Source organism: Castor canadensis, chromosome 9, assembly GCF_047511655.1.
Source record: "Castor canadensis chromosome 9, mCasCan1.hap1v2, whole genome shotgun sequence".
Taxonomy (NCBI): Eukaryota; Metazoa; Chordata; class Mammalia; order Rodentia; family Castoridae; genus Castor; species Castor canadensis.
In genome coordinates, this window is record NC_133394.1 from 54,881,768 (window position 1) to 55,025,946 (window position 144,179).

The 144,179-nt window shown below is 35.8% G+C and overlaps 1 long non-coding RNA gene and 1 pseudogene across 1 annotated transcript; one reads left to right on the top strand and one right to left on the bottom strand.

The window, feature by feature from the left end:
* Positions 1-12,566: 12,566 nt before the first annotated feature.
* Positions 12,567-12,907, bottom strand: LOC109675541 (large ribosomal subunit protein P1 pseudogene; annotated as a pseudogene).
* Positions 12,908-19,411: 6,504 nt separating this feature from the next.
* Positions 19,412-77,476, top strand: LOC141410743 (uncharacterized). The gene is made up of 3 exons (XR_012435531.1): positions 19,412-19,502; positions 28,525-28,597; positions 76,331-77,476. It is a non-coding gene; the product is annotated as an uncharacterized lncRNA (long non-coding RNA).
* The last annotated feature ends 66,703 nt before the right edge of the window (positions 77,477-144,179 follow it).

Genomic DNA, 144,179 nt, shown 5'->3' on the forward strand with positions numbered 1-144,179 from the left:
TTCCTCTTTACTTCTTTTTTAAAAAATTGCTCGGTATCTAAATATTTATTTATCTTTAGAAAATTGGCTACTGTTGGAGTATTGGCTAGAGATAGGATGTATTGTTTTTCTAACGCTGCTATTACAAAGCACCACAAACTATATGGTATAAATAACAGAAATGTATTATCTCACAGGTCTAGAGGATAAAAGTCCAAGACCAAGGTATTGGCAGGGTTGGTTCCTTCCAAGAGCTGCGAAGAACACTCTGTTCCATACCTTTACCCAAACTGATGGTTTGCTGGCCATTTTTGGCATTCTTTGATTTGTAGACATATTACTCCAATCTCTGTGCAGCTATTCACATGGCATACCCTGTGTTCCCCTCATATAAGGACACCAATCATATTGAATGAGGGACCCATCATAATGAAGCATGACCTCACCTTAAGTAATTATATTGGTAATGATCCTTTTTCCAAATAAGATCACATTCAGATGTACTCAGGATTAGGACTTCAATATATGAAGTCAAGGCACAATTTAACCTACAGCTCTTTGGGGCTTTTGTTCCCAGTATGGGATTGACTTTCCCAAACTCATTTGAGGTACTATTCTCTGGAACTTTGAGCTTGAACCAAGTAGTGTCAAGAAGCAAGGCCAGTTTCTGAGGCAGAGGCACTCTGCTAATAATCCATAAGAGTGGAGACTAGAGCTGAGGGGCTCAGTGGTAAGGCATAATGTTAGGGACAGTACTGGCACTGCTCCTGGGTTCTGATGCCCTAGATTGTCTTAGTGTCTGTTCTCTTAGCTTCATTGTCAATGGATCTCCCAATTTGTGAGTCACCTGATAACTTTCCAGCAAGTCTTTTTTGGCTCCAGTTAGCCAGAATTGGATTTTGTTATTTATAATCAAGAAACTTGTCAGGTACACATACTTCATCATATTTTTCATATTTAAGGCTCATCCTATTTCAAAAGCACAGTAGCTCAATGACATAACTTCAGGAAACTCTTATAATTAAAATTATTAATAATCATTGCAATGAATATATATATATATTGTACTAAAATTAGCAGTTTTACTTTGAGTTGAGTTTAAGGCAAATTTCTGTCTGAACAAATGAGTTTTTAATTATGCTTAAGTAATATGTAGTGTTAAGTAATATGTAGTGTGGAATTCTAACTGATTAGAATTCCAATAAAATGATTTGGATTGGATTACTTTCTTCCTATTCAGAAAAAATGTTAAGGATTATACTTGACAAAAATAAAAAGTAGGCAGATGAGATTTCTACTGTATTTCAAGATGTCTGCTGTTAATTTAACGTATCTACTACTTTATTTTTCAGAGATAACTCTGAGAAATGTTTATTTGGCCTGATAAGATCCATTTGTAATTATAATGTAGTTACAAAAAAAATGTATAAATGTATGAGAAAATATCTTTTTCACCCATACAAAAAATTCACTGTTGAAGAATTTTTCTACACTTTATTGCTGAGATGGATGAGGGAAGGAAAAATATTATTTTACTCACTGTTTTTTTTTGTTATAAAGTAAAAATTTTATAAAAATAAAACTGTGTCACATTTCATACTAATTCTGTGATATAAATCAGTTGTATTTATAGATTCAAAGCCAAACTTGAAAAAAAAATCTCAGAAACTAAGGGACTGATGACCTATAAACTATAAAATAAATTCTGCTGTCTTGGTTCAAAGGGCATTTGATTATACTCTGCAGTGTCAGGGTCACTGACATCAGAGAACATCCTGGAATGATAAACAAGGCAGACCTGTAATATACACCAGAGAGTGACAATACACACCTGTCACTACAAGGTTTGAGACAAAACAGTAGGCACTTGCAGACAGCTGTGTCATCCATGAGTGAGTATACTCACAATGCAGGAACGGGTGAGAGGAAATACCACACTCAAATCAATTCAGACTGCAGCTTCACAGTGCTTGTAGTGGCGTATCTTTTCTTATGTATGAGCTCATTTGGTTAGAAAACTATATTGTTAAATTTCCTTTCCATTCTCTCAAGGGATCCCTGATTTTCCTTTGTATACACAACATTTTAAAGTATTTTAATAAGTATCATGCAAATGACTGTTCACTTGGCAAAGAATGAGCTACTATATAATAAACTTTTAATAACTTGCCTTATGGATTTGTTCTCACCATGATTTAAGAATAGTCCAGAAGTTTGATTTCCATGTCTTTAAGAGAAAAAAAAATTGACTTAGTTGAATTTTTTTCCAGCTTTGAATGTTTTACCTTCGTCATTTATGCCTAATCATGCATTTTTCATAAAGAACCACAGCAACAAAACAGTTCTTTAAGATTTATTTCAGCATGATTCATTGGAGTACTTTTTTTATTTCAAGTTCTTATTTTTAACACTTGGTACTTGAAGGAATGTTTACTCAGCATTTGGAATTACTTACTATTGGGCACATATATAGGAAATGGTTCCTGCCTTGTTGGTATTTATATTCTAAAGAAAACTTGTGAAACCTCCTTAAATGTAGGGTTTTGTTTGCGTATTTGTATCTACCTTATTCCAAAAGTAACTGAAACAGATAAGACATTCTTGAAAATTTTATTACTATTTTTTGTCTGATTCTTCATGATTCTGAGACAATTAAAATCTAAAAGACAATTTCCTATTCTGGCCTAAAAAATTACCTTGAAAAAAATTTTTAACTTAGAAATTTCAAATTCTGTGTTCTCATTGTATTTGGACAGAAATGTTTTAAGTTTTAAATTTGCCATTTTCATAAAATTTCTACTTTTGAAAAGACTATTTTAAAAAATCTTACAATTTGCTAGCTCATTACTAAGTATATTATAGGGTTAACCATTCATTACTTTTTATGTGTTTTATGGCACATAGTATTCAGTTGGATTTAAAATATTTTTAATGTGCTAGTTTCTACAAGAAGAATTTTGAGTCATGAGTTGAATTTAATAAACTGCAATTAAGTTCAAATATTCTGAGAACTAATTCAATGACTTAAAAGTGTTAGAAATTGAGTATTGCATGCTGAACACATTTTTCAATGTTCACATAAAACTGAACAAACAGAAGAATTATGAGAATTTGTATTGCTTTTACATTTATGTTGACAAAGCTAAATAGTCATTTACTGCCCCACATCCTATTTTAATTAAAACTATGATTGACTATCACTACAGCAAAATGTGTTAGAATTTCTGCAAATGTACTGTATTCTCTACCTTGTTTTTCTTATAGGAATATATCTTAATAGTGTTGATTCCATACCTTTAATTAAAGAATCATATCTTGCTTTGATAAGTGATTATTCAACAAATGCAACACTGCTGTATTATTATTTCATGGAGTATTATTCTATCTTTAGTATGCTTTAGAATATTCATACTGTTCTCAACAAAGCAAGATGCCCATAATTTATGAAATATAGGGTAACTATGTGATGAAAATTCTTATTAACAGTAACAGATTATGTGCTTTTTTCCAGAGCAGAATAGTCAAATTGGAACCTTCTCTAATAAATGCATTAAAGGCCCAACAAAAATAGAGGCTTACATCCTCTTTCAGTGTTATGGAATTGATTTGATTTCTCAGTGGTTCTCTGATTTTCATTGTAAAGCTTTATTTGACATTGGTATTGACTTTGACTTTTTAATATATTTTTGCTCCTTGTCAACAACTTTTCACAAGTCAGACCATTATGTCCCTTTGATAGATTTTGTAGGAGGGCAGCTGTCATCTATGGAAAATCACCAGACAATATTAACTATGCCAGGTGAAGATAATTACAAACTTGTGTCCAATATATGGAGAACATGTGGAATCAGTGCATGCATGGATTATATTCCCATCCTTTCATAAAGTCCATTTTCTGTTTTACGTAAATGGTGCGTTCACTGGGTCTTGCTTCTGCATGCAATACTTGTGTTTCTGGCATTCAATGGATGTTGCAATAAGAATAAAGGAGTAGAATTTTTTTTTCTTTTTGAATGTACTGGCTCAACAGAAGTTTTCAAACACTCAAAAGTACATTGAAACACTTAATTTTTGGATAGAGTTAAATTGCAATTTTAAATAACAACCAATCTTTTATATTTTTAAAAATTTTGAAAACTTGGGTTTTTGTTTCCCACAAAAACAAACAACTCTCTTTCTGCTGGTTCTTGCATTGTAACAATCACCTCCCTCACCACCAAAGGGTTTATAATGCTTGCAGCACACAGCTGTGGTCTACAGATGAATTTCTCATCATGTTCAATCATAATAGGTGTAAAAAACTTAATTTTGGGCAATCTGTCATTGGAGAAAGTGAAAATAGTTTATATTAATGAAAGAAACTATGAGGTACTTCCCACGTTTTTTGCAGACCATGGAGCTGTATGCGTGAAACACTTGTAAATGTATCATGAATGTCTCCAGATATAGTTTAATGGGGCAAAAAGACCAACACCATCAATTATTTGCAGAAAGCTTGCTTGGAGACAGTCATGCCAAGCACCTGAATCCATTTTAATGGTGGAAGTGGACACATATGCTCAGGAAGTTCAAATCCTTTATGAGTAACACTTACTTATGATATATAGAACAAATGCAAAACTATGTTTTTTTTTCTTTTAGCAATGTGGTTATTTTGAAGTTCATGCTTAATATGTCTTTTTGAATGTATTAGTGTCGTGACTGTTACATAGAAATGCTTAGAAGCTACTCTGAATTATGGGATTGAAGATAAGAAGGACTGTGCTTTTAAAGAATCTGACAAGTATAAGTGGTTTGTTTATATTTTTAGAACTTAAAGTTAGGAACATTAACTGGTTGATACTGAATATTGAAACAGTATTTCTCTTGGTACACTTAATTGGAAGATCTTCATCACCTTTGGACAGACTCATCCCCAGCAGCACCTGCATTGTCAGTATTACATCTCATTCCCTTAAAAATCATGATAAAGTAAATGATATTTGGTGTTAGAATAATGATTGAAGGCTTATTACTAAATTCATGAGAGAGCACTTGCCTACCATGCTCAAGGTCCTGGGTTGATCCCCAGCACTGAAAAAATGAAAAACAAAAACAAAGAATAAAGGTTATTAATGAATTCAGATTGGGCATACCTATGCATTTTATAATAAAGAATATGTGGAAATTTACTGAAAACCCAAACCAAACATTCTTAGATTCAGAACATCTCTGGACATAAATATTTTCTTTCTATTGCATTTTGAAATGGATTGAAAGACACAAATGATATGAAAAGGGTCACATACCATAATGCATGAAGAATGTCATTACACTGGAAATATATGCACTTTTTCTGAAAATATATGGTGACTAGATAAGAGGAAACACACCTTATTCTGATTTTTGCTAAATTAAGAACATTTACTTTCACAGCATACACATATATATCAATTTAAATGCATATATGTAATATATACCTAGATTTTATATACTAATATGTATAAATTAATTAAGTTCTGACTATACTTATCTTAATACATTAGGAATAAAATATAAACATTTATTCTTATGTTATGAAAAGAAGTAAGCAAAGCATGATTTTCAAATTATGTTCCTTTGCTCTAGAAACTACAGTTTCCTAAAACTATTCTTCAGTCTCACATAATCCCTTGCCATCTTCACATAATTTAATTTAATGTTCTTTGTTATTTCCAAATAATATTTCCTAACCAGACAATTTTAATTTTTTTCTTTTGTTTTCATTTTTGTTTTCTATTACTCCAGTTTTGGCAATGGTACAACTTGATGGAAACCTTGGAGACACTAAAAGTAGACCTATGAGATTTGTGGAATCTAATATATTTTCACTGCAGGAGAGTCCAATGTGTAAATCCTAAATGCAGCAGAAAGGTGACAGCTCCCAGGAGGCTAACATTTGTATTGCCTTTTCTATTTCAAATATACCAGTTTCCCTTCAAAATCTATAAATTTCTGGATAGTACCATAATGTACACATTGGGACAAATAAAATGAAACTAAAGAGTAAAACATACACAAAGTGTAATAATTTAGATAATTATGGCTAAATTGTCTTTAGTACTTTGGGTGTTTTACAAACTTATGTTTGGAAGTTTCTTCTTTTATTTATTCCCTCAAAGCACCTCCAAGAAAACAGTTCTTAGAATTTTAAATTCACTGCCTAGCTAGTTTTGTGCCTGCCATGATCTCCTGGCTGAGTATGGCCTTCCCCAAGAACTAGTCCATGTTGCTGGAATCCAATAGTACTTACTTTCTTCCCCTTTTATTTCTTTTCTCAAATCTTAAACTATCATCTGAGGAAATCTTGAAATATGTGAGTAAAGAGGAAAAAAATAAGTAAAAACATGACTATATACTATCTAAAAGAGAAATAAAAAAATATGTCAAAGACATGACTTTTCAGTACAAAAAAAGTTAGGGAAAGAAATTGAGCATGTCAATATCTCGTCCAGCTGACTATCAATCACAAATCACTGTAACCTTTAGGACCACCAGTCTATAAAATCACTACCCACAGGAAGTGGTAGGATTTGGTTACTTGAGTCACTGACAATCAAAAAATTATAGGGAGTATGTGAGTGAGAAAGAAGTTTTCTGCTTCTAGTTTTCTTCTGTATATCACATGATGCCATGCATTTCAGTTAAAAAAAAAAAAAGCAGACCAGAAGGACTGTGAAAACTGTTCAAATTATTCATGGTTTAGACAGAGGAGTAGCGATGTCCTTTGTAGTGTTAGGTAATTCTTTCTCTTCAATTGTTACTTTAACTACTTAAGTATACAAACTAAATCTAAGAAAAAGAGATTGATCATTTCTACTATCTATTCCATCACTTCTTTGTTGTTTTTTTTTCCACTTTGAATTTGAAGCAAGGACCGTAAATCACTTTAACGTCTATATTTATGGCTGGTGATATGCAGGCCATGTGGGACAGTCCAGGGGCCAGTGCTTCGATGTTTACTTCTCAGTGATTCATGAAGGAATGTTTTATCTTTGGTGTAACTCAGGCACTTAGGGACAAGCACAGCTTTCATGCGAAGGCTGAAGCAGTGGTAGGGAAAGCTTGGAACTGAAAACTGTGGGAGAAGTTAGAGAAATATGAAAGAAAACTAGGCTCATGACTTGCAAAGACTGAGCTGGAATGAATGGCTTTGCTCATACAAAGTGGGAAGAAAGAGTAAATGGTTCTCAACTGTACAGTTTACTTACACTGAAGTTTGACTTGAAATGACTGAGTGCTTCTGGAGCAGTTGGGTGAGAGTGTAAATTTGGAAAACAGTTGTCAGTTCCTGAAAAGATGAAGAAGCTCTGTGTTACTGCATGACCCACCTAGTCCACTTCTATGGGTACGTCTCAAGAGAATTCAAAATATGTACCCACAAACACTTCCATATGGACTAGGAGCATAAATCAAGTAGTAGAGCACCTGCCTAGCAAGTACAAGGCCCTGAGTTCAAACCCCAGTACTGCAACAAACAAAAAACTGGCACACAATAAGTTCTTAGAAGCATTATTTATAGCAGCCAAAAAATTGAAACAACTCAAATATCCACCAACTCAGAACAGAGAAACAAAATGTGACAAAGTCATATAATGGAATATTACTAATCCATAAAAATGAATTAAGTACTGATACATGCTACAACATTGATGTGGTGAGTCTTGATGACATGCTAAATGAAAGAATTTAGTCACAAAATGCCATATATCATATGGTTCTATTTAGCTGAAAATACAAGCCATGCCATTTCATAAAAACAGGAAATAGATTAGAGCTTGCCAGACACTGGAGAGAGGGGTGAGTGAGGTATTAGGTGTTTTCCTTGGAATGATGAAAATATTCTGCAAACAGATAGCAATGATGGCTGTGATGAATTGTACACTTAAAAGCACAGTAAATCCATGTCAGCAGGAGAAAAAGGTCTTGATGTATCATAGTGGGAAGATGCCAGAAGCAGAACTTTGCATTTAGTTCTTTCAATTTTAAAAACAGTGGATTGCAGTTATAAATTATAAGTATATTTTTCCTGCCAATATTCCATAATTCTGTATTATTGTCATGCCAAATATGTGGTGATTTTTCCAAATAAACTATGTTACATTAAATGTGGGAAAATAGAAGAGATTGCCTATGAGGGAAAATATAAATGCTACAAAAACATAATATGCCAAATATAAAAATTACTACACACTTACTGTGTATGCAGTCCTAATTTAAATAATACAAATGCAATGACAGTTATCATTAGGAAGCATGCTATAAATTTAATGAGTTTACACTGAAAAGTGTTTTTGGAAAATTAAAAAATATGTAAGATAATGATATAATAATCAGGATTATGTTGAATCCAATAATCCAGCAAATGTTTATTAAAGAAGATATTTGAGATAAAATACTAATTTAGAGAGGAAGCATTCCTGGATTGAAAGTAAATTATCTTGGGTTGTATACTAACTTGGGACCCCATAGTGATATAGGAGGTAATCTCAGGTGACCTATTGGGAGATAGTTTGCATATAACAAATATCAACTTTCTACTAAGTATGTAATTTGGTAAATAACACTAACAGAAAATACAGACAATGGCTGGGGAAAAAGTGAAACTGTGGGAATGCAACTATAGAGAGAACTCTAAAATGTATCAAGACACTTTCAAGAAAGTCTAAGGAAAATGACCCAAAGGGCACACGGATCCGAAAAATAACCAAACATAGTCAACTGAGAGAGCACAAGGGCCTACATCATGAAAAAGGCTTTCATAAAATGTGGGAAGATCATAAAATCAAGATTAATAATTTTTACTAAAAGTGACATATATAATGCAAGTTAGAAATAGTTGGATCACAAAATTAGAGATAAGGGCAAAATAGTTTCTGCTGGGTATTGAGGGGGGGAGCGGGAGGGGGCGGAGTGGGTGGTAAGGGAGGGGGTGGGGGCAGGGGGGAGAAATGAACCAAGCCTTGTATGCACATATGAATAATAAAAGAAAAATGAAAAAAAAAAAAGAAATAGTTGGATCAAAACCAAACAAAAAAATCTAAGACTTTTTTGAAGAAAATTAAATCTAAAAACTAAAATTAATCTAAAAACTATGTCCACAAGGGAAACTTGGACATTCTAGGTACTAAATTCTTAATTATCAGAGTACAAAAGCATGCTCTTGGGTAAGAAGGGTGTGACGAAACAACTTTTTTGGATTAGCCAATGTTTGCAGACACTATAAGCTTCAGATATATACATTTTAATTTTTTATTAACTTATATTGATTGTGCAAAGTAATGGGATTAATTATGGCATTTCCCTGCATGTATATATCATATTTTTGTCATATTTACCTCCACTATTAACCTTTTTTACCCACCTTATCCTCCTTCTTGTTCACTTCTGCATCTCTAATACTCTCTCTTTTTAAGCATGTAATTTTTAAAAGACAATATAATGCTCTGTTGTTGACTATTGGTTTACTTGTTTATTCCCATGCCAAAAAAGCACTCTCTTAATTATTAAAGATTTACCATATTTGATATTGTTTTGGACAAATTTTTCAACTTTGTTCTTGTATCACACTCAGAAAGCACTTTCATGGCCCATTCCAGTCAGTTCTTAACCTTTGTTTTAAATTCTATTGCCACACACGAATCTTGCTTATCCGTGAGCCTTGTATATGAAATCACATGACATGAATAATTTTACATGCATCTTTTTCAATTAACATAATGTTTTTCAATATTCTTTCTGCTGCTGAACTGTTTGTCATTTGCTTTTATTGCTAAGAGTATTCTATTGTATGTATGCAACACAATTTATGTGTCTGCCCTCCTTTTGATGGCATTTGGGTAGTTTTGGATTGGAATCTTTTTGAAAATATCATATATATATATATATATACATTTTTGTAAGACATTTTTTTGGATGTATATTTCCTCTTTCTTGGTCAAAAACTTAGGAGTATGATTTATTGGGTATAGGGATGGCATATATTTAACAACATGAAAGCTGCCAAATAATTTTCTAAATTGATTTTTGTCATTTTACCTTCTTACCAGAAAAAAGCTGGAGTTTCAGTCACTCTACATGGTCACTAACATTAAGTTTTGCCAGTCAATTTAATTGTATATCCCTGATAACAAATAAGGTTCAGCAAATTTTTTAGTACTTATTGGATGTTTATATCATCTCTGGTGAAATGTCTGTTCAAGTATTCAGAGTGTTTTTCATTTTAAAGGTTGTTTTCTTTACATTATAAATTTTAAGTACATTTTATAAATTCTTGTTATAAGCCTTTGCTATGAACAGTATTTCCCAGTTTATGACTCAACGTTTTATCTTTTAACAGTAACTTTGGTGAGCATATTGCATACTTTGATGAAGATTAATTTAATTTTGTTTATTTTTGCTTTTATGATTATTGCTCTATGAAGCTTGTCTAAAAAGACTTTATTTTCCTCAATTTAATGAAGATATTGTCTTATATTTTGTTCTACAAACTTTATATTTTTAACTTTTATGTTTAGATCTATGATGACCTCAAATTAGCATTTAGTTACTATATAAGGCTGAAGTCCATGTTTACCTTTGAAATATGTCTAGCACCACTTTTTTATGTTTTCTGGATTTCATTTACTTATTTTTTATTTCATTGATTTTATATTTATTCATAAACATTGTGGATACAACGTTTGGACACCTCTCTCTCCTGCCCCCTCCACCCCCCACCACCCTCGCTTCCAGGCAGAACCTGTACTGCCATCTTGTTCTCCAATTTTCTTGAAGAGAAAACATAAGAGATAATGAGAAAGACAGCATTTTTGCAAGTTTGAGATAAAGATAGCTATACAGAGAGATTCCTAGCATTGCTTCCATGCACATGTATATTACAACCCACATTGGTTCATCTCCACCAGACCTCTTTACTACTTCCTGGTCACCTTCCCATAGTGGCCTCTGCCAGTTTAAGATTACTGTATTTGCTAGCCTACAGTGGGCACATCAGCCACATTCAACTTTTAGGTTTCTTTCCCTTTCCCTATTACTCTCGTGCCCATTCTCACCTTAGTGTGTGACCCATGTCCAATAATATTACTGCATTTGTTTTAGGTCTATAATCTGCATATGAGGGAGAACATGATTTTTGGCCTTCTGAGCCTTGCTAACTTTGCTTAAGATGATGTTCTCCAGTTTCATCCATTTACTTGAGAATGACAAAATTTCATTCTTCTTTGTGGCTGAGTAAAATTCCATTGTGTATAAATACCACATTTTCTTGATCCATTCATCGGTAGTAGGGCATCTTGGCTGTTTCCATAGCTTGGCTATTGTGAATAACATTGCAATAAACATGGGTGTGCAGGTGCCTTTGGAGTAACCTGTGTCGCATTCCTTTGGGTATATCCCTAGGAGTGGTATTGCTGGATCATATGGCAGATCTATGTTTAGTTTTTAATAAGCCTCCATATTGTTTTCCAAAGTGATTGTAGTAGCTTACATTCCCATAAGCAGTGTATGAGGGTTCTTTTTTCCCCACATCCTAGCCAACATTTGTTGTTGGTGGTGTTCTTAATGATGCCATTCTAACAGTGGTGAGGTGGAATCTTAGTGTGGTATTGATTTGCATTTCGTTTATGGCCAGGCATGGTGAGCACATTTTCATGTGTTTTTTGACCATCTGGATTTCTTCCTTTGAAAAAGTTCTGTTTAGTTCAGTTGCCCACTTCTTTATTGGCTAATTGATTTTTGGGGAGTTTGGTTTTTTGAACTCACTGAATATTCTGGTTATCAGTCCTTTGTCTGATGTATAGATAGCAAATTTTTTTTCAATTTAGAGACCATTTCTTTTGTTGTACAGACACTTTTTAAATTCATGTAGTCCCATTTGTCCATACTTTCTCTTACTTGCTGGGCTTCTGGAGTTCTACTGAGGAAGTCCTTGCCTATACCTACTGCTTCCAGTGTATTCCCTGCTCTTTCCTGTACTAACTTTAAGGTTTTAGGTCTGATATTAAGGTCCTTAATCCACTTGGATTTCCTCTAACACCATTTCTCACACAGTATTTTTCTTCTCTATTGCATTATCTTGGTCACTTTGTTGAACTCTTTATGGGTAGATCTGTGTGTGTGTGTGTATGTGTGTGTGTGCTCTTTTTCATTGATCTATTCTTGTGTCAATACCAAGTTTGTCTCAATTATTGTGAGCTTTATATTGAATCTTGAAATAGGGTAGTATAAGTCCTCCATCTTTGTTTTATTTTTTGAACATATTTTGTCTATGGTAGGCTCTTTATATTTCTATGTAATTTTTACCATCTCCCCATTTTATAAAAAATATTTTGGAATTTTTGTGAATCATATTGAATGTACAGCCCAATTTATGGAAAATTAAAATCCAAATATTAATCTTTCCAATTTATGACTGTGGTATATATCACCCTTTATCTGTTTTTCATTAGATTTTTCTCAGAAATGTTTTATAAATTTAAATGAAGAATTTATTGATGTCTTCTATTTATCAGTTAATCTTTTTTTTTTTATCAAAGTCCAGCTTTTTATTGAACATGTTGCAAAGAGGTTTAGTCAAAAAGACCAAAGCCCATGTCATCATCAGATTCCTCCAATCCTTCTTTCGTTGCTTCCACTTTCTTCTCTTCAGGTGGAGCAGCATGGTGGAGAGGCAGAACCTCCTTGCTGGTGCAGCACCAGCTGCTGGAGTCCACCCACCCTTACATTACAGTTGTGACTGCTGACGTTGACTCTGGCAAAAGCCCTTACAAACAAGACAGGCCAAAAATGGTCCAACATTTACAGTAGAGGCTTTAGTGAGGGCATTGATCTTGTCATCCATCATGGTCACATTATTGTTGTGCAGAAGGAGGGCAGAGTAGAAGTAGAAAAGCTCAGAGATGGAGGCCATGGTGCAGTGAGAATGAATGAGGGCTTTAGTTTCCTCTGAAGAACTGAGCACCTTAGCAGCAGCTGAAGAAAGGCTATCAGTTAATCTTTACCAGTTTTCTAAATAGTGAACAGTTTTCCTAGACTCCTTGTCTTAGAGAAGTTCACAATTGATCCATCTTTATTGGTTTTGGGAAACACTTCTCTGCTTCCTCTTAATCTGGAGAAATCCTTATTTCAGAAAATACATTTTTAAATTCTAAATATTTTTAGTTTTATTTCTGCTGAGATTTCATATCTGTATATTCATTATTACTATATTTTTCTTTAAACCCTTGAATATAAGGAAAAATAGTATCTTTATGCTAACTCCAATATCTGGATCAGACTGTGATTCTATTGACTGCATGGTTTATCATTATTATAAACTCATGGATTTAAATATATCAGGTATATATCTGTCCATGATAATTATTACCATCATTAATGAAGTTTGGACAGTAGGTGCTTCTTCAGGTTGCCTCTATGGAGATGATCTTGTAGGACACAAAAGCTTCTTTGTAGATGCTTTAGATTGATTTTGTACATTACCTGCTCCCAAGGAGCAGCCATTTCTCTAAGATGCTTCTGTTTCTTTTAGTGAGCAATGGTGTTTAGAAAACAGAATCTTGGCTCCAAAGTGTTTGATTTAATGTTTATATAACTTTGAAGCAGACTTATCTAAAATACAAGTGTTTTGAATGTAAAAGTTCATCATAAGTTCTTAATAAATATTTCAGTTCACATTCTAGATTATACATTTGTATCTTCTCTACATTAGAAAATGAACAGTTTTCAATGTTACGCACATAAATTGCTCATATTCTTTAACCACAATAAAAGAAAATCTCAAAATAAAAATAGCACCTCTATCAAGAAAACTATGACTCAAAATTATCTAAAATTGTTTTTCACATCATTTTGTTCTTAAGCTATATTCCATAATAAATATAGAGTCATATGACTAATTTTTCTGATACTTAATGGAATTCTGGTTCAAATCTGCCTGAGTTAATTGATCAGGACATCATTTTCCAAACCTTCCTAGACAGTGTCTGATCTAATTAACTTTGTCAGAGGTAAAATATATTACCTTACAAAAAGATTATAAATCATTGCCCTACAATAGATCACAGTGTCAATTTTCTTGACATAAAAAGTTTTCAATAAGTTATTATAAAAATGTTTACATATGCAAAAAGTGAAGGAATTGTATGTGAATACTCATACTCCAATCAGTTAAGATTTCACAATGAAGTTTTTATTACATTTTCTTTATTACATATCTGTTATTCCATCTATCTTTCTAGCCATTAATCAATTCATTTTTCTTTACGCATATCAAGTACACTTTTATCTAAATACTTCACTATACATATCAACTGCTATTCAATAGTTTCTTGCAGCTTATTTGTTTATTTATTTTTTTAGAGCTGAGCTCAGGAAAAGAATTTATTCAATATGACCACTCTGAGAAAGAGAGGGACCCTGTGTTTTGGGGGGTGCTATAGGTAAAGAAGTAAGGAACAGAAGCACACAAGGGTAAGGTCAAGCAATCTTGGTCAAACTGGTCTTGTTGATATTGTCTCAGGTCTGGGTTGCTTGTAAGGCTTGTTCTTCTTTAAACTTGAGATAAAATGGGGAAGACAATGACTTAACAGGGCAGAGGAGCAAAATGGGGTTTGTTAGGACAATGACTGGGTCCTCCTTCAGATTTAGAGCCATAACTGGAGACTTCCAGGTGATACCCAGTGGTCTGCAATAGGAAGTTGTAAGAGCTGGTGTTTAACAGTGTGTTGACTGTGATTTGCTTGTACATCTCCAAAACATCTTAGTTATTCTTACCTTGATGTGCTTGGCCTTGAAAAGGGAGGATTTCTAGTTTTATTTATTTATTTATTTATTATTGTTTTATTATTCATATGTGCATACAAAGCTTGGGTCATTTCTCCCCCCTGCCCCCACCCCCTCCCTTACCACCCACTTCGTCCCCTCCCTCTACCCCCCATCCCCTCAATACCCAGCATAAACTATTTTGCCCTTATCTCTAATTTTGTTGAAGAGAGTCTTGCAGCTTTTTTAAAAGGAGAATTTGCACATAATGAAATATAACTCACAAATCGAAAGCATATGATTTTCTGTTTTGACACATGTGCAGCTTCAACAGGATATGGATGAGTGCTCATGTACAAAACACCAGCATTTAAAAAACCAATTCCTTGCTGTTTGAAGTGTGTAGCTCCTACAAGGACTCCCTAATTCAAACTCATTAAATAAATATTCAGAAGTCAGAACCTACAATTAGTTTTGGGATAATTTCTATGGATTTTTTTTATTATTTGTTTTAATTTAACATAGACATATTTATATGTCATCTTCTGAACAAAATTGGGCCATTTTCAGTGTGGAAAGCACTACAAAATTAAACAAATAAACAAACATCACTGACACACAGTAATTTGATTGTGTGATACATATGCCAGCTCTGCTTTTCATTTAAACTCAAAAGCACAAATGACACTGGAATTTAAGGAGCCTGAGCTAGTGCTCTGTTGCCACTGAACTTGTGGGATTGCCCTGCTTATCTTAGACCTTGTGAAGGATGCAACAGGGGCAATAATATAAAACATTTGCTCTCATTGTGCGTTTACAGTAAGGACAGAGGCAACATCAGAAAAGTTTTTGAAATCCATTGGGAGACATTTATTAATGTTATTTTATTCAGATAAGCATTTTTTAAAAATTGAGATAAAATTATATAAACTATTTCACAACCAAGATAGAATTTTTTAGAAACAAAAAGGAATACAATACATCTTTTTATGGGACTGATCAGTTAGTAGGCAATTGTATATTTTAAGCTTTATTATAAGCATGAAGACTTTCATTTGGGGAAAATATTTTCATTTCTTTAGTATATTTATTTGGTAATTATAAGATGTTATAACTTCTTTTTTCTTTTTGTGGTACTGGGGCTTGAACTTGGGGCCTAAACCTTGAGCCACTCCAACAGCCCTATTTTTATGGTGAGGTTTTTCGAGATAGGGTCTCATGAACTATTTGCCTGGTCTGGCTTCAAACCATGATCCTCTAGAACTCCTGAGTAGCTAGGATTGCAGGCGTGAGCCATTGGCACCCAGCATTACATAATCTTTAAGAAGGGCATTTAGTTTCCTGTTGAATACTACCTTATGTCATTGGAAACCTTTATAGTAGACAAAAGATAAATTCTTTGGAAAAGAGTTAAGTTGTACCTATAAAGGGAGATGTGATTCAAGAAAAACACAACCATGAACTTTTCAAGAAACAAACATAGTAAAATTAAAATCATTATCTTTTCAATAATGGTGGAAAACATATCACCTTACCATTTGTTCAGTGACTATTGGAAATGGAAGTATGGGAGGATGTTTCTTCAGTTGGGCTCTGCTTGAACCCACAATAGGTATTTGGGTACACATAACTTATTGAGGAAATGCCTGTGGAGAAAAACAGGGAATGAGAGAAGCAGGACAGGGCACGGGAAAAAGGTAAGATATGATGTGGTCTCAGTTGAAATCAAGAGCCACCCTAATTACTCCCTGGTGGAGCTCTGAAGAATGAATTATATCACAGAGTTGATTCCACCTTAAGGAAAGTGGGGTCCAGTTTTGTATCCCCATGTCAATCATTAGCTTTCTGATGCTGCCTTTGCAATTGGGGAAATGTGCCTAATGAACTAGCTTCTGTTTAGTCAAAGGAAATTACACCAAAAAGAGCACTGACGAGCAGTTAACAATCAACACTCAGAGTTTTGTGACCTACTAAGGGGGTATAGGTCAGCCATCAACAAAATCCACTGCAACATGGAAATAACAGAATCATTAAAAAGGATTATTTTATGATCTTCTATTCTCTAAAGCCACATCTTTGTAATTATTGAGAAACAATTTGATATAGATACTGGTCCATGGTGATAATATGATCTTTGGTTTAAAATGAACTACCAATATGTGAAGTTGGAATTCATAATAAATGAATGAATCCAAGCACAGAAGTTTGTCTGGAAAATTATGAATTATGGTGAAATTCATTCATTTCTTTTTCTGGTACCTAATTGTTTAAAATATAACTTGAATTAAAATATTATTTATTCCATTGATTGTCATATTGAAATTAAAAATCTAAACAAATGCATGACTTCCTTATCATTATAATGATGTAGATTTAATTAATCATTAAATTTTGGCTTTATATTTAATGCAAAAAGACAAGGGACAAAACATTGTTGGTCAAAGGTCACCATTCTTCATCCTTCTTGAAATTTATAGAGGGAAAAGTAGCATTCACACACGTTTATGTAGTGTAATATATATTTGGGGAGTGTGAGTAGGAGAACTCAAAGGAATTGTCACAGAATGGGTGACATTAGAGCTGAGACCTTACGTGTAATTATGTGGAGATGGATAAGCATGTCCACAGCCCCATGGTATGAGATAGCACACAAGGTCTCTTGTGGGTGTTGGGTACTATTTTGCTTGAGTGGTACATCAAATCCGAGGGAAGGATGGAGGGAGCCACATAGTTAGGAACAGAACAAGAGGGACTTATGTTCCATAAAACAGAAATTAAATATGATTTTAAAGGCTATGAGAAGCCATGGAAGAATTTTAAATGGGGGACAGAATCAATCATACCTACATGTCAGGTTGGGAAGTATTTGCTGTACTTGACTAATTTCTGGTAAAATATCTTAGGTATAATTACAGCCAATTCACTTATTTTACCTAAATTTTGAAGGTATATTTTATAAATGTCCATACACTTTACTCACTATTGTTTTCCTTCCAACAGGATGAAAAAGCATGATGACTAGGAAAGATTATCCATTGCTTTTTTTCAAAGATGGCACAGACACAATGGCTTCTGAAATTCACACTAGTATTTTCTCAAAGTTATGCCCATAAAATATAAAGTTGATTTAAGTTAGGCTTGATAAACATTTTAAAATGAAATACAAGAGAATATAGAGCAATAGTATCAGAAAACATAACCCAAATTAGGTGAAGTATTGCTTTATAAAACAGGCTTCAGTTATACAGGAAGCTTATGTGTGAGTGTAAGGTGTTAGATCAGAGTATATACTGCAAATTATGAAAAGTTTAGAAATCATTGCTTCAGAGAACTGGGTTGTAACACAGAAATTAATTCTGTATGTAGCTCTGAGTTGTTTCTTAACAATTCTCAAATTTCTATTTTGAGGTCTCAGAGTTTCTGTGGAGTTTATTTATCATTTTGTTTTGTATTGAAGGAAAAGTAAGAATTTTTCCCATATAATTTCTTTTGTGGTAAAGCTGAATGGAATCCCAGGTCCTTTACAGTTTAGTTTTGTAAGTTGGATGGATTTCCTCATTTTCTCATCCATACAATAAGCATTAAAAAAAGGAGATGATAAAGTTCCTACAGTTCTTTGAATAAAATAATATGAATGAAGTCCATAACATAGTGGTTGACATATGGTGAGTAATCAATAATTGTTAAGTAATATGATCACTGCTGTTTTATATAAGAAGACAGACAATTTTTCACATTTAAATAAAATAATAATTTACTTGGCTTCCCATGATGAATCAAGGAAAAAAGTTCATCGATCAAAATAATAGTCTCTGAAACTTTTGCAAATCTATCTAATAGGATAGATTATGAATGTGCTGGTATCATAACTCTCTCTGGGACTTTCATTATATTTTCACCATTTCATGTTTTATTTCTTCAAAGAATGATATAAAATTGTTGCTAAATCAGTAAGTAATAAATGAAAATTCAGGTTATACCATTTTAAAAAAATTTCTTGACAATATTAAAACTAATGTAGCAAATCACATGGGGCCTCTCACATTCTCTGCTAAGGCCTCTAGATGTACAAAAATAGTAAATTATTGGTGGGACCATCTCATTAGCTCAATTCATACATTTACGTATTCCACTATGTACATAACCTTTCTTTAGATCTGGGAAAACTTTCACTAGATCATTTCACATAATGAAAGCTATTATTTATTTTTAATCAGCAACAAGTGGCATTAGAGATATGTTATTGCTATATATTTTTCTGTTTTTCTAGCAGTGCTGTTCTGAATTCTGTGAAGAGTTAATAAAAGTGAGGCCTGCTTTTGTACTAGGAGACCAATATCTCTTGTGAAGTTATAAATATTGATCTACCTTCTTCATATACTGTGATCAAAACAAGATGGCTCACTTCAAAATATGTGTTATAAACTAAATGACAAATTTGTGTACAGAGAAAGGGAATAAAATCAAGGAATAAAATGTAAAAATCAATCTCAATTATGTTTTTTTAACATCAGATGCATAAAAGAAAATTTGAGCTATTTCATTTGGCACACTTCTTTTAAGTTCACTCTGTTCTATTTTTATTTGTGTTTGAATTCCAGGGAAGGAGTCTATTTATAAAGCACCTAAAACAAATTGCCAGCACTCTGAGAATGACCTGCTGCTGACCTCAGTAAGAAAAGCTGAACTAGCAACCAAAAGCATATGTAAGAAGGATGCATGCAGCCCACCTGGGAGAGAAAAAGGTGAGTAGTTGTTTATTCCTCCTTTTTTCTGCAACAGACTACAATGTACTCCCATTTATAAAAGAAGAAAAACACCATCAACAAAATGCTTGTCCATCTGTTAACATTTTCCTTCCACTAATGCCCTTTGAGATTAACTGTGTGGGAGGAAGCAAGGCATGAGATGTACTGTCTTGACTGGTCATGGAAAGGAGGGCATTTTCTACTCAAGTAATTTTTTGCAAAATCAGTACACAAGACTTTATTATAAGAAGTAAGCATGAGTTTCATTTGTGCAAAGGACATAGTTTCTTCTTCGGAAATGAGTGGACATCTGCACCTTAATAGAGAGATGATGATTAGTCAATAAGTTATAACAAAGGATAAAATGTTTGTGTGCTGGCTCTGAGAAAATAAAGCCTATGTAAGTAGGGTCACTGGGCTTTATAGCTGGAGGTTGCTTAAAACGTAATAACTTGCTGGATTTAATTGTCCACAAAAATGGAAAGCTGGGAAATACCATGGTGGAAAGAGAGAGAAAAACAAAAACAATGTTTTCTACATATTACATTTTACAAACACATTTAAAGCACATTTTTTGTTGTAAAAATGTGAAGTCAGATTTTCACATGCTTTATTCAAAACATCTCCAATATTTTCAAAAATCAAAAAAATAAAGTTTCAAATGGAAATAGTTAATTTACAAAGTTCCATGACAAACTATTATGCTGAGCTACTGAGTAACAAAAGAAAACACCAACATGTGGCACACAAAGTGAGTAAGATCCATCTTCATACACTGAAAGAAGACAACAGACACGTCCATTCTTTATTATTTATGAGACTATTCACTAGGCCTTGCACCAGTACATTTGATGGGATCACAAGGGCCATGCCTCTCTCAGAATCTGCAATTTTTTTTTCAACCAGAAAGCAATCAGGAGGATATCCCTAGTATGCATGTGGGATCACTCAATGGATGAAGTGATATTGAACCACAAGAAATTTTGGATCTTAATTGCTCTATTTGTTCTTTTGAAAAATTTTTGGAAGATCAAGACTAATTAATTGTTCACTAAGATCTTCTTTCCTTACTGAATGGAGAAGAGTTGTTGAAATTGAAGGGATTCTGAGGCTCTCTAGGAAAAATTTCAAGAAAAAAAAGGCATGTTGTCTTTCAAGGACACTGTTAGCTTTCATAGAATAGAAAACTAAGTGTCGGAGTGCAAAGAGACTGTCATCTATTCTAGCCAAAGAGGATGGGTTGGAATGAACTTAATTCTAGCTATGTGACAGAATGTGCTGGTATGAGATTAATACAGTTCCGAACTCTTTGAATCAAATGGGAAGAATAAACAAAAAAACCTTTCAGGAAGTTTCCATTCATCCTCTCTCCTTGCATGGCAATCCTCCTTAGGTGGCAAAGAGTGATTGCCCCAGTCCTTGCTCTTTGCCCTACGCCCATTCTTAAATCACGTTAAAAGAACTGGACATCTGGGACTAAACAATTACTGAATTCAATAAGGAAATAATTCAAGCAGAAAGTCTATTGTCACCAGAAAGCAATGAAAAATTATTCAAGATAACCTTAAGCCTTCAAACAACAAAGCTGATCTGAAGCTGGTTACTATGTAATTGTGGTCATTTCCTGGTATTGGCAGCATCACTAAAACATTTGCATTTGCAGGATTATTATTATTATTATTGTTTGATGTAAATGTTCATATTTTTTATCAAATGTTTTGGAAATTTTTGCCTGTATGAAAAAATAGGATTGGAAATGCATAGTAATTTCCTACTCCTAAGCTTTCTACTTTCTCATGGATGGTGTGGTCTCTTTCCAAGTATTCTAACAAATCTAGTAATAACTAGAAAAATGACTGCAGGTGGGCTCTTTGACATAGTCTCTTAGAAATCTATTAAGTTATCTTAAGTAATTATGCATAGTCCACCAATTATTACTCTTGTGCCTACTAAGTGCCACAAGCTCTTTGCTCAATATGAGCAAAGTCGTATAAGATGAAGATTCTGCCCTTTTGCACTTTCAAAGAGAGAAGTTTAAGTTTATGTGAGAAGTGTTTTATTGTCATAAGTGCCATGATAGTAGTAGAGATATTTTGAAAAGACATGCTTAAACTATCATGAGTCTAAAGCAATTAAAAGATAATTAATGGAGTAACAAATGAGTTTTAAAGTAAAAATATTCTTCTATAACAGGTGTCTGGGTTCTGTAAGGTGGGAAGTCTATACCATCAGTAGTGTTATCTTCAAGTACAAAAGTTTCTTATGTATGTGCTTTGACTGAATATCTTGAAATCTACTAAGTGTGTGTCTATGTAATGGAAAACTTAGAATAATTTCATTGGTAGTATAGAAAAGTATGCCAAAGATGAGAACACAAGAAATGAAGAAAATACGCAAGTGATGTAGAAGATAGTCATTTGTGGCCTGAGTGAAATTTCTTAACATTATTCTCCCTCCCTAACTGATCACATTTTTAGCCTAAAATACACAATGAAAAACTGGAAGAAAATGGCTAGATTTGAATAACCTCTACAACATTAAGGAATAAACCAATATTCACTTCATATCCTTCTTTCTGTCTATTCCAAATTTCTAGAGTATATATGAACACACTTTTCCCCTGAGAAATTATTTTACCTCAAGTAAAATAATGAAAAGTAAGTAGCAAATTCTCTTTAATAATTGTGTAAAATCTCTTTAATAATTGTGTGTAAAGAAGAGATAAAGTAATGCATGTTACTAGCCTAAAATAGCTAAAAAATTATTGTTACATTCATACTCACAGCATGATTTAAATTGCTTAATAATAACTTCTAGACTTAAGATGGAAGATTAGAGACAGGCAGCACTTTCTTGCATCTCCACAAACCTGAAACAAAATCATCAGGTTTGTGGTTCAGGTTCATGGTCAGGAAAATCAAGGGAAGGCAACAGAAAACAAAATCCAGATGAAATCCAGAGATATTGAACTTTAGATCTATAAAAGAAACAACAAACTCTAACATAGAGCACTGACCAAAATAGTAGGGAAGGTGGAGAATCCCTTGGGGCTACAAGCAAAAGAGAAAAGGTAAGCCTCTGGAAGATCCCCAGGTGCACACCATCTTTAACTGTACAAAAATGAAATACAAGGTGGGAGATGTATAATACACTGTGCAGCATGCAGACTCAAAGAAAGGAGCCAAACCTCTTAAAAAATGTATAATTATGATGAAGATTGTTCCTCTTCACTGCTTAAGTAAACTACTTGGCTCCAGATGCACTGACAATCTATTGGTAGGAACTGAATTGCAAAGCTATAGGATAAAATCATCAAAGCCAGAGACAGAGCTGTGAGTGAGGATTCCTACTAAAGAAGCAGAACAAGAATTGCAACAAAAACTGAACTTTGATAAGAGGAAAATGTAAGTTGTCTGTCCTAAAAACAAAGCACTGTGTGGCTAAGGCAATTGGGATTAATTAGAGTTCCATGCCTTGCTCAGCCAGGGCAAATGTCATTGTCTTCATTTTGCACACCTTCAACAAACCAGAGATTGGTGGACAGCAGGCATTATTCAGCTATTTGTTTCTCTTGATAAAACAACACAGGCAGAGATGTCTAACCTGGGGGAGTGGGAATGCTTTCTGCTTACCAAGCAAGAACTATTTGAGGGCAGCCCTAATACTCCCCGCATCGGCAGGCCTGCTTAGAGGTAAACACTGTCCTGAATTTAAACTAACGCGGAAGGCAGGTCAGGGCTCAGCTCCTTTTTTTTTTGTTGTTTTTTTTTCCATTTTCTTTTCTTTTTTTTTAAATTTTATTATTCATATGTGCATACAAGGCTTGGGTCATTTCTCTCCCCTGCCCCCACCCCCTCCCTTACCACCCACTCCGCCCCTTCCCTCTCCCCCCCACCCCCTCAATACCCAGCAGAAACTATTTTGCCCTTATTTCTAATTTTGTTGTAGAGAGAGTATAAGCAATAATAGGAAGGAACAAGAGTTTTTGCTGGTTGAGATAAGGATAGCTATACAGGGCATTGACTCAGCTCCTTAACAGACTCCACCAGAAACTTCATAAAAATTCAGAGGGGAAAAACAAACAAAGCTGTCCTCCAACAAAGGAAACTAAAACAATATTTTGGGGGCAGGGGGGTAATAATCCTCCCATTTTCACTCAACAAGAAGGAAATATTCTAGTTTTTCCTATCTCTTCATCACATATTCTTTTCCTTCCTTTCTTATTTTGCTTTTTCTTTCCTCTTCTTTTTCCACCCCTCCTTCTTTTTAGTACTTCTTTTGTTGTGTTTTTTTTTTCTTTTTGGGGTAATGGGGTTTAATCTCAGGGCTTCATGCTTGCTAGGTGGGTACTCTTACCACTTGAGCCACTCTGCTAGTCCCTTAGTACTTCTTTATTAATATATCTATTAGATAATAATTTTTAAACTCCTAGTGTATCCTATAAGAATTATAGTTCCCTTCCTTTTTAAACCTCAAAGAGATAGGACCCAAAAAGAAACTATACAAGTCACCTTATACTTAAATGTCAAGTCTAGAGAGCAAAGAAAAAAATATGAAAAGCTGCAAAAGAAAAATGCCAACTTACTCAAAAAGGCAAACCATCAGAGGTATAACAGATCTCTCAGAAGAAATACTAAAATCAAGGAAAGCATGGAAAGACTTTTTTTTTAGTCTTGGGAATAAATAACTGCCAACCAAGAACACTACATTCTACTAAATTATCGTCTAAGATCAAAGGAGAAATAAAGATCTCTGAAGATTTAAAGCAATTCATGACCAGTAACCCAGCACTGCAGAAGATACTTGAAGTAATCTTTTACACCCAAAGAAGGAAGAAAGACAGTCACAAACATGAGAGCTGAGGAAAGAATAAATTCTAAAAGAGAAATAGATGAACACATGAGAATTAGTAAAGAATCAATCTTGCCCAACTCAATGAGCCAGCAGCCTCCAAAGGTGGTAAGGGCAAAAAAAAAACTACTTTAGAATAAACCAGGAAAAAAAAAAAAACAACAACATTTTAAGAATCAGAAAAATCCTCTCAATAATAAACCTAAATGTAAAAGTCCTTAACTTTCCAATTAGTCCTTCCTGGGGGGTTGAGACAGTGGAATGGGGAGAAGGTGGAGAAAGGGTGTGGGAGGGTGAATATGGTGCTAATACTGTGTACACGTGCATGTAAGTGGGAAAATGATACTTGTTGAAACTACTCCAGGAATGGGGAGGTTAAGGAGAATGATGAAAGGGATGAATTCAAGTATGATATATTATAAGAACTTTTGTAAATGCTCAAATTACCCCACCTAGCACAATGATAAAAATTTTTAGAAAAAAGACACAGATTAGCTGTAGATTTTATAAAGAGCCAACTATTTGTTGTCAATAAGAAATATTCCTCACTGGCAAAGACCCCCACAGGCTGAAAGTGAAAGGATGGAAAAAATATACCAAGCAAGCATGAATAACCATGTTTATATTGGACAAAATAGACTTTAAGCTAAAATCAGTCAGAAGAGATAGTCAGTATACAGTAGTAAAGGAAACCAAAATATAACAATTGTAAATTTATGTACACCAAGTGTTGGTGCACCCAACTTCATGTGATAAATACTACTGAACATAAAGGGAGAGATTGGTCTGCATATGACAACAGCTTACTTCAACACCCCACTTTCATCAATATATTATTCAGAACCCCCAATATAGAAATTTTACTATCTAAAATATATGATAGACCAAATGGATTTAATAGACATCTACAGTATATTCCATGCAACTCTGCAATACACTGTCTTTTCTTCTTCTCATGGAACATTCTCTAAAATAGATCACATTCTAGGCCATAAACCAAGTCTTCACAAACACAGGAAAATTGAAATTTATTTCTTGTATGCTATCAGATCATAACGGAATAAAATTAGACATCAATAGGAAAAGAAACTACACGAACACATGGCAACTGAACAATATACTTTTGAATGATCAATGAGTCATTGAAGAAATCAAGGAGAAATTTAAAAAATACTAGAGTTAAATGAAAGTAAAAACAACATATCAATACTTTGGGATGCAGCAAAGGCAGTTCTCAGAGGGATATTTATAACTTTGAATGCCTACATTAAAAAATGAGAGTGCGCTCAAGTGACCTAATGATGCACCTCAAGGTGTTAGAAAAGTAAGAACAAGAACCCTAAAATTAGTTGATAGAAATAAGTAACAAAGTTCAAGGAAGAAATCAATGAAATAGAGTAGAAAAGGACAATAAAAACAATCAATCTGGTTCATTGAAAATATTAACAAGATTGATAAACACTTGTCCAAAATAACCAAAAGCAAGAGGGAGAAGATCAAAGTTAATAAAACTAGAGATGAAAAAGAGAACATCACAGAAGAGACCAATGAAATCCAGAGTATCACTAGGGAATATTTTGAAAAATTATATTCCATTAAATTGGAAAATCTGGAAGAAATGGATAAATTTCTAAAGTCATATAACCTATCAAAATTATACCAAGAGGATGTAAATAACTACTAAACAGATCTAATAACAAGCAATGAAATTGAAGCAACAATAAAGAGTTTCCTAACAAAGAAAAGCCCAGGACCATATGGATTCACTGCTGAATTCTACCAGGCTTTTATGGGAGAACTGACATCAGTGTTCCTGAAAATATAACATAAAATAGAAAGGGAAAGCATACTCATTCTATTCACTTTATAGAATCTCATTCTATAAAACAAGTATTACCCTAATCACCAAAATCTGATAAGAAGAACACAACAAAAAAGAAAACTATAGAACAATTTCCTTGATGAATATAGATGCAAATATTATTAATAAAACAATAGCAAACTGACTAATACATTAAAAAAAGGTCATATGCCGTGATCAAGTTGATTTCATTCCAGGGATGCAAGGATGGTTCAACATAGACAAATTATTAAGCATAATAAAGTACATAAGTAGAATCAGGGACAAAAATCACAAGATTATCTCATAGTTGATGAAAAAGAATCCAACATTCTTTCATGATAAAAGCCCTGGAGAAACTAGGAATAGAATGATCATATCTCAATATAACAAAAGCACTCTATCTCTCCATATATATGTATACGTATATATGTATATATGTGTATACATTTATATATGTATATATATGTATATATGTGTATATATTTATATATGTATATATATTTGACAACCTATAGCAAACATTGATGTAAATAAGAAAAAACTAAAACCATTCCCCCTGAAGTCAAGAACAAGTCAAGGATGTCCGCTCTCTCCACACTTATATAATACAGTGCTTATATTATCTTATTCAATATAGTCCTATTTATAGATGGCATGATCTATATTTAAAAGACCCCAAAGACTACACTGAAAATTTCACATCTGATAAATACTTTTAGCAAAGTAGCAGGATACTAAATCAACATAAAACAATCAGTAGCTTTCCTACACATCAAAAATAATCTTGCTGAGAAATCAGGGAAAAAAAATCTCATTCACATTAACCTCAAAAAAAAAAAAAGGGAAATACTTTTGATAAACCTAACCAAGGATAAAAAAGACTTTACAATAAAAACTATAAAATAAGAAAGAAATTGAGGCATTAGAAGACTGAAGAACTTTCCATTTTCATGGATCATCGAATTAATATTGTAAAAATGGCTATACTTCTGAAAGCAATCTACATATTCAATGTAATACTCATCAAAATCCCATGACATTCTTCACAGAAATAGAAAAGGCAATCCAAAAATCCCTATGGAAGCACAAAAGATCTCAAATAGAGAATCCTGACCAAAAAGAGCATGGCTGGAGGTATCACAATAACTCATCTCCATTGTAATACAATGCCCTAGTAACAACGATTACATGGTATTGGCACAAAAACAGACACGTGGACTAATGGAATAACATAGAAGATACATAAATAATCCCACACAACTCTAGCCATCTGATTTTCAACAAAGTACCAAGAACATACATTGGAGAAAAGCCATCCTCTTCAACTTGGATGTTGGATCACTGGATATCCAAATGTAGAAGACAAAAGCTACACCCTTGTCTCTTGCCCTGTCCAAAAATCAATATAAAATGGTTCAAAGACCTTAATACAGGGCTTAAAACTTTGAATGTACTACAAGGAAAATAGATAAATCACTTCAAGATATAGGCACAGGCAATTATTTCCAATAGATAAGGAAACCAGAGTACAAACTGACAAATGAAATTGCATCAAATTAAAAAATTTCACATCAAAGGAAATAATTATTAGTGATGAGACAGCCTATGGAATGTGAGAAAATCCTTGCAAGCTATTCATCTGACAAGAGATCAATAGCCAGAATATATAGTCAAGCAATAAAACACCAAAAGAATAAATAATCCAATTAATAAATGGGGAAATGAAATAAATTGTTTCCAAAAGAAGAAGTACAGGTGACCAATAACTATATGAATAAATGTTCAAAATACTTAGCCATGACTGGAGGTGTGGCTCAAGCAGTAAAACACCTGCTTTGCAAGTGTGAAGCTCTGAGTTCAATCCCAGTCCCACCATAAAACAAAACAAAAAAAACCCTTCAAGCAAAATAGCTAGCCATAAAGGGAATGCAAATCAAAATGACATTGAGATTCCATCTCATCCTAGTCAGAGTGGCAAACATCAAGAAAACAACCACAAAACAGTGTGTGGAGGGTTGGGGGGAAAGGAGCCTTTATACACTATTGGTGAGAATGTAAATTAGTACAGCCACTATGGAAATCAGTCTGAAGGATCCTCAAAAAACTAAAAATAAAACTACCATACGATCTTGCTACACCACTCAAGCATATACCTGAAGGAATGTAAGACTGCACATCCATGTTTATTATAGCACTATTCACAATAGGTAAGCTATGGAATTGCCTAGGTATACATAAACCAATGAATAGGATAAAGAAAATGTGGTATATACACAACGGAGTGTTATTCAGTTATAAAGAGAAATAAAATTTTGTCATTTGCAGGAAAATGGATGAAACTGGAAGTCATTGTGTTAAGCAAAATAAGCCAGATGTAAATAGAAAAATGATACCTGTTGTAAGTATTCCAGAAGTGGGGGGAAAGGGAGATAAAGGAGAATGATTGAGAGGCTGAATTCAAGTTTGATATGTTTATTATATTGTAAGAACTTTTGTAAATGCCATGATGTAACCCCATTCAGCACAACAATAAATAGAAGAGAAATATCACATGCTTTCTCTCATATTTAGAACATATATTCATAAATACAAACAAACAAGAAACCCATGACACTAAACAGAGGACTAACTAGGGAGAAGAAACCAGGGAGAAGGGAGTGTGGGATAAGGGAGGGTGATGGGAAATGAAAAAGATAAAAGAACATTGTATGCATGTGTGGAAATGTTGTAAAGAAACTCATTATTTTTGTACAATCAATTAAAAAGAATAACTTTCATTACTATGATGAGTTAATAACAATTTTCCTATTCTAAGAGCTGTCACATCATTGATAGCCAACCTCAACTGTTATTCTGAAAAGCACTGAAAATTAAGTATAGGTTAGTTTTGTGAAGATATAAAATGGGGGATGTCATTGGAGAATCCCATAACTTCAGTCTTATATTGATCCACATCAGGTTTACTTAGCAGACAAGGGTGAGTAAAGTTCACCCATAGCAACTACTGCAATAAAGCACACGTAGCTGCTATGCAGGATGAGATGCTGGCAAGATAAGATAATGATAAAAGATGTTCAAGGGATATGTTTTAATTCCTAAATCATTTGTTGGTGTCCAAAGTAGTCAGATTTTTAGATTGATGTTATTGGCTGTCATGCCCAAAGCACTTAACAAGTGAGAATTGATATTTGCTGCCAGGTGATCTTACTAACATCATTTTCACTTTGTTCTGCTTCACTATATATCAAGTTGTTAATACAATTTATTCAGAAATAAGAAGTCAAATTTATCTAAACTAATGTTTATTTCCAAAGTCAAATAATTTGGTTCCTAAACCAGTTATTTGTTGGATACAAAATTATTCCTTAATATTATTCCATTAAGTTTGCAAAGACATCCCATGTTTGGATTTTAAATAGAAAAACATTTTAATGATCTTTATAAGTTATTTTGTGTATATGAATAGACTTGAAATATGCTAAACAAATTCAAAATTTTTCATATCTAGTTTTTTCTCATTTATAAAAAAGGTTTGTTTTTGTAAATACTACTTTATAATCTATTACTTATACCACTCATTTTAGCTATTTCTATTTTTAGTGTAAATCACATGCTTAATTCATATATAACAGTTTCCAAGAATTTATATACTTAATAGATAAACAGCAGACACTGACTTTCAAGGTGTTGGTTGGAATATGCTTTTAAAGGATATGATTGTTTGGGTATCAAATGCTATCTGGAAACAAAAATATAAAGCTTCAATTTCAATATCATTCACAATTGAAAAAATAGTATAACATCTAATTTTAGAACTTGAAAATCTTCTGGGGACCCTGTTTATGGAAAGCTGATCTCATTGAATTAAGGTAAATCTTTAGTCAGACAGAGGTGATAACCATATATTATCTTTATTGTAAAATTTGCTGATAGCTAGTCTACTTCTTGATAGAATTTCATGACAACATTTTTGTGGGTTGTTTTACTGTGTACTGCTCATAAAAGATTTATTAACTGTTCATAGTATTCTGGCTCAGAGTGATTTAAGGTAGAACATAGCCTAAGGGATTTCTTAATAAAGTTGGAAATTTTAAGGACATTCATAGGTGAACGTATATATATTTAAATGATGAAATCACATACTGCTTTAATACGTAATTAAAAAATGAAAACAATAATAATTATTATGGACCATATTTAGGCAGTTGCACTTGTCTTTCTGGAGCTCATCCTACATGAGTGAGACCAAACTCAAAGCAAAAGTTTTATTTTTATTTATTTATTTTTTCTTTTTCTTTTATTATTCATATGTGCATACAAGGCTTGGTTCATTTCTCCCCCATGCCCCCACTCCCTCCCTTACCACCCACGCCACCCCTTCCCTCTCCCCACCACCCCCTCAATATCCAGCAGAAACTATTTTGCCCTTATTTCTAATTTTGTTGTAGAGAGAGTATAAGCAATAATAGGAAGGAACAAGGGTTTTTGCTGGTTGAGATAAGGATAGCTATACAGGGCATTGACTCACATTGATTTCCTGTGCGTGGGTGTTACCTTCTAGGTTAATTCTTTTTGATCTAACCTTTTCTCTAGTACCTGTTCCCCTTTTCCTATTGGCCTCAGTTGCATTTAAGGTATCTGCTTTAGTTTCTCTGCGTTAAGGGCAACAAATGCTAGCTAATTTTTTAGGTGTCTTACCTATCCTCACCCCTCCCTTGTGTGCTCTCGCTTTTATCCTGTGCTCATAGTCTAATCCCATTGCTGTCTTTGCCCTTGATCTGATGTCCACATATGAGGGAGAACATACGATTTTTGGTCTTTTGGGCCAGGCTAACCTCACTCAGAATGATGTTCTCTAATTCCATCCATTTACCAGCGAATGATAACATTTAGTTCTTCTTCATGGCTGCGTAAAATTCCATTGTGTATAGATACCACATTTTCTTAATCCATTCGTCAGTGGTGGGGCATCTTGGCTGTTTCCATAACTTGGCTATTGTGAATAGTGCTGCAATAAGCATGGTGTGCAGGTGCCTCTGGAGTAACCTGTGTCACAGTCTTTTGGGTATATCCCCAAGAGTGGTATTGCTGGATCAAATGGTAGATCAATGTTTAGCTTTTTAAGTAGCCTCCAAATTTTTTTCCAGAGTGGTTGTACTAGTCTCCATCCCCACCAGCAGTGTAAGAGGGTTCCTTTTTTCCCGCATCCTCACCAACACCTGTTGTTGTTGGTGTTGCTAATGATGGCTATTCTAACAGGGGTAAGGTGGAATCTTAGTGTGGTTTTAATTTGCATTTCCTTTATTGCTAGAGATGGTGAGCATTTTTTCATGTGTTTTTTGGCCATTTGAATTTCTTCTTTGGAGAAAGTTCTGTTTAGTTCACTTGCCCATTTCTTTATTGGTTCATTAGTTTTGGGAGAATTTAGTTTTTTAAGTTCCCTATATATTCTGGTTATCAGTCCTTTGTCTGCTGTGTAGCTGGCAAATATTTTCTCCCACTCTATGGGTGGTCTCTTCAGTTTAGAGACCATTTCTTTTGATGAACAGAAGCTTTTTAGTTTTATGAGGTCCCATTTATCTATGCTGTCTCTTAGTTGCTGTGCTGCTGGGGTTTCATTGAGAAAGTTCTTACCTATACCTACTAACTCCAGAGTATTTCCTACTCTTTCCTGTATCAACTTTAGAGTTTGGGGTCTGATATTAAGATCCTTGATCCATTTTGAGTTAATCTTGGTATAGGGTGATATACATGGATCTAGTTTCAGTTTTTGCAGACTGCTAACCAGTTTTCCCAGCAGTTTTTGTTGAAGAGGCTGCTATTTCTCCATCGTATATTTTTATCTCCTTTGTCAAAGACAAGTTGGTTATAGTTGTGTGGCTTCATATCTGGGTCCTCTATTCTGTTCCACTGGTCTTCATGTCTGTTTTTGTGCCAGTACCATGCTGTTTTTATTGTTATTGCTTCGTAATATAGTTTGAAGTCAAGTATTGTGATACCTCCTGCATTGTTCTTTTGACTGAGTATTGCCTTGGCTATACGTGGCCTCTTGTGTTTCCATATAAATTTAATGGTAGATTTTTCAATCTCTTTAATGAATGTCATTGGAATTTTGATGGGAATTGCATTAAACATGTAGATTACTGCAAAAGTTTTATTTTATGGTTAATCCCATAATTAAAAATCTCATTTATCCCACACCAAAATAAGCAAATAAATCACTTAATTTTTATTTAAGCATCACTGTTGCACTGAAATTCCATATAAAGTGGGAAAATAAATGTGAATATTCTGATCTCCTGCCTCCTGACTTGACTTAATAGTATTTTCTTATTAAAAAAAAAAAAACTTTAGAAAGGCAGAAATTGGAAATGTGGGAAGTAAAGTGGTTTAATGTAAGAAACACTGTAATAAGGTTCCAGAGGCCTTCACAAGCCATTTCACCTTTCTGGGTCTCACAGTTCTCTCACCTGGAAAATGTGAGGGTTAAACTCTATGGGCCACCTGACTAGTCCACGAGTTTCTAAAATATGCCAGGGACGAGGAGCCTTAGACAACACATGAGCAAATTCTTGTGCTTGCCTCTTTCTGTGTTTCTTACTCTTCAATTACCCTAAAAGCTACTGTTCACTTTATCCTGTAGTCAGCATTACCTGACAAAAGGAGAATGTTTCCATTTTCAGTCACACGTGAAAGGAGTTTTTCCTGGACCAAGGATTATGTCATCTATATCTTGAAAAACATAATGCTTTTCTCTGTATTCCAGATCTCATGCTATTATATTACATGTGAAAAGGTGGGATTTTGTCTTTTGATGTGAGAAAAAAATCTCTTGAGATCATAAGGACAAAAAAATTCCCAAAACTGAAATCAATAAAATCAGCCTAGTAAGTGAGAAAAGATATATGTCCTAAAAAATCAAAGTAGACATAGAAATTCCACTAAAATCTAAATATAGCAGGGCTTTTATCTGTAAGATTTATACTTAGCCAACAGCTTTTCTAAATAAGAAAGTAAAATTGCAAGACTCAAAGCAAAGTTTTAAGCCACATGTCACTTGTGGGGGGGAAAGCCAAGCCAAGCTACAATTGTGGTGTGATATTTTAGATGCTCTACCACATTCCAGGATTTGTGCAGTCTTACATTTTGGAAAGTAAGATGTGGTAATTTCACTTTTCTCATCATTTCAGGATTATACTCAAAGCTGAAAAACAAATTTAAAGTAAAGAAGCTAATAGTATGGAAGGGATCATCTAATTTAAGCAAATACACATTTTCGGGAAAAGGTAATTTTTCCCATCATGTTCTGACAGGTATCTGTGAGGTTTTTATGGTGTTAATTTATTCATAACTCCACTAAGTTTAAATGCCTCACTGGGTACCATAGAAGGTAATTAAATTGGCATTTGCTGGTACAGGGAAAATTTGCAAATGAGTGAAATAAACTCTGAGGACAGGTAAGTCCACTGGTCACTGGTTCATGCCTTCAGCTCTACACCAATGCAAAGCTTCCAACTCTCAGGAAGCAATCGGGCAAATGGGAGGAAACTTGTATCTTAACATGTTTCATCCTGACATGTCAGAAAATACATACTTCTCTGAAAACACTGAATGAGCAACATAGAAGCTCTGTCTGATGTCTCCAAAGTGATAAAGGAAAACTAGATCAAAGAGAGGATAGAGGTGAAGTATATAAAGAAATAGTATGAAATAAAAACATATCAAAAGAATCAAGAAATGATTCTACAGATTTAAAGTCCACATTACACCATTTATGGTTGACCATGCGAGTTAATGTTTTATTTAGTTTTTTTAAATAAATTTTTATTAGGATATATTCATTATATGGGGGGGGATTTACAGTGACAATTCCCGATAGTCTTATATTGTACATTATTTATATTGCCCCCATTATCTCTCTCCATCAGTCCCTCTCCCCACCCCACTTAAAGCAATTGCAAGAGGTTTTTCAGTTCTGTTTCATATAGGTGTATGAAGTCCATCAATTATATACCATCATCTTAATCTCTTTTCTTCCCCCTCCCCTCCACAAGGACCTCCCCTCCCCCTGCACACCATGCCTATTTCACAGTCATGGTTTTCATTATTAATGTTTGAGTTGACATTCAATGGGGTGTCTCAATGTATGCCCACTGTGGGTGAGCTTTACTTCAGTCTGTTCAATCCCTTCGAACACTCTCCCTTACCCCTTTACCTCTCACCTCCCATTTTTTCAACAGTTTTCAATGCATAGCCTCATATCCTCCACCTTCACATCTTATGGTATGTAATATTGCTGATGAGTTATCATTCTCTTTTCTTTTCTCTCTTTCCCCAAGTTCCATAGAGTAGTTGCACTGTTACAAATATGTTCTACAATTGAGTTTGTATATGATCATGCTTCTTTTTGTGTAGATGTTTATTTTTGGACCTATCTTCCACGTATTAGAGAAAACATGCATCTTTTATGTTTCTGATCCTCACTAACTTCACTTAGCATGATGTCCTCCAATTGCATCCATTTATCTTCAAATCCCATGTTGTTACTCCTTTTGGCAGAATAATACTCCATTGTGTATATATACCACAATTTCATGATTCATTCATCAGTTGTAAGGCATCTGGATTGTTTCCAGAGCTTGGCTATTGTGGATAGTGCTGCAATGAACATCAGAGTTCAGGTGTCTCTACTGTATCCTGTCTTATGTTCTTTTGGGTAGATGCCCAGAAGCAGTATCACTGGATCATATGACAAGTCTATCTCTAGTTTTTTTTAAGAATCTCTATATTGCTTTCCATAGTGATTAGTACAACTGCTGTGGAAATTAGCACAATTTGCATTCCCACCAGCTGTGTAAAAGGGTTCCTGTTTTGCCATATCCTTGCCAGCATTTATTGTTGTTATTACCATTGATTATGGCCATTCTAAGTAGTGTGAGATGAAATCTAAGCGTAATTTTGATTTGCATCTCTTTTATAACCAGGGAAGTTGAACACTTCTTCATGTATTTACTGGCCATTTGTACCTCTTCCTTTGATAATTCCCTGTTTAATTCACGTGCCCATTTCTTCATTGGGATGCTGATTCTTTGGAGGTTGAGTTTTTTGAGTTGCCTGTGGATTCTGGATATTAGTCCCTTATTGTATTGATGCCCAGATGACACGTGCAGGAATTTCAGGTGCACAGGGTTCTTGAGCCCTCTCTGAGAATGAAAGCACAGGTGACTCCAGCAAAAGAGGTCAGAAAGATTTTATTTGTAGAGAAGAGAAGAGAAAGATTGCATATTGGGGAATGCAAGGGGACCCGGAAACCAGTGGTCCCGGTGGTCGGGGTGGGGATTGGGTTTTATAACCTTTTTGCATTGCCTGAGTGCAGAGATGTCTCTCAGGTGCAGACAGAGGTTTCTTGGGAAAGAGAGGTGTCTCCTTGACCACTTATCATCTTTTGGGACCTCCTGCAGTCTGTCCTTCAGGATAAATAGCTGGCAAAAATTTTCTTCCATTCTGTGGGGAGTCTCTTGAGTCTAGTGGTTGTTTCTTTTGTTATGCAAAAGCTTTTTAGTTTGATGAGGTCCCATTTGTTTACTCCTTGTCTTAGATGTTGAACCTCTTGAATTCTGCTTGGGAAGTTGTTCCCTATGCCTATATGCCCCAGTATATTTCCTACTGCTTCCTGGAATTGTTTCAAAGTTTCAGGCCTTATATTAAGATCTTTGGGTGAATTCCACACTTGATTACCTCTTAGGTAAAAGCCCTCTGCTTAAAACATGAATATTGGTCACACTTCATACAAGGAATTAAAATACCTGAGAGTTAGCATAAGTGAAAGCACAGAATGTCACCCCATGTTGTATGACAAGACCTTGTCAATCAAATCTGTCAATCACCCTAGCCCGTCCTGCAAAGATCATTCAGATTTTTCCCATTTGCCTTTTCAACTTACAAAGACCATTTAATAGAGAGACCAGAATTCCTATGTCATCTGGCTGGGGCCCACAGCAATTTCTTTTTTAGTGCCTTTCCCTCACCTTCAATAAACTTTACTATCTCTTTCAATACATTTTTGTATCCTGCCTGATTCTTTTCTTGTGGGATGCAAGTACCTACAATCTTCTAGACCAGAGTCTCCTTAGACCATTCATATGGTAACAGTTTTGTGCATTAGTAAATTTAAGACTAACTATGAATTTAACTGCTTCATAAATAAATGCTTCTCTTTTATCATATCTTTTAACTGGTTAGTATTTTCATATTTTAAAGATTATTGATTTTTGTAAGTGGAAATTAAAACATGTATCTTGACAAAAATTCTCTTTGTTTTCTGGTAGTTTTTGCCACACATTGTTTATGACTTTGCATATAAAATCTCACATCTACAAATAAATTGATTTTTTTCTTCTTAAACTTTACAATTCTTAGGATGAACTGCTTTGCTTAGCTTAATTGTTCTGGCTAAAACAGTGTTACATATTGAGGAGATGGAAAGTATTCATGTTTTTTTCTGCCTTTAGTATGAAAACCATGATTTTTCAGCAATGAAACTTTTGGCTCAAGCAGTGTATGTATGTGTATGTGTATTTATTGAAAAAGATATCCATCAATAACTTCTTGGAAAAATGATATGTAATTCATCTACATAAAATTCATCTTTTTAAAGTGTATGTAACTTGGTGTTTTTAGTATACTCACATCATTGTAAATATACTCACATCACTGTAAATATACTCACATCATTGTATAATTATTGTCATTACTTATTACCAGAGCATTGTGGAATGAAAAGAGATCCCAGCTCATGAATGGTCTCCCTGCAAACCTCACACACACCAGTCTCTGTCAACAGTAACAACTTAGAACTAACAAGCAATTATAGCAAGGTCACAGAACACAAAGACAATTTTGAAAATATCAATCGTTTTTCTATATATTAGAAATGAACAATTGAAATTTAAAATTTTAAATAAAACATTTATGATGTCATTTAAAATCATTAAGTAGGTAAAATCTAATAAAATAGCTCAATAACTCTGTCTGTATAGTTTACATAGAAAACTCCAAAACTTTATTGAAAGCAACTCATCAACATCCAACTAAATAGAGAAACATTTTATGTTCACTGATTGGAAGACTCAAAATTGTTGTCATTTCTTCCCAGCTTGATATAAAGATTCAGCAAAATCTCTGTCAAAATCCCAGCAAACTGTAGATGTTGACATGTTGATTTTAAAGTTTATATAAAGAGTAAAAGACCTATGATAGCTAGTATAATACTGAAGAAGAATAGCAAAGTTGGAGGATTCATACTATTGGATTTCAAGACTTGTTATACAGCTACAGTAAGCAAAACAGTGTTGTCAGTGAATGAATAGACACATAGATCAATGGAACAGAATAAAGAGTCCAGAAATAGACCTATATAAATATGGTCAATTAATCTTTGGCAAAGCAGCAAAAGCAAGTTAGTGTAGGAAGTATGGTCTTTAACAAATGGACCTGGAATAATTAGAAAATTCATATACAAATGAAAAAAAAAGAATTAGATAGCTTACATATTTCACAAAAATGAAGTCAGACAGATAAATTACATCTTTCATGAAAATTAACTCAAAATAATTCATAGATCTAAATGTAAAACACAAAATTGTAAAACTTTTAGGCGATACATAAGAAAAAAAGTGATTTTGATTTGTTGATAAGTTTTAGATTCAACATCAAAAGCATGATCTATACATGAGCAAACTACTAAGTTTGACTTTATTAAAATAAAAAGAACTTCTGACTGAGAGAGGACACTATTCAGAGAGTAAAAGTAGTCACGGGCTGGAATAAAACATTTGCAGTACACATAGCTGGTAAAGGACTTGTATCCAAACACACAAAGAACTCTTAGAACTCAACAAACAACCTATTTAAAAAATGGGCAAAAGATATGAATGGACACTCCTGAACAGAGATATTACAAACAGGCATATGGAAATGTGGTTAATACTACTTGTCATTAAAGAATTCCATGTTAAAAACAATGATGAAATACTACTACACATCTATTAGAAAAGCTAAATTCCAAAAACCTGAAAATAGTAATTGATGGTGAAGATGTGGTCTAATAGGAACTCTATTGCTAGAGGTCTAAAATGGTACAACCAATTTGGAAGACAGTTTAGCAGGTTCTTCTGTTTGTTTGCTTTTTTGCAAAACTAAACTAATATTAGTATACCATCTGTAAGGTACTGCCGAATAAAGACCACGCCATGTGTGGAAAAGAAAGATTTATTGGAACCAGTCCGCAGGACTGTCACTCGTTCGGGTTCAGTGTGCAGTGGCTTGCCTGAAAATGGGTAATGGGCTTTATGGGAGGGGCCAAGCCATGGGGGAGGGAGAGAGTTTCTGGCCTCCAATTATCTGCGATCACCAATGGAACAGGTTGACATGCCTGGCTAGTTGAGTAACTGGAAGTTCCTGAGTTGTTTTGCAAGCTGAGAAACAATCAGGCAGGGAAACAAGCAGGGGAGAAACAAGCGGTCATAAATTAGGGAGTCTGGCTTTGGTGCTAGCCTCAGGACCTTCTGCCCGCCCCAAGAATGCCAGGCACCTAACACCATCCAGCGATAATGTTCCTAGACCCTCAACTGGCTTGAAACCACAAAAAGTAGCACAAAAATGTTTTAAACATCTTTATACATAGTAGTCAAAATCTGGAAGCAAACAAAATACCCTTTAATATGCAAATGGGTCAGTAATATGTAGTTCACCCATATGATGGGCTAAAAACAAGAAAAATGAACCATCAGACTATGAATCACAATTCATATTGCTAAGTGAAAGAAACCAGTTTCAAAGGGCTAAATATTGTGTGATGCCAATGTTATACCACAGCAAAAAGGCAAAACTATACAAATGATGAAAAGACCACTATTTGTCAGGGACTCGGAGAGAAGAGAAGAGTTCAGTGGATAAGTCACTGGGGTATATTTCAGGTCAAACTATTTTGTATATTATTATAAAGATGAAAAATAAGGACTAAGAATGGTGGTCCACACCTGTAATCCCAGCTATGCAAATGGCAGAGGTATGAGGATCACCATTCTTAACAGCCCAAGACCCCAGGCCTATAAATGAAGAGCTCCAATGTCACAGGGTAGGAGAAGATGGCCATTAGAGATCACAGGAGACTGTGAATACATTTTTCTCCTGCCTTTGTGTTCTAACCAGGGCCCCAGTAGACAGGATAGTGTTTATCCACATCCCTGAGGGTGGATGTTCTTTACTCACTCTAATGATTACAATACCAAGATCTTCTAGAAACACTCAAAGATGCACCAGAAGATTTTACCAGTTATTTGGGTATGTTCTAAGCTAGTCAACGTGACACATAAAGTAATCGTTATATCTGTTAAAAACAAACTGTACTACTACTACTACTACTGATATCATTATGCCTATTTTCCTAAATCCCTGTAACTGAATCAGGTGTTGGAAAATACTTTAGATTCTAGTTTGGGCAGGAGCACCAATAAATCTGTTCAACAAACATAATGTTTTCAACATGTGATACAACATAATGATGAGCTTAATTTCAGAGTAATTTTTCACTTAAAAATATAATTATTAGCACATATTAATTGAGTTTCACTGTGACATTTCTATATATGCACATATCATTCTTTGATCATATCTACCTGAGATGGGGTAGGCAGGAAGAAAGGGAATGATATGTTGAAGAATAGGTGAAACACCAAATTCTGGTCCATTTTGCCAAACATCCTGCTTCACCATATCCTCGAGTTATAATTGACCACAGTTGCAGCTACTTCTTGTTATAGTGTACAACAGTCCCCTAGCAAGAACTTTCCTCACTTTATAGTTCATCCAAAGTTCTCATCTATATCTGATTATACTTGTGGTTTCATGCACTCACCTCCCCTCAAATTGCCATGTTGTCCCTAAGGGGATCTAATTAAGTAAAACCATTTCCCATCTAGTTCTTGGAAATGCCTCCCAACTTCTCAGAAATCTCCAAAATTATTTACATATCCTTAGTATAATCCTTAAACTTTATCTATAAAAGTGCCTAAGACCCAGAACTCAGCTGCTTGGTAGAGCTGGCCACCTCCACTCTCCTTTGAGGGTGTACTACTGCTTTTGCTTCAGTAAATCTTACTCACTTGAAACTCCCTGTGTGCACACCCCAAATTCTTTCTTTGGCAAAACCAAGAACCTTATCTCCACTGACATACCCTCCCTTCTACTTCGTCTCCTCACTCCTCCTGGTCTCCTTCCCCTTCCCTAGTAATCATTCTTCTGCTTTGAGGTCATTTTTTGTTTGTTTGTTTTCAGTTTCCACATATGAGAGAAAATATGTAACACTTGTCTTTTGTGTTAGCTTATTTTACTTAACATGATGCCCTCCAGTTCCATCCATTCATTTTTAAGATGTTTCAATGTTAAACTCAGAAAAACAAGGGCAGTAGAAAAGAAGACATGCATATTTCAAAAATGTATCTATGTACCTATTTATAATTATATACGTGAGGTGCATCAAGGACAAATTGTCTCTCCATGATTACTAAAACAGAGAGTAACCACAGCACAAGACTTCATCAAATACTTTCTTATGCTTTAGGATTGTGTGTGTGTATGTGTGTGTGTGTGAACATTTGCCCTTTCTTCCAAAGAGAAAGTACTAGAGAAGACTCTAGCACTGAAAATAATGTATTTAAGAGTGTGAATCTTCAAACATTGCCAATATCACAGATTTTGCAGTTTTTCATCTTATATGAGGTGAAAGTATAATTTACTACCCTGCTGTCCCCAGCCTTGAACTGGATATACCCACCACTCATTATCAGTATTAAAAGGAATTTTGTCCCCAAGCTGTCTCTGAGTGACCTCTTGCAAGGTGACATAGTGACAAATGCTGTGTGACTCACTGTGTTCTGTAGATAATTGTACTGCCAAATTGGTTTGGTAGAAGACTACAGCTGATTTGAGAAAAAAAAAAAAACATGCAAGGAGAATGTGTTATTCTTCCTGAGATACTGCAAGTTATTCAGTTTCTCTTTAGCACATAGCCTTACTAAAATTTAAAAATATTCTTTCTTCAAGGCCCTAACACTTTATTTGAAACATATAAAGTAATCAATGCATCCAACTAAAGTATAAATGTTAATAAAATAAAAATTTATTGAAAGAGATGAAATTGATTTGCATATCAAACAAATTAACTCATATGGTTTGACTTAGAACTACATGTTATCTATGATAAGCTTGGTAGAGAGATATTTAGTAGCTGAAATCAAATTCAAAAAATTATTGTGAAACATTATTTCAGTAGAGTTCATAAAGAGACTGGGATGTGATCCAGAGTGAGGAAATGAGAGGAAAAGAGCTACAAACACCATGTCAGTTACCCAACGTAAGTGATGGATAGTGATTAAGAAAATTTAATTAAGATTTACACCTTAGAACCCAAAAAACTCAACCCCTGAAGAATCAACATCCCAATGAAGAAATAGGCACATGAATAAAACAGGGAATTCTTGAAGGAAGAGGTATAAATGGCCAGTAGATACATGAAGAAATGTTCAACTTCCCTGGCTATAAAAGAGATGCAAATCAAAACTACATTAAAATTTCATCTCACCCTAGTTAGAATGGCCATCTTCAAGAACAAAAACAACAAATGCTGACAAGGACACAGTGAAATAGGAAACAGGAACAATGTATAACATTGTTCATGGGAAGGCAAATTAGTACAGCCATTACAGAAAGCAGTATGGAAATCTCTCAAAAAAGCTAAATCTAGAGCTGCCATATGATCCAGTGATACCGATCCTGGGCATCTACCCAAAGGAACATAAGTCAGGATGCAATAGAGACACCTGTATACCACTGTTCATCGCAGCACTATTTCCAATTGCCAAACTATGGAAACAACCCAGATGCCCTACAACTAATGAATGGATTAAGAAAATGTGTATTACACAGCCATAAGGAAAAATGACATTATGGTTAGAAAGTAAGTGTATGCAATCAGAGGACATCATGTTAAGTGAAGTAAGACAAGTTCAGAAACACAAAGACCACATGTTTTCTCTCTTATGCGGAAGATAGATCCAAAAGATAAACATATACCCAAACCCAGACATGATCATATACAAACTCAGATGTAGGCCATGTTTGTAATAGTGACAATACTTTATGGTACTCAGGGAAGGAGGAAAAGGAAATGAGAATGACAGAGCATCAACAACATTGTCAAACAAAATATCCATGAAGGTAGAGGATATAAGGGTTTATATTGAAAGCTATTGAAAAATGGGGAGTGGGAGGTAAAAGGTAAGGGAGAGCAATGGAAAGAGTTGAAGGGACTGAAGTTAAGTAGACTCACAGCAGGAACACACTGAGAAACTTCTTGAAACATCCACTTCAATGTTAATAATGAAAGACAGAACTATAAAATAGGTCAGTGAGATTAAGGCGAGATATATGGTGGATGGACTTCATACACTTACATGAAATAGAACATAGAAACCTCTTGCAATTGCTTTAAGTGGGGCAAGGAGGGGGAGAGTGGGAGAGACGGGGATGATCTAACCAATGTACAGTATAAGCCTATTTGGAATTGTACCAAAGAATCCTCCCTGAACAATGAATATATCCTAATAATAATTAAAAAGTAAAGGCTTAAAGAATTAAAGAAAAAGACCTCTCCCTTGGTCCAATTCAAAGTTCATTTTCTTCTTTCTTTTTTGAAGACTAGTCTCCTTTTGGAATTTTTTGTTTGCTGTTAGTTTTGATTCTAGTCCTTTAGATAGTGTAATACCAAGTTAGGCATGATGGTTCACATCTATAGTTTCAGCACTTGGGAGGCTAAATCAAAAGGATTGAGAGCCAGCCCCGGCTAGACTTAGCAAGATCCTGTCTCCAAAAAAAAAAAAAAAAAAAAATCACGTAATGATGGTTACAATTAGCTAAAGTTTGTAGCCAATTAGCTGAGTAAATTTTATAACAATCTGGGCTGTGTTAGGCAGAATAATGGTCCCCGAAATACATCAGTATTTTAATCCCAGAAACCTGTAAATATTACCTTACATGACAAAAAGGGCTTTTGAGGTGGAAGATTAAGGTTAAGGACCTTGTATGGAGACATTATTGTGGATTATCTAAATAGGTCCAATCTAATCACATGAGTCCATTAAAAAAAAAAAAATCAGAGATCACCTCCAGCTTCGGAGAATCAAATTAATGGCAGTGTGATACTTGACGGCCCTTGGTAGCTTTAAGGATGGAGGCAAAGGTCCACAAACACGGGAATGTGACTAGTCCTTAGGAGCTGGGAAAGGCAAGGATGTGGATTTCCCCTCTGGTCTCCAGAAAGTAATGCAGCCTTGTGACACCCCACTTAGCCCAGTGAGACCTATTCTGTAACCTACAGAACAACAAAAAGGTAAATTTGTGTTGTTTTAGGCCACTAAATTTGTAGTAATTTGTTACAACACCAATGGAAATGCAATACAGAGGCTGTCATTGCTTGACTAGTTACTGTGTACCAGGCACAATTCTGAATTATGTAAATGCCTTTTTTATTTCTCTCAGTCTGATTTCACTTCTGAGGAAACAGATTTGGGGAGACTGAGTAACTTGATGGAGATTACACAGAAATCAACAGCAGAGTAAGAATTTAATTCAAAATATCTGGTTTAGAGTCTGAGCTCCTAGTTATTCTCTTAACCAGACTCAAATCCTTGTGTGTGAGTTCTACTTGCAAATAGCATTTCCTGAAGCCTTACTGTTGATTTGAAAATATGAATGGAATGTTGTCAATTTCTATATAAGGTTTTTTTTTTTTTTGGTGGTTTGGGATATGAACCCAGGACCTTATACTTGCAAGGCAGGCACTCAACCACTTGAGCCATGCCACTGACCCTTGTTGTCAATTTCTAAAAGATCCATGATGCATTTAAAGAAAAGATGGGTGAAGACACTTAGAAGGCTGTTTTCCCACTGAAGATAATTAGAAACAATTGCAGTGGATAATTTTTTTTTTTGTACTTCAGTTTGAATTCAAGATCTTGTATTTGCTATGCAGGTTCTCTACCACTCGAGCCATGTCCCTAGCTCTATTTTGCCTTTATTTATTTTTCAGATAGGGTCGCAGTTTTGTCCAGGGCCAGTCCTAGACTGTGGTCTTTCTACCTATGCCTCTCACATAGCTTGGATTACAGACATGCCCCATTATACCTGAATTGTTTGTTGAAATGGGGACTTGCTAACTTTTTTCCTGTGCTGGTCTTGAACCATGGTCCTCCCAATCTCTACCTCCCAAGTAGGTGGGATTATACACATGTGCCACCATGTTTAGCTCTAAAAATATTCTTTAGTCTAAATAAAAGTAAAATCTAGATATTTAAGTGAGGCCTAAACCTGCTTTAATCTGAGGAATTTTAATAAACATGGAAAACTTGTACTTGATTGACCTTTTAAGACCTGTGAAGTTCCAGAGACAGAATTTAAAGTTTCATTCTTCCAAGTTAGGGTCCCATATAAAGCTGCCCCATTGCTGCTCTCAATCTGAGTGTAAAGTAAGGAACACTATCTCTCTCACCTCTGGGGCTTTGTCCTTTGGGAGAGCACGGTGTGGAAAACCAGGCTCCAGCTGTTGTAACCAACAGCTTTAAAAAAAAAAAGAAAGAAAGAAAAAAAATAACTGGAATACTGTTAAGTTGAAACAGTGTTAGCACTTGGGCTTCTACATAAGCAAACTGATGACCAATGAAAATATAAACTAGAACTTGAGCTTAGCCTATCAGAAACTGCCAATTAAGCCTAACTAGGGACTTTCCACAGGATCATACCCAAGTAAGGCAGATGCTAGCTCCAGTTGGTCAAGTAATTTCTTCACTTTGCTTCCATCTTCAATACATAAATGCTTGTTCAGGCTGCTAATGTGGAGCTCTCTGGATTTCTTTCCTCTTCCAGTTTTGAGTGCTGCCTAATACATAAATCTTTTTCAAATAAATTATGCTAAATTCATTCTGTCTAAAGTTTTTCTTTCAGTAAGAGCCACAACACAAATCTACATTACCTGGGTGATACAAAACTGGCAAGTCAGAAACTTGATTTAAACAGTCTGGAACTAGGGGTGTGCCAGAAACAATTGCAAAGGAATTTACCTTCAGCTGAGCTGCTTCTGCAATGTCCTCTCTCTCTGTCAATGATACTTTTATTCTTTCAGTTACTGGGCCAAAATTCTTGATGTCACTCTTGACAATTCCGTTTTGCAGACCCCATTCCATCTGTTAGAAAATCCTATTTACCTTTAGAATACTCTTCATCTTCTCTGTTGTAGTACTGCAATGGTCTTCTAAACAGTCTCCTTGCTTTTGTCTTTGTCTCCCTAGAAACATTTTCAATGCAGCAGTTGGAGTGAGCCTGTTCAAATGTAAATCATGCCATTGCTATTCTCAAAACAGTTTAAATAATTCTTACCTCACTTACAGGAAAAGCTAAAGTCTGCAATAACTTCCACAGCTCAGACTTCTGTACCTTTGGTTCCTCTGTCCTCCTTTCCTTCTACTCTCCTACTTGTTGAGTGTGGCAGATACTGCCTAGGCCCTGCCCAGGTGTAGGCCCTGAGTTCAAACACTAGTACAGCAAAAAAAAAAAAAAAAAAAAAAGTGCTGAATTGCTTGCTAGGTTTGTAATGCTGTACTATCTAGGTTTCTAAGAATTAGAGAAGTTTAGCATGGCATGTTCTTAATGCACATTGTTTGTAATATGATCCTATTTTTACCTGTCAAATTAATTAAAAAAACAAATGCCAAAATAATCAAATTTATCAGAATAATAAAATATCCAATGCCAGTAAGGATGCAATAAGATGAGCATTTCTGATGAAAACATAAATTATCACAATCTTTCTTAACATATTTGGTCTTCTGTTTTTAAGATTTTACAATATCTGTACTGCTTGGCCAAATAATTTCAAGGAAATGATTAGAACGATATCATTCTAAGGTACAAGGTATAGTAATTTTATAATGATGAAAACGGTCAGCAATCAAAACAGTCAACACAAATAATTTATGGAATGGATCCAAGTCATATTTTATGTGACAATTAGTGTCTAATATCAACAAATAAGGATTTGAGGCTATTCCAAATTACTTTAAATCTGCTATAGAATAATTTATTATCATTATTTATTAATTCCAATGCAGTCATTTTCTTCCTACAATGTTGTGGCAGATTGCTTCCCAGTTTTATCTTTTTGTCTTTTGTCTGTCTCACTTTCATGTATTTAAATTGACATTCCATTGATTCTAACCTTTTCTTTTCTTTTTTTTATAAATCTCATTAAGCTTTATCTTAATACCTAAAATATTTAATTTTTTTCTTTGAGACTATCTTGTTAAATGGAATTTCACTTATTTTAATTATTCATTTTATTTAAAACTCTAAACTTTATAGTGCTGTATTATTTTCTCTTTCTCCTCTTTTAGGTCCCTGCCAGTAGATATATCCACTTATATGTATTTGGTAAGTGGGGACCCACATCACTGGCTGGGTATTTGGAGCCCTTCTTTTTATGAGCAACTAACTGTTCCCGTTTCTAGGATCTTTCCAGTGACTATCCCAGATTATAAACATTTTTCCAAAAACAGTTCCATGATTACCAACCTTCATAGATGGAACTCGAGTGGATGTGATAGGTCTCCTGTTTTTAACTGCATTTAGACAAGGCAGATGTTGAGGCCTAGAATCATGAATTATGTACTTGCACATCCCTTGCCACAAGAAAAATCCAACTTTCTCCAGCACAGAAAGCAGAACACTAAATTCAGAGAATTAAGCCAATAATCATAGTCAGCCTGAAATCAGTTTCAAGGGTAAACACCAAATCACTGGTTTCATTCTTGCAGCTGCCAGGTTGAGAAGAGTAACTAAAGTTTAGACCCCTACACAGGCAGAAGGTGAGCATGAGACAATGGGAATGTCTGAAGCAGGTTAGTAGCTGGGCAGCAGCAATATGGAAGTAGTTTTCAGCAGTGTAAAAAATAATATCTGCAAACAAAGGCATGATACCACAGTAGAAGAGGGACCAAAAAATTGGACACTGGTTAGGTGCCAAATAGAAACACTGGTTCTATGAAGAAGACAGGAATTCTAAACCAGAAGTCTAAATGAGCATGAGACACGGTAGAAGGGCCTATTATCAGAGACATGTTACCAAAAAGTGATGATTTTCTGCCAAAGTGTTGATTTAGTCTCTGAATATTCTTTCAACTTCCTAGCCAAAAATCATGATTACTTTTGGAGTCTAAGTGAAAAACAAGTATCAACATGGATCCAAGTGGCCTCATTTGGGGATAAGGAAGGATGCCTGGCACAATTCAACCATTCCCATTATTACTATTTAATTTAAGAAATCATTCTTCATTATAATTATCCAAATCATGAAAGTGATTTGCACATGTCACAAAAGACCGTTAAGAGCTTTGCTTTTACTAGTCAATCATGTTAATGGTTTTATGAAATTTGCTAAACTTACAGAAGACATTTTAAATTGGCTCACAAATATTCTATTAGGAATTGTCACCATTTTTATGCATTGAAATAGGTCCCACTCTCTGTACTCATTGGATTTCCGATGTGTGATCACAGAGTGATGGTTTGCTTAGTAATTTTTCCAAAATATACTAGACATACTATGTTATAAACATACATCTTTACTGTCCATCAAGTACTTAGAATATGCCTTGTGACTGCAAGGAAAAGACAATCTAGAGTTGCAGGGTAACTAATAGAGGAAGTTTGAGGCCCCAGTAAAAGAAAGAAGAAAATGAAGTAAGAAAAGCATACTTTCCTTTTATATTTCAAATTGGAAATAGGAATGACAAAGTTGTCACAGAAAATTTATTGGGTTAAGAACCTGTAACTTGGATTTAGAAGACAAATAGGCAACCATAAAAAGTGGGAGGGGTGTTTCATTATTTAGAAAACAATAAAACTTGGATAACACAAACTTAAACTGAGTCATATTGAGTATTGCACATCACTTCTCTGCATAGTGATAACCCCATTAGATAAATCAAGTTGAAACCCACTAGGGGCCCTCTATTACATTGATGAGGCATTAATTTTAATCCTTCATTTCCTTAGAATGTATTATTCCTCAAACTAAGAAAATTTAATTTTATGAAAGGAAAAACAAAATCAACCTTTTGCTATTTTTTTTTAGATTTTATAATTGCAGTAGAATATTTAGCTGAAATACTTCTTACTTATCTAAATGTGTCAGCAAGTGTATGAATACAGGGGAGAGGGTATAAAGAATGAAAGTGAGGTTCCACTGCCCCTGTCTAAGCAGAATTTCCATTGGCTCTTGTGAAATAAGTAAATGGGAAGGGTGAGCTTTCTCTGCCATGTGTGCTACCCCTTCTCAGTCATGGATTTTGGCAGCATAACAGGAAAGAAGCGATAGGTAACACTGTTTCAACTTCTACCTCTACCTATCATATACCTATTTTTTTCTTTTGGGGTTCTGGACTCCACTACCAAAAATATAAATTTCATAACCATTGCAAACACAAATTGTTTTTTTCTTTTTTAGTTCATTCAAATTTAATGAAAGAAAATTGGTGAGAAGCTTATCTTTTTGTTGACCATGATTTATTGACTTAAGGTGACAGAGTAAGAGTTGTGGAAAACATGAAAGAAAAGGGTGGGGATTTATGGACTACGGAATTAGTATATTAAATGTAAGAATAAAGAAAATACGTTAAAACTGTAAAGTTCTAGGTAATTAGTGCACTTTATGAGGTTCTTTAATTTTTGTTTCCTTCTACATTAACTGTGGAATAAAACATTAATTTGTGTCTGCCAAAAAGTCCAAACAGAAAAAAATGTTTTTAAAATTGACAGAACTGAATGTTTATCAACCATATTATTTTTCTTTTCCTTTCAAATGTAACCAGTAGTACCTGGTACTTTTCTAATTACAAAATAATATCTGTCTAGGCTACATTTTGAGAGCAGTCATGCTATTAGAATGAAGATTAAGAGGTGAACGTTAATTTACAATCTCCCTACCAACATTTGACCCTTGCTAGTATTTTTGCACATATTTTTTCAAATGTTCTGTGCTTTTATGTTTATTAAAAAGAGAATCACCAACTATTTGGGAGGCAGAGGTAGGAGAATCACAGTTTGTCCAGTCTAGGCAAAGTTAGTGCAAGACCCTAACTTTGAAACAAATTAAAGGATTTAAGGCATGTTTCAAACAGAGCACCTGTCTAGCAAGCAGGAGGTCCTAGGTTCAAACCCCAGTATTGGAAAAAAAAAAGATCTTATTGAAAGTGTTCTCTTTCAGACTGGGTTTTCATAGAATAATATATAATGACCATTTTTATTTTTACTTATTTATTTATTTATTTTGTAGACTCAGGTTTGAACTCAGGGCCTACATCTTGAGCCACTCCACCAATCCTTTTATGTGATGGCTTTTTTCAAGATAGAGTCTTGTGAACTATTTTCCTGGCTGGCCTCCTGAGTAGCTAGATTACATGTGTGAGCCACTGGCACCCAACTATAATAGCCATTTTAAATTCCATAAACATAGCTACACTGACATTTATAAAGGCTATATGATATCACACAATATAGATGTTTTCTAAATTATTTAAGTATTAAATTACTGATAAGACTTTTAGGTTACTTCTTAACTTTAGCTACTATAAATTAGTAGCCTTGTTATTGTATTATAAACTGCCTGATTTATTAACAACCTCAGACTCAAACAGTGAAAATTATATAAAATGCTATATAATTACATGAAACTGTTCATCCCCAAAATTCATAGGCATTTAATGCTATGTAGTAATATATATGCCTGCTCATCTACTCAAATATATTTATTAAATATAAGATATTATAGGCATGTCTTTAGTCACTATGGACCAAGAAAATTTAGTCTTGATCCTCAAGAGGTTTGTATTCAACTGGGTGGAGACAATCAATAAACATGTACATAAACAAGAGAGCTAGAAACTAGATTAGGGCTTTGAATGAAATCAACAGAGTGACATGGTAAGATTTTGATTGTAAATATCTGCTTAGCCAGGATGGCCAGTGTCAAACTCTTTAGGGTTTAGGATTGAGCTGATGCTTGAATAATGAAAAGGAGCCAGCTCTTAAAGAATTAGACAAGGTGGAAGGAGAAATGGTAAGTACAAAAGTTGAGGATTAAAAAGCTTGGCATGGACAGGTGCTGGTGGCTCAGCCTATGATACTACCTACTTGAGAGGCTGAGATAAGAAGGATCACAGTTCCAGACCAGCCCAGGTAAAAACATTTGTGAGATCCCATCTCAACAGAAAAAAACTGGGCATGGTGGCGTACACCTGTCATCCAAGCAATGGCAGGAAGCACAAACTGAAGGGCCATTGTTCAGGAGACCCTATCACCAAAGTAAACACCTCTGTTTATTTTGTAAACCTCCAGAGATTTACATTTAGATGACATTTACAGTCAAACTGAATGAGATCGCTCACGGAAATGATATAAAGACAAAAGAAAGCTAAGATACAAACCACAGGTCATCCCAGAATTTAGAAATAAGATTGAGAAGGACATGAAGAAAGACTAGAGAGACAAAGGCCTGGAGATGTTGTTCAAGTGGTACAGCACCTGCCAAGTAAACCTGAGGCCCTGAGTTCAAACCCCTGTACAGCCAATTAAAAAAAAACAAACAAAAACCTGGCCTACACTGGGGAACACAAAGAATGGAGCAAAGCTGAAGACTAGCAAGGCGGCATAAGGTTGGAGAAGCAGACTTCTTGATTTGCAGGCCTTCTTTGACCGTGCTACAATGCTGGACCTTATTATAAGTAAAAACAAAAATCTTGAAATAACTTTAAGTATGCTAAGTGAATTGATGTGAATTAACTTTTCAAAGGGTGATTCTGGCTACTCTATGAAGCACGTAAACTATTTCAAAGACTATTTCAAGAGTCTAGGCAAAAAAAAAAAAAACAACAACAATGGTACTTTAGATGAAGCATGAGGAGAGCATGCAGAGAAAAGTGGGCCTTTAGCCTATATGCCTTGGCAGTTGGACTAGCTGGAATTATTGGTGAATTAGAGATGGTTATGAGGAAAAGAACAGAAAGAATGATCATTCACATGACTTTTACTTCTGTAACTGGGTTCATGGCAGAGTAAATCATTGATAAGAAAGCCCAAAGACAGAACACAATCAGGAGATGCCTTTAATTGTTATATAGTTGAACTTACATTGTTGAATTAAAATATGGACTTGAAGAGCCTGAGATTTACATTTAGATGGCATTTATAGTCAAGCTGAATGAGATCTCTCAGGGAAACAATATAAGTTCAAAAGAAAGCTCAGCTACAAACCATAGGGCATCCCAAAATTTAGAAATAAGATTGAGAAAGACATGAAGAAAGAGTAGTGAAACAGGTAAATGAAACCCCCAAAAGTACGATATTAAACATAGTAAGAGAGGAAGGAATGTGTGATCAAAAATGCCAGGTGAAGCAAGTGAAGATGGTTCATATTCATGAATTTGGCAGCCAAACAGGTTCACCATTGTAAAAATCCTGGTGCAGATGAAGAGTGAATGGTATTAGAGCACAATAAACAAAAGGTGAATCTTTTTTTGTATAGCACACATGAAAACTATGTATGATGCATTTGAATAAGACTTTGGATAAAAAAACCAACATGGTTTCAATAAATAGCTGAGTGATGGAAAGTAAGAAAATCTCTCAAAGGCCAGAAGTGAAAAGAAGCTGTACCAGGCAGTCACTCTGAGAGATGTTCCATCCTGGGATCTTAAGGTTCCAAAGGAGCAATTTTATCCATTTCTCTCATACCTTCGTGGAATATGGTTTTAAAAAATCTTTTTCTCTGATACAATGGTTTAAGGCTCTTGGGCTCTGGAAATATTTCATACCACATCAGATCCCCATCCTCATCTGCCCAGATCACATTAGAGATGGACTATCTCCCTCCAATATATGCAGATATTCTAAGTGGAAAATCACAGGAGGATTTTCACAATTTGGAGATTATTAAACCAAAACAGAAGTATTCCTAACTAAGATTTAAAATAACTCTATAACATTTAATGAATATGCACACAGGTATGTATATTTTTCCACAGGGGCAAAAATGAAAGATAATTACCAAGCCAAATCTAGAAATGTACATACCAGATGACATTATTACTACCTTGGGGTTTGTTTCAAGCATGCAAAATTGCTTCAAGTAGAAACCAAATAATGCAATCACCATAAGAATACACTAATAGAAAAATTTATATGATCATCCCAATTGATGGAGAAAAAAATAGTTAAATTTTAACTTAAAACTCCCTGAGTTTAGGGAGGTATGGTACACACTTGTAATTCCAGCATTCAGGAAATGGAGGCAGGAGGATCAAGAGTTCCAGGCCAGCCTGGGCTACATAGTGAGATCCTGTCTCAACAAAACGAAACAAAACTCCTTAAGTTTTAGCCAGGCACATGAGCTTGAGATGGTATTTTCCAAAGTTCCTTGAAGTAAGGAGCAGTCATGTGACCAAGTCCTTGCCAACAGACCAAGAGTAGAAGTGCTGTGAGAACCTCTGAGTAATAAAGTAGGATTCCGTTCCTTTTGTCTCTCTCCCCTTGGGCATGGGTTCCCACTGCTCAGACTAACTCAGCTCACCACAAAATTAGAGTCATCTGTGGTATACCTCTTAATTATTTGTCTTTTACTGTCATTCTAGGTGTTCTTCATATATATTAATAAATCTTAAGCTTCCTGAAACAGAATTTACTTGTTCGCTTTTACATTCTTTTAGAACTTGGCATAAAATTGAGTGCAAAGAATGTATTTTTAAATATATACTTAATTGCAATCAACTTTGCTTCTTCCTGCTGCTATCTAAATGTGTTGCTATTTAATTGAAGAAAATTCTTACCAAGCCAAGAAATTAAGGTACAATTTTGAAAATTTGAGTCCATTTAAATCTTTATGTTACACTTAATTGAAGAGATTTCATAACCATTTGTCTTCCCAATGGAAGAAAAATAACTGAAATCCTTGGAAACCAGTGCTAAAAAGTCAGAAACTTAGAACATTTTTTGCTCACTTTTTCTGAACTCAATTCTTAGGTGTGTTAACCCTACCACATAGATAATATAAATCCTTTATTTCTTCGTATTCCTACATTAAATTATAGAGATCCAATTTCAACTTTTGGAATTTGTATATAAAAAGGATGAAGTGCTTCCATATTTCTAGAATCAATTAAGCAACAATTACTTATTGAATAATTACTAGAAGTGATGTGACCATTGGTAAAATTTGTTAAAAGCACTCCATACCTTATTTCACTTCCAAAAAGGTTTTGAACTATATGATTGCTAAGATTCTCCCAACTATAAAAATTCATTTATTTTGTTTCAAAAACTGCTGTCATTGAAAAGTATGTGTAGAAAAAAGCAAACAGTTGGTATTTAAGAATAGAGTTCCTGCTGGAAGCCTTTTAGGCTTTAAGTCCTTAAGACAGCAAAGCACGTGAACAAGATATGGTGAGGACTTCCCCATATGGTGATGTGTTAGGTATGCCAGGTGCCGCTGAGAATAAGCCCAGTGGAGGAAAAAAGATCAAAGCTTGGATGCATAAAGCTTTGCATTGCTGAAGAAAAAAAATAGTTCCGATAAAAATTACTCATAAAAATAACACAATACCCATCAATAAACATTTTTGAATACTTACAATATGTCATGCACTTGAATTACATAAGTTGACAAAACAAAAATTTCAGTTCTTTTGTAGCTACATGCTCCTGTGGCAATGGTTTGGCTTTTCAGAGGACCTGAGTCACATGAGAAAGATGGAGAGGTAGCAGGTGGCTATGGGGAGGGAACTGGCTCCAGAATTCATTATGGCAGTTAATCACAGGACTGACAGTTGTAATAGAAATGACAAACTATTTTGCTGATGGATGAGACTTTAGATAAAAGGTCACTTGAAATAGCATGTGCATGCCTGGTGTGAGTGTATAGAAATTTGCCAAGCTTGGAAGCATTCTAAATAGCAAGAAACATCCTCTGTGATGACATGTGAGTTTTAGGAAACCAGCAAGTTTCCACTGTAGGTCTGATAACCAGTGTCCCAGGTATTGATGTAATTTTTTCCCTTCACTTTACTTGGCAGAAACCTCCTAAGACATTGCCTGTGCTTCAAAAGCAGAAGGACTAACTAAAGTCTGGGCCCAAGCCTCTGACATGTCATTTTCTAAATGCCAGAGACAGCATGGTAGATTCTAATGTGGTAGGTTTTAAACTGGTACAGTTTTTAACAGAAAAATCTACTAAAACTATTGAGTTCCTCAAGCCTATTGTGAGTCACAACTGAGTCATATTTCAATTTTCTTCCTACACCAAACTGTGGACACATGGGCTCTACATTCAATAAGCAAACAAAAATAATAAAGGTATATTCCAGCCCCCACCCTGCTCAATGAGGCTAGAGCTTACTTCCCTGCATGTCCCTCAATACCTGGTAGTGCCGCCCTAAGTGACTTAAAGTCATACCCTGCATAGTCTCTGTCTTATTTGTAAGTGGGAGTGTCCAGTAGGTATTTTCCACATGGTACAACCCTGTTTCATTTAGAGTTTAATGTGTTTGGGGAGATATATGAGCTAAATATAATCCAGGAATTATGTAAACCTAACCTTAAAGATTTTAGCTTGGTATAAAGTACATTGGGACATCTTAGCTTAAGTTTCCTTAACTGTTTCAGAAATCCTATTTACAAAAACAAAAACAGGAAATAGAATTCTTCTTAACATGTTGCTGGAATGCTGGACTTGTCTTATGTGAATCAAAACATGTTCAGTCCCTTTTCCTTCTTGATTTACCCCTCTTGTTAATTTGCTTATGATGCAGACAGAGAACAAATTACTAAGCCCTGTCTTAATGGTGACTGTGTGTGTGGTGTGTGTTGGCAAGCAGAGGATGGGAGTAGGGAAGGGAGGTCCTAATCCATCTCTAGTAGGGAAGAACACATTAGTGCTAGGGATGTTTTTTTCTTCTTAAATTTTGTTCCCCTTCCAGTAAATGCTGGCATAGAAACCCTATGCAATTTCCCAGTTCTATTTAGTTTTGGGCCTTTTCTGCTCTAGAATTGCCAGATATTGTTGTCTGACAAATCTTTGAACCTGAACTGAGCCAGAAAATTAGGGCTCTGGAAAACAGTCCAAATGAAAAACCTGATTCAACAAAATCTGGCTGGGAGTCCAAGTGGCACAAACACAGCAAGCTCATAAGGGCCAGGTGGGTAATCTTTGCCAATGCATAAAATCCTCTTGAGCTGAAAGCTCGAAATAGCAAATTTTAAGCATATAGTTTGAATGAAAAAATGGCTCAAATAATTCTAAAAAAAGGATAAACAACAACAATAATGTCTTCCATTTGTATAGCACCTGGCATCTTTTAGTAGTATTTATACAGACATTTTTATGTACTGCCAGAACAGTGTACATTTTAGCATTATGCCATAGAGGATTTTTCCTGGTTTAGTTCATATAATGAATGTATACAGAACACTAAGGACTTGTCTGTTTCCACTTGTTTTCACATGAGATGACTCAGAAATTTGACACATTGTGAATATATTTAGGAAAAATGATCTAACAAAGTAGAATCAGAAGACACAGGTACTCTCATCATCTTTGTTAATTATTTTAATTTGGAGCTTTGCCTTCTTAGGTCATTGCTGCACCTATGAGGTCAAACTCAGACCAGCCAGCAAGGGCCATGTAATTGTTGCTTAGAAAGCCTAGAAGCGGTCTACAACATCTAGGTCTAGGGCAATGAGGCTCAGTATTCAGATACTGTCAGCAAGTTGTGCAGTTATGCAGACTTTGTATCCACCGCCCCTCAAGGAATTGGTTATATCTGCATTCAGGCAGATGTGAGATAAGTGAGACAGGGCTGTGGAGAGAGTTAGACTGAGCATGCTCAGCTCTTCATTCCAAACTTATCAAATAGATAAATCATTCTTCCTCTCTTAGGGAGGAGTTGGATGGGTTCCCTTTATACCTTTTTTATTCTGGAGGGAGAGTGAACATTTTCTCAACTCTATGAAAAGAGACAAAGTGTGAAATATATAATCTATATTTCTCTAGGACCTATATTTATTTGAAAACTATACATATTTATTTACTTAAGTGGAGTTCATTTTGCTCTATGATCATTAGTTCATGTTAATAAGCTTTAATAATTGTGTTTAAGTTCATGTTCTATAAGTCACAGCAGGGACCTAGAGTCAGTTACTAATATGAAATGTCATCAAGCCATGGAGCGTGGAGTAGCCAGGTAAGTCAGCAGTGGGGTTGATCATTCAGAACAATTTGACTCACTGTTTTGTTATGTCCAGAATTAACATTGTCATTTTGCTAGGGAAATTTATGCTACTATGATATTAACCTTTGTAAACCTCTGACGTGGGCTATGGTCAATTTACCTCATCAATGTCTCAGCGTGCCAAAGGTTACAAAACTGGGATTGTATAACATATAACCAATTAGTTTTCTTCCAAACAGAACTAAGAGCCAAACCTTGTCATATAAACCTGTAAATAATTCCTTAAGCCTATGGACACTATGTAGAATTTAATTTTTAAAAAGCAAACTATATATAGACTCATTTTAACATTATTGTTGTTGCATATAATGAACACTTTTAATAGTTCTTAAAAGTTCTCTAATGACTTACAAAAATAATATGATATATTATAATTAGAAAATATATAGGATATATAACTTCATAGAAAAATAAGAAAAATAAGCCAAATTTTGATAATGTCTCAGACTTTTTTATAAATAAAACTAAGTTTTACCAAATAAGAAAATTAAGAAAATGCAATCACACATGTACCATAATGCAATGTCTGTTATTTTCTAGATTCTTTCCAACACACTTGTGTTTTTTTTTTTCATTTTTCTTTTATTATTCATATGTGCCTACAAGGCTTGGTTCATTTCTCCCCCCTGCCCCCACCCCCTCCCTTACCACCCACTCTGTCCCCTCCCTCTCCCCCCCCAATACCCAGCAGAAACTATTTTGCCCTTATTTCTAATTTTGTTGTAGAGAGAGTATAAGCAATAATAGGAAGGAACAAGGGTTTTTGCTGGTTGAGATAAGGATAGCTATACAAGGCATTGACTCACATTGATTTCCTGTGTGTGGGTGTTACCTTCTAGGTTAACACTTGTGTTTTTGAGGTATTGCTTTTATTGCTTTGATTAGGAAGCAAAATATATTGAATATTCCAGGTAAATTGAAATTTTTTTCTTTACCTCCTAGTTAAGAGACTTTAAATCATAAAAAACCCAAGAGTTTTAAATCATTGTGCACTAGAAATATTCTTAAGAACTGCCAGTTTCTATTGCTTTTCTTTGATAGTGCATTGTAGATATAAGAAGTAGAGCTACAAAAGATTGATTTCTAACACAAAATCTTTGACACTCTTAAATCATGAAGCTTAAACTCAGAGTAGTAGTGAGTATGGCTATAATGAAGTTCTGACAGGTTCATGTACATCAAAAGAATTCAGAAAGATGACAGGCAGTGGCAACAGATGCAATTAGCAACAACTAACATTTAATAAGAATGTATAAAACATCATACATTACTGTAATAGTCATAATAACACCTAAAGGTAACCAGTAATATCAGTTAAACCCATATTATGGATGGAAAAATGGTGATTGTAAGAGGTAAAGTACCTTACTAGATAGTATGGGGTGAAGACAGGATTTAGACATAAGGAGCACAATAAGGAGAAAAATTTTAAAGAGAAAGAAAGAAGAAAGAATAAAAGAAAAATAAAAAGAAAGAATACAAAGAAGGAAGGAAGGAAAAGATAAAGTTCTACAGATTGGAAAGAAAGAAGAAAAGTTATTTGCAGATGACATTATCTGTATGTGAAACTCCCAAGGAATTCATAAAACAAACAAATAAACAAAAAAATATAGAACAAATAAATGGATCTAGCAATATGGACAGGGCCCATGATCAAAGTACAAAAATGCATTTATTTCTGTGTCATACTAATGAAGACTGCAAAAATAAAATTAAGAAAACTCATTCACAAAATAATTTAAAAATGAATTTAACAAAGTAAATGAATATGTACATTAAAAACTATAAGATGTTGCCAAGAGAGATTATAGAGCTAAAGAGGTAGAGAAATAATGTATATTCAAGAAGTGAATATACTCAATATTGTCAAGATGTTAATTCAACCAAACTTAATTAGTAAATCAAACAATCCCTATTCAAAAGTTAGCAGGGCTTTTTTGTTGCTGTTGTTAAAATAGACAAGCTAATCCTAGTATATCTACACACATAAACCTAGAACAGACAGAATAATTATAAAACAGAAGTACAAAGTTAAAGGGCTTATACTATTTCAAACTTATCATAAAATCAGAGTAATTAGAACTATAAAATATTAGAACAAAACTAGGCACATAGATCAATAGAACATACCTAAAAATCAGGAATACATCTTCACATTTATCCTTTTCTTATTCTTAACAAAGGTATAAAGATACTTTAAGCTTTTTTTAAAAAAAAACTATTTTTTTTTGAGGATATACAATTCATTTAGCTCAATTTTGAAAATATTCTTTCTGTAAATCCAAAATTCAATAAAAAAGAGAAAGCACAGGTCACCTAAGATTTTCTGATCTTACCTCTTCTCAATTACCCACTGACATTTGAGGCAAGGCATGGTGGAACATGTTCCTACTGCTGTGTAACCTCTGGCCTTGTGCCTTCATTTCTCAGGGCTACACTAGGGAGTGTGCCATAGTGACGTTGAGCAGAAAGTTACCCCAGCTTTTTATCTTGGACAAAGTAGACTTCAAACTTAATCAAATGAGACAAAGAAAGTCACTTCATACTAATAAAAGGGGCAATACATCAAAAGGAAATAACAATTATCAACCTATATGCACCCAATGTCAGTGAACCCAACTTCAATAAACATACACTAAAGGACTTGAAAGCACATGTAGACTCCAATACAGTGGTAACAGGAGACTTCAATACCCCTCTATTATCCATAGATAGGTCATCCAGACAAAAAAAAACAAAACAAAAAAAAACTTCAACAAAGAACTAAATGACACCATAGATCAAATGGATCTAACTGATGTCTATAGAATAATTCACCCTGCAACAGCAAAATATACATTATTCTCAGCAGCCAATTGAGCTTTCTCCAAAATAGATCATATCTTACGGCACAAAGTAAGCCTCAACAAATATAACAAAATTGAAATAATTCTCTTCATTCTATCTGATCACAATACAATAAAACAAGAGCTCAACAACAAAAGCAGCAGCAGAAAATACACAAACAATTGGAAGTTGATAACACATTGCTCAATGATTAGTGGGTCATAGCAGAATTAAGGGAGGAAATCAAAAAGTTCCTGGAATTTAATGAAATTGAAAATTCAATCTTAGCAGAACCTATGGGACACTGCAAAGGCAGTCTAAGAGGAAAGTTTATAGCCATAAGTGCATATATCAAAAATATAGAAAGATCTGAAATAAATGACCTAATGCTACATCTCAAATTCCTAGAAGAACAGGAACAACTAAACCCAAAACAAGCAGAAGGAGAAAAATAAAAATAAGGGCTAAAATTAATGAAATAGAGATAAAAAACCATACAAAGAATCAATGAAACAAAAATCTGGTTCTTTGAAAAAATAAACAATATTGATAAGCCCCTGGCAAACTTGACTAAAATGAGGAAAAAAAAGACCCATATTAGTAAAATCAGAAACAAAAAAGGGGAGATAAAAACAAATACCAAGGAAATCCAGGTGATAACAGGAACTATTTTGAGAACCCATTTTCAAATAAATTGGAAAATCTTGAAGAAATGGACAAATTTCTAGGTACTTGTGACCATTCAAAACTGAACCAAGAGGATATTAACCACTTAAGCAGATCTAGAAGATGTAACAAAATTGAAGCAGCAATGAAGAATCTCCCCAAAAAGAAAAGTCCAGGAATTGATGAATTATCCCCTGAATTCTACCAGACCATTACAAAAGAACACTCCTTATACTTTTCCAGAAAATGGAAAGGGAAGAAACACAGCTTAATTCATTTTATGAAGCCAGTATTGCACTTATCCCAAAACTGGACACATTTAAAAAGGAGAACTACATTAATTTCCTTAATGAGCATTGATACAAAAGCCCTCAACAAAATAATGGCAAACTGAATCCAACAACATATATAAAAGATCATGCACCATGACCAAGTTGACTTCATCCCAGTGATGCAGGATGGTTCAACATATGCAAATCACTAATGTAATAGAGCACATTAACAGAAGCAAAAATAAACACACTTGATCTTTTCAGTAGATGCAAAAAAAAAAAAAAGCCTTTGAAAAGATTCAACACCATTTCATGATAAAAGCTCTGAGGAAACTAGGAATAGAAGGAATGTACCTTAACATTATAAAGGCTATATATGACAAACCTATACCCAACATCATACTTAATGGGGAAAACTGAAACCATTTCCCATAAAGTCAGGAATGAGAAAAGGTGCCAGTATATGCCTTGTTCTTTCTTGTTTTTCAGGTCTTTTTAGACCTGAAAAACTCTAAACATCATAAACAGCTTCAACAAAGTAGCAGGATACAAAATCAACTTAAAAAAATCAGTAGCTTTTCTATACACCAACAATGAACAGATTGAAAAAGAATATAAGAAAACAATTCCATTTATAATAGCCTCAAGAAAAATCAAATATCTAGGAAAAAACTTAACCAAGGATATAAATGACCTCCACAAGGAGAACCATAAACCATTGAAAAAAGAAATTGAAGATGACTACAGAAGGTAGAAAGATCTCCCAAGCTCATAGATTGGCAGAATCAGCATAGTAAAAATGGCTATACTACTAAAAGCAATCTATGTGTCCAATGCAATTCCCACCAAAGTTCCAATGACATTCATCACAGAGATTGAAAAATCTACCCTAAAGTTCATTTGGAAACACAAGAGACCACAAATAGCCAAGGCAATATTCAGCCAAAAGAGCAATGCTGGAGGTATCACAATACCTGACTTTTATTGCTATTACAAAGCAATAGCAATAAAAACAGCATGGTACAGGCACAAAAACAGATATGAAGATCAGTAGAACAGAATAGAGGATGCAGATATGAATCCATGCAGCTATGCTTACGTAATTTTTGACAAAGTTGCCAAAAACATATGATGGAGAAAAGACAGCCTTTTCAACAAATGTTGCTGGGAAAACTGCTTATCTGCCTACAGAAAACCAAAACTAGATCCATATTCATCACCCTGTACTAGTATCAACTCAAAGTGGATTAAAGGCCTTAATATCAGACCTGAAACCTTGAAGCTAATACGAGAAAGAACAAGGCATACACTGGAAACAATAAGCATAGGCAATGACTTCCTCAGTAGAACTCAAGTGGCTCAGTAACTAAGAGAAAGGAATGGCAAATGGGACTACATGAAATTAAAAAACTTCTGCACAACAAAAGCAGTGGTCTCTAAATTGAAGAGGCCAACCATAGAATGGAAGGAGATCTTTGCTAGCTGTGTATCAGACAAGAGACAGATAACGAGAACTCCCAAAAAATTAATGAACAAATCCAAAAATGGGCAACTGAACTGAACAGAACTTTTTCAAAGAAGGAACTCCAAATGTCTAAAAAAACACATGAAAAAAATGCTCACCATCCCTGGTCATAAAAGAAATGCAAATCAAAACCATACTAGTATTCAACCTCACTCCTGTTATAAAACTAACATCATGAACACCACCAACAGCAAATGTTGATGAGGATGTAGGAAAAAAGGAACCCTCATACACTGCTGATGGGAATGTAAGCTAGTACAACCACTATGGCAAGCAATATGGAGGCTTCTTAAAAATTAAAAATTGATCTGCCATAAGATCCAGCAATATCACTCCTAGGGATATACCCAAAGGAATGTGGCACAGGTTACTATAAAGGCCCTTCTACACCCATGTTTATTGTAGCACTATTGACAATATCTAAGCTATGAAAACAGCCAAGATGCCCCAATACTGATTAGTGGATTAAGAAAATGTGGTATTTATATATAATGGAATTTTACTCAGCCACAAAATAGAATGAAATTTTGTCATTCACAGTTAAATGGATGGAAGAATCTAACATCATCTTAAGTAAAATTAGTCAGTCTCAGAAGGCCAAAAATCACATGTTCTCCCTCATAAACAGATTACAGATCTACAACAAATGCAGTAATATTATTGGATACAGGTCACACACTAAGGGGAGATCATGCAAGGCAGGGATAAGGAAAGGGAAGGAAACAAAAAACTTGAATGTGGTTGATATGCTCACTGTATAGGAATGAATATGGTAATCTTAAATTGGCCAAGGCCACCATGGGAAGGGGACTAGGGAGTAGGGAAGAGGTCTGGTTGAGATTAACCAGTTTGGGTTGTAATACACATATGGCAACAACACAAGGAATCTCTCTAAATAGCTATCTTTATCTCAAATAAGCAAAAACACTGTGTTGTTCTTATATCTTTTATGGTTTTTTTCTTCTACAAAATTGGAGAACAAGAGGGAAAACAGGTTCTGTCAGGAGGCTGTGGTCGGGGGAGGGAAGGAGGAGGTGGTCCAAGTAATGTATACACACATAAATAAATGCAAAAATGATACCTGTTGAGACTGTTCTGGTAGTCGGGGGAGAGGGTATGAAAAAGAGCAGCAGAGAGGGTGAATTCAAACATGACACATTCATTTTTATTATTTTTCTCCTTCTGCTTGTTTTGGGGTTTTCTTGTTCTTGTTTTTATAGGAGTTTGGGATGTAGCATTAGGTCATTGATTTGAGATCTTTCTGACCTTTTAGTATATGCACTCACGGCTATAAACTTTCCTCTTAGGACTGTCTTTGCTGTGTCCCATAGGTTCCAGTAGGTCGTGTTTTCATTTTCATTAACTTCCAGGAACCTTTCAATTTCCTCTTTTATTTCATCAATGACCCATAGATCATTGAGCAATGTGTTGCTCAGCTTCCATTTGTTTGCATGTTTTCTGCTGTTGTTTTTGTTGTTGAATTCTAGTTTTAATGCATTGTGATCAGATAGAATGCAGGGGATTTTTCCTATTTTCTTATATTTGCTGAGGCTTGCTTTGTGCCCTAAGATATGATCAGTTTTGGAGAAGGTTATATGGGCTGCTGAGAAGAATGTATATTGTGCAGAAGTTGAATGAAATATTCTGTAGACATCAGCTAGGTCTATGTGATCTGTGGTGTGGTTTAGAATTTCTTTATTGATTTTTCGTTTGGATGACCTATCTATTGGTAATAGGGGAATATTAAAGTCTCCCACTACCACTATGTTGGAGTCTATATATGCTTTTAATTCCTTTAGAGTGTTTCATGAAATTGGGTGCACTGACATTGGGTGCATATAGTTTGATAATTGTTTTTTCCTTTTGGTGTATTTCCCCTTTTATTAGTATGAAGTGTCCTTCTTCATTTGATCAATATAAGTTTGAAGTCTATTTTGTCTGATATAAGTATTGCTACTTCTGCCTGTTTTGGGGGGCCACTGGCTTGATAAATCTTCTTCCAGCCTTTCACCCTAAGCCATTGTTTATTTCTATCAATGAGATGGGTCTCTTGTAAACAACAGATTGTTGGATCTTCCTTTTTAATCCAGTTTGCCAAATGGTGTCTTTTGATGGGGATGTTGAGTCCGTTGACATTCAGTGTTATATTGATAGGTATTTGGTGATTCCTGCAATTTGGTTGCTTTTGTTGTTTAAGGATTTGAGTACATGCAGCTGAATCAATACTACTCTCTGATTCCTTATCTTTTCTTCTCCTTTGGTTTGATACTTCCTGTCCTCTCATGGTTTTGTTTGCTTTCCTCTTCTGTGTGTAGAATTCCCTGCAGAATCTTTTGTAGTGGTGGCTTGTTGGTCATGTATTGTTTTAGTTTTTGCTTATCATGGAAGATTTTTATTGCTCTATCATTTTGAATGTTAGTTTTGCTGGGTAGCATATGCTAGGGTTGAAGTTCTTTTTCATTCAGTGCCCTGAATACTTCACTCCATGCCCTTCTTGCTTTTAAGGTTTCCATTGAGAAGTCTGCTGTGATTTTGATGGGTTTATCTTTATATGTTATTTGTATTTTTCTCTTTTACAGCCTTCATTATTCTTTCTCTATTGTCTGTGCTTGTTGTTTTAATGATAATATGTTGTGGGGATGTTCTGTTTTCGTCAAGACTATTTCGTGTCCTGGGTGTTTCCTGTACCTGAATTGGTGTAAATTTCTTGAGATTTGGGAAATTTTCTGTTATTATTTTATTGAATATATTACAAATTCCTTTTGTTTGGACTTCTTCTCCTTCTCCAATGCCCATGATTCTCAGGTTTGATCTTTTGATGGAGTAGGTGAATTCTTGAATATTCCTTTCACAGGTCCTGAGTTGTTTGACTAACTATTCTTTGTTTTTTTTCTTTAATTTCTATTTTATCTTCAAGTTATGAGATTCTGTCTTCTACTTGTTCTAGTCTGCTGGAGTGGCCTTCCACTGTGTTTTGTGTTTCTGCTTGATTCTTTTTTCTGAGGTTTTCCATATCATGGGTCACTTTCTTTTTAATATTTTCTATTTCCATCTTTAATTCACTTATTTCTTTATTTCTAATGTTCTCTGTTTCAATTTGGTGTTTATTTAGGGCTCCTATGAGTTCATTTATTTGTTTCTGTGTCTTCTCATATTCTTTATTTTTGGTGTCTTGAAATTTCTTGAGTGCATCTTGTATATTTTGGTTAACTGCATCTAGTATCTTCTCCATGAAATTCTCAATGATTAAATGCTAGATTTCTTCTTTGAGGGTGTTTTTGTTGGCGTCACCGGGGTCCTTGTAGTTGTTTACTTTTGTTTTGTTGGAGTTAGGAACTGGGCATCCTTTTTCTTCATTTCCTTCTAAATCCTGTATTAAATTATTATTTTTTTTTGAGGAGAGTGTTTTCCACCCCATCTTCTTCTCATTGCTCCTCTTGGTGCTGTGTAACTATGTTCTTGATAGGCTAGTTGGTGGTTTTAGTCACCTGGTTTCTTTTCCTTGATTTAATTTTTGTTTTGTGGCTGTCTTGGTGTGTTATCTGTCCCTGGTCTTGGTGTAATTTAGCAATGACTAATGCACAGGTTCAATACCCGACCAGTAGTTAATATATGATATTGAAGACCACTTGATGATAATATCTATAAGCAGTGTGAATTGGAGAAGTTAACATTTGTTAGGCTAGCTATAGAAGTTTGGGGCATTGGATAGGGTGGCACTAAAAGAGGAGGATGGAAGTGGGGTAGGTGAGTGGGGAAAGTGGTGTAGTGGCTGCTGGTTTTTATGGCCCTTGTGTATGTTTGGGTGTATTTCTGTTGCTGTGGTATAGGGTGCTTGTGTCAGGGATTGCAGGAGTTGGGGTTGTGTAAAGTTGGTATAGTAGGTTGGTCAGCTGGTGGTGAGTGTATAGGAGGGAGGGGTAGTCTTTTGACAGTTTGGGGGAGAATGGAAGGGGAAGGTAAGGACAGAGGGAGAGAGTGGGTGTGAAGGGGTGGAATGAGTAGTTTGGAAGGAGAGCAATGGATTTTAGCACAGGATAAGGAGGGAGAGTGAAGGGGGTGAGAATAGGGATGAGAAGATGATGATGGTAAAGTTGATAGTATAGAAAGAAAAAAAAGACAATACAAATAGAAATAAAAATAGAAAACCCACAATAACAAAACAAACAAAAAAAAAGGAAAAAACAAACAAACAAGCAGACAAAAAACCCAACAGTTTCAGGAAGGATAGAATTTCAGTCTTATTTTAAGTTCTGTAGTTACTCCTCTGGCATCTATCCTGGTATTGGTATATGAACAGAAGTTCTGATGTGGTCTCATCAGGTGATTGGCTTGTGAGTAGTGTTTTGTTCTTCTGTCCACCAGTGTAATTGAAATTGTGAGGTGAGGTATGTTTGCCAGATCATGCAGGGTGGTCATTGCTATTGATTTCCCCAGATGATAGCTGTGTTATCCTTCATCTGCAGCTGTTTGGTCAGCTACTCCCCCAGTGAGGAGGGGCAGTTCAATTCTGGATGCTGCTCTTTAGCCCAGGAGATGATCTCTGTGATCTACTCCCTGCCCTACTTCAGGGAGTGGCTTATCGATTCCCCTACCCCCCCACAGTCTTCCACAGTCTTTACTGCCCTTACAGTGTTTGTTTACTGATAGTTCATGCTGAGATTAACTCCTTACCTCTCCCCCTTTCTCTGGTGCACTTTCAGCATTCCACCCACCCTTTCTGCTGTCATGCTAAATTACAGTTTGTTGTTTGTTATTCAGTTTTGTTGGGAAGGGGGAGAATCAGTCTGCCCAGGGGCTGTGCAGGTTCATGTTCCCTGGGGTGGCTGAGGGAGTTCCTCATGGTGTGTGGCACTCACCTGTTTGTTCTGTCAAATGGCGTGCAGGCAGGTTTGGAGCCAGAGGTGGCAGTGGAGATGGTGGGCAGCGGCAGCAGCAGTGATGATAAATGGTTCCAAATTTTCTCAGTGTAATGTGGCTTGGGGATGCTTTCCATGGGCTAGGGGTTCAGGATGTCAAAAGTTTGATTCTGGTTGGTGCTTTATTTCTGTTTGGTGGAGGATGGAGAAGAGAAAGAAAGAAGAAAAAAAATTGCCATGGGGAAGGAGAGTTTCCCCAGAGCTGGACCCACCTTGCTGGCTGTGCACCAGGGTGCAGTTATTAGATGAAATTAAAGGCTGACTTGTGGGTCATTCTTTGAATTTTTTCTTGTACCTAGTGTTATGGCAGTTATTATTTTGGCTAGAAGCACTCAGAATTACCCTAGAGTGGCTCCAATGTCTCAGGGAGGTTTTGGAGTCATGGAGGTTAGGCTTTCTGCTTCTGTACCCTGGTCACCATCTTAGATCACCTTAATATTTGCAAACTGCCTTCAACAATACAACAAAAAGATCATGCACCATGATCAAACTGGTTTCATTACAGAGATGAAATAATGATTCAACATATGCAAATCAATAAATGTAATGCATTGCACATAATAGAAAAGTGAATAAAAATCACATGATCATCTCAATAGACATAAAAGAAACCTTTGACAAAATTCAATATCCCTTCATGATAAAAGTCCTGAACCAAGTGGGAGTACAAGTAATGTACCTCAACATAACAAAGGCTATGTATGATAAGGCTACAGTCAACATCATACTAAATGGGCAAAAAACTGAAACCATTTCTAAAATCAAAACTAGCAAAAGTGTACATGGTCTTCATTCTTACTCAGTAAAGTTCTTGAAAACTTAGCCAGAGCAATGATGCAAGGGAAAGAATAAAAGGAATAACAATGAGAAAGGAAGAAGTCAAATTATGCCTATTTGCAACCCTAAAGACTCAACCAAAAAATATGGTTGTGGTGGAAGCTCTAATTTCTGAAAAATTTTGTTTTATATAGAATTAAAATATAAAACAAAACCATGAAGTACACAAAGTACAATGCAATTGAAATGTAATGAAATTCTTATACCAATGGTTGTGAAATAGTATATTATTTGAAGAAGAGTCATAATAAGTTAAAGATGCATGTTGTTACAAACCAACATTTACAAAATAACTACAGTAATCTACTTTCAATATGAGATAAAATTGAATGCTAAAAATTATGCGAGTCATTAAAATAATTTCAGGAAAGGAAAAACAGAGAAAGAAAATATCAACAGAAATTTTTTAAAAGGTAGACTTAGACACAATTATAATAAACACTACTATATTAAATGTAAATATTCTAAATACTTAACCAGCAGAGATTTCTAGGTTTGATAAAAGACAAAAGCCAAATACATGATACTTGCAGGAAAAATGTTTTATTATTTTTTTTTTATTCAATATTTTATTTTATTTTTTTTTTCATTTTTCTTTTATTAGTCATATGTGCATACAAGGCTTGGTTCATTTCTCCCCCCTGCCCCCACCCCCTCCCTTACCACCCACTCCACCCCCTCCCACTCCCCCCCTCAATACCCAGCAGAAACTATTTTGCCCTTATCTCTAATTTTGTTGTAGAGAGAGTATAAGCAATAATAGGAAGGAACAAGGGGTTTTGCTGGTTGAGATAAGGATAGCTATACAGGGCATTGACTCACATTGATTTCCTGTGCATGGGTGTTACCTTCTAGGTTAATTCTTTTTGATCTAACCTTTTCTCTAGTTCCTGGTCCCCTTCTCCTATTGGCCTCAGTTGCTTTAAGGTACCTGCTTTAGTTTCTCTGCATTAAGGGCAACGAATGCTAGCTAGTTTTTTAGGTATCTTACCTATCCTCACCCCTCCCTTGTGTGCTCTCGCTTTTATCATGTGCTCATAGTCCAATCCCCTTGTTGTGTTTGCCCTTGATCTAATGTCCACATATGAGGGAGAACATACGATTTTTGGTCTTTTGAGCCAGGCTAACCTCACTCAGAATGATGTTCTCCAATTCCATCCATTTACCAGCGAATGATAACATTTCGTTCTTCTTCATGGCTGCATAAAATTCCATTGTGTATAGATACCACATTTTCTTAATCCATTCATCAGTGGTGGGGCATCTTGGCTGTTTCCATAACTTGGCTATTGTGAATAGTGCCGCAATAAACATGGATGTGCAGGTGCCTCTGGAGTAACAGTCTTTTGGGTATATCCCCAAGAGTGGTATTGCTGGATCAAATGGTAGATCGGTGTCCAGTTTTTTAAGTAGCCTCCAAATTTTTTTCCAGAGTGGTTGTACTAGTCTACATTCCCACCAACAGTGTAAGAGGGTTCCTTTTTCCCCGCATCCTCGCCAACACCTGTTGTTGGTGGTGTTGCTGATGATGGCTATTCTAACAGGGGTGAGGTGGAATCTTAGTGTGGTTTTAATTTGCATTTCCTTTATTGCTAGAGATGGTGAACATTTTTTCATGTGTTTTCTGGCCATTTGAATTTCTTCTTTTGAGAAAGTTCTGTTTAGTTCACATGCCCATCTCTTTATTGGTTCATTAGTTTTGGGAGAATTTAGTTTTTTAAGTTCCCTGTATATTCTGGTTATCAGTCCTTTGTCTGATGTATAATTGGCAAATATTTTCTCCCACTCTGTCGGCGTTCTCTTCAGTTTAGAGAGCATTTCTTTTGATGAACAGAAGCTTTTTAGTTTTATGAGGTCCCATTTATCTATGCTATCTCTTAGTTGCTGTGCTGCTGGGGTTTCATTGAGAAAGTTCTTACCTATACCTACTAACTCCAGAGTATTTCCTACTCTTTCTTGTATCAACTTAAGTGTTTGGGGTCTGATATTAAGATCCTTGATCCATTTTGAGTTAATCTTGGTATAGGGTGATATACATGGATCTAGTTTCAGTTTTTTGCAGACTGCTAACCAGTTTTCCCAGCAGTTTTTGTTGAAGAGGCTGCTATTTCTCCATCGTATATTTTTAGCTCCTTTGTCAAAGATAAGTTGCTTATAGTTGTGTGGCTTCATATCTGGATCCTCTATTCTGTTCCACTGGTCTTCATGTCTGTTTTTGTGCCAGTACCATGCTGTTTTTATTGTTATTGCTTTGTAATATAGTTTGAAGTCAGGTATTGTGATACCTCCTGCATTGTTCTTTTGACTGAGTATTGCCTTGGCTATTCGTGGCCTCTTGTGTTTCCATATAAATTTCACAGTAGATTTTTCAATCTCTTTAATGAATGTCATTGGAATTTTGATGGGAATTGCATTAAACATGTAGATTACTTTTGGGAGTATCGACATTTTTACTATGTTGATTCTACCAATCCATGAGCATGGGAGATCTCTCCACTTTCTATATTCTTCCTCAATCTCTTTCTTCAGAAGTGTATAGTTTTCCTTGTAGAGGTCTTTCACATCTTTTGTTAGGTTTACACCTAGGTATTTGATTTTGTTTGAGGCTATTGTAAATGGAATTGTTTTCATACATTCTTTTTCCGTTTGCTCATTGTTAGTGTATAGAAATGCTAATGATTTTTCTATGTTGATTTTATATCCTGCTACCTTGCTATAGCTATTGATGATGTCTAGAAGCTTCTGAGTAGAGTTTTTTGGGTCTTTAAGGTATAGGATCATGTCGTCTGCAAATAGGGATATTTTGACAGTTTCTTTACCTATTTGTATTCCTTTTATTCCTTCTTCTTGCCTAATTGCTCTGGCTAGGAATTCCAGTACTATGTTGAATAGGAGTGGAGATAGTGGGCATCCTTGTCTGGTTCCTGATTTTAGAGGGAATGGTTTTAATTTTTCTCCGTTAAGTATAATGCTGGCTGTAGGTTTGTCATATATAGCTTTTATAATGTTGAGGAACTTTCCTTCTATTCCTAGTTTTCTTAGAGCTTTTATCATGAAATGATGTTGGATCTTATCAAAGGCTTTTTCTGCATCTATTGAGATGATTAAGTGGTTTTTGTCTTTGCTTCTGTTAATGTGGTTTATTACGTTTCTTGATTTTCGTATGTTGAACCACCCCTGCATCCCTGGGATGAAGCCTACCTGGTCGTGGGGAATAATCTTTTTGATGTGTTGCTGAATTCGATTTGCCATTATTTTGTTGAGGATTTTTGCATCAATGTTCATTAAGTAGATTGGCCTATAGTTCTCCTTTTTGGAGGTGTCTTTGCCTGGTTTTGGGATAAGTGTAATACTGGCTTCATAAAATGTGTTTGGCAGTTTTCCTTCCCTTTCTATTTCATGGAACAGTTTAAGGAGGGTTGGTATCAGTTCTTCTTTAAAGGTCTGATAGAATTCAGCAGAGAATCCATCAGGTCCTGGACTTTTCTTTTTGGGGAGACTCTTGATTGCTGCTTCAATTTCATTTTGTGTTATAGGTCTATTCAGGTGATTAATTTCCTCTTGGTTCAGTTTTGGATGATCATATGTATCTAGAAATCTGTCCATTTCTTTTAGATTTTCAAATTTATTTGAATATAGGTTCTCAAAGTAGTCTCTGATGATTTCCTGGACTTCCATGGTGTTTGTTGTTATCTCCCCTTTTGCATTCCTGATTCTACTAATTTGGGTTTTTTCTCTCCTCATTTTAGTCAGGTTTGCCAGGGGTCTATCGATCTTGTTTATTTTTTCAAAGAACCAACTTTTTGTTTCATTAATTCTTTGTATGGTTTTTTTGGTTTCTATTTCATTGATTTCAGCTCTTATTTTTATTATTTCTCTCCTTCTATTTGTTTTGGGATTTGCTTGTTCTTGTTTTTCTAGGAGTTTGAGATGTATCATTAGGTCATTGATTTGGGATCTTTCAATCTTTTTAATATATGCACTCATGGCTATAAACTAGGAAAAATGTTTTAGATCAAGATTATTTTCTTACTTTTTCAGTACTGGAAATTGAACTTAGGGCCTTGTGCTTGCTGGGCAAACCCTCTACCACTTAAGCCACATCTCAGTCCTAGATGGAGATTATGACATACAGACTTTTAATGTAGCATCATGATTCCTGTCACCTGGTGTTCACATTCATGTGTGATCCCTTGTCCTTAATTATGGATGAAATTTGTTTCTGAACAATAAAATACTGCAGAAGATTTGAAAATAAACATCAATCAATTTTACCTAGTTCTAGGTACTTGTAGGAGTATTTCTAAATAAACATGGAAAATTAACCAAAATAGGCCATATTGTTTATAAAACAAGTCACAGTAAAAGTTAAAGAATGTGAAACCTTCAGAGTATGCTTTTGTTGATAATAGTAATAAATTAGAAGTTAATGATAATAGGCTATCCATAAGATCTCCATTGGGAATTAAACAAAAACTTCTAAATGATTCCATGAGTAAACAATCAGTTCATTTCTAATGTACAGATTACCTCAAAATAGTTTTAACTAAGTGTTAATGAAAACAGCAAAACATGTAAGATAAAGCAAATGTTTAGGATAAATGTTTAGGAAAAAAATTAAGTAGTATTTAATAAAGCTACAATTTTAAATACCTATGTTAGAAAGAAGAAAGGTGTAAAATTGTTGTGCATGTTATTGAAAGCAGATGTCAGTGAAATAAAAAGTAAACAATTGAAAAAAATCAACAAATCCAAATCTTTCCTTTGAAAACAATTTGTTAAATGTATAGAAAGATTGATTTTACAAAGGAAAGACACAATAATATTAAGAATAAATGAAGTGAGGTTTAGATACATCATAAAGAACTTTATACCAATGAATTTTTTAGCATACCTAAAATGGCAAAATCACATAGAAGTCACAAATTATCAAAACCAATACAAAAAGAACAGAAAATGTGAATAGCTTTACAAAGAAATTAAATTTGTCATTAAAGATTTCTCACAAAGAAAATTCTAGGTGTAATTAACTTCTCTTGTAAATTCAATCAAACTTTTGAGAAAGAAACATTTAACTTTTAACAAACTCAAAACAGAGAAAAAAGGTTCAACTGCAACTAATTTTGTTAGTTCAAAATTTAACATACCATACTTTGTTCACTAAAAAGGAACATTTATAATATGACAGATACTTTGGTGATAAATTAGTTATGGGAATATAAAAAATTAAGCAAGTGAAAAAAACCAAGTGATTGTTAACCTTACCTGTTGTGGAAACAATAAAAAACAATAGAAAAAAATAATTAATATCAACATTCTATTGTATATGGTTGAATAGTGAACATATTTACATAGTTATAATAGTAAGGCCACAAAAGTATAATTTGGTGATATTTAAATGGTAGCTAGAGCAGATGTGTATGTATGATGTGTTTATTCTTACATTGTAGGAAGTTGGTAGATGACTTCTTTATTGGGAATTTATGAAATAGCAGTATATTCCTGTTGGATTTTTTTTCTGGGTAATTTATGAAGAACAAAAATTCATTCAGTTTACATTCTGGAGGCTGGGAGTTACAAGGTCAAAGGGTTGCATCTGGTGAATTCCTTCTTGCTGGTGGAGGACTCTGCAGAGTCCCAAGATAACAAAGGGCATCACTGGTGAGTGGAGCTGTGTAAAGAGACAGAGACATAGCTCAGTTATAAACTGAACTGTTCTCAAAATTGCCCATCAACCTGTTGTGCTGGTCAATACTCTATTACTATAAAAAATACCTGAGATAATAAACTTAAAAAAGGGAAAGTCTTATTTTAACTCATAATTTTAGAACTCCCAGTCCATGAATAGTTGATTACATTGCTTTGGGCCTGTAGTAAGTCAGCATCTTATAGCAGAAGCACATGGTAGAGCAAAACCACTCACTTAATTGCCAGGAAGCACAAGAAAGTCAGGAGGGGCTTTGGGTTCCACAATCCCCTTTAAGTGCATACCTCCAATGACCTAAAGACCTCCCTCCAACAAGCTTCACCTCTTGAAATTAGCACCACCCTGGGATCCAACTATTTAACACATGAGACTTTGGGGGATACTCAACATCAAAAATATAGCACCCATCAATGTATTAGTACATAAATTTATGAACAGATTAGTTCATTCCTTAAAAGACTCTTAAACATCACACCTGGTCCCAGCCATTAATATTTCACAATGGGGATTAAATATTGACATGAGCTTTGGTAGGGACACTCAAACCATAGCATATATGAACAACTTGATAAAATGTAGCATTCAAGTATCATTATTATTATATGATGAGAATTTACACATTCATTACTTTCATAAGACAATATTAATGACATATGTGAATGCATCTGCACACCTCACCTGTCTAAATAAAACACGAGAGTAATATACATTAAAATATAATTGTGGTTATCTTTATTTCGTAGCTTCCAGAGTTTTAATAATAGACACATATCACATTTTTTTTTTGGTACTGGGGTTTAAACTCAGGACTTTGTACTTGCTAGGGTGGTGCTCTACCACTAGAATCACTCTGCTAGTACTTTTTGCTCTGTTTATTTTTGAGACAGGGTTTAGCTTTTTGACTAGTCTGGCCTGGACTAAAACCCTCTATGTATGCTTCCTGCAGGATCTGGGATGACAGGCACATGCCACCACACCCAGCTTTTTTCTACTGGGCCAGGGTCTTGTGAAATTTTGCACAAGCTGGCCTGGAAGAGCAATCTTCTCAATATTAACCTCTCACAGAGTTCGGATGACAGGCACACCTCACAACACCCAACAATTGAGATAGGGTCTTGGGGAACCCCTCCACTGCCAAGGGTGGGCTGTCCTCACACCCTGATCCTCTTGATCTCCACCTCTTGAGCAGTTAAGATTATAGGCTTGAGCCACCAAGACCCAGACAAGGTTTATTTTAAAAAGAAGAATTCATCAGAATAAGAGTAAAGATAAATGATATTGACAAGGTACAAAACCTTTTTGCCAAGGTTTCCATGCTACTAAATATCTCCTACCCACACGTGCATGCACACACACAGGTTAACAATCCGTTTCTGTGTGTAGGAAGCAAATGTGACTGATATAATTCTTAGCAGAACCACAAAGGGGCTGAGAATGAATGCCAGGGAAGAGACAATTTCCCTATCACCTTCCAGCATGAGACTGCATATGACAGACCCAACACACATCCATTCAGCCTGGTCTAATAGGAATAGCACAGAAACTGTGTTTGGCAAACAGGTTCTGATAGATCTTATGCTGTGCTGAGAACTGTCAAAAAACTGTAAAGTCGAGTCCTCAGTAGAATTTTCAGTTATCAGAGGCTGTATTTATGTTCACTAGTGATGGTCTTGGAAAACTAAAAGCATGTGACTGTATGCTAGACCCAAATACACTGCGGAAGGGTAGTCACAAATCCTATGTATGGGAGAAAAAAAAGTAAAGGACTACTTTCAAGATACTAAAGCAGAAAGTTACCAGATCTTCTATGATTACAAAAAATGTTTTTTGCCATCATTGCTTTTGTTATTATATTTTACTACTGGAGACATTTAAGTATATAAGACTAAACGTGTTTAACAGTAGATGTCTTCCAGAAAGAAATTAAAACTAAGTATCATGGAACTTGAGAAGAGGGAGAACAGGAGGGCATGTACAGCAGTGGGCCAGAAGACCCTGAAACTGTTATCAGGAAGAGTCCATTTTGGTGACAAAAAACAAATTGGTTTTTGGAAGTCTGTTTTCAAAGATCACCAATCTTTCTGACCATCTTTTTATTTCTTGCGAAGTAAAGAGGCAATTGATTGTTCTGCAACTCCAAAGTTAAGTTTTCAGCAATGAAAACAAGAAACAGCCTCCTTTTCATTTGCTTCTTCTGAAGACATGATTCTGAAGGGGAACAAGAAACTGGTTTCTGTCTCATTTTCATGAAACATTTTCAATTGAATAAAATTAACTTGAAAGGATGTCAAATAGAAACTCTGGCAATGACTCTGACTCAAATGAATATGTTGTACTTTTGATATCTGTCATTGAATTCCCCTGGTCCTCACACTGTTCTCCATTTAAAAAGACAATATCTGACTGTTTCTTGGAGTGGGGGCAAATTCCACTCGGACACCTGCATGCCAGATGTGTGCTGCTCACATGCACCCTACTATTCTACTTGTGATATTTACCACAAATTGCTTTCCTCTTTGGCATGAGAAGTAGAGTCATCAGAAAGCATCAGAACTCTTAAACATTTTTTCTCATTACTCTTTTATCATGTCATTCACATGTTTTCAGTTTTCTCTCTAATTCTAGTTTTACATAGCAGTGCTTATTCCAAATTCACAAATCATGTTTTTTTTCCTTGTTTATTGAGAATTAGGGATTAATTTTGGTGCTTTAAATTTGTTTTTACTTTTAAAATATAGACAGCGACAAATGAAGGTTTAGTATACTTCACTTTTCTGTTGGGTCAATCATCGACAAGAGAACAAACAGAGTTTTGAAGTTCTGATGAATCCACTCCAAATCTATTGAATGAATTAGAATACATCTATTTTAAGCGTTATTTAATAGAAATAATTGGTTTTTCATGTTAAACAAGGAGATGTTCTTTCTCACAGGTCTGTGCTCCAAACTGGAAAGGAAAGTCATACAACAGATGGACATTAAAATGGAAAGATCAAAGACTGACATCATTGGAGCTCAAGATCTAGAAGGAAGGACAGGTGGACACCAGAAGGATAAAGTTAATATGTTATTTTGCTGCTACCAACAGGCAAGAAGACCAGAGCAAACACAGCAACATGTGCAGAAATCCTCTGTCAGCTGGCTATAATTTCGTTGGATTATTCCAAATGGCTTGCTTAAATCCATCTCATATAATATTACCATGCAGACCCATGGGTGTCCTTGTATCAAATCAATGTGCTAAGTTTTAAAAAGAGTTGTGAATCACATGTCAAAGGTATATAGGCAATATTGTGACATAGGCCCCTTATTGGTTATGAAGAACTAATTTTAGTACTGTGCAAATCCTTAGGCTTTATTTTAAATATAAAATATCAAATATATTATCAACACAATAGCAGTAGAAACAAAACTTTATTGAACACAGTTTTAAGCACTAGCCTGAGTACTTACTTTTATAATACCTCTTAACATTCATATTAATTTTACAGGTAGGTACTAATGTTCCATCCATTGTGAAGAAAAGGGGTAAAGGCTGAACATACATCAAGTAAGTTTCTAAGGTGACCTGGCTAAGAAATTGTGACACTGAAAGCCAGCTGTCTGACTCTGGAATACCTGCCACTATGCTCGGATGCACATCAATGAAATGTGCATGAGATTTGTCTTATTTGTAGGTAGCAAGTTTTGCTTGTTAATGATAATCACATACAAATTTACTCAGTCATATTTGGCCCAAGTAGAAAAATAGATTGTTTTCCTGTTCTTTAGATATATTGTTCTTCCTGACTCCTCTCTAGTCTAAGAGCAATTATATACTGGTAGATATGACAAAGATCCTCCCACTCTTATGAGGATGTGGAGCCACTAAGGTAGAAAGGTCGCCAAATCACTTCACTTGTGAAGATGAAATTTACTTGAAGAAATCTGAATGTGTGTTTTTATGATTCATTCATTATCAGAACAATGTATGGGCAGAAGAACTTTGAGCAAATTCAAAAATATTAATAATAGAATAAAATTAGAATTTCTCAATCATCTCTCTCATTTACTGAATTATCCCTAGGTCTCTCCCTATTCCTCATTCCCTTTTAGGTTTAAACAGAGTTATTCCTGTGCCACTTGAAAGTATCAAATAACAGTATTTTCACATGTGCAGTCATCTCCAATTGGGCATTATTACCTTGTGGTACTTATAAACATAATAGAAGATATGTACATACAGATGCACTTTGAAACTCAGAAATGGAAAAAAGGAGTAATGTAACCCAATGTTTTTCCTGACAACTTGTCAATTGCTCACATGGAAGTCAGAAAGAAAATGTCTTTTATTTTTAGTTTGCTTTATTATTCTACCCCTCACAAAACCCACAGCAGAGGGTCATCAATTACAGCTTCAACCTACTATTGGTTCTCAAGTTTTAAAGTGTATCAGATTGCTGGGCACAACCCTCTGGTTTTCTGATTTAGCAGGATTAGAGTCTGGTCACTTTTAGCACATTGTTTTTTTTTTTTAAAGATATTTCTGCCTCTTCCTGAAACCTCATCAACTAATCTGTTTTGTGCTTACTTTAGGAGATAGGTTGTCATTCATTTAGTGCAGTCTTTTCCACTACTGGCAGAAAATTGACTTGGGTATGGAGGAAATCTGCACAGTCATCTAACCTCTAGAGAAAATACCCAGACTGCCAAATCCAAACTTCTTTCATCATATTCACTCCATTATTGTGCAAGAAGAGTTGAGGCCTTCTTTTATTCTAGTCTATTTTTTTGACAGAGGGCTTTCCCTGGAATAAAATTAAAATGGACTTTTAGTGAGGATAGCTGGTATGAGTGACAGTGCAAAGTGGGTATGCCTGTGTGTTAGAAAAGAGAGAACCTTTGGTTTTACCAGTTCTACTCATGGGAGCCCCCAGAGAGAGGCTACTCAGAGAAAAGCTCAGTTGGATTAAAAGATTAAAAGATTCTTGTTCTTTGCTCTGTCATGGCTTTTACCACATTGTCATTTGCTTCCTTGGTGACAAAAGGGCACAGGACCATTTCCCCTTGCTCTTCTAAGTTCTCTCTGTCTCTGTCTCTCTCTCTCTCTGTCTCCTCTTCATCTCAATTCACACATTCTCAGGACTAGCACCTTTGCTCATTATCTGTTCTCTATACTTTTCTTATTGCACATACCATATCATGATTTCAAATTATATATTTCAAATATGATTTCTTTTTGGATTATTCTATTAGCCTCTAAAATTCAAAAAACCAGATCTCCTGTCTGGTTTTGCTCATTATTGAACCACTGGGTGTTTTGCTTTCCTAGGGTAAAGTGACTAATGAGTAATTAACCCTCAATAGATACTAGTTTGACTGAAGGCACTGTTAGTGTCATGAAGCATCTCTTAGAATGGGTAGCATGGAAACAGAAATGAGTTTTTTTTTTCGTTGCATATTCTCTTAAGTTTATGTAATCTCTTAAACCATGATAATATACATATTGAAAATCTGGGACAAGTACACCCATTTAGGACTATTTTCATTAACAAATGTGACATCAAGTCAATAGTGGTAAATGAGAATGCTCCTCTGATGAGAAGAACCAATTATGTTTTCATATCTGCTTGGTCAGAATGGCTTAGACCTATATGGTCCTTTCAAGATTTATGTGAATCCCATTTTTTCTGCTTCCTTCCTACCTGAGTTATTGGGTTTGAGCTGTGGATTTAAGCCCGTTCCTTGCTTCAATTCTTATACTGAAGTATGTATTACCAATGTTTTCTGCTACTAATTTTTGCCAGTTTTTCTGTTCTTAGCTTTATCCTCTTGCTTGTCTTTCACTGGAGTTTCCATTGGCAATTTTGTTTTCCTTTCTCTTTGACAAGCATTTATTCTTCACTTTTCAAGTCTTTCTCAAGAATCTTCTTCTTCTATGAAGAACACAAAGCAACACGTAGCATTTCAGGGACCTGAGAGGATGGTTACAAATTTGCCAAAAATCCAGCAATAAGGTTTGGGTCATAGGGAAGAATGAGAGCTTTCAAACAAATATATTGATGTTCCCAAGCTGCAAGGAATAACTGCTTCATCTCCTTAAAAACTCCATGTGGCCTTTAATGGCCTACATTTATTGCATTTATATTGTTCAGAATTTAAGGCAAGTAATATGTTAAATGTACTCTTCTTCAACTTATGAAACAATTTCCCTGGAAACTTTTATTTAATGGCTTCACTTTCTAGAGTAACTAAAGAGAAAGCATCGGAAGATAGAATTGTGCTGGGAACTTTTTCATAGTCATATAAATATCATCCTAATTATGGAATATATAGAGTGGCTGGAAAGTCTAACCTAAAATTATTTCATAGCATTAAAATTGTTTTATAAACTTTAAATAAAATGAATAAAAATTATGGGTTAAAAATATCTCCTTGACCTCACCAGTTTTTTCAATTGCCAACTAGACATACAATGTGGCTCAGGATGAAATTCCTGCTTTTCTTATATGTAAGAATGTCTGTGGTTAGGTAATGATCATCCCTTATACAATAACACTTTTGAGAGCTTCAATAAATATAGTCCTTATTCTTTTTTGCCATTTTGTCAAATGTAGAATGTAAATATTGAAAATTATCAATTATCACCATGATATTGACACTAAAATATCTGAACATCTGAAACATTTGATAAGCATTTATCAAAACATTCCCAAGTTTACTGATTGTATTAGCAATTAATCTAAATTTACCACCTTTCAATCTTTGGTGCGATCCTTTGGGATCATGATGATGTGTCTTGACATAAACACATTGCTTTTTGCATTTGATATAATGTATGTTAAGGTGACTGGTTTCCTCAGAGAATTGTCTCTTAACTCATTTGTTAGTTTCCACTCCTATGTCTTCACTTTTTAAAATACAAAGTAAATTATATACCACTCATTTATTTATTCTTGGTGATATTATCTTGTAAAGATAATAGCATTTATGGATGATGGAAATATGTACATATAGTTCAGGGAATGAATTCTCACTCCAATTTGACAAGTCCATTTTCAAAAAATAATTCTATGATAAGTTTTAAAGAACTTGTGTTTTGGACAGTAACAAATATTTGTAAGAGGGACTTAAATGTATGTATGTGTATATATACATTTTCTTTTTTCTTGCTACCCTGAAAGAAACAGACTATTCAGAGCTATCTTAAACACTTACAGATCTAGTGTTTACATCTGATAACTCAGAAAGTGATGTAAATTTCTAAAATGAACATAACCTCCAAAATGTTACAATTGGTGTAGACATATATCATGTCATAAAATCATTTCATGAATGAGACAAGGATGCCCACTATCTCCACTCCTATTCAAAATATTACTGGAATTCCTAGCCAGAGCAATTAGGCAAGAAGAAGGAATAAAAGGAATACAAATAGGTAAAGAAACTGTCAAAATATCCCTATTTGCAGACGATATGATCCTATATCTTAAAGACCCAAAAAACTCTACTCAAAAGCTCCTAGACACCATCAACAGCTATAGCAAGGTAGCAGGATATAAAATCAACATAGAAAAATCATTAGCATTTCTATACACTAATAATGAACAAACTGAGAAAGAACATATGAAACCAATTCCATTTACAATAGCCTCAAAAAAAAATCAAATACCTAGGTGTAAACTTATCTTTGACAAAGGCACTAAAAATATACGATGGAGAAAAGACAGCCTCTTCAATAAAAACTGCTGGGAAAACTGGTTAGCAGTCTGCAAAAACTTGAAACTAGATCCATGTTTACCACCCTCTACCAGTATTAACTGAAAATGGATCAAGGATCTTAATATCAGACCCCAAACTCTAGAGTTGGTACAGGAATGAGTAGGAAATACTTTGGAACTAATAGGTATAGGCAAGGACTTTCTCAATGGAACCCCAGCAGCTCAACAACTAAGAGATAGCATAGACAAATGGGACTTCATAAAACTAAATGCTTCTGCTCAACAAAAGAAATGGTCTTTAAACTGAAGAGACCACCCACAGAGTGGGAGAAAATATTTGCCAGCTACACATCAGACAAAGGACTGATACCCAGAATATATAGGGAACTCAAAAAACTGAATGCTCCCAAAATTAATGAGCCAATAAAGAAATGAGCAAGTGAACTAAACAGAACTTTGTCAAAAGAAGAAATTTGAATGGCCAAAACACACATGAAAAAATGCTCACCATCTCTAGCCATTAAGGAAATGCAAATCAAAACCACACTAAGATTCCACCTCACCCCTGTTAGAATAGCCATCATTAGAAACACCACCAATAACAGGTGTTGGCAAGGATGTGGGGAAAAAGGAACCTTTATACACAGCTGGTGGGAATGCAAAGTAGTACAACCACTCTGGAAAAAAATTTGGAGGCTACTTAAAAATCTAAACATAGATCTGCCATATGATCCAGCAATCCCACTCCTGGGGATATACGCAAAGGAATGCAACACAGGTTACTCCAAAGGCACCTGTACACCCATGTTTATTGCAGCGCTATTCACAATAGCCAAGTTATGGAAACAGCTAGGAATCCCCACTATTGATGATTGCATCAAGAAAACGTAGTATTTATACACAATGGAATTCTACTCAGCCATGAAGAAGAATGAAATCTTATCATTTGCAGGTAAATGGATGGAACTGGAGAACATCATCCTGAGTAAGGTTAGCCAGGCCCAGAAGACCAAAAATCATATGTTCTCTCTCATATGTGGACTTTAGATCAAGAGCAAACAAAACAAGGGGATTGGACTACGATCACATGATGAGGCGAGAGCACACAATGGAGGTATGAGGATAGGCAAGAAACCCCCCAAAACAAGATAGCATTTGATGTCCTCAATGCAAAGGAACTAAAGCAGAAACTTTAAAGCGACTGAGGCCAATAGGAGAAAGGGACCAGGAACTAAAGAAAAGGTTAGTTTGAGAAGGATTAATTTAGAATGTAACACATATGTACAGGAAAGCAATGCAAGTAAGCTCCCTGTATAGCTATCCTTATCTCAACCAGCAAAAACCCATGGTCCTTCCTATTATTGCTTATACTCTCTCTTCAACAAAATTAGAGATAAGGGCAAAATAGTTTCTGTCTGGTAGTGAGGGGGTAGGGGGAAGGGGGGGCGGGGGAAAAAGAGGGGATGGAGGGAAGGGAGGAGAAATGACCCAAACATTGTATGCACATATGAATAAAATAAATAAAATAGTTTCACTTTGCTAAACTAGCCACAGTTCCCTCTTCTACATTATCCATTTCATCCAATATAAATCTCTTGATTTTAATCAGATTCTACACATGTTTCTAATTCTCTACACAATCCTTTCTGGAGACAAGAAACACCATTAACAGTCACACTGAGACATTTGCCAATGGTAACATCTCCAAGTGAAATAGCCTGATAAGAAAAACAATACCATTGCACTTACAGTCTGTACTATTGTTGGATTCCTGAGAAGGAGGAAGCATGGTGTCTTTTTAAAAATTATTCATTTATTCACATGTGCATACATTGTCTGGATCATTTCTCCCTCTTGCCCCCACCCCCACCCTCTTCCTTCCTCCCTCCTCGCTTCCAGGCAGAACCTGTTCTGCACTTTTCTCCAGTTCCATTGAAGAGTAGAAATAAGCAATAATAAGACAGACATAGCATTTTTGCTAGTTGAGATAAGGACAGCTATACAGAGAGATTCTTAGCATTGCTTTCATGTACAAATGTGTTACAACCCAGGTTGATTCATCTCTAACTGATCTTTACACTGGTTCCTGATCCCCTTCTCTGTCACTTTAAGGTTTCTGTATTAATTCCTCTGGAGTGGGGACATCAAATGCTTTCATGTTTTGGGTTTTATATCTAACTCCATACCTCCTGTAAATGTTCTCCCCTTGTAATGTAACCCAAGTCCTACAACATTGCTGCATTTGCCCTAGATCTAAAAACCACACATGAGGGAGAACATACAATTTTTGGTCTTCTGAGCCTGGCTAACCTTGCTCAGTTCCATTCATTTACTTGTAAATGATAAGATTTCATTCTTCTTCATGGTTGAGTAAAACTCCATTATGTATAAATACCACATTTTCTTGATCTATTCATCAATAGTGGGGCATCTTGGTTGTTTCCATAACTTGGCTACTATGAATACTGCAGCAATAACATGGGTGTACAGGTGCCTTTGGAGTAACCTGTGTTGCATTCCTTTGGGTATATCCCCAGGAGTGGGATTGCTGGATCATATGGCATGTCTATGTTTAGATTTTTAAGCAGCCTCCAAATTTTTTCCAGAGTGCTTGTACCAGATTGTATTCCCACCAGCAGTGAATAAGGGTTCCTTAATCCCCACATCCTCGCCAACACCTGTTGTTGATAGTGTTTTTGAGCTCTCTGAAAACAAAGAGAGATGGTTGATAATTACAATGATTTTGCTAAATTCTGATCTACAAATACTGACAAAAACTACACATTCTGAGAACTCTAGCCAGGAAAACCATGGCAAAAATAACAAAAAATAAGTTCAATTGTTTCTGTCTTCCATCTATGTGGTTTTGAATTAGAGATAATTGTTGCAAAAAATAACATCTATCTTCTAGTTTATTCTGCATTCCAAATAGCCCATAGTGTATTATACATTTAACGTATGTTACTTAGTCCTTACAGTCTTTAAGGGGTTACTTTTTAATTGTTCTTTGTAAACATTATATAGATCTAAGATGTATAATACTATATATATACATATATATATATGCTGAACTGATATACAGTACTGTATATACCATATATACATTGAAATGATAAGTACAGTCAAGCAAATCAGCATATCCATTTTCTCACGACTACCTTTCTTTTTTTATGTGGTAGAACCACCAGAAATTTCCCTTAGTAATTTTCTAATACAAGTACAGTGTAGATCTCTATTCACCTTATATAATTGCAACTTTGTCCCCTTTGTCTAGCATCTACCTATTTCACCCTCCTCTGAGCTTTTGTCAACTCTGTTTCTATGAGTTCAACTTTTTTAGATTCCCCATGTATTTGAGATCATGGAGCATTTTTCTTATGTATGGTTTATTTCACTTAACATAATGGCCTCCAGTTTCATCCATGTTGTCAAAAGCAGCAGGATCTCCTTTTTTTAAGGATGAACAATATTCCATTGTATGTTTTCAACACCAATTTTAATCCATTCATCCATTGAAAGACTCTCAGGTTGTTTCCATATCCTGGCTCGTGTACATAATGCTGCAATGCATATGGAAATATAGATATCTCTTCAAGTTACTAATTTAATTTTCTTTGGGTATGTACTCAGAAGACAGAGTGTGTTTAAAGAGAAATCATAAATTGTAACTCCCAGGTAAGGACACTAAAGTTTACATTACTTGCCCAATAGCATATGGCTGGTGACCTTCAAAGTTTACAGAGGTTCCTATTAGCTTTATGTCTTTGTTAATACTGAATTGTCAAATGGAAAAAAGAGAAAAAAACAGATAAAGTACTCTGAAAAATGACTGGAAGTAACAGCTCTTTTTTGAATGTACAATCTAGTGAATAATAATTTTCAGCTTGCTCAGAACACATGCTATTCAATTGTAGATATTACAGTCTACAAAATAAGTGATTTTTTATGAATACTGGCATATACTTGGTTAAATGAGAAATAATTATTCAGTGATTTTGCTTAATATATAAGTGGAGTTACAGCTGTCCTATTTGCAGAAGACAATACTAAGTAATAGAATGACATAGTGGAAAATTCAATGGACTTGATGTCAATTTTATTTTACTAGTTATATGTGAATGTGGAGAAGTTACTTAATGCCTCTTGGCCTTATCTTTATCATGTGCAAAAATAAAAGGAATAGAATAACTAATTTCAAAGATAGTTCTAAAGGTAGCTGAATCTCCATGACAGCCCTTGGCAAAGTGGGCCACAGTACTGGTTTGACATTCCATTCCACATCCCTTGGTGAAGGCCCTGGTGTGTATAAAGACCACATACTTAAAAAGGTACGGAGTAAGGAATAAGCACAAAAATATGAAGTAGTGTATTCAGAGTAGAAGAATTTCTGAGAGCCTTTTTGTGTGGGCAAATTTTAATCCTCCTTTTGTTTTCTTCCTCCAGATGTCCCTAAATTTCTTGTTTAAGCAAGAGTGGTTTATGTATTTGCTAATGTGTGGCTTAGTTTGCAAGCTTATTTGATTCTACACCATTTATAGAGAGGTCAAGAGGAAACATGGTACTCAATGCTTGCATATGAAAATGTGCACTTAAGACTCACTTTTTGGAATATTGACCTTGGTTCATGTTAGCTGGAAGGACTTTTCTGATTTTCTCACACCTGCTCAATCTGAAGTTCTTATCCTCTAGACATAGCACCCACATCCACTCTGCTGTTTTCCTCTGATGTGATTCATAAGAACTATCCATTTGTCTCTGTAGTGGAGTGTGAATCCTTGAGGACAGAAGTTACATCTTACTCATTTTTATCTCCTTCATATGCTGACAGCAAAACTAATTTTTGAAAGGCAGGAATAACTAATGATTGACTAAAACTTATGATATCCAGACTGAAGTTATGCAGGTGTCTAGTGTCCACTGAGTTGGAATGCCCCCAAGTTCATGATCAAAATCTAAGTTCCAGTAATTGAGGATGTTGCTCAGTGGTGGAGTGCTTGCCTAGAATGTGTGAGACCTGGAGTTTAATCTCCAGTACCACAAACAAACAAACAAAATAGCAAAACAAAAATAGCAGAAAGTGTGTTCCATAAGCAAAAAAGAGAGTTGGTAACTTCTGTGCTAGAGGCACACTGTAAGCGAGTGAGAAATCCAAACATTAACTTTGATCTCATGAAGTTTGTTTATGTATTATAGCATAGTGAAGTACAAAGATCTCATTATTTTCTTCAGGTTATGAAAAGGTTAATAAGCTGTTCATGTGGCCTGAATACCTCTGTCAAACATCTTAGACCTTCACAGAGACTGTCAAGTATGCTGCATTGTATGGCTTGACAACTGACCTACCAGCTAGTGCATTGATTTCTAAGTCCTGACCATGATTACATTTTTGGCTAAGATCTACAGTCTGTATTTTAAAACCTTGGCACTGACCTCACTTGAGCCAGAATCTCTCATGTGGTTCATACTGATTAATAAATACCAATGCAGGAAGTTTAGAGCAATTGAAAATATGTTCTTTCCAAGTGAAGAGCAGTCATTATTCTTCCCTCCCCCCATTTAGTCCAGTCTGTCCAGAGAAATAGAAAATAGGTCTTAATACAAAAATACACTATTAGTCACAAACATGTCTCCAATTCAAATAAGTGTTTATCACCTTGGAGTGACTCAGGAAGATTTGATTGTTGCTTCAAAAAATGTTAGTCAAACAATGTATAGTTTGAGGATAGAGATGTTGCATGGTGAGTAGCTTTAAATAAGCTATTCTCTGAAAGATGATAATTGCACCACTGGATCCACAGAATCTTTGTATTAACAAAAATCTATCAGTAAATTAAAAACCAGGTTAAGCTTATTTTATACAACTAATATAATGGGTCCTACAAATTTCAATTGTACAACTTTCTTTAAAAAAAAAACCACACTAGCCATTTGGACTTCTTTCTTTGAAACAGTTCTGTTCAAATCAGTTGCCCATTTCTTGATTGGGTCATTGATTTTGGGGAGTTTAGTTTTTTGAACTCCCTGTATATTCTGGTTATCAGTCCCTTGTTTGATGCATAGCTGGCAAAGATCTCCTCCCATTCTGTGGGTGGCCTCTTCAATGTACAGACCATTCCTTTTGTTGTGGAGAAGCTTTTTAATTTCATGTAGTCCCATTTGCCAATCTTTTCTCTTAGTTGCTAAGCCACTTGAGTTCTACTGAGGAAGTCCTTGACTATGCCTATTGCTTCCAGTATAATTCCTGTTCTTTTCTGTATTAGCTTCAAGGTTTCAGGTCTGGTACTAATGTCCTTAATCCACTTTGAGTTGATACTAGTACAGGGTGACAAATATGGATCTAGTTTCAGTTTTCTATAGGCAGATAAGCAGTTTTCCCAGCAACATTTGTTGAAAAGTCTGTCTTTTTTCCATCGTATGTTTTTGGCACCTTTGTCAAAAATTAGGTGAGCATAGCTGCATGTACTCATATCCTCTATTCTGTTCTACTGGTCTTCATATCTGTTTTTGTGCCAGTACCATTCTGTTTTTATTGCTATGGCTCTATAGTATAGTCTGAAGTTGGGTATTGTGATACTTCCAACTTTGCTCTTTTTGCTCAGTATTACCTTGGCTATTTGCAGTCTTTTGTGTTTCCAAATGAACTTCAGGGCAGACTTTTAGATCTCTGTGATGAACGTCATTGGGATTTTGATGGGAATTGCATTGAACATGAAGATTGCTTTTGGTAGTAGAGCCATTTTTACTATGTTGATTCTGCCAAACCATGAGCATGGGAGATTTTTCCATCTTCTGTAGATTTCCATCTTTGATTTCTTTCTTCAAATGTTTGTGGCTTTCCTTGTAGAGGTCATTCACATCCTTTGTTAAGTTTATTCCTAGGTATTTGATTTTTTTTGAAGCTATTGTAAATGGAATCATTTTCCTATATTCTTTTTCAATCTGTTCATTGTTAGTATGTAGGAAGGCTACTGATTTTTGTTAGCTGATTTTGTATCCTGCTACTTTGCTGAGGCTGTTTATGGTGTCTAAGAGTTTTTTCAGGTCTTTTAGGTATAAGATCAGGCCATCTGCAAATAGGGATAGTTTGACTGCTTCTTTACGTTTTCGTATTCCCTTTACTTTTTCTTCCTGCCTGCTTACTATTCCTGGCCATAAAAGAAATGCAAATCAAAACCACACTAAGATTCCACCTTACCCCTGTTAGAATAGCTATCATCAAGATCACCACCAACAACAAATGTTGGCAAGGATGCAGGGAAAAAGGAACACTTATGCACTGTTGGTGGGAATGTAAGCTAGTACAACCACTATGGGAAACAATATGTAGGCTCCTCAAAAAATTAAAAATAGATCTGCTGTATATCCAGCAATACCACTCCTAGGGATATACCCAAAAATGTTAATCAGGTTGCTACAAAATCACTTGCACATCCATGTTTATTGCAGCACTATTCACAATAGCTATGGAAACCATCAAGATGCCCCACTACTGATAAGTGGATTAAGAAAATGTGGTATTTATATATAGTGGAATTGTACTCAGCCACAAAGCAGAATGAAATTTTGTCATTTGCAGGTAAATGGATGGAATTGGAGAACATCATCTTAAGTGAAGTTAGCTCAGAAGGCCAAAAATCACGTTTGCCCTCATATGTGGGTTATAGACATACACCAAATGCAGCAATATTATGGGACACTGGTCACACTAAGGGAAGGCTGGGCACAAGTGGGATGGGAAAGGGAAGGAAACCTAAAACTTCAATGTGGTTGATGTGCTCACTGTACTGGAATTAATATAGAAATCTTAAACTGGCCAGGGCCACCATGGAAAGGTAACTAGGGAAGAGTGAAGAGGACTGGTAGACATGAATCAATTGGGGTAGGAATACATGCATGCATGGAAACAACACAAGGAATCTCCCTGTGTAGCTATCTTTATCTCAAACTAGCAAAACCACCATGTTTCTCTAATTATGTTTTATGTTTTTTTTTCTATAAAATTGGAGAATAAGAGGGCATGGGGGAAGGTTTGGTGGGAGGGGAGAGGTGGCAGAGAAAGGGATAGGAGGGTGAATATAGTGCAAACAATGTATACACATATATGTAAATGCAAAAATGATACCTGTTGAAACTGTTCCAGAAATTGGGGAGGGGAATGAAAAAGATCAGTGGATGGGGTGAATTTAAGTATGATATATTGATAATTGTAAGAACCTTGTAAATACTATAATATACCCCCACTCAGCAAAACAATAATAATAATAAATTTTTAAAATGAAAAAGAATGTGCTAAAAAGTATAGAGATTCCAGGAATGTAACAGATTACTTTCTCCAAATTTACTCATCAACTTCACACTTAGCAGTTACTTCAATTAAAGAATGTCTTCTGACCTCTTCAAAAAAAAAATCATACTAAACCTGTAGTTAACATCTTACCAAATAAAATAATTTAAATAAGATGTGGTCTAATTTCAAAATCACATAATTCAGGGAATTGAAAAATAAATACATATAGGGAATAAAAAATAAATACAAGGCATCTATGAATCATTGACAATTGGCTGAGATTTGCCTCAGATCTTTATTCTTCTCTCCTCTTTCCTCTCATTTTTCCTAAGCCATTCATTTCTTCTGCTCATAACTGCAGAAACTAATGAGGTTAGAACATGGTGTTACAATGTAACTTGTTATGGGACTTAATTATAGATATGAGCCTTTATTCATATTCCTTCTTTCACCTATTTGTCTTTCTTCTTCCCTTCCATTCATTTTTTCCTTTCTTTTATTTTTATCACTTTTACATTTACTTATGTGTATATACATTGTTTGGGCCACTTCCCATCTTCCCGCCACCACCCCCCACTTTGGAGCAGAACCTGTTCTGCCCTCTTGTTCTCCAATTTTGTTGAAGAGAAAATGTAAGAGATAATAAGAAAGACATAACATTTTTGCTAGTTTGAGGTAAATATAGCTATACAGAAAGTTTCCTAGCATTGCTTCCATGCACTTATGTATTGCAACCCACATTGATTGATCTCTGGCAGACCTTTTCACTACTTCCTAGTCCCCTTCCCATAGTGGCTTTGGCCAGTTTAAGATTACTATATTCACTCTTCTACAGTGAGCACACATACCTCATTCAAGTTTTAGGATTTCTTCCCTTTCCCTATTCCTACCGTGCACATTCTACCCTTAGTGTGTGACCCATGCCCAATAATATTACTGCAATTGCTTTAGGTCTATAATCTACATATGAGGGACAGCATGTGATTTTTAGCTTTCTCAGCCTGGCTAACTTCACTTAAGATGATGTTCTCCAGTTCCATCCATTTATTTGGAAATGACAAAATTTCATTCTACTTTGTGGCTGAGTAAAATTCCATTGTGTGTAAGTACATGTACATGGGTGTACATGTGCCTTTTGAATAACCTGAGTTGCATTCCTTTGGGTATATCCCTAGGAGTGGTATTGCTGGATCATATGGCAGATCTATGTTTAGTTTTTTAAGAAGCCTCCATATTGTTTTCCAAAATGGTTGTACTACCTTACATTCCCACCAACAGTGTATGAGTGGTTTTCCCCACATAATTGCCAACATTTGTTGTCATTGGTGTTATTTATGGAAGCTAATCTAACAGGACTGAAGTGGAATCTTAGTGTGGTTTTGATTTACATTTCCTTTATGGCCAGGATGTTGAGCACTTTTTCATGTGTTTTTTGGCCATTTGGACTTCTTCCTTTGAAAAAGTTCTGTTTAGTTCAGTTGCCCATATCTTTATTCGTTCATTAATTTTTGGGGAGTTTAGTTTTTTGAGCTCCCTGTATATTCTGGTCATCAGTCCTTTGTCTGATGTATAGCTAACAAATATTTTCTCACACTTTGTGGGTGGTCTCTTCAATTTAGAGACCATTTCTTTTGTTGTGCAGAAGCTTTTTAATTTCATGTAGTTCCATTTGTCCATCCTTTCTCTTAGTTGCTGGATCACTTGAGTTCAACTGAGGAAGTCCTTGCCTATAGCTATTGCTTCCAGAGTATTCCGTGTTCTTTCATGTACTAACTTCAAGGTTTGGGGTCTGATATTAAGGTCCTTAATTCACTTTGAGTTGATACTAGTACAGGGTGATAAATATGGACCTAGTTTCAGTTTTCTGCAGGCATATAACACTTTTTCCAGCAACATTCGATGCAAAGGCTGTCTTTTCTCCATTGAATGTTTTTGGCACCTTTGTCAAAAGTAAGGTGGCCATAGCTGTGTGGATTTATACCCAGGTCCTCTACTCTGTTCTGCTGGTCTTCATATTTGCTTTTGTGCCAGTACCATGCTGTTTTTATTGCTATGGCTCTGTAATATAGTTTGAATTTGGGTACTGTGATACTCCAGCATTGCTGTTTTTACTCAGTATTGCCTTGGCTACTCATGGTTTTTTGTGTTTCTAAATGAATTTTAAGGTAGAATTTTCAATCTCTGTGATGAATGTCATTGAGATTTTGATGGGAATTGCTTTGAACATGTAGATTGATTTTGGTAGTATAGCCATTTTTACTATGTTGATTCTGCCAATCCATGAACATGGGAGATCTTTCCATCTTCTGTAGTCTTTCTCAATCTCTTTCTTCAGTAGTTTGTAGTTCTCCTTGTAGAGGTCATTTACATCCTTTGTTAATCTATTCCTAGGTATTTGATTTTTTCCCATTTAATATAATGGGCTTTTAAGGTATATTAACTTGGTTTGATTCTGGTTCTGTTTATAGTATCAAGTGACAGCACCAAAATAGTTATTTGAAATTCCATCTAAACAATTCATTAAATATTTTTTATACTATATGAACCATACCTGAGGTGAGCAATCTTCCTCCTTGACCTAACATTAAAATCAAATATTTAAATAATATTCCAAGCAGTTTTTCAACCACTAAATTAGAGATGATTTTCACCTTCTAAATAGGAGCAAGCTGACATGATCTTTTGGTAGATCATGTCATTGTGATGTCTCTTAGCTCTTCTGTTTCCTTAATTTTTTAGGGAGGACTATTAGTTGCAAATTGATTTCAGAAATTTTAAAAAGGCTGACAATATCTGTTTTTTTCTTCACTAGCCAACCTATATTTTGATGCAGTGGGAAACATGACATCTGATTATGTTGAATTTCACTCTCAGTCCCCATGGCTTCTGTCCAGAGAAAGAATGTATGTTCATGTATTTATGACCAGGAATCTCATTTAGCAATGGTATATTGACTAATGGTTATTTATTTTGAGAAGGTCTTGCATACTATGTAGTCCACACTGGCCTTGAACTCTCAAGGCTGACCAAGTCTCTCAAGTTCTGGGATTACAAGCACTTGCCACTATGTGTAGTTTTGACTAATGGTTTTTGGTAGCAACCATCTCTTTATGGATGTCCTGACCATACTTTTTTTCTGGCAGTACTGGGGTTTTGAACTAGTGGTCTTGTACAAATATTCTACCATTTCAACCATGCCCCAAGACCTTTTTGCTTTATTTTTTGACAGGGTCTTATACTTTTTGCCCAGGATGGCCTTGAATTGTGACCCTCCTATGTACATCTCATGCATTGCTGGGATTGCAAGGCATGTGTATTCTTTGAGACAGTCTTACTACATTTGCCCTCTCTAGCTTCCTCCAACCATGATCCTCCTATCTTCACCTCTCAAGTTTCTGGGATTATAGGTGTGAGCTACTGCATTGGCATTTTACAATCTTTATTATTGTGAAAACTCATGCAGTGACATATGCAGAAAGAATAACAAATTATGAAAGACAGAAACAGGAAACATCAGTTCTGAAAAGATCTTGTGTTGCTAGTCTTCACTCTGAACAGAGGCAGCTCTTTGGCTTCTCCATCACAAATGCTAAGGAAGAAAATGACTATTGTAAACTTGTTTCCCCCAAAGTTTACCTACAAAAAGACCTATGATCATTTGCAAAATGTTTGGCCTTTACAAATTATCTTTTAAAATAACTACACAATTTAAAGTAGAATTACATAAAACTCTAATAGTTCATGTTGAGGTCTATAGAAGGAGTGTGACAAAAGCAACCTGGAGGTCCAGGTTTCTAGCTCCAGATCTTTCACTACCTAGCACTGTGAATTATGTTAAATCTTCGAAGGATCTTAGTAGCTATATCTCTAACATATTAACTCATTAGCATACTCAGCATTGGTCCAGATTTTGTCTTCATTGGAATTTCTCCTTTTAAGCACACAGGGAACAATCTACAACTGTAGAAAGTGATTAAATGAGTGAATTACTCCAGAATGAGTGGTTTTTTGTGTTTCCAAATGAATTTTAAGGTAGAATTTTCAATCTCTGTGATGAATGTCATTGAGATTTTGATGGGAATTGTTTTGAAATGTAGATTGATTTTGGTAGTATAGCCATTTTTACTATGTTGATTCTGTGAATCCATGAACATGGATTTGAAATAATCATTTCAAAACTGAATTTAAAATTCTGACTTTAGTCCATTTCTACCAACAACCATGACTAATTCTATATTCCTACTAACTCATCGTTTCTCCCCAGAAAGAACAAAAATCTATCTTCAAAGCCTCAGGGGCTGGAAAATCACATTTGCCTGGTTTTGTTGTAAAGAAAATGGCATGCATTCTAAGAATGTCTGCTTTAAAATTGTCATAGTTATCACCATAAATATGATTAACTGGGTTTTTGTCACCAACCACACTTAATTCTGAGCTGAGAGAGTGGGAAAGATGAATAATGAAAGGACTTCATCATTCTATAAAGCTACAGTTTTGAAGAATGCAAATCTTAGAATGAAAGAAAGAAGTTGGTAGAATTATTTGCAAACTACAATTGGACCAATATTGTTTTTCATAATACCTACCCTAATATGTCAGCCATAAGTCTCTTCTTACAATAAAATCATGTCTTTGAACTATGATTATTTTTTTTCCTCTTCTCATTCACTTTAATCAGGTGGTGCTGAATAATCAAATTTTACATATTTTTAGTTTCCTTATTCTCTTCAGAGTTACCATAGGAATCAATTCATTCTGGTCACAAAGATTTTCATTCTTATCTAACCATTTCTAGCACAGTGAATATAGTTTACTTTGATTAAGACATTTCAGATTTAAACATAAAAAAGGACAAGGGATGCTTTTTGAAATTAATTACACTTGTGAGGAAGCATCTTAGTGATTCCTCTCAATTTAACATGGGATCTTAAGTTATACTCTGTAGTTTATAAAATAGTATTTAATTATATGATTCTAGATTTTGTCCACAAAATAAATCATTTTATACATTGTTACATCATTTAATACATACTTTGGGTTTGAGAGTTAAGTAAAATTACATAAAGTTTCTGCACAACTAAAAGATTAATTTTTGTGAGGCATTTTTTCCTAATCTGAACAGAATAATATCAAAAGAATAACTGACCACAACATGATAGGTTTAAATTAAGTAAGCACAGATGTTCTGATTTTTTCAAATCATTAAACATTCTACAATAGTTTTCAATGACAAAAAGTCAAACTAAACACTAAAAGCAGCTATCTTTAAAACTCCAAACATTCATGGCTTTAATTTTCCTTTCTCCTCTCCACAAAACCTTTCATGTATTGAGTATGTATAAAAGAGTTTGGGAAAGGGAGAGGCAAGAGAAAAGCAGAGCTTCAATTGATTAAGTTGAACTGTGGTTTTATTTTTGAAATGAGGCAAACATAGATATTTTATTTCATAAAACTTTTGCTCTGAAGTTAAAAAAATAAAAAAAACTATAAAGTTAAAATTTGGCACTGACCTCATTGCAAATGATGCAAAGAAAACTGAAAGCCAGATTATAAATGTGAAGCCATTTGTGTTTTTTCCAAAGTTATAAAAGTTACAGTAGTTTTCCATATAGTCATTACTTTACTTTGTAGATTAAACTATATAGTGTATTTAGAAGGAAACACACACATTTTAGGACATATCCCATATGTGAAAATATAAACACAGACAAACATTAGAGTAGCAAATTGCCACTGACAAAACTCTATTCACAGTTAAGTACAAGACAACAAAGCAGATAAAAGTCAAAGGGAAGCACTTTTCTTAATCCGTCAGCAAGTTTCCACACCGAATATGTGTATAGTGGTCCATCCTTCCCCATGAGGGATACCTTGCATGATCCTCAGCAGATGTTAACATTAATAAAATCGCAGCAATATACTGTAATAAAAATTATGTATTATCTCTCTCTTTCTCTTTCACAATATCTTATGGCACTTTCACCTTTTCACTTAAAGGAAGCATGTGGGGGACTATTTTTCTCCAGGCCACATTATGGGCTCTCTTTGGCTTGTCCAAATTGCTAGCATCATTACTCTTGTGTTTGGGTGCCATTACTAAGTAATACAGGTTACCTGAAAACATGCACTACAATATCATGGTGATTGATTTGATAACTCAGTTATGAAGTGACTAGTGGGAAGTGTATACAACACGAATACACTGGACAAAGTGATAATTCATGTTCTGGGTGGAATGGAGCAAGATGGTGGGAGTTTTCATCATGCTACTCAGAATAGCATGCAATTTAAAATTTATGAAATGTTTATTTCTGGAATTTTTCATTCAATGTTTTCAGTCTAAGTTTTACCACAGGTAACTGAAACCATGGAAAGCAAAACCATAGATAAAGTGGGGTTGGAGGACTACTAGATAGCACTTGCTTCATAACAACCTTAAGGATGTAAAGTTAGTTTTAATGCAATCCTTTTAAGAAACAAAAAGGGAAAATTTTCTTAAAACAAGAGAATAGTAATATGATCTTCTGTTCTTGGAAAGAAAATTCTAATAGTCTGCCATCTCTATTAATTAAAAAATGACTTAAGCCATGTATTATGCTTAACATTTGCCATAAAAATGCTACAGTACCCTAAGTTTAAAAGATCTCTAGGCTGAAAATCACTTTCTCTGAATGTAATGTGTGTGCTACATACATTTGTATATGTACATTTTTATATATAAATGACCCCAACTTATTTCAACTTAGGATTTTTAAATTTTATGATGGTTTTATTGGGATACTAAATGCAATTTGACTTACAACATTTTTTACTTAATTGGTTTTTCAGGATGTAAGTTCATCATAAGTCAGGGAGCATATGTAGATATACATGTAATTTAACATAAAATCAAGGACTTACTCTGTATGACTCACCATATTAACATTTAAGACACATTGGAGGATAGAAAAATAGAAAAATAAAAAGGCTGTATCTATATGCAAAGGTTTTTCTCTCTAGTTGGGAAAGACATTAGACACAAATAAAAGATATGAAGTTGCAAAATAAGAAAAATACTGATATAAGTCCCTCCATATTTAAAGAAGGTAGGGATCACTTTCTCCCAGCTATTTGAAGAAACTTAGTAAAGGAGGTAATGTTGAAATTTGAAATATATCATATTATGATAGATGGAGGTGAAAAACATTAACAATGAGTGACAACTGGAGCAAAATCAGGAAAAATACAAATCACATAGAAAAGAGTAAACAGATCTGTTTTTTGGGAGGAGAAGATGCAAATATATATTCAGTATGAACTGAATTTAGAAGTGTAATTTGCATTGCCAGGACCAAGTGTTTAGACTCTATTGTGTATAATAGATACAAAAAAGTCTCTGAACAGGAGAGCATTTTGATAGGAAGTACACTTTATTGCAGCATTCGTAAAGCTTTACTTTGTTAAATATTAATTCTCTATGTCTTTGCTTTGAAATTTTTCCTTGTACCAAGTTTAAGAAAGTATTGTCTAATATTAGTTCAAGAGGCTATCTTAGTTTGTTTTGCGCTGCTATAAAAGAATACTTGACACTGGACAGTTTATAAAGAACAGAAATTTATTTCTTGCATTTCTGGAGGCTGGGAAGTCCAAAATCAAAGAAGTCCTGGTGAGAGAGGGCTTCTTTCTGATCCCAAGATGGAGTCTGCATGGTATATTCTCTGGAGAGGAAGAAATCTGTGTCTTTACCTGGGAGAAGGTAGAAGGGCAAAAGAAGCCCAAACTCCTTTCTACAATACCTTTTAAAACAGCACCTACTCAGGACTTCAGGTGTGGCTCAAACAGTAGAGCATCTGTTTTCAAAGCCCTGAGTTCAAACCCTGGTCTCACAAAAAATAAATAAATAAATAAATAAAATAAGAGCATCTACTCTAATTCAAGAGGGATCTGCCTTGCCCAAGGCCATACCTTCTAAAGAACACAACACTGAAAAATATGGCTATGGGGATTACGTTTCTAACACATGAATTTGGAGGACATATTCAGGCCACTGAAAAAGTCTCTCAGTTTTACCAGTCCATTTAAATTTTAAATCTATTTGCAATTGATTTTTTTTATGGATGAATGGGATAGAGGTCCCCAAATAGACAGAAATGTCAATCTTTCTAATTTCATGGTTCTTGGAGGAAGCTGCATGATATAATTAAAATGTTAATTGATATTGATTGGTATTCAATTAGTGAGAAGAAAAAATGACATTATTTTTACCTGATTTCCAGATTTTTTCAAAATGTTAGTATTTAATGTTAATAACAATATTGTCAAACTTGGAATTGAAACAGTTTTTTAAAGTCCTAACTTTTGGGAAATTTTATCACTATACATCAAATACTTTAAATACTCATAACCTTTGGCTATCTGATCACATTTCTATCAATCTAAAAAAGATGAAAAGAAAGGAAAATGAAAAGGTAGATATTGATTACTTCGGCAGTTAAAATTTAAATAGGAAGAGGATTCCAAGATGGTGGCTAGAGGGAGGAAGCAGAAAGCGTGCCTCCTATAGTGAAATCTTGGAGAGATGCTGGAGACACACCTTGCAGGCAAAACCACCCAGAAGAGGCAAAACATTGACCTCTCCACACCTCCAGCTGGTGCAGAGCATCTCCACTTCATGTTAAATGGAGAAACCAGGAGGGCCCCCGGGCCGCAAGTCGCCCATGCCCAGACGGCTTGGGAAGATGCAGACAAGGTGCGCTAAGTGGTATGTGGTACTCCCACAGACAACCCTGGGCCAGATCAGCGTAGCCCCCTGGACACCTGGGGAAAAAAGAGAAACTGAGTAATAAGCAATAAGAACAATAAAGACATGTGGGAAAGAGGATGGGGCACACCTTCACTGAACGCTGAAGATTGGGGGAAGGGAACCCTTCCTGGAACTGTAAATAAACAAGCTGGGCCAGCAGGAGCAGGGGCTCGTGCCCAGCAACCAGGAGCAGGATAGCTTGTGAGAGTGGGTGGAGGGAAGAAAACTCCACAGGAGAGGGGGGAAGACCCACCTCCCATGTGAGCTGTAAACAAACATGCTGGCTGGCAGGAGCAGCAGCACTGCCCAGTAATCAGGAGCGGAAAAACTTGTAAAAGTGGCCGTGGAAGGAAAACTCCATGGGAGGGGGGGAAAACCCACTTCCCATGTGAGCTGTAAACAAATACACAGGGCTGAGAAAGCGAGTGCAGTGTCACCACCCCCAGTGTGCTTGGAAAGGGGAAAGCTTGTAACAGAGGCTCGTGCCACAGGAAAACTCTGAGTAAACAAAGCCTGCAGGGCCAGGTGAGTGTTAAGCTCACCCCTGAGATCTGCATAAATAACGCTGCCAGCAACAGCAGGCTGACAGCAGTGGGCAGGCAAGCCACAGTTGCACGTACCATTCACAGACCTGTCTACAGACTCTTATTTTTTTTCTCTCTCCCTACCTTTGATGAGAAAACAACCAAACTACACCTGCATGCTGAAAAACTTACTGAAACTGTATTGCATTTGAACTTGGGACACTTTGTGGGGTTTTTTGTGTGTGTGCAGTTTTGTTCTACTTTATGCATCCCCTTTGATGAGACACCTACAGAACAACATCTGAGGCACCATCTCCAGGATTGGAGACTGAGACGGACACCAAAATTATTAAGACTGAAACTTCATTGCATTTGAACTTGGAGGTTTTTTTTTTTCTATTTTTCATTTTGTTTTAGTTTATATATATATATTTCTTTCATTTACTTATTTTTTATTTTTATTCTTATCTTTATTCTTTTTATTTTTTATTTTCAATCCTCTCTCTGTCTCTCTAATGCCTGTTCAGCTTACTGTTGATTAATCCACTAATGCTCCCTGTTTATACCTTTGAAACTTTCTTGTTTTGTTTTTTCCTACCTGTCTGTTTGTTTTTCCCTTTTTTTTAACTTCTTGCTTTACATCTCCTCTCACTCTTCCATTCTAAATAATACCATTGTTATTATTACAAGCTAGAAAATACTTATTTGCACATAGTACAGGGACAGTAACAACACCAAGGACAATGATGGGAAGACAGAAAAAAAAGGGAAACCAGTTTCCCCACAGCAAAAAATTAGTACAGGAACCAGAGGGAAATGAAGAAAACAGATGCTCAGATCCAGACTCCAACAAAATGAAGATAAACTATGCCAAAGAACCCAATGAAGCTCACAAGAATAAATTAAAAGACGACATACTACAGGTGCTCAATGAGAATTTTATAGAGATGATACTGGATAGGGTCACCAAAATGTACAGGAGACACTGAAGAAATTCCAAGACAACAAAAACAGGGAATTTGAAAAAACAAAAGAATAAAAAAAAGAAACCATAGACGCATTGTATAAACACCAAAGTGAAACAGAGAACACAATTAATAAACAGATAAATGAACTCAGGACAAAAATAGACAACATTAAAGAGGAAAACAGCCAGGATATGGAAAACCTCAGAAAAAAGAACGAAACAGAACTGCAAAACAAAACAAAGGCCAATCCAGCAGAATAGAACAAGCAGAAGACAGAATCTCAGAACTTGAAGATGAAATGGTGATTAAAGGAAAAACCAAAGAACTATTAATTAAACAACTCAAGACCTGTGAAAAGAAAATGCAAGAACTCACTGACTCCATCAAAGGACCAAACTTGAGAATCATGGGCATCGAAGAAGGAGAAGAGGTGCAAGCGAAGGGAATGTGTAATATATTCAACAAAATAATAACAGAAAATTTCTCAAATCTAGAGAAAGATATTCCCATACAGATGCAAGAGGCCTCCAGGACACCAAACAGACCAGATCAAACTAGAACTACTCCACAACATATCATCATTCAAACAATAAGTTCAGAAACTAGGGAAAGAATATTGAAGGTTGTAAGAGAGAAAAAACAAGTAACATACAAAGGTAAACCCATGAAAATCACAGCAGACTTCTCAACAGAAACATTAAAAGCAAGAAGAGTGTGGGGTGAGATCTTCTGGGCACTGAATGAAAATAACTTCAACCCCAGGATACTCTACCCAGCAAAACTATCATTCAAAATAGATGGAGCAATAAAAGTCTTCCATGATAAGCAGAAACTAAAACAATATGTGACCACAAAGCCACCACTACAAAAGATTCTTCAAGGGATTCTGCACACAGAAAGTGAAACCCAACTTAACCATGAAAAGACAGGCAGCACCAAACCACAGGAAAAGAAAAAGCAAGACAGTAGAGAGTAACTTCAAGTTAGGTACACACAATCAAACCTTCCAACAACTAAGACAACTAAATGGCAGGAATCACCACATACCTATCAGTACTAACACTTAATGTTAATGGACTTAATTCACCCATCAAAAGGCACCGCTTGATGAAATGGATTAAAAAGGAAGATCCAACAATTTGTTGCTTACAGGAGACCCATCTCACTGACAGAAATAAGCATAGGTTTAGGATGAAAGGCTGGAAGAAGATTGACCAAGCCAATGGCCCCTGAAAACAGGCAGGAGTAGCAATATTATGTCTGATAAAGTAGACCTCAAGCCTACATTAATCAAAGAGATAAAGAAGGATATTCCATACTACAAAAGGGGAAATAGACCAAAAGGAAATAATCATTAACCTGTATGGACCCAATGTCAATGCACCCAATTTCATCAAACATACCCTGAAAGACCTAAAAGCATATATTAACTCCAACACAGTGGTGGTGGGAGACTTTAACACCCCATTATCATCAATAGATAGATCATCCAAACAAAAACTCAATAAAGAAATCCAAGATCTAAAATATACAATAGATCAAATGGACCTACTTGATGTCTACAGAACATTTCATCCAACTTCTACACAATATACATTCTTCTCAGCAGCCCATGGAACCTTCTCCAAAATAGATCATATCCTAGGGCACAAAGCAAGCCTCAGCAAATATAAGAAAATAGAAATTATACCATGCATACTATCTGATCACAATGCAGTAAAAGTAGAACTCAACAACAAAAGTAAAGACAAAAAACATGCAAACAGCTGGAAACTAAATAACTCATTACTTAATGAACAATGGATCATCGATGAAATAAAAGAGGAAATTAAAAAGTTCCTGGAAGTCAATGAAAATGAAAACACAGTCTACTGGAACCCATGGGACACAGAAAAGGCAGTCCTGAGAGGAAAGTTTATAGCTATGAGCATATATTAAAAAGACTGAAAGATCCCAAATCAATGACCTAATGATACATCTCAAACTCCTAGAAAAACAAGGATAAGAAAATCCCAAACAAATAGAATGAGAGAAATAATAAAAATAAAAGCTGAAATCAATGAAATAGAAACCAAAAAAAACCATACAAAGAATTAATGAAACAAAAAGTTGGTTCTTTGAAAAAATAAACAAGATTGATAGACCACTGGCAAACCTGACTAAAATGAGGAGAGAAAAAACCCAAATTAGTAGAATCAGGAATGCAAAAGAGGAGATAACACAAACACTGTGGAAGTCCAGGAAATCATCAGAGACTACTTTGAGAACCTGTATTCAAATAAATTTGAAAATCTTAAAGAAATGGACAGATTTCTAGATACATATGATCATCCAAAATTGAACCAAGAGGAAATTAATCACCTGAATAGATCTATAACACAAAATGAAATTGAAGCAGCAATCAAGAGTCTCCCCAAAAAGAAAAGTCCAGGACCTGATGGATTCTCTGCTGAATTCTATCAGACCTTTAAAGAAGAACTGATACCAATCCTCCTTAAACTGTTCCATGAAATAGAAAGGGAAGGAAAACTGCCAAACACATTTTATGAAGCCAGTATTACACTTATCCCCAAACCAGGAAAAGACACCTCCAAAAAGGAGAACTATAGGCCAATCTCCTTAATGAACAATGGTGCAAAAATCCTCAACAAAATAATGGCAAACCGAATTCAACAGCACATCAAAAAGGTTATTCACCACGACCAAGTAGTCTTCATCCCAGGATTGCAGGGGTCATTCAACATATGAAAATCAATAAACATAGTAAACCACATTAACAGAAGCAAAGACAAAAACCACTTGATCATCTCTATATATGCAGAAAAAGCCTTTGATAAGATCCAACATCATTTCATGATAAAAGCTCTAAGAAAACTAGGAACAGAAGGAGAGTACCTCAACATTATAAAAGCTATATATGACAAACCTACAGCCACCAGCATTATACTTAATGGAGAAAAACTAAAACCATTCCCTCTAAAATCAGGAACCAGACAAGGATGCCCACTATCTCCACTCCTATTCAACAGAGTACTGGAATTCCTAGCCAAGGCAATTAGGCAAGAAGAAGGAATAAAAGGAATACAAATAGGTAAAGAAACTTTCAAAATATCCCTATTTGCAAACGACATGATCCTATACCTTAAAGACCCAAAAAACTCTACTCAGAAGCTTCTAGACATCATCAATAGCTATAGCAAGGTAGCAGGATATAAAATCAACATAGAAAAATCATTAGCATTTCTATACACTAACAATGAGCAAACGGAAAAAGAATGTATGAAAACAATTTCATTTACAATAGCCTCAAAAAAAAATCAAATACCTAGGTGTAAACCTAACAAAAGATGTGAAAGACCTCTACAAGGAAAACTATACACTTCTGAAGAAAGAGATTGAGGAAGACTATAGAAAGTGGAGAGATCTCCCATGCTCATGGATTGGTAGGATCAACATAGTAAAAATGTCGATACTCCCAAAAGTAATCTACATGTTTAATGCAATTCCCATCAAAATTCCAATGACATTCATTAAACAGATTGAAAAATCTACTGTGAAATTTATGTGGAAACACAAGAGGCCACGTATAGCCAAGGCAATACTCAGTCAAAAGAACAATGTTGGAGGTATCACAATACCTGACTTCAAACTATATTACAAAGCAATAACGATAAAAACAGCATGGTACTGGCACAAAAACAGACATGAAGACCAGTGGAACAGAAAAGAGGACCCAGATATGAAGCCACACAACTATAACCAACTTGTCTTTGACAAAGGAGATAAAAATATATGATGGAGAAATAGCAGCCTCTTCAACAAAAACTGCTGGGAAAACTGGTTAGCAGTGTGCAAAAAACTGAAACTAGATCCATGTATATAACCCTATACCAATGTTAACTCAAAATGGATCAAGGATCTTAATATCAGACCACAACCTCTAAAGTTGATACAGGAAAGAGTAGGAAATACTCTGGAGTTAGTAGGTATAGGTAAGAACTTTCTCAATGGAACCCCAGCAGCACAGCAAATAAGAGATAGCATAGATAAATGGGACCTCATAAAACTAAAAAGCTTCTGTTCATCAAAAGAAATGGTCTCTAAACTGAAGAGAACACCCACAGAGTGGGAGAAAATATTTGCCAACTATACATCAGACAAAGGACTGATAACCAGAATATATAGGGAACTTAAAAAACTAAATTCTCCCAAAACTAATGAACCAATAAAGAAATGGGCAAGTGAACTAAACAGAACTTTCTCAAAAGAAGAAATTCAAATGGCCAGAAAACACATGAAAAAATGCTCACCATCTCTAGCAATAAAGGAAATGCAAATTAAAACCACACTAAGATTCCACCTCACTCCTGTTAGAATAGCCATCATTAGCAACACCACCAACAACAGGTGTTGGCAAGGATGTGGGGTAAAAGGCACCCTCTTACACTGTTGGTGGGAATGTAAACTAGTACAACCCTCTGGAAAAAAATTTGGAGGCTACTTAAAAAGCTAAACATTGATCTACCATTTGATCCAGCAATACCACTCTTGGGGATATACCCAAAAGACTGTGACACAGGTTACTCCAGAGGCACCTGCACACCCATGTTTATTGTGGCACTATTCACAATAGCCAAGTTATGGAAACAGCCCAGATGCCCCACCACTGATGAATGGATTAAGAAAATGTGGTATCTATACACAATGGAATTTTATGCAGCTATGAAGAAGAATGAAATGTAATCATTTGCTGTTAAATGGATGGAATTGGAGAACATCATGCTGAGTGAGGTTAGCCTGGCTCAAAAGACCAAAAATCATATGTTCTCCCTCATATGTGGACATTAGATCAAGGGCAAACACAACAATGGGATTGAACTTTCAGCATGTGATAAAAGTGAGAGCACACAAGGGAGGGGTGAGGATAGGTAAGACACCTAAAAAATTAGTTAGCATTTGTTGCCCTTAACGCAGAGAAACTAAAGCAGATACCTTAAAAGCAAGTGAGGCCAATAGGAAAAGGGGACCAGGAACTAGAGAAAAGGTTAGATGAAAAAGAATTAACCTAGAAGGTAACACACACGCACAAGAAATTAATGTGAGTCAACTCCCTGTATAGCTACCCTTATCTCAACCAGCAAAAACACTTGTTCCTTCCTATTATTACTTATACACTCTCTTCAACAAAATTAGAGATAAGGGCAAAATAGTTTCTGCTGCATATTGAGGGGTTGGGGGGAGAGAGGGAGGGGGTGGAGTGGATGGTAAGGGAGGGGGTGGGGGCAGGGGGCGAGAAATGACCCAAGCCTTGTATGCACATATGAATAATAAAACAATAAAAAAAATTTACATAGGAAAGTTGGGATAGTTTCACAAATAATGTGAGCAAGGAGCTGGCCCCATGCATGTGACTGAAAGGAGAGTATTCTCAACAGTGGGACCAGTGAGGTGTGGTCTGAGCAGAGACTAGACAATCACATTGGGGAAATACCAAGATGGATGTTGAAGAGGGCAAAGAAGAGGTTGGTGAAATCAGAAAAGCAGCTGGCTCTAGATAATGGACATTGTGAGATACCACAATGACTGGCTTTTACTCCACATGAGACAAAATCTACTGTATGAATTTGAGTAAGCAAATGTTTTTCAGGCAGATAACAGGCAGCCAACTGTAGGTATTAGGCACTATTAAGCATGGCTGCTCAGTCCACGGTAGTTCTTTGTTCTATGTTCCCTTTAGTGCTTTTCTTTAAATAGCTGTTAGGAAAACCATGCAGCTGCTTGACTGAAAGCTGACAGACCCTTATGTCTGGTTGCATGAGAGGGGGGCTACTAACTAAGCAGCCTCTTGTTTGGCAACTGGCTGAATGGGCATCATGGCAGTGTGGCTATTTTGAAGGACTCCACAATTACACTGGGGAAACTCTACTTTTGCTCTAGGATCACTTTAATTATTGCTGCCTACTAACACCATAACTACTGCTTTATTTCACAGAGTTCATGAACTCTAGATGACTCTGAAGCTATTCTCACTCAGGATGGGAGGGGTAGCTCCTTTTTGCTGAGGGGTGGCTCAGCAAAAAGACTGTGATTGGTGCAATGTAAGACTTGTTATTGGTTCATAAGCAAGGTTTGTGATTGGTGAAATATAAGGCTTGTGATTGGTAGAACTGTAAGCTAAGGCTGTGATTGGTGGAATTACAAATCCTGCCAAAGCTATATAAGCAGGCAGTTCCTCCCAGGCTTCTCTTGTGTTTGCTGCTCTGAAGGTGTTGTGACATTACACCTTGTAAAAGGGTCTTTGTTATGAGTATTATGTTTGTTGTGCATTAAACATATTGAAAAAATATATAAAAATATAATACATTGTAAAACCTATAGGAAAAGAATATTGTGTGCATTTGCAAGCCCTATGATGTAAACAAACACCATATGGTGCTCTATATGCAAATCAGCTAACCCCCAGCTGGTGCTGATATGCAAAATCAGCTAACTGGGTGCTGATAAGCTGGCCTGCTGTGGACATTTAAACCCCACTCGCCGTGAGACCAATACCACTTCCTCCTGTCCACCAACATGCATCATGCTGGTCAAGAGCAGCCCCCAGACAAAGTGGACTGGATTCTCTGCACAGCCTGTTGGATTCCCTGGGTGTCCTGGAGGCATAACGAGACTGAGAACTAGTCAGGACCAGTTCAGAGCCAGCTGCTCGGGGACTAAAATTCACGTTGCAAGGTGAGCACAGCTTGGTGAAGGCTGAGGCGCTATCAGGCATAGGTTGTAACCCCCTGCAATAAAGTGTGTGTATAAGCAACTTAGTTCCTGCCTAAGTTAATGCATTTAGCACCTGACTGATGGTCAACTCTTCACCATCGCCTGCTTGCAACAGTTGGCATAGTTGGCAGGATATTTTAGGAATAGCAGAGGTCCATACCAAATTATAACAAATTGGTTGTATTTCTATTTCCCAGAGAGAATTAGAAAAAAAAAAGCCCACCTCCCACCCTTGTAAAGGAATCTAGACATATTTTGCAATTAGCCTCTATCGATAACTCCCATCCTGCTATAACGCCAGTGAAGGCAAACCAGGCTCACTGTGCCTCATGGGGCCTTTGTAGTTTGGTGAAGACTGGGTAACTGGTGCTGGCACTGGAAGAAATCAATTACCGTAACCCCTATGAAGGCAAGCCAGGTACATGAAGCCACCCACTGGCCTATGTGCTTGACAAAGACCAGGTAGCTGGTGCTGATTTTGGAGATGAAAATGGAAGTACGAAAGATTCAGGACCATGGTCAGGTTCATCCACCTACAAAGGCAAGCCAGGCACATAAAGTCATATGTGGCTTATGTATTTGGTGAAGACTGGGTAACAGGTTGGAAGGATGATAGTGGAATCACAAGGATACGAGGGGGTGGTGTTTCAAAAGACTCTATACATACACAGATGACCTCCTGGCAAAACAAATTAGTATGATAAATTCTTCCTCAGCCTTCTGCTGGTATTGCAAAAAGAAGTTGATTAATGCTTTATACACACTTGCAGCCAGGATTGCTCCCTAAATGCCATGGCACCTCAGTGGTGGGTTAAACTAATGTCTAAATATGGCAAGGTAATTGACAGGGTGGAGTTAGAGCCAGGGTCCCGCTGGAAATCACTAGAGAAAGTGGCACAGACTAAATTTAAATATGGATATGAAAAGGGGACAGATACCCAGATTCCCTTATATAACCCACACACTGTGAATCCTATCATTGCTCGAGCAGACAAACCAGAGGTACCAGCTATTTTATGCAAAATTATAGATGATATAGACATAGATAGATGCAAAGGCAAGAAGCTAGCTACTAAGATCATTCAGTACAGCAATAATCCATTCTTGCAAGATATTGAAAAACCCCAACAGTCCTGTCCATGTACTACCAGGAGAACGATGTACACGCCCCCCAAGGGTGTACGTAGAGATGAACAGGAAAGCATAGATTATGATGGGGAAGGACTGGAAAGACAAAACTTGAAAATACTATTGTAGAACAGAGAGCTCTTACTAGACCACAGATTCAGCAATATAGACAGGAATATTCACAAAAAGGAGAAAAAGATGTTACTTACCTTGAGAGAGTCTGGTCTTCAGGGGCAGACTCACTGGAACTCTCAGGTAATGAGATGAAACAGCTTTCAGGGATAATTGAAAATGCCCACATCTATGAGGGATTACTGACAGCTGTGGAAGCATGCCCAAAGGTAGTCATGTCTCTCTTTAGATGGCTATCAGAAGCATGGGGTGTAGCCATCAAGGACTTGGACTTCTCCGCCCTTGAGGTGGCAGTCTCATGGAAAACCCTGGACAATGCTATCAAGCTCACCAGAAAATTAGGAATTCTATATAAGATATATCATAATGAATATCTGATGCCGCTGGAGGCGCCACTACAACCAGAAATGAAAAAAAATAATTATTAATAGGGCTCCAGCCCATATGAGATTCTCTTCAACCACTTCCCTGGCACATGCCCTAACCCTGCAGGATGTAGTTGATTTCCTTAAGGAAGTCAGAAATGTGGAAACCTCTAAGGTAGTCTCCCTCACTGCCTCCATTGAGGCTCCTACTAAGGCCACTGAGGCCCCTACTAAGACCACTAAGGTTCCCACTAAGGCCACTAAGGCTACCACTAATGTCCCCACTGAGGGCAAGCATTGGCCTTTACCACAACTAGTATCCTTTCAGGCCTCTGAAACCATTAAAATGGTGTGGAAGATGTGACAGCCCATGGCATAATTGTAAATGCCAGGCAAAAAAATGGGAGGACACCCCCTGGCCCATTCTGGTGTTGGGGGGGGACATGGAAAATTCAAATATGACAAGGAGCAGACCACAGTAGGGCCCAAACAACAGTAACAGACAGTGGAGACTTCCAAACATAAGACCGTTTGGAGATACCCAATTCAGAGCCCCACCAAACCCAAACAGGCCTAACAGGCTATGGGGACGTCCTCAGACAACAGGCTCTACATACAATTTATCAATGCGTGTCCAAGGAACAACACATGCGCTAACCTTTCTGGTGGATACAGGGAGCCAAATAACTATTATATCTTCTGTACCCCCAAAGCCCACAGGCAATAATGTAGATATTCAAGGGGTAAATGGTCTGACAAGGGCTCCAGGGAAACTATTGAAATCTTATTGTATAATAAGCCCCCTAAAGCTGGCAGCTTTTATGCCAGCCCCATAGACATTTTAGGAATGGATGCTATTCCACTCATTTCCTTTATCGATACCTTACAAATGACTTAAAAATATTCAGACAGCAGGGGTAGCATTATCTTCTGTACCTATACCACCAATAAAATTGCCCCATCCCACCTTCTTTTACCCAACAATATTCTATAAAAGGTGGTCACAATGATATTACTTTTGTGTCCAGAGATTACTTGAGGAAGACATTATTGAGAGGTCACAATCCTTCAACTATAATAACCCAGTATGGCCAGTAAAGAAACCTAATGGAACCTATAGATTCACAGTTGATTATAGGAAGATTAATGAGCAAATACCCCAAATGCCAGGTAACCTACTGGAAGTTGCTGAGTTATTTAATATACTACAGGCTGGGGCATATACATGGTTTTCAACTATTGACCTCTCTGACATGTTTTTCGCTATCCCACTAGATGAGGAATTGAGAGAACTTACCACATTCATATGGGATAATAAGCAATACCAATTTAAATGGGTCCCACAAGGATACAAAAACAGCCCTATCATTGCTCATGTGACATTGCAGTGGTCTATTGACCAATGTAAACTGCATCCCAACACATTAGTATTGTCATACGTGGATGATATAATTATAGCTGGCAATGAGGCTGAGGAGGTTGAATTATCATTGAATGCACTTGAAGAGACTCTAACCAGAAATGGCTGGACTATTAATCCTGACAAAATTCCAAACCTGCCCAACAGCTTAAATTCTTAAGTATTATCTGGACATCAACTGGTCCTAAGGTTCTGGAGCCAATAATAAATAAAATTGCTAACTTAAAACCACCAGAAAATAAGACCCAGATGAAACACTTAATTGGTTTGTTTGGATATTGGAGAATACATATTCCATATCTCCAAATTATCATGCAACCTTTATATAAGGTAACTAGGAAAGCCTCAGACTTTGTATGGGGCGAAGAGCAAAAATTAGCCTTCCAAACTGCCACAAAATTTATTTCAGAGTTCAGTTGATTATATGTTATTGGTCCATCAGGCACAGTAACTTTGGACAATTTATTTGTCAACGGGTATGGTAACTGGTCAGTTTTTGCCAAACCACCAGGTGGCACTAACAGACCGGTGGCATTCTATTGCAAATGCTTTCCCTACTCTCAGAAAAAATAGCTTATTTGAAAAACTGACATGAACCCTGTATGAAGTGCTGAGGATTATATGCCTAATACTGCAGAATCAATGCGTTATTATCCAAAATCCGCTACCCTTCCTAGATTGGATCAACATGCTAGGTGAACAATTAGTGGGTACACCCACAGAACCAAAGGTTCTGAAATGGAAGTGGTACCTACAAGAGCAATTTAAGAACCACAGGGCGTCAGCTAAGGGACAGATTCCCACATGGATTGAGGACATAGCCAATGCTCCAATCGTTCCATGCCCCATTACTATCGCCCGTCCCCAGAAGGTGTCACCTACTGGAAGTTGGGGGACAGCCCTCTGGTCGCCCACCCAAACAAATGCTTGGTTCACTGATGGCTTATCAGCTGTTAAAGGAGGCAAGCTGCACTGGAAATCAGCAGTCTAGAGACCCTCAGATGGCCATATCCTACAGGACCAAGACACTAGTAAATCAGCACAACATGCCAAGGTCCATGCAGCTAGATTAGCTATATGTTATTCCTTGAATGAGGGACATAAAATCTTCAGAATCTACTCTGATTCTTGGTGGCTTTGCAATGGTATTGCCATTTGGTCCCCTAAATGGCAACAATCAGATTGGAAAATTAATGGTAAAGATATTTGGTCAAGGGAGGATTGGAAGGCCATAGCAGAAGCCTCCAAAAACATTAAAATTTATATTACCCACGTGGATGCTCACACATCCAAAACTGACCCTACCCACGTCCATAATGACAAAGCTGATAAATTGGCTGCACTAATGACTTCAAAACTAACAATTTCTAATAAGGCTCCATGGAAAGTGACCAATACTGATACTAAGATCACATTACAATGTGACCCTAATTGGCAAGTCTGCACTCCAATACCTAAAACTAAATTAATGAATAAACACCCATGATCTGTTAAAAACCGGGAGGATACTAAAATTACACTACATTGCAAGCCTATATTGCATTCTCCTAACTCTCCACCAAGTTCTAACTTCTCCAATAGTGAAATCCTAGACCTACATAAAATGTTAGGCCATGTGGGCACACATGCCTTATTTTCTTGGGCAACCTTTAGGAATATACCAATAACTAGGCATCAATGTAAAGTAGCAATCTCCAAATGTCCTGACTGCCCACAATCACCAGGTTCAAATTTTGCCCTCCCAGCTCTTCCTATAAGTTTGATTCCTTTAACTACTTTGTCCAGATTGACTTTATTGGCCCATTAAAAACTCATAAGGATTACTATGCATGTACTATTGTGGATACCCATATGGGTCTCCTCCTAGCAAAAGCACCTAAAGCACCAAATCAAATAGCGACCATCTATACTCTTTGGTGTTGGATAGCTAGATATGGCACACTGATAACTATTGAATCAGATCAAGGCACGCATTTTACCGGTGCAGTCATTCAAAAATGGGCTAATACTATGTATATACAGTGGAATTATCATCTACCTTATAACCCCACCACAGCAGGGAACATTGAGAGACATAATGGATTACTCAAACTAAAACTGGCACAATTAAGTGACACACTGATTCACAAAGCATTGGAAATAGCATGCTTTGAACTTAATTCAAGATATAAACTATATAGAAGAAGCCCCCTTGAGGATGCATTTCCAGACAAAGTACTGGACAATCCTATAGAAACTACAAACAAACAACCTATTTTACCTTACAAGATACTAAGGAAAGACCAGAACAACCTTCTTTCCCCACAGGAAATCATCTGCCACAACCAGGGCAATGTGGCCTGGACCACAAATGGTAAAGGTACCTTGAACCTTACTAAACTGGATCAGTTATCTCCACAATGACATCTCATATTGTTGACTGCAGAAATTGGATCTCCTCACAAATTCACCTTGTCAAATCCATCATCCTTTCTTTGCTTATAGTTTGGATTCTTACAACTACAGTGTCATACTACACCATCTGCCACACAAGAGACTGCGGTAATAACAGTGATACCAACAAGACCACAACCTTGATTTGCAAGAAATTCACCAACTATACCATCTACCTTATGGACCAGTTCTTCTAAATGCTGTGGATACCCATGGCCATCCATTTTCCAAAGTGGTACATGGAGTGCCTTTTTCCAACGGGTTGCTAAACTCATTATACGCTGCACATGAGCAGGTGCAACTCACCCAAAGACAACAACAGTGAAGACCCCAACCTTACTTACAATCTTGCTGGCCACATCTAAAACCATTCATACAAATACTACTACTCCTACTACCACCACCAGAGAAAGACCAGCTAACATCACCTTTGCCCATAATGGCAGTAGACAACACTTTGATCTTATCAATGTGAGTACTACCATCGGGTATTGGAAATCTTCAATCCCTGGACAATACTTCACCTGTGCCAAGAACTCTTTCTTTGCTCATTATGCCTTTTGTCATGCCCTCAACAAGCTCAACTACTTGAAAGTGTGTGAAGAATATTATAAAGCCAAAGAACTCTTTAATATAGACACTGGACTACTCACTTACTCCCAGGTGCAAAATGCCCATGAGGATGATGCTAGTGCTTGTGTACAATCAGACTTATGGAGAAACATCACTGCTGAGTCAGCCATCTATGTGAGATACCTTCAAAGAGTACACATTGGCATGATGTTACAGTCATCAATCATGTTAAGCTTCAAGAACACCAGTGACACCACAATGGACTTAACCTTGGAGAACATACCCACATTCTCCTGCAAAACAGCAGCTACTTCAACCTTCTTGAACTTATACTTTTACCCATGGATCTATCAGGAATTATAGTGTGAGGGGAAATATAATGAGATCACACAGATATGTGAGGAAGAAGACTATGATGATTATGAGGGTGACTACAAGGTGGACGAGGATGAAGAGGAGGAGGAAGTACAGGAAACCCCTTCTTTTTCTGCCTCTGCTACCCCTTCTCCTTCTCTTCCTACTCTTGCAACTAGCCCTATCCCTATAGATCTAAGAAAACCATTCTTTCAATTTCATACAATTAAACCACCATCCCGCCCTTATGGTGGTATGTGCTCATTTGAGCACTTATATGGCCTATACCCAGAACTTAACAATACTAAGTACTCTAACATCTGTGTGGCAGACTTCCCCAATTTAACAGTCTTTGGTGCCTTGTCCTATTGAAACACATACAGACACGATCATTGGATTAGGAATATTTCTTTTCCACCAGTACCCACTTTGCTAAAAATGTTACCATTGGGGATAAAACATTATAGATTCCCAATCATCCTCAGATCCATTGCCACAACCTTGGGCTACTGATTCTAGACTTCCAGACAGAAACCTACTCAAACCTCCCTTTTTAAAAGGTCAGTCCTATTTTTGCACACTTATGAATATTCTCCAGGCAAATAATTCCGCTGACAACTCATTGAACCCTATTCGCTTTGACAACACCCACCTTCATGGGTCCACATGAGTGGTGGCCAGTAGTAAACTTGCCTTTTTTTGCACCATCAACACTACCTTTACTAATGTTACTTCCTCTGGCCATACAATTACCATTACTAATTCTTCCACCTCAAATTGGACTGGCTTCCACAATAACTTAACCATTGCCTTCCAACAACTAGATTATGATGCCACCAATGTTACTGTAAACTGGGGTAGTATAATAAAGAAGGAACCCAAACTTTATTGGCTAATCAATGGTACTTATAAACCCAATATAATCATTCCAGGTAATATTCCAATCTTTATTAATGACTCGTGGCACATTATGGTACACATGAGTCCTAGATACTATCAGCTAAGGAAACCATACTATTATTTTGGTATGTACAACACATTCCTCCCTAAACTAGAATATATGAATATGTTGTTCCAATATGAATAGGTCAATATCACCAGGTATGCCTGGGTACCTCATGGTGCTAAATACAAACATATTGATGACACCACAGGCCATGAGGATTCAGATTGTGAGTTAGAAGTGATATCATTTCAGGGCACATATATACCTTCCCAGGTCATTGACCATCCTTCTTTTCAGGAATTTTCTATCCCTCTTAATATACATATCAACTCTACCAGTCCTCTTAAGTATAACTATACTGCTCTTTTACAAAGAAGAGCCAATAGGACTGAATACCACTGGAATGGAACTGCAATTACAGACTTGCATACCACCCAGTTTGAAGACCGACAGCTTCATCATGACCCAGTGCAAGGACATTACCAACAATATCAAACCCCTCTACAACATCTTGGAGGCATCCAATAGAACCATACAATGGTGGCATCCTGCTGGAATGCAGTATGGTGAGGGCATCCATGTCCACACCCACACTGGTGTACCTTACAACTTTTATACTATTACCAGTTAATGAACAATGGGGCATTGTGGACCTTATAGCACAGAAGCCATATTTTAGTGAAAATCCCAAAGATGGCTGCTACCCCATTGATTGGGACCAAGTATATGTATTTCCAGCTTCTTTTTGCAGCTGTCATATTTGCAACTTCTCAGATATACATGTATTATGGGCCGAGGAAGATTTAACAAAACTCATAGATTCCTTTCAGTACATTACAGACCAGAGGTACTCTTTGCCCCTAAGACGAATACATCCAAGATAGAAATATTACATCCACCATTGGTACACCCTATCTTTTCCACAGGTGTTCACGTTCTACCCAACCCCAGAATTAAGGAAATTACTATGACCCTTAACCTCCAAGCACTGGCACCACTGCCTTTTATCTGCCCTAACATTAAGATCCCCGCCTTTACTTATGGAACTAGTGTTCATGCCAGGAAACTGTTACAACTAGCAGCCAGTGCAGCATTTTTCCTAGGAGTTGCTCTTGCATCTACTATCACTGCATCCTTGACAGCACCCCTCTATGTCACCATCGAGGATCTCAAAAAAGTGACAGTCAAACAGACACAGGCCATCCATGCTCTGTCAGATGGACTTACTATACTCAACCACATTGTTCAGAATATGCATTTGGAAATGCTTGCAATAGAAAAATACATTGGTAAAATGGAGCAGCATACCTTAGAAATGTTCCAGAAAATGTATGCTGAGACCTTGAAAAATGCACATGCTATCCAGTGCCTGCAAGCTGAACAAACCCTAGACACCGTAATGAATGACCTTCATACCCTATTCATCACTGGCCAAAGTCAGGAAACACCAACATTCAAGACCACCATGGATGATAGATACCACTCTGGATGTTCTAGTGGAATCTGTACTATACATCTTCTCCAAATTTTCCTGGACAATGCCAAAACACCTCATTTCACCATCACCATCCCAAGAAAGTTAGGTGATACTTATGTAACCTCACATACCTAGCTCCTCTACATCAATGATACCAAGGCCTTCTATTACCCATGGAACAGAATGATACCTATCACTCAAGGACTCTATGTTTTGACTGAGCCATTAAAACATGAACTTAATGAATTAGAGCTCATCCCAATGAGTTTGGCTGACACTGTACAAGCTCTGGGCCACAACAAATTTGTAGTATGTTCACCAGACAGCATGACTGTTGAAGTTTTCTTTAAAAATTGGAACTTTTCCAACTGGGGACTTATAGGCTTCAATTCTTCCAAACTAAGACTTGATGATGGATGTTATCTCATTCGTGGTCCATACAAATTAAATGTCACCTTTTCCCATATGCGGAACAGGTACTTCAATACAACTTCTTATTCTAAACAGGTTTGGGACAAAATTCGCTATGAAACCTGACATTATTTTTCAGTATCCGAGCACATCACTCCAGATATCATAAACAAAGACTTACTTGCAGCAGAACAAGCTAAAGAACAATTGAACACATTGGACAGATATATCCAAGAAAATACACAAGTTTTCCAGTGTGCACGAACAGATTCAGAAGCAATTTAAATACATGGACGCTAAACTAGAAACTCTACATAAAGTAGTACATATTGTAGAAATGGATACCTTTGCTTTAGCTCATTCCAATTACAAACCCACGCACTGTGGAATACGTGACACTCTTATGAAACTTGTACCCTTGAATGTGACTTGTATTTGGCATTTTAGTCTTTGGCATTGGCCTCAAGATCTGTGGCACCATCAATTCTGTTGCTAGTATTAATAATTGCTATTAAACTCCTACTTGCATATTGCAGGTCCAGAGAGAAGAAAGTCTTAAAGGAAACCATGTGGAAGATTCATACAACAGATCATGGCCTCTTGCTTCCACTTCCTTCAGACTAGGAAATTTAATAATAGACGCCATTGGATCCCAGAACTCCTTGGTGGAAACTTCTTCAAGAGAATCTTCTTCAATACTGTTAGACACCAACAAATGGATCCAGACGCCCTCTTTGTGTTATGTCACCTTTTAGGTCTGGACAGACCTATCTCTAATTGTCATTTCTGCACTGCTAGATTATCCATCTATACAAGAATAAACAGGGAAACATCCAGAACCATTATACATAACATTCTGGAAGCATTTACTGTGCCACGACCTGGGCATACACTACCAGGCCAAACACCATTATGTTACAGTGGGTGCATTACTAGCTTATGTGACAGCTTTGGCTCTCAATAACAGATTCTACTTGTATCCAACCTTCCTTTCTTTCTTTTTGCATACCACACCTGAAGATGTGTTGAATATGATTGATTTTCCCCATACCCAACTGGAACCCACTGCTCAAAACCCACGCATGCCAGTTCACTCCCTGGAAGAACAGGCATTGTGTGCCATTTTTCGACCCATGGTACGCAAGTGTATTTGGGAATATACAGCATTCCTTAACTGGAAGGCCAAATATGACCTATACAGATTTTCTAAAAAATATCACGGGCCATCTGTATATTTCCCAAAGGAGTATTTTTGTTCTTTTTGTAACAGGACCCACGGAACTACCACCAGGCAATGCAGGAGACAGAACTGATTAATGTCCTTATTTCTGCAGCTGCATCACTGTGTTTCACTATTCTCATCATTACTCTCCTCATTCTCACCCTATGCTTCTATACTAAACGTTCTTATCACCACTGTGCCAAGCTCTGATGATTCCAACTCTGTGTACCTCATCTTTGCTAAAGCAATGATAGCAACATATGCTATTGATCTCGCTGCGTATGTCTTATACTTAATTTCACATCGACAATACTACTTTTCTTACTTTATCTTCATGCCTTTCACCATGACTTCAGCCCCTGCACACCAGAATTACTTGTTGTCCATCCTCAATGAGACCAATGGACACCATTGCTGAACAGTGGAGGCAGGATAGGTACCATATTGCAGCATTTCCACCAACAAGGATGGGACAACCAACCTTCTACTATCAACATCGGCTTCTGACAGCTGACAGGATTGCATCACTCCTCAACTTTCCATTCACTTGTGCTGTAGTCTCTTCAGCAGCTACCCTAAAGGACTCCAGATTGGGACATTGGATTGACTCATGATATTGTCATCCAACTGAACAACACTCCTACATGGGGACATCAGCTGGACATCGGCTCACATACTGACATTCGGCTCATTAATGAGCAGGCCATTTCCCCTATGGATGAGACTCTCACCATCTTCTGACAGCCAATACCACCTGATAATACCACTTGGCCTCCCAACCACTTCCGAGACAAGAATTATTATATACTTTATCATCATTTTCCCTAGTTCACAAGGAATTTCTCTAACACCATTTTAATATATGCATCAATCTTCATCTACCTTCTTCAGGGTTTTGGCTATCATACTTGCATCTCACTGGTGTGCATTTGTTTCCGCTATCCATTTCCACCTTGCCTGGAATCATAGGACTCCCTGCTATTACTTCAGATGTTTTTCATCTTACTCCCAATGTTATACAGGTCATTAACACCCACTCTTGTTTGGAAAGACAATTTTAAAATCCATGCATAATGGCTCTTTGAGCATGGCTGATAAATGAGTAACTCTTGTTAATTCTACCACTCTCTTACAGTTGTGGAACAAAAAAATTTAGGTGTGCTGTGAATGTGATTGTTTTGATGTGAACATTTATTTTGAGGTGTGTATTACTTTTTTCTGAATAACCTTTGACTCTCCTTCACCCCACCAGTCAACTGGGTGGTTTGGAGAATTAGGGGGTGAATTGTTATGAGTATTATGCTTGCTGTGCATTAAACATATTGAAAAAATATGTAAAAATATAATACATTGTAAAACCTATAGGAAAACAATATTGTGTGCACTTGTAAGCCCTATGATGTAAACAAATACCATATGGTGCCTGATATGCAAATCAGCTAACCCCCAGCTGGTGCTGGTATGCAAATCAGCTAACCCTAAACTGGTGCTGATAAGCTGGCCTGCTATGGACATTTAAACCTCACTCTCCAGGAGACCAACACCACTTCCTCCTGACTGGTAACAGCATCATGCTGGTCAAGAGCAGCCCCCGGATGAAGTGGACCAGACACTCTGCATGGTCCATCAGATTCCAGGACTGGAGGCATAATGAGACTGAGAACTAGTCAGGACTGGTTCAGAGCCAGCCGCCAGTGGACTAAGATTCACGTCGCAAGATGAGTACAGCTTGGGGAAGGCTGAGGCGCTATCAGGCATAGGTTGTAACCCCCTGTAATAAAGTGTGTGTATAAGCAACTTAGTTCCTGCTTAATTTAATGTATTTAGCACCTGACTGATGGTCAACTCTGCACCATCGCCTGCTTTCGACAGTCTTCCAATACAGTTTTTGCATCCTTGTAGTCTTCATCATTAGAACAGGTTTAGCAAGTAACTCTGAGGAGACAAAACCCTACTTTGAGTCCCCCAGCATCAGATAGGAGCTAGAAGGTGGTTGGAGAGTGACTCCCAAGGTTGTACAACCCGAGGACTCCAAGATATAAGCGGGTGGATCCACACAGCAACTATGAAGCAGCTGAAGAGTTTAAGACGTGGGAACAAAGACTGTGAAGGACTGTGGAAGTACTCAAAGGAGAAAGGCATTGGAGGTAAGACTAGAGGACACTGGAGTGTAGAAAGGGGTGAGGAAGCAAGGCTGGGTGGAAAGCTTTCCAGAGAGCTAACAAGGGTTAAAGGCTTAGGGTCCCAACACCCTAAGCTCCTGGGCTGTGATGCTAGTTACTGTGTGCAGGGCTGTGGACTCTGCAGGCCCAAAGCTCGCTCTGACCTGAGATCCAGAAGTGAGTCTCCAGTTTCAAAAGCTAGGAGTCGTAAGTGTCTAGTTCTCAGGGTCTAGAACTTTAAGTCTATCAGATTTGAATCCCTTGCCCCAGGGGCACCAAGGCTGAGGAAGCCCCGAATATATTTAATAGCTTTCCTTTTTGATTGATTCAGCATTCAGTCTATGATTACACATTGACTTATTGCTTTTAGTTAGGTTTTGTCTATTTTCCCCCTTTTCTTCTTTTACTTTTTTCCTTTTCACTTCATCTTTTATGACATTGAGAGGTTTTGCAGAGTCCAAGCCTGTTGTTTTGCAGGGTGGCTCAGTTGTTTCCTTATGGTTAGATTCTGGTTAAATGATAGAAATCCTGTATAAATGATTTGTCTCCCTCACATTTAGGGTGCATGTGCACACACATGTAAATTTGTTTCATTGTTAGTGTAATTCTGATTACTTGGCTAAGGTGGTATTGCCTGATTTTCCTATTGCACAGGTTCTTTTATAGTTGTTTTTAATATGTAATTTGTGGAGTGACTCTTTGAGACAGTGTGACAATCTCATTGCTCAGCAACTTTTCACTCAGTGGTACTAGAATCTGAAATTTGTTATAAAGTGGCAATTTCCATTTCTCTTTTTGCTTCAATATAATCACTGTTGTGGTTTGGATATGATCTCTCAAAGGCTCATGTCAGGTTTGGTCCTCAATGTAGCAATGTTCAAGTTGGGATCTTGAGAGGGAATTGGAACATGAAGGTTCTAATTTCAGCAATGAATTAATTAATTGATGAATTGGCCATTGAACAGACTATTAGGAGGTGTGGGACTAGTTGGAGGAACTATGTCTCTGAAGGCATGCTCTTGAAAGGTGTATCTTATCTTCAGTACATCTCTCTCTCTTCCCACCCAACATGTGTGTGTGTGAGTGTGTGTGTGAGTGTGTGTGTGTGTGTGTGTGTGTGTGTGTGTGTGTCCCCTTCCTGGTTGTCATGAGGTGAGCAGCTTTCCTTTGCCATACCCTTCTATCACAATGTTCTGCCTCACCAAGGGCCTGAAACATGGAGCCAGGAAACCCATAACCCATGTACTGAAACCTTTCAAATTGCGAGCCCAAGTCAACCTTTCCCTCTTGAAGTTGACTTTCTCATGTATTTTGTCACAGTAATAAAAAGCTAATACAATTATTAATATTTCAGATAGTTTGCCCCTTCAACCTTCTTTATTTTGTTCTTTCTCCCCTCCCTCACTTCTTTCATTTATCTCTCCTCTTTCCCTCCCTTTCTTTCTTGTGGTTAGCACAAGTCATTTCTGTAGGATTGTGGAACAAAGGTTCTTTTCTCTTGCTGCCTGTCAGATGGAAACTACTGACACTTCTAAGAGGCTGCCTGGAGTATTTTTCTTTCAAGATGCATTTTTCATAAGCCCTCTCACTACAGGGCAGCTTATTTTCTCATATCAAGAAGGAAGAAAAGTCTCTATTAGCAAAGCAAAAGTTGTGTGCGATAACATAAAACCTAATGGAGAGTAATGTGGCCTTTGCATTGTAACATAACCCAGTCAATGGTGTGGCATTTGACTATCTTGCCATATTCTGTTGGTCGAAAACAAATCATGGCTTCTGCCCCTCACAAGGGGCGGGGAATTATTCGGAGTTTGAATATGGGGATCATCTAGCATTTGTCCTCTATATATAGTGTTCTCATTAATATTTAAATTTTTAGAATCCTGAATTTCCATTTCAACTAAAGTGATTATTTATGTTTCCATTTATATCTCCACAATTTTTGTATAATTTTTTATTGCATTGTAAACGAGAAAGATGTTTCTATTGTATGTATTTCATAGAACATTGATACTTAGAGGAAGATAGACTCTGATATTGAGCAGTACTGCCATAAAAATCTGCTTTTATTAGCCTGTTCTTTAGTTCTCTCATATTCATATTTTTTGCCTATTTGACCTATCTTGGACTAATAGTGCTATTTTAAAGTCTTCTAGCCAGGTGCCTTGGCTTACTCTTGTAATCTTAGGTACTCAGGAGTGAAGATTTGGAGAATTGTGGTTTGAAGTCAGCCCAAGCAAAAAGTTTGTGAGACCATATCTCAACCAATAAAAAGCTGGTACTTGTCAGCTCAGCTAGGCAGGAAGAGTAAGTAGAAGGGTTGTGTCCATTCTGGCCCAAGCATAAATATGAGACCTTATCTTAAAAATAACAAAACAAACTTGGAGTTGTGGCTCAAGAGTTAGACTGCCTAAAAAGCACAAAAGCCCTAGTTCAAACCCTTGCACCACCTCCCCAAAAAGGCTCATTATTATACCCTGCTTAGTTACTCCTTTGTGAAGGTATTTCTTATTTAAGGTGACTAATAAATATGTGGAATTGTGTCATCATTGTGAATTTTGTATTAAAAGCATTCTCTTTCTCATATTATATTCTTTTGTGGGAAACCTAGTAAACTATGTTGTGTGACATCTAGATCACAAACACTATTTCTATTTTATTGGTATACTTTTCCCTGCCCCTTTATTTTTAGATTTTTTGAAGAATATCATTTTAAGTATAAGTCCTTACATACAGTGTGAAATTGTGACTTGCTTTGTAAGTCATTTGAAAATATTTTTGTGGATGAGTTAAATCCATTTACATTCATTGATATGACTAATTTGGCCTCAACTTTCTATTACACTACTTTATATTTACTATGATTCTTTCTCTATGTAGTCTGTTTTCTTTGTGTTTTGTATTTTCATCTCTCTGTACACATACATGTGCATATATATATATGCACACACATACTTAGTTTTCTACTATATATTTTATTGGCTTTAATATCTCTTGACTTTCACCTAATAGCTATTAATAAGTTGTTTCTCTAATTACTGTGTTTTTAGTTTCAATATTTTAACTTTGTGAGAGCCTATAATATTGTGCTCAGCTTTCTTTGAGTCTTATATTTATAATAAACCCTATGTAGTAAACTCCATAGTCCTTTTACAAAGATTCTTCAGCATGTTTTCATTGAATAAGGTTGTCTTCTGGTATATTTATAGGAGGCTCATGATTTGTATTCTGAGTACTTGCATATTTAAGGTGGTTTTCTATGGCTTTGACACTGGAAGGACAATTAGAGTGGTTACAAAATCCCAAGCTCACTATTTCCTTTAGTTTAGTGTTTTTCTCTTTTAAATGAGGTTCCATTGCAACATTCATTTGTGTGTTGCTGTTGAGACATCTTTATGCTAATGTAATTTTCTTTTTATTCATTATTTGGTCACTTTGTCTAGACTTTCTAGTACTTTTATCTATCTTTAAAGTGTATAGTTGACTGTTTTGGGGCCAATTTTCTTACATATGTGATTGAACAATACCCTCAGTTCATATCTATATCTGGAAATTTTTCCAAATTATATTTTTACACATTAGTTATGTCTATTTTTGTTCTTCTATATTAGGGGTAGACTTTCCTAGCTTGTCTTCTATAATCACACTCTTCCTGACTGTTCTTTTTACCATTGATTTTGTTTTGATACCTTCTCTTTTCATGCCTTTTCTATAAAAAAGTCAGATCTTTTCTCCCTTAAGAACCTTGTAATTTATTTTAAAGTTTTAAATATTTTTCTTTATTGTTCTTTTTCCCCTGGGTTCAATAAAAATTTAATTGCCAGTTGCCTATTTTTTTGTTCATGCCTTTTCTGACTGCTTTGGCTAGTCTTGATTGTCAACTTGATTGGATTGTAGATACATAAGAGATTAGTAAAGCATGCTTTTGGATGTGTCTGTGTGGGCATTTCCGAGGAAATTAGGTAAGGCGGGGATGATCTTCTTTCCCAAATGTTGATGGTACAACCCAGGAGGCTGTGATCCTAGATGAAAAAAACAGGGAACAAGAAGTAAACCTACTACTTACTGTAGGCATTCCCCTTCTGTTTCTTGGATCCCCCATAAGATGGACAGATCTGCCTGTCCATTCCTTACTGCCTTGATGTTCCATCTCACCATGACCCAGAGACAACACTGCTGGGTTATTGTGTACTGAAACCCCTAAAACTGTATGCCAAATTAATTCTTTACTCCTTTTAAATTGTTTCTCTCATGTATTAGTCACAGCAGTAAAAAAGTTTAACATAGTGACTTTTTGAATATCTGACTTGAGACTTTTTTCATGTTTGATGATTATTAAGTACTTTATGCTATGTTGTCTTTTGCTTCTGAATTGATATTAGGGACATAATTTTTATGAGCTGGAATGCATTATTTACCACTTCCTACATTCCTTTAATAATAACTTTGTATGAATATCACCTGCCATCATCTGTTTATTTTGTAATGCTTTGTTTTCCTGGATTAGCAACAAGATACTAGTTTGTGTGCAAACCAGTGCTGAAGGTCTTCTGTTTACTCTTCTGTGCTTCAATACATGAGATTTTTAAAATACAATATGCTTTCTTAGGGGGTAGGAAGAGGCTTTGTGTTTTCTTTTGTTTCCTCAGAATCTTTAATTTCCATATTTTGCTCCAGTCTTTTCCTATACCATGTAATCTCTAAGTGGGCACCACTTTCCAAGTACCCCATTCTTCCAAGATCCTGCCTCTGCTGTAACACTCTTATATCAACTCTTTTTGAAGTAGCCAGTGTTCTGATTGACAAGGTTTCAGTCTGTCCTTAATAACCTACTCAGGGTGGGTCTATCTGTCTCTGCACATGACATTATCTATTTGGTATATTCTCCATCTTTCTCTTCTCTTTTCATGAAATCTTTAAAAATATTTTTGGTCTAATGTGGTCGGGTTCTTCAGGTAACTTTACTGGTTTAGGTGTTTATCCACCTATTTTGATGTAATATGAAAACTTTTGAGTTTTTTGGTGGTCGAACTCAGGACCTTGTACTTGCTAGGCACCATGCCCTGGCACCTGGACCTTGACTCTATTTGTGCTTCCCTGTGAAGCTGGAATGACAGTTGCAGGACACTGTACCCAGCCATGGGTTGAGATGAGATCTTGTGAACTTTTTTTCCTGGGCAAGCCTCAAGCTATAGTGCTACTGATTGTTTACTGAGCTAGTCAGGCATGAGACACTTGAAAACTTTTTAATAGCTTCTGTGTCTTATTTTTTCTGTGCATGGATCATAATGCACAGATGAATTTATTTATTACATTTGATGATTTGAAAGGTTTGGGAGAGATATCTTGAAGATCTAAGTATAAATGGCTTCTATCATTCCTTAGGAATCAAATGACTCTCCCTCATCTTCATCATGAGCACAATTATCTGAGTATGAATTATGTATCTACATACCCAATCTGGTTTTTTACATTTAATTTCAAGTTCTAAAAACTTGTGTGTGTGTGCTGTCTTTTATAATACATACCTCATCTTATACACAAATTTAATTATACTCTTCTAAGAATTATTAAACGTGCCCTTTCCTAATGTTTTATTTAGCGTTTAGTCATATTTTGTTTTATGATCATAAATGAGAAACATAAGCAAAAGCTGGTAGAAGTTATAAAAAAAATAGGACAAGCATCAGTAACAAAGAGGAGACTATAAATCTAGAACTTGGTGGGCTAGCTTCTGATTTGCTCCATGCTGTCTTTGAGGCTATTCTGAACTGGAACTCACCCTGATCTCCAGCTATATGACCTTGTGAGAAAGCATCTACTTTTTCATAAATGATGAAAAATGACTAAACCTGAACATTTTGAGGAATTTTTAGTCATTTCTGAGTAGTAATAAAACCACAGAGTTTTAGGTGAAAACTTATGCACTCCTTTCTTCATCAAGTGCATGTATTTATTCAATTTTTAGAGAAATGAAATATTAAAAATACCCACATTTGCTGCAACTTGAACCAACATGAGAGTGGTGTCAGATATGAAAGAATAACATTTTGTGCTTGCTGGCTAGCCTGAGGCCCTGGCTCTTTATTGGACTGCTGGAAGTATGTGCCCTGGAACCAGGTGGCTGGGCCTTGGGTGGTCAGGGACTAGCAGAGACTGAAGGGGGCAAGTGGATGGGAGTTGCTTTGCTGGGTGTGATTGGTTGAGGGCATGGACAGAACTCAGGTGGACCTCAAAAGGCAGTTGTTACTATGTTGCCTTTTCTGCCTGATGAGCAGGATAACAACAGCCTGATGATGAGGCCCAACACTTTCTACAAATTGAGAATTGCCCATGTATTTATTAAAGTGCTTTAAAATGTATTTAGTCATAATATTGTTCACTTGAAATCCTCAGGTCCAGTCTACTCTCCCAGTACAGCTTTTCAATTGCCCTTAGTGGCCTTGCTCATACCATGTTGTGTTTATTGGTTTTCTATGGAAGCTGTACCCAAGCTTTCACATGATACTGTGTCTCCAGGTGCAATTTTTATTATTTTTTGAGGACAGAGTCTCCCTATGTAACCTAGGCTGACCTCAAACTGGTGATCTTCCTGCCATAGCCTGTAAGTGCTGGGATTGCAGGCATGGGCCAACACTTGGCTCCAGGTGTGACTTTTAAGGATGTAGAGCAAACTAGTGTTCAATCCCCCTATTGAACAGTAAAAGGAACATGAAAACATTATATGAAACCAGTTACATAGATGAGGCTTAAAAATGGGGAAGTCTTTATTTTAGGATAATGGCCTTCTCATCACTTATTCATCTCAGTATTTATGATAGTCTAGTTTATAAATAATATAAAACAAAGACTTGAGGCTTGAAAATAAAAGAAGTTTCTTTTGGAGGAAAAAAGAATAATAACCTTTTGTACTTCAAGTACATAAGTATAAATTCCTCAGATTATTTCTTTACTTTTAATTCTGTCTGTTAAAAATGTCATAAAAATATCTGAGTTTTTGCTCAGTGCTCTTATCTCAACTCTATGATGAAGCATATGGTAGTTCTATCAGTTAGTTGTACACTTTCTACAAATTGAGAATTGCCCATGTATTTATTAAAGTGCTTTAAAATGTATTTAGTCATAATATTGTTCACAGAAACATGTTTGAAAAAAATCCCATAAAAATAACAACATAAAGTAGTTTATCTGGCAGACAACATTAATGAATGTTTCTGTTCTTTGAACCACTTATTAATATCTTCTGAAGTTTGTATGTTCAGACCACAAATAGGTTCTCATGGTTTCCATTAATTTACTTGTGTGGTTGACATGCTGAAATATTTGCTTGAATGAAGACATATGTACAGTTCTAGCAGTAAGAATGTGAGGATGGGAGCTGCATGTTTAGTTTTGTGCTTTGGATATAGAGACCTTATTAGTGCACTTCAAAAACTTTTCTATTTATATAACTTGGACTATAAAAACACAAATGTCATTTATTCTTTTGTTTTTCCTCACTGGCAAGGTTTCATAGCTATGAGGATCTTTGAAGAACAACTAAGATATCATAAATAAATGGATACTGAAATGCTATGCCACTGCTACATGCATTCAGCTATTTATACAGTTTTATTTTCTGTGTCCATGCAATTAAGTTAAACACTCCTAATCTGTATTAGGTGCTTAATATGCACCAAGAACCAAATTTACATATTTGAATTAATCTTTACAACACAAGGTAGGTACTCTGGCTAGCCAATTGTATAAATGAGGAAAGTGAGGCACAGAATTTAAATCAGTTTGTAGTCTATGTGCACAGTACAGGTAGGATGAAAGTTATAATGTCTGGCTCTAGAATCAACATGCTTAAGCTCTATATATCTTTATTCCTGAAAATGGATAAACTATTCACATATAACTCTAATACTGTTTTTTTCTTTGATGGTATTGAGAGTAGAACTTAGGGCCTTGTGCTTGGTAGGCAGGTATTCTATCACTTGAGCTACTCCATTTTTCTGCACACCATGATGCTCCTATTTATACTTCAAAAATAGTTGGAATGACAGGTGTGTGCCACCATGCCCAGCTTTTTATTGTCTGATATGGAGTCTCACTGTTTACATGGGTTAGCCTCAAACCATGATGCACCAGATCTCTACCTCTCCAGTAGCTGGGCTTATAGGCTTGAGCCACTGTGCTTAGATATGTGTCTTAATACTTTCTTTCAGACAAAATGATTTGGAGATGTGACTCATGCATCCAATATTTGAGATTCAAACATGTGAATGTTCTATAGACATTCACACATTAAAGGCAAACATTGTTTCCTTTTAATTTTATGTAGACAGTAAGAAACACATAAAGTTTAAAGATCATGTAATCAATTCATCTATCAATCAAGTACATATGCCAGTTGAGCAGAAAAGAAAACTCTTGCTAAAAGGTTTTTATGGGAAATTGCAGAGACTCACTTAGGTCACATTAGGTAGAACAGGAGTTGTTGATACACAGTGACGTGATTAGAAATGGAAAAGTGTAAAGGCTGCCATCAAGTCCATATACCAATGGGCAGACTTCATTGTGCTTTATGGTCCTTTGGGTTGCTCTGTTTCTCGTTCCTGCTTTATTCTTTATTTCTACCCTACTTGCTTTCTTGTGCCTTAGTCCAGATTGTGGTGGGAGTTCATTTGACTAGATTAAAATTGGCCTTTCTGTGATGAAACTCCTCAGCTTAGGTACATGATTAGGATAATTATGTAATTTATCATCTACATTAAAATGCATCTGTGAGTAAAAGGAAGTGCTAAATTTCTTTTGTAGATTTTTTTTCTTATTGTTGTACTGGGAGTACATTGTGACATTTACAAGTTCTTACAATACATCTTAGTCAAATTCACTCCCTCCATCATTCTTCTTTATTCTCCCTCCCCCCATTCCTGGAATAGTTCAACAAATCTCTTTTTTTCATGTTCATACATGAGTATATAATATTTCTACCATATTCACCCCCTATGCCCTTTCCTTCTATCCTCCCCCATTCCACTGGTGCTAAGCCCCAGACAGGACCTGTTTAACCTTCTTGTTCTCTGTTTTTGAAAAAAATAACATTTGTTTGTTTAAGATAGCTGTACAGGGAGTTTCATTGTGATGTTTCCAATCACAATACATATATGTGTATATATTGTAGCCCAAATTGTTTCATCCCCTCTATTTTTCTCCTTTCTACTTTAGTACCCTTCTTATGGTGATTTCAACAGGTTTAAAACTTCTTTGTTTATTCATACATAGAAAGTGCATTAACCATATTCACCTTCTTAACTTCCTTCTTCTAACCTCCCTCTTCCATTCTTGACCTCCCCTTAGCATTACCTGTTTTTAATAATATTGCTTGTATTTGTATTTGGCTTACATATGAGAGAAAATATGCAGGCCTTTGGCTTTTCTGAGCCTGGCTAACTTCACTTAAGATAATGTTCTCCACTTCCGTCCATTTACCTGCAAATAACAAAATACCATTCTTCTTCATGGCTGAATAAAATTCCATTGTGTATAAGTACTGTATTTTCTTAATCCATTCATCAGTTATGGGGTATCTTGACTGTTTCCATAGCTTAGCTATTGTGAATAATGCTGCAGTAAACATGGGTGTGCAGGCATCTTTATTATAATCTGACTTAAATTCCTTTGGATGTATCCCTAGAAGTGTATTACTGGATCAAATAGCAGTTCTATTTTTAATATTTTGAGGAACCTCCATACTGTTTTCCATAGTGGTTATACTAATTTACCTTCTCACCAGCAGTATACAAGGGTTCCTTTTCCCTGCATCCTAACCAACATTTGTTGTTGTTTGTGTTCTTGATGATAGCCATTCTAACAGGAGTGAGGTAGAATCTTAACATGGTTTTGATGTGCATTTCCTTTATGATCAGGGATGTTGAGTATTTCTTCATGTACTTTATGACCATTTGAGTCTTTAATCCATGTTCTTTGGGATTCATTGAATTGTTTTTGTATGTTCTCTTTCAGCTAGCAGATGAGGCAGGAAGAGGAGATGTGGTGAGGGGAGAAGAGGTATGAGGTGTGGGGCTACAGGGTAATTAGGCGCTAATGTGTAAAGTTGTAGTTCAGTCATTGTGGGGAAGGACGCTATTTTCAGAGACTGCAGAGGAAATTGGCAGTATCTTACTTGGCAAAGAAGCCAGGTTACCAAACCCTTGCTACCATGAATCTGAAGTATTCTTTTTCTTTCAGATTTGTGAGAGCTCAGAGTTCTCACAACTCTCAGCTATCTGCTATCTTGGTCTTTTTGGAAGTGCTAAATTTATAATTTTTGATAATCATTTTTAACAAACATCATTTTCTGTTTGGTGGACTTAGTTTTATTCACAATTATTTAAAATGTTCTAAAATTTAAAAATAAACATGTATCTATATATATATACTACATGCTATAAAACATATTTATATTTATTCATTTTCTTATATTTTAGTGTTTCCAGGTGAATCTGATTCATCATTTTGGTAAAGAATGCTTTTTCAATGGTCTTATTCTTTCCTAAGAATGCCTTTAATATTCTTCCAAGTGGCACATTATGGTCAATAAATTTAAAATCAACAGCAAATTTTTATTGCTCCTTTTTCCTATAAACTTTTATGCTTTTAATTGAGATAATGTTCTTTTTAGATAAAGTAGGTAGAATCAGAGAAAATCTTACCAAGTGAAGATCAATAGTAAATTCTAACCGATTTTAAAAAATGCAAAAATAATGTGTTTACTAGAAAGATGAATAACATTACATTACATGTAGAATGGTTTACAAAATACTTTTACCAAAGCTCACACATTTCTAAACCCAAAGAATTAAAAAGAAGTATAATTGGACCTGACTAATTTTCTAATTAAATATCTGAGGATGCTGACAGAAAACTGACATCATTTATATTTGTAAAGTTCTTCCTGGGAATAGATAGAGTTATGTTATTACTTCATATTTTATGTATGCTGAAGAAAACTTGGACTAAAATGTGAAATTAATTTAGAAGAACTATATATTGGGTCTAAATGGAAAAATAGTTCACTGAATGGCATATAACCACCATGTTCATTTGTCCATTTGAGTATCTTTCATTTGGAAGAATGTCCTGGAAAATAACTCTTTAAGATTTGAAGTAGATAACTCTTTGCTTTTAAAGATACTTTTTCAGAGGATTTATATCCTTTTTCATGTGACCAGTGACACTACAATTGGCCCCTAAGAAATGTAACATGTCACAATTTTTCTGTGCATTGAACTTTCGCTTTGTCTTAAAAATTTTGTCATTCAAAGCTGGGCACTTGTGGCTTAGCTTGTAAACCGAGCTATTTGGGAAGCTGAGATTGGATGAATTGCAGTTCAGCCAGCCTGGGACAGGGAGTTGGTGAGACCCCATCTCAACCAATAGCTAGGTATGGTGGTATTTACCTGTCATCCCAAGCTGCCAAAGAAGCTGAGAGCAAGAAGATCAGGGTTCCAGGCCGGCCCACACAAGAAAAGGTTGTAGACCCCCATTTCAATGAAAACAAAAAGCTGGGCATGGTGGCGTGCCTGGTCAGTCCAACTATGGAAAGAAGTTTAAAATAGGAGGATCATAGCCCAGATCAGCATGGACAAAAAGTGACACTCTGTCTCACTATTAACCAGAGGTAAAAGGGCTGGAGATGTGGCTGAAGTGCTAAGAGTGCCTACCTAGCAAGCAAGAAGCCCTGAGTTCAATGCTCACCCCCCTCACCCCAACTACCATCAAAAAAAGACTTTTGCATCATTCAGGTTTTTTTTTTTTAAACACAGTATAAATTTTGTGCAAGATGTAGGTTCATAACTAAGCTTTGTGGAAAGGGAAATTCAGTACTTCATTTTTTATTAAATATTCTCCCCTTCTGAAATTATTACTCAAAAAACTTACCAAACAATAATAACTAAATGCCTATATATATTATAAATAAATGACAATCTTCCCCCATTATGGTAGGTGTGTTCAGATTCTATTTGTTGTATGGAAGAACATTCAGTCTCCATTTCCCTCATTTCACAAACCTCTTGCCCTTATTTTTCATGTCTCACTCACCTTATTACCAGGCACCCCATCACTTCCACATCTCTTACAAATGGTGTACCCCTGAGTACTTCTCCCAGGAATTGGTTTGTGTTTGAGTACAGTCCATTTAATCTGCCACTGTCCTATATACTATTCTTTTTTTTGTTTTGTTTATTTATTTATTTACTAAATTTTATCATTTTAACATTTACTCACATGTATATACGTTGTTTGGGCCACCTCCCTCCCTGCTTCCTGGCAGAACTTGTTCTGCCCTCTTGTTTTCCAGTTTTGTTGAAGAGAATACCTAAGAAATAAGAAAGACACAGCATTTTTGCTATTTTGAGATAAAGATAGCTAAACAGAGAGATTTCTAGAGTTGCTTCCATGCACATGTGTATTACAACCCACATTGGTTCTTCTCTACATTTTCTTAAAAAAGAGTGTGAATTCTACTTATGTTGCATTTGAAAAGTGTCAGAGAAAGAGATTTATTTATGACCAACTTTGAGATTTAGTCATATGTTAAAAAGATACCTTCTCTACTAAGAGTTTGCAGGTGGGCAAAATGGAAGTCCATGAAATCCATCCTGGGCTTTTAATTATAATACTGTGTTTAAAAGTTCAAAATTCTAGACAAATACTAAGCTGGTATGGTATTGTGATTACTAGTATAAACTAGGACTTTCTCAGGAAAAATGAGACTTTGAGTGCATATATTTATAACAAAAGTACTTATAAAGAGATAAAGCTTATTTCAACTCATGGTTTAAGAGGTTCCAGTCTATGGTCAGTTGACCCTACGGCTTTTAGGACTGTGGTGAGGCAGCATATCATGACAAAAGCTTATTTTAGAACAAGCTCCCTCATCTCATGGCCAGCAATTGAAAGAGAGGAAGAAGGAACTGAGGTCCCAAAATTCTTTTCAAGGGAGTGACTCCCCCCCACCAGCAATAACCTGAAGATTCCCCATGAGGACCTACCTCCTAAAGGCTCTACCACTTCCCAATAGCACCAAACTGGGAACCAAGTCTTTAACACAGTGACCTTTGAGGGACATTCCAAATCCATTGGGTTTCATACAGTACAGAGAAAAATTTCAATGCTGTATCTAAATCATAATTTTTTATCTTTTAGCTAGCAAGAATGAATTAAGTCTTTTTATCTTTCAGCTAGCAAGAATGAATTAAATCTCCTTTTGTTTATATCCCACAAGCTTGTGTTCAGTGACTCTGTATTTTAAATAAATTTTTAACTGTGGAAATTATTTTGTTCATTGTCATGGTTTCATTCCTGTTCATAAAACTCTGTCATTATCTGAATCATTTTCATGCAACACTGACTTATAACATAAAAAAATAGAAGGTATTTGTGAATTTTCTCAACTTCTATATCAATAAATTAAAAGCAAATACTAGTCACTTAAGCATTTCCTTCTTGATGCATAGGCGTATGTTAGAACAATATATCTTTGATCTCTCCCAAGGAGAGAAAGAATCAAGAGTCAATTTTCCTTGTCTAGAACAGTATTGGGAAGTCTGTCTGGTTGTGGCACTAGTGGGTTTGTGAAGGGAGTGTAATGAGGTTGTAAGTTCCATTGGAGTCAAATTTTGGAGGTTTTTGGTTTGACGGTATTAAGGAAACATTGGAGGATTTTGAACGTAGGAGTAACATGAGAGAATGGTATTCATAGAAAATTAACTCAGCAGTGGTTTACGGTATATAATTAGAAAGGAGAGGAAGGGAAGTCTGGGAAGTTACATCATTTTTAAGTATCTAGAGGAGGCAGAGAATGAGCAAGTCAGTTCAATTGGTTTAATAGAAGTCCAAATATTTATTTCCTATCTTTGAAAAAGTTCTCCAAACTCTAGATTTGGGTGAGAGAGTGAACTTAAAAATCCACAATATGTTAAGATTTAAGTTTTATTTAATATCAAGAATATGGTAAAAGTCAAACTTAGCATAAATTGCTCTTGTTAGAAATAAGGCATTTCTACATTCTTTGGGTAATTCTTTGTCTTCCTACTTACATTGTTAGGGAATATGTTAATTAGAGGTTTGGTGGTAGAAAATGCTGTTTCTAAAAGAAGTGATTATTTCCATGTTCAAGAAGATAATTATTACTTATATATTTAGTAAATATAATTGTTTAAGCTGTTAAAGTGTTGGTTTAAAAGGACCTGAGGTCTTATTTATTTCTGTATCATGAGCACCAATATAGTGCCTAATGCATGTAAAGCATGCTATAAGTAGTATAGATTGAATGAATAAATGAAATATACCTTGTGATACATCTCCAAATGGCATTGATTTGGTGGCTTGATAGTTTTTACCACATTCCATAAATACGTATGCAGAAATGACTTTAGGCATAGGGTAGGGCTTTAAATCCTATAGAATTGTAAGGGTCTAAATTAATTCTAATTACCTATAATACTCAGATTTATAGAAGTCCACTATATGTTATCTTTTTTCTTTACCAGGAAGCATGTTTTTAAATGAACTACTTATAGAATTACTTGGAGGAACAATTTTTACTTTATATCATGAAATTTTATTCTTTTGCAAGCAATAAATTTTTTCCAGAGGAGACAAGAGTAAAAGAACATTTTGTGGCCTTTTGCATGTTGTAATGATTCAAACATCACTGAGGTGAATGAAATGCATCATTAATTTTATGTTATGTAAATTTCATGTCAACTTAAAAAAATCAAGGTAGTCTGCCAACCAGGAGCTTTATCACCGAACAGAGCTGTACTTTGACTGCTTGGAAAGCAGCAGTCCATATCATTATCCATCCCAATAATGCTAAAGTGAAAACTGGCACTGAAGGAAAACTAATTTTAAAAGCTCACAGAATTTGTTTGGCCCATCTCTATTCAATTTTCCATATGAAGAGAACCACGTCTGTTGTTATTTCTTCCAGTTTGACCAAATCATCATGATGGCTTTGCTTAATTAAGTTGCTTTTTTACCCTTACTTTGCAATATAATAAAACTGATAGTTTTCTTTTGAAGTGACCCAGTTACAAGTGACTTTGGCTTACTCAACATGCACATTTGTACTTGCCCATGCTTGATGAGGATGCAAGTTTTTTCTGGGCTTCTTCACATGAAAGAATGGCTTACTGAATTGGTGTCCTTAAACAGATTCTGCAATCAAATACCCAGTTCTGCCTCTACAGGTTAGAATCTGCAAGTTCAGCTTTAGTCTTGATCTCATTAGGAATTACACTGCTAAAAGTCTTGTCTATTTCTGTACATCACACTCTTCTAGGGATTAAATATTCCAAACTGTTTCCTGTGTTCAAAGAGAATGTTGCGCTAAATATTTTTGAAAGCATTTTTTTATGGTAAAACTCTTCATTCTCTTCCACCTTTCTTTTCTCCTCCCCCTTGCCCTCTCTTCCTTATCTACTTCTTTATTCTTTTTCTCTTTCCCTGTTCATCCTTCTCCCTGTTTCTCCTCTTCATCAAACCTTTACTTTCTCTGAGACTTTTAAGAAATAGTTTAACTTGTCTTTGGCATGGTAGAGACATGCCAACATGCATGTAATTGTTCTCAACATATGGAATACAAGTCAGGTCTTGTCATTTCTCTGCCTCAAACCCTTGACACTTTCTTTTAATTCCAAGGAAAAACATGGTTTTTGTAATTGTCTGAAAGAATGATCTTTTCCTAGAGATTCCTATGAGTCACTCAATTCCTTCAGGTGTTTCTTTAAAGATTACCTTTTCAGGATGATCTTCTTGACCAACCCATTAGGAAATGGAGCCCTATTAATGATCCCTCATCTCTTTCTCTGTTTTAATTGTTTCCTAACTTCAGTCATAACTTAACATACTATATGCATACATAAATTTGGATATTACTACAATGTAATTACCTTGGTATGCAGTAAATATTTGAATTAATGATTATATTCATACTTATCTAATAAAACAGTAGAAATAGTATAAAAGTTTTGTTTTAAAATTTTAGTACCATTCATCAAATATGCACACTTTTATGTTGTATTCTATACACCCCCACACCACACCCACAGACATACACACTGTATCTACTATGGGTCATTTAAGACAGTTTTGGCTTTTGTGTTTCTTATGTGCTCACTTTAAAATTTAACCTCACCTTAAATTGTTTCCACTATAGTGTGTCTCAAAATCTATCATTAAGAGATTGAAATAATTTAAATTCTTTGTTGTAAAAATTATAAGGTATATGGTATTGAATATGCACTAATTTAAGAATCAGTATGCATAAGAGTAGTAAGTAGAAGCTGTAGTAAGGATAGTATATCGTGTGTGTGTGTGTGTGTGTGTGTATGTGTGTGTGTACAAAACTGGGTCAAATTTAGTAAAAGGAACATTTACCTGCAGCTTACACAAAAGAAATTGATTTTTTTCCACTTCTCATACCTCTTTAAGGGTAACTAAAGTTAATTATTGAGATTTTAATAAGAGACTACTATGACAGGATCTGTAATTCCCTTTCTTCTCTTTTACACAAACCTTGTCAAGATTCATGGTTTCAATTATCACCTCTATTTGTATAATTCTCCAATCTATTTTTAATCTTGACCACTCTCATGAACTCCAGTATCACATTCTAATTGCTTGTAGGACATTTCCATTTGGGAGTCAGTGTATCACTGCAAACTCCACAGAATCTATTATTACTCACACACTTCTCCTCTGCTGCCATCTTTAAAAAGAAAAAAAGGTGTGTCCTGGTTTTTTACTTTCTATGTTCCTTCTATGTATTTTAGAACTAGCAAACTATCCCCTCTTTTCCAATCAAGCATTTTAAATTTTCTGCTCATTTTTCCTCTTAGCTCTTATTCTCCTCCAAATTTCATTTACTTACATCTTTCATAACTTTAATATAATCATTTTAGTCTGTCTTTTATTCTTCTTTCTTAAACTACCTCATTTTTAGTTCTAATTTATATTTTAAAAATTCATGAAAATACTTTGGTCAGAACTTTAAAAAATTATTCTTAGAAAAACTTCTAAATCCCATGAGAAAAATTTAAAAGTTTCCAACATTATCACTTGTATTATTAACTGAAGACAGTTGTTCAGCTCAAAAGTTATTCATATTTTCCTTAAACATACCTAGTCATTTCCCATTCCTTCACTGTGATGTGTTCCCACTTACTTAAATGCCCCTTCACTGAGTGCATGTTAGGTACAGGGCATGGTCCTAGCAGCAAAAATATACTTTATGATTCAATCTCATCCTCAAGAACCTGTGTGGGTGGGGAGTGTGTAATTCTATAGATGTAGAGTCATTATATCACACCATGTGGTGGATCAACATAAGCAGAGGCAAAATACCCTGAGTTTCAAAGAAGGTGGTGATTAAAAACAAGTGAGAAAAAACAAGAAAGCCTTGAAGAAAGACTAGTAGAGTTTTCTGCACTGTGGAAGAGGATATTAGAAGTGGGGATAAGACCTGGAGGAAGAGTCTTATCTTCGTCTGGCATGAACATACACTGTATGGAGCCTCAGTTCTAGAATGGGCCAGAAACACAATAGAATTCATAAAGGCACTTTCAGCAGGGTGACACCATTAGTCTGAAACTCTTCCCTTCTAACCCTTTCTGTTTTCACTTGAATACTGGAGATTGAACTTGGGCCTTGCCCATGCTAGGCAAGCTTTCTACCACTTAAGCCACAGTCCAGTCCTTTTGTTTTTGACATTGGATCTTGCTACTTTACCTAGGCTGGCTTGGAACTAGCCATCCTCTTGCCTTTAGGATTATAGGCATGTGCCACCATGCCTAGTCCTCCCTCACTCTTGATACAACCCACTTTTGGGTTCTGCTCTCTCTGTGACTGATGCTCTATGTTCTCCCAGGTTTCCTGCAGTTCCTGATGTTCCCTCTGTGTTCTACAAGTTGATTGTTTCTGCTGTAAGCCACATCTTCATCTTGGTTTTAGCTTTTACTGAATGTTAAGGAATTGTTTAATTCAGAGGCTAATGTTGTTTAGTGGGCTTTCAATTAAAAAATAGCTTTCTACCTAAAACAAAACATATAATGGAGAAAATACAGAATAAGTTGAGAAGGTTTTTCTTCAAGCCCATGTAATTGCTATTGTCTTATCTCCCCTTGCACTACATGCTGCATGTGTGTGTGTGTGTGTGTGTGTGTGTGTGTGTGTGTGTGTGTGTGTGTGAGAGAGAGGGGGGGGGTCGGGGGTGGAAAACTCGGGGCTAGGACAGTGTTCTGCCACATGAACCATGTCTCCAGTCCTTTTTTACTTGTTATTTTTCAGATGCTGTCTTGTGTTTTTGCCTGGGCCAGACTTAGACCAAGATCCTACCTATCCCTTCCACATAGCTGGGATGACAGGCACACACCACCATGCCAGGCTTATTGTTTGAGATGGGGGTCTCACTAATTTTTTGCTCAGGCTAGCTTCAAACCACAATCTTCCCAATTTTTACCTCCCAGTTAGCTAGGATTACAGGCATGAGCTACCCACTCCTGGCCAAAATCACAGTTCTTAAAAGAGGATGGGGAGTATTTATATAATTTCATCTTAATTTTTGGAATTCATCCTAAATATCATAAAACAGTTTCAGTGATATCATGGAAAGTAGCCCTTGAAAATTTTACTGATTCTTTCCATATTGCCTTTAAACTCTGTGATGAAATTCTTCCCTTTTTTTTTTTAAAGAGAATTTTGATTGTGGAGTGTAATCTGGACAGACACATGAAAAAAAAAGGATGAGAATGTCTTCCAAATGCTTAGTGACTTAACATTTTAAGCAAACTTTTCTCTGTGCCTGCATCCTCACTAATCAAGTTACTTCTGTGATTTGGAAGTTTGTTGAGACTCTAATCCAGATATTTTCCTGCTTTAAAAATTATGGAAGGAAATAATAACATTATCTTTGAAACAAAGTGATTATGAGATTAATCTCCCCACCACCAATTCAGGAAGTCTCAAATGAGAATTAGAATATTTCAAGTTTAAACACTGAAATGGACTCTTAACCTTTCTGATTTCAAGTAAGAATCCTGCTTCCCATTGTGATCTTAATTTAATCCATTGTTTATAACATTTTTTGGACTTCAAGTGTAGTTTTGCAGTTTGGATGAGATGTTAAAATTGGTACTGAGTATGTTACAAAAATAAGGAGAAAAAAAATCACCTTTTTCAGACCTTAGGATCAAAGTAATTTGAAAGAATAAAGATAATCTTATCTTAAAATTTCTATATAAATTTGTAAAGGAAAACATTTAACTTTTACTTGCTTTCAGTTTGTTTCCATGGAAAGGAGTGGAGACACCTCCCATTTTATTCATTTGCTTTGTAAATGTTTTTGAGGAATATTGACTCAGTAACATCTAATATATAAAAATGGGATGAAAACATAACAATAAAGCAAATGCTTCACAGTGAGGTTGATATCTGTCCACCTAGTTGGCATTTCTCAGTGCATGCTCTATTTTTTCTTACTTTAAGTTTTCAGTGTTGGAATTGAGCCCAGGAGCTATATTCCCAGCCATCTATTTTAGAAAACATGGACAAAGATGCATTTTTCTGTTTAGTCAGAAAGATAGGAAACTTAGACCATGACATGTAGGCTAACTAAGTGAAGTCATGTCTTAAACTGTAAAATCTCTTCCAGCTTGCTTAATGTAACTATGAACTGGTAGCGCAAATACCCAAGTAATGTACATTCCAGAGCATAGACATCGTTGTAAATATATGCACAATTTATAGAATCACAAGCTTGTTCTCTGCATGGAATCACTGTGATAAGTATAGATCCATTCTATAAGCCCCTTGTAGTATGAGCCCGAAAAAAATATTCCTTGCAATGCAAAGACAAAAGTATTTTTCTTTGATAACTGTGAAATATATAAAACTTAATAGTGAAATATGCTTATAGTAAAATAGAAAATTTAGGGATTGTATTTGCATAATGTGTGTTAATTTATCTCTCTCCATATATACAATTTATATTCTCCATAAATAACATACATTTTACATAATGTAAATAACAATGTAAATGCATCTTTTTATATTGTGTAGAATATAAGTTAACATTAATTTACAAAGTTGATTTTTTCCTCCAAGTTCTACTCCATAATACAGTTTTGAAATCTGGCTAAGGAAAAGTTGAGATAGAATATTTGAGCTGGAGTTATTTATGTGTCATTGCTAACAAGCTTTCAAAAACTAGCAAGTTTCAGAGTTACAATTCAAGTCTAATTCATAATAATCTTATACTCCACTGCCTTTTATACTTTTAGTGATCCATCCACAAATTTTAAAAATAATTATGTATTTTTGATTAATAATAATTGCATATATTTATGGGATATAGGAGAAAGTTTTGGTCTATAAATACATTGTAGAAAGATTAAGTAAAAAGTATTCATTACTTCACTCACTTATTTATACTGTTGTGAGAATGTTAAGCAGTTTTGAAATAGACAATACGTGATTATGATCTGTGGTCACCATTCAGTGGCCGTGGATCACTGAAACTTATTCATTCATCCTTTTCTTGATGTCACCCTTTCTTCTTCCCTCCCCCCAAGCCTTTGCTAACCACTTTTCCTTCTTTGCTTCTGTGCTACTGACTTTTTAGATTCCACAAATAAGTGAAATTGTACTATATTTCACTTAGTATAATGTCCTCCAGTTCTACCCATGTTGTAATAAATAACAGAATTTCCCTTTTTAAAAGGCTGTATAATATTCCATTGCATATATGTATATACACAATATATGAATATATACATATAATGTGTATATATATGTATATATTTACACACACATACATATATACTACAGGACTTTCTTTTTTTTAAGGAAGAGTTTCTATTCTTAGCCATTTGCCAGCATTTAACATTCCTTTCACCTCCTAACTGGCTCCATATACTTTATTCTGCACGTTACTCACTGTTACCCTAACTGTACATCGCATGCTATTGTAAATTTGACCCCTTGTCTTAACCAGATAAGATCTTTGCTCATGTTCTTTTCTGGGCATTACATGGCTCTCATTAAACTGGTCTTTGCTAATGGTTTCATATTTGACATGAAATATTAATGTTGACAAAGATGATATAACACTCTAGAAACAAAGTTTTTATTTTTTATTTATTTATTTATTTTATTCATATGGGCATACAATGTTTGGGTCATTTCTCCCCCATTCACCCCTCACTCCATCCTCTCCCTTCCCCCCACTGCCTCCCCCTTGCTTCCAGGCAGAAACTCTTTTGCTCTTATCTCTAATTTTGTTGAAGAGAGAGTATCAACATTGATAAGGAGGACCAAGGGTTTTTGTAGTTGAGATAAGGATAGCTATACAGGGAGATTCCTCGTATTGCTTTCCTGTACATATGTGTTACATTCTAAGTTGATTCTTCTCGAACTAACCTTTTCTCTAGTTCCTGGTCCCCTTCTTCTATTGGCCTCTGTCACTTTAAAGTTTCTGCATTAGTTCCTTAGCATTGAGGACATCAAATGCTATCATGTTTTTTTGGGTTTCTTACCTATCCTCATACCTCCCTTGTGTGCTCTCACTTTATCATGTGATCAAAGACCAGTCCCTTAGCTGTGTTTGCCCTTGATCTAAAGTCCACAAATGAGGGAGAACATCTGATTTTTGGTCTTCTGGGCCTGGCTAACTTCACTTGGGATGATGTTCTCCAGTTCCATGCATTTACTTCTGAATGATAAGATTTCATTCTTCTTCATGGCTGAGTAGAATTCCACTGTGTATAGATACCACATTTTCTTAATCCATTTTTCAGTAGTGGGGCATCTTGGCTGTTTCCATAACTTGGCTATTGTGAATCGTGCTGCAATAAACATGGGTGTGCAGGTGCCTCTGGACTAACCTGCGTCACATTCCCTTGGGTATATCCCCAGGAGCGGGATTGCTGGATCATATGGTAGATCTATGTTTAGATTTTTAAGAAGCCTCCAAATTTTTTTCCAGAGTGGTTGTACTAGTTTACATTCCCACCAGCAGTGTAAGAGGGTTCCTTTTTCCCTGCATCCTTGCCAACACCTGTTGTTAGTGGTGTTGCTAATGATGGCTATTCTAACAGGAGTGAGGTGGAATTTTAGTGTGGTTTTAATTTGCATTTCCTTTATTGCTAGAGATGCTGAGCATTTTTTCACGTGTTTTTTGGCCATTTGAATTTCTTCTTTTGAGAAAGTTCTGTTTAGTTCACTTGCCCATTTCTTTATTGGTTCATTACTTTTGGGAGAATTTAGTTTTTTAAGTTCCCTATATATTCTGGGTATCAGTCCTTTGTCTGATGTGTAGCTGGCAAACATTTTCTCCCACTCTGTGGGTGGTCTCTTCAGTTTAGAGACCATTTCTTTTGATGAACAGAAGCTTTTTAGTTTTATGAAGTCCCATTTATCTATGCTATCTCTTAGTTGCTGAGCTGCTGGGGTTTTATTCAGGAAGTCCTTGCCTATACCTATTAGTTCCAAAGTATTTCCTACTCTTTCCTATATCAACTTTAGAGTTTGGGGTCTGATATTAAGGTCCTTGATCCATTTTGAGTTAATACTAGTGCAGGGTGATAAACATGGATCTAGTTTCAGGTGTTTGCTAACTGCTTACCAGTTTTCCCAGCAGTTTTTGTTGAAGAGGCTGTCTTTTCTCCATCATATATTTTTAGTGCCTTTGTCAAAAATAAGTTGTGTGGATTCATATCTGGGTCCTCTTTTCTGTTTCACTGGTCTTCATGTCTGTTTTTGTGCCAGTACCATGCTGGTTTTGTTGCTATTGCTTTGTAATATAGTTTGAAGAAGGTAATGTGATACCTCCAGCATTGTTCTTTTTGCTGAGTATTGCCTTGTCAAAGTTTGTAAAAAGCCATCTATTCAAAGTTTTAAAAATTACTTATTATTCTTGAAAACTTGAAATATACTGAATTCTTACATCTATGTACAAGAATGTTGAAAGAAGTAATACCAAGTAGGACAATACTAAGTACTTACCTGTGATTGACGAGAAAGAGTTACAATGGTGTAAGAACTGTTCTAAACTATCAAAAAAAATGTTGACAATCAAGCTCTGGAGAAAAATGCAGTCTAGTTTTGTATTGCCTTTATAGAAAATGACATTGCAAAACCATTCTTGTGTGAAGAGATTTAAAAAGAATATTCAGGCAAGGAATAATATTGTACTGGATATTTACTATGCAATTAATAAATATTTTTGTTGGTTTTCTGATTTTGCCAGCTTTTAAAAATGTGTAATTACTACTGAGATCTTTTAGCATTCTAAGCAAGAATTCACTCAGTACGTTAATAATGCTATATATTTTATTTCTTAAAGAGATTTTTTTTCAAAATTACATATGACTCAGATTCCACAAAATTAGAGTTCTTAGGTAAGCTACTGTTTAATCCACACTGCAGAGAGAAACAAATAAATACAGATGAATACTATGTAAGTACTGCTCAATGTTACATAGACAGGAAGAGGCTGTTGAAGCCAATCAGTTTGACTCTGGACTGTGCTGTTAACTAGTAATCCAAGACTTGTCAACCTTGTCCCTACACTCAGATCTCCAGGAGAGCTTAAAAAATACAGCAGCCTGAGCCCCATCCTGGACCAATGAAATCATAGTCTCCAGGGATCTGTACCTTGGTATGTTGTTAAAGTTCCCCAGGTGACTCTAATGTATAGCCAATATGAGAATCACTGTATTATACCATATCTTATCAGTGGAAAGTGTTGGCTTTTGGGGTAGAATGTTTAAAGTTTTTAAGGCAGTCATGCTATATGAGCAGTCTGATTGCAGGAAGCTGTGCCAATACATTTTTCAAGGTATTTGTAATGTCTTCCCTAGTTCACCTCCCAATAGTCCCCTAATCCTCACAGCTGGCATTACTTGTATCCATATGCAAGCTGAGTTCCATCCATTCTATGGACCAACCAGGTTCTTCAGAGCCTGTAGAAGCACAGATCTCTGTCTATAGCTAGGCAGCAGACATTAACTGCAGTGAATCCACTTTTCACCTTCACCCTTTGTTCTAGTAGTTTGTCTAATAATTATTTAACCTCACATGTAGCTGAACTTGATCAAATGACCAAAATTGTTGCTTAATATTTAATTGTTTCCATCTTGACCTTCAATATTAATCAGATTATTTCAGACACCAGCTTTATGTCATTTTATTTCTTGGAATCTTTTTGCAGATATACCACTATTGCATTTATTTATAGAGTATGTGCTGTTCTGGTTGAATTACCTCTGGTTGAATTACTTTTATTTTAGATTAGAAAGTGAAGATAAATGTTTTTAAAAGGCTGCAAAAAACTAGTGAAAAAGTTGAAAAATGATTATGAAAAAATATAGATTAACTAAGCAAACTCATGTCTTTCATTTAAGGTTCAAGGGATTGTTCTTTGCTTGGTAAATTAATCCACTTCTAACTCTGCCACAATCAACATTATGTTAAAAATCATTTTTTCTTTTGGATATATAGCTGTCATTATTTTGTACTTTTTATAACATCATATGTATTAAAAGTTTAAAGAAAGAGTTAAGTCCTCAAAAAAGTTTACCAGGACTTCAAGCTTTTTATTTTTCTTATTAGCAGTTAAAAATGTAAGTGGTCAATCTCCTCTGTATCCTTACCAACCACACAGTGTGGGGAATCCTCTAGGACCTCGATTCATGTTACTGCAGCCTGTGACCTCTCCTGACACCTGGCCCTGGCAGAAGAACTTCTTGCTTTCTATCAGGAACTCACAGGGAGACATTCAGTCATTCCCCAGTGTGAATGGATATATGCTAGTGCATCACATTCCTGCTTGAGTTACTGCTTATTTACTGCCTGCTGCTTCTCTACATTGTCTTGATCTCTGTTTGAAACAGTTCCTTCATATTTCATATATACTCACAATACTAGGTCATTAATCATAACAACTATGTATTAGAAATTCCCACTAATTTTGAGATAGGTGAACCAGGAATATGGAATTGGCAAGGAGATGAAGAAAGCCTATAAATGTTATGCTGATTGAGCTCCTCCTTCTTGAAAAGAAACAAAGGGTGAAG